Source organism: Balaenoptera borealis (genome assembly GCF_965194805.1).
Source record: "Balaenoptera borealis genome assembly, chromosome: 13".
In the NCBI taxonomy this organism is placed as follows: Eukaryota; Metazoa; Chordata; class Mammalia; order Artiodactyla; family Balaenopteridae; genus Balaenoptera; species Balaenoptera borealis.
In genome coordinates, this window is record NC_138870.1 from 96967941 (window position 1) to 97108386 (window position 140446).

Consider the following 140446-nt stretch of genomic DNA (forward strand, 5'->3'; position numbering starts at 1 on the left):
CAACTAGAGAAAGCCCTCGCACAGAAACGAAGACCCAACACAGCCATAAATAAATAAATAAATAAATAAATAAATAAATAAATAAATAAATAAGAGGATGCATTTCAAATAGTAAAAAAAAAAAAATACATGTAACATAAAATATACCAACTTAAACTTTTTGGGTTTTTTTGGCCGCACTGCGCTGGATGTGGGATCTTAGTTCCCCAACTGGGGATCGAGCCCTCCTCCCCTGCAGTAGAACTGTGGAGTCTTAACCACTGGACCACCAGGGAAGTCCAACTTCACCATTTTTAAGTACACAGTTCAGTGGTATGAAATACATTCACCTTGTCATGCAGCCATCACCACCACCCATCCCTGTCACTCATCTTGTAAAACTGAAACTCCATATGGAGGGATGCAACCTGACTTAAGTTCTAACAGGGTCACTCTGGTTGCTGGGTGGAGACTAGACAAGGGCACCCAGATAGAAGCAGGGGAACCAGACAGAAGGCAAGAGGCAGGAGCCCTGGTTTCCACCAGGGCCACGCTTCCCTGACCACCTGGATGACCTTGGGCAAATCACTTCACTCGTTCTGAAGTTTGTTTATTCATACCTTCGGTCAATTAGTCTTTCAACAAATATTTATTGAACACCTACTACGTGCTCGGCACTGCGCTGGGTGCAGGGGGCACAAAATGAGCAGAGCAGACCCAGCCCCTGACTCGAGGAGGTGCCATCTGGCTGGGAAGATGGACACGGAGCAAAAAGCAGCACAAATAATAACGCAGTGATAGCCCTGGTGGGGGTGGTGAGGGAGCAGCGGAGAGCAGAGACAGCGGGCATCAGAGGGAAAAGCATGCCCAGCAGGTGGAACAGCCTAGGCAGGCGCTCTCAGCGATCAGCCTCCTGCTTCTATGAAAGGCCTCCTCTCCTTTCCCTCCCCTAGATAAAAGAGGCCCAGAGGAGCCTGGGGGTCAAGCCCAGATTCCTCTTCTGTGAAATGGGGGTCCTCGTCGTACCTGCCAGCCCTAGATGTGAGGAGTAAATGAGCCAACGCACGGCAGGCTCCAGACACAGTGCACGGACAGGCCAAGAAGCCAACTGCCCCACTCCCACCCACCCCACCCTGGTGTGGAGAAGCGGGTCCCCTGTGATGAGGTGTGATGGAGGGTCTCAGGGAAGACCTCCCACAACCCACCCCCAAATCTCTCGTCAACTTGCTTCCTGCTGTGCCTGAAATCTCTCTATTACAAACTCATTCCTTTGAACTGTGCTTTCCCACCCTTCCAGAACCATCCATTCCTATTCAGGTTAGCCCTGGGCTGGGTGTTGCTCAGTCTTCACAGTTCAGGTCAAGCCTCCCTCTTTCAGGAAGGCTTCCCCGATTGCTGCTGCCCATGGAATTCTCTTTCTTTCCCTCCTTTCCTTTCTCTCTCCCCTCACTCTGCACTGGCCTTTGGCTTTCACAGTCGCAGCCTCGGAGCTGAAAGGGCCCTGAGAAATTGTCCAACCCAGACCTCCCTGAGCCCCCATGCTTCAGATGAGGAAACTGAGGCCCATATATTGTGTTCTCAGGGCAGCTGGGATGAGGGCCAGGCCAACAGCACAGATCAGACTTATTTGTTTTTAAATGAAATGTAAAATATTTCACACATACCAAAGGAACTGTGGAGGCCGCTGCCGCGTGCAGGGTCCCTCAGGGAGTTTTACGTTGCAGCTGGGGCTGCTTCATCTGCCTGCCGAGAGGCACTCCCCAGGCTGTGGGGACCACTCTCCCTTAGCAGCTCTCAGATCATTGCTTCCAGGTTTCTGCTATTGATCAGGTTTTAAAGATAAAAGCAAAGCTGTGAAGCTCACTCCGAGGGCCAAACTAAACATATCTGTGGGCTGATTTGGCCCTTGGGCTGCCAACTGCCACTTCTGTGGGCTCTGTGGACCTTGGTGCCAGACCAGGCAGCACCATGTGCTGGCTGTGTGAGCCTTGGCGAGTCAGCTGCCTTCTCTGAGCCCTGGTTTTGCCATCTGTGAAATGGAAGTAAACTACTGCCTCTTCAGGGGGCTGTCCGCACATTCAGTATTTACTGATGGAGGGTGTGTGCTGGACATTGAGTGAAGACTATAGGGCAGGGGCACATCCCGTACAGGACCCCACTGAATCCTCCCTCCGGCCGCCGAGGGCTGTCGTGGTGCTGGGAAGAGACTGAGCCAGGGTCCAGCCCTACTCAACACACAGGTCACTGCAGCAGACCCAGGAGGCCTGGGCAGAATGACTCTGGTGGTCCCACATGACCGAGGCACAGCAGCTTGTGACGAGCTGGTAGGTAGACTAAGGCTAAATTGCGACGCGTCTTGAATGCCACACCAAGGTGCCTGATGCGTAGAAGGTGCTTAATACATGTTTTCATTATATGAATGAATGAATGTGCAGCGGGGAGCCATGGAAAGCTCTTGAGCAGGGCAGGGCCCTGACTTTGATGGGATGTATCTGTGGTGTGCTTAGGTTAGTGGCTGGCCCTGAGGAAGCAAGAGGGCATGGTGTCTCAACGGGCCTTCGTGTTGCCGTGCTGGTGAGTTCACAGGCCCTGGCCTGATGGAAACGGTGTGGCTGTGTCAGTGTGGAGGTGTGTTATGGGCACTGGTGTGTGAATGGGCTGGTGTGTGAATGGGAGCTGCTGCCCCCTTCTGCTTGGGCTCCCTGCCTATAAGACAGGGGTGAGGACTTCCTGGTGGTTCACTGGGTAAGAATCCGCCTGCCAACGCAGGGGACACGGGTTCGAGCCCTGGTCCGGGAAGATCCCACATGCCACAGAGCAACTAAGCCCATGCGCCACAATTACTGAAGCCGGTGTGCCTAGAGCTCGTGCTCCGCAACAAGAGAAGCCACCGCAATGAGAAGCCCGCGCACCGCAATGAAGAGTAGCCCCTGCTCGCCACAACTAGAGAAAGCCGTGCACAGCAACGAAGACCCAATGCAGCCAAAAATAAATAAATAAATAAATAAATAAATAAATAAATAAATAAATAAATAAATAAATAACAAGGGTGATAAAAATAAACAAACAAATAAATAAATTTATTTTAAAAAAAACCAACAGGGTTGATAATAATGCTCCTTTCCTGTCGGGGGGTACTTCGAGAGTGGACGAGGCACATCCCTGCCTGGCCCGGTGCCCGGAGGGTAGGTAATCTTCACATCAGGACCACTGCCTGGGTCCCTGTGCGGTGCCCCAGGCTGGGCAACCAGGCTCTGAGTGGCTGCCGCTGGGGTGGGGACCCACTGGAGGAGCCCACGGGGGATGAGGTGATGGCCAGCGAGGATGGGGAAGTCGGCGAGTCAGCTATCTTTAGCTCCTTCCCTCACGGCCCTTTTCCTCTGCCTGGCAGCATGTGGCCGGGGTGGGGGGTGGAGGGCGGGGAGCGGCCGGGAGGGGCTACTTCTCCATAGTCACATGAGGCCCGGTGACCCAGAGGCCAGCTGTGGGGCTGGGGCAGGAGGAGGTGGGGCCGGCTGTGGTACCTGGCTCCCCTACCCCGACCTGTCTGCTGGCAGCCCTGAGGGTAGCATCCCCTGGTGCCCCCGTCTCTCAAGCAAGCAGGGGCCCCAGGGTGTGCGCCTACAAGAAGTGGCGGGCGAAGGAACACTGGTGCCACGGTGGCTGCTGGGATGAGGTGTCCCTCCTGCTCCTCACGGGGAGCCTCCAGGCCCCCACTCGGTGAGGGCAGTGCGGTGCAGTGGTTAGCGCTGAGCTGCTGATGCTTGGATTTGACTCTCTGCTTCAGCACTCCCGAGTGAAAGGCCGTTGCTTGGTCTCTCCAAGCCTCCATGTCCTCACTGTGAAAACAGGAGTGTCAACAGGAACCTGGACTCACGACTCACAGGGCTGTCATGATCACTCAGTGAGACACAGCACCTAAGATGCCTGGCAGAGTATATTCTAGCTCTCTGACCTGGGAGGATTCTCTGAATCTCTCTGGGCCCCCATTTTCCCCATCTGTAAAATGGGAATAGTGATTGCAAGGATTAAATAAGATAGCTTTGAAAGGGTCCAACACAATGCTTGGCACACAGTAGGTACTCAAAAAACAAGCACCCTTGGGGACTTTCCTGGCAGTCCTGTGGTTAAGACTCCATACTTCCACTGCAGGGGGCATGGGTTCAATCCCTGGTTGGGGAACTAAGATCGCGCACGCTGCACGCGCAGCCAAAAAACCCAAAACCAAATAAGCACCCGACTCTCTCCCTTGAGCCAAAATATGCTTTCCTGGCCCCTAGTACCATAGGTTCAGGGTGAAGTGATGCCTGGGCTCAAATCCCAGCCCTGCCGGTTATACACTGTGTGCCCTTGGGCAAGTGGCTCACTCTCTCTGAGCCTCAGTTTCTTGTTTATAAAATGGGGTAATAATAGAAGCTGCCTCAAGGGGTGACCCTGAGTATTGAGTTTATATATATAAAGTACTTAGGACAGTACCCAATAGGTACAAGGTATTCACAATTACTACTACCTGTCAGCCTGGGCACCACCCTCCAGAGGCATTCAAAGTCAACATGAGCGCTTGTTATCGAGGGCCAGGGGCTGGTGAAGTTGGGCCCTGGGCAGCATCATGAGTCCAGGCGGCCGATGGATGCCAAGGACACAGTCATTCAGACATTTAATAGTTCTGATGTATTAATAGGCCCTGGAAGTTTCCTGGATGCCACCTCTCTCATTCCTGGGCTCATGGATGTTGCTTTCTTGCCTCCAAGAGTTCGGGTCAGGCCCCTCTCCTCTCAGAGGTCCAGACCGGGCTTCAGAGCCTCTGCTGAAAGCACAGGGAGAGCTATTTGGGCTCCTGGGAGCGGCCCAGGAGTCCAGACCCCAGGAGGCACACGATGCTGGTGAGGTCGGCAGGCCCCGAGTGCCAGCCTGAGTGCCAGAACATCGCATGAAGGGCAGGGGCACCACAGAAGCTTCAGACAAGTAGCTTCCTGCTGAGAGCCGATGGGAGGAGGGTGAGGCCGCTGGAAGCCAGGGCTGGGCGGCCCCCCCCCGGGGTGGGGGGACAGGGCTGGAGGCTCTGGGGGATGAGGACTGAGGGGCGAACATGCAGCCCCCACTGGCAAGGCTGTCAGTGAGAATCGGGGGAGAGCACTTGGGGGTGAGCCCTCGAGGCGGCAGCAGGCTGTCCACCCCTCCACCCCCCAAGGCCACCCCCAGGTAAGCTCCACGAAGTCACTGGCTCTGCCTTTTAAGGCAATGGTGGCTCCTGCCACCTCCCTGTTCCCACGTGCTCAGACATTCCCAGCAGGTATTTTCTTTTTTTTTTTTTTTCCAGGAGGAATGGAATGAGGCTCCTTTTTCTGTCACCACAGGATCCCAGAGAGGCCTGTCTGGGGATTCTGGTGACAGGAAGCACACACCGCCAGGCACTTGGAGATGCGCTCTCTGTGACACACACAAACAAGGTCTACAGGAGGCCCAGACCGCTGCCCAGCCCACCACAGGCCCACGGAAATGCCTGGGGACCCCCTCGTGGGACACCCAGACGTACACAAGCACGGGCGACTCCCAGAGACCCTGGGAACAACATTTACTGAGCACCTACTATATGCCAGGTCGTGGCTATGGAGGCGGGGGGTGGGGTGGGGAGCCGGTCCCACCTTCGTGGAACTCACTCAACTGCCTCCCTCGGGAGTTCATATCTGAGCCCCAAAGCCTCGTTCCCACCTCAGGGCCTCTGTGCCTACTCTTCCCTCCGCATGGGGTGTTCTCCCCTTAGAGCTCCACCAGGCTGGATCCTTTACACCCTCAGGTCTCAGAAAGGCCTCCTCTGCCCCATCACTCAGCATCCCAATGTCCTGTCTTATTTCTTCACAGCGTTCATCACTTTTTTTCTAAGTGCATTTAGGGGAATTCCCTGGCGGTGCAGTGGTTAGGACTCTGTGCTTTCACTGCCGTGGACCCGGGTTCAATCCCTGGTCAGGGAACCAAGATCCCGCAAGCCATGCAGTGTGGGCAAAAAAAAATTTTTTTTTAATTAAAAAAATAAAGTGCATTTACTATGAAAGTAACTTTCCCAATGTCCATAATACAGTTGCACTTCCACAATCCAATATACAACTCAAAACTTTTTTTTACAGCCCAAAACTTATATTTACTAAGTTTCCAATTTGAATGAAGTCTAAAATATACAAATCAGGGCCCTGACCATACAAAAGGATAATATTCAAAGAAAGCTCAGTTCAGAATCATTCTGTTTTTGGATCCACAGCAACTTTTGTAGTAATTAGATTTAACAGTAATATAATTCCAATGAAGAAAGTTAAATCAGGGATCTCTAAATTCTGGCCCACATCTATCACCAATAACTCAGATGTTTCTTTCTAATGAATTAAACATTTCATGCATAAAGTTCTGAAATGGCCAACAGACCATAGATACTTCTTTACGCTCCTGCTTAAAACCAAAAGCTTCAGGGCGAAAGCGTTATCACTTCTATTACCCAAATATTATCTTAGCAGACCAATGCTTTCTTTTTTACTTTTTTAGGCCACACGGCATGTGTGATCTTCAGGGATCGAACCCACACCCCCTGCAGTGGAAGAGCAGAGTCTTAACCACTGGACCGCCAGGCGAAGTCCCTCATCACTTCTAAAACTGTCTTGTTTGCCTGTGTCTACTGTCTGCCCTCCCCAACTAGAATAAAAGCTCCTTGAGAGATGGACCTTTGAGTTCAGCACTGCTTCCGCAGCACCTGCAGGAGTGCCCTGTCCACCGCGGGCGCTCAGGTTTCTTGAGGATGAAGCTGATCCCACACACGTGGCTGAGCTTTCCGCTGCCCCCAGGAAGCCCAATTACTCGTCCTGACCGGTTCCAGGCGTTGTGTGCACACGCTGGGGCCGTCTTCCACACTGGGTCCCATAACCACCACCTCTGAGGCGGCCAGTCCGCAACCGGATGAGGCTGAGGCTCAGATCTGTGATCCTGGGCGTGCCTCAAAGCACTCACTGGCCAGGGGCAGGGCAGAAACGAGGACGGCGACGTGGGGATGGTCAACAGATAAGGGCTCAGCCCTTGTCAAGCAAGCCTGCCCCTGAAAAGGCTCTTTGTGCACGTCACACGTGTGGGGACATGAGCGTGTGCTCTACCTGTGCTGTTGGAGGCACGTGTGCACACCCTCAGCCTGTTCTCTGGACCCACGTCCCGAGTCATCCTGGCCATACCTACAACTAACTGGGCAGAGTCCCAAAAGGGAGTGAGGCCCAGCCAGGACGTCTCAAACCAGCAAAGCGTTTTGTACCTGGGCTGGGTGGGCAGCTGGGCTCCAGGGCTGGCCTAAGGGTCTGGGGAGGCCCACAGGCTAAGAGGCCAAGGGCAACCGGGACGAGTGAGGGGACGAGGTGGGGCCACTGCCCAGCTCAGCACCCTCCCCAGGATATGATTGGACAGAAGCTCCCGCAGTGAAAGGAACCCAGACCAAAGACCAGGAGCCCAGCTCCCACGCCTGGCTCTGCCACAGGTGCCTGGTGGCCTTGGGGCAAGTCCTGACCCCCTCTGGCTGTGGGCTTGACTCCCAGGATTATGGGGTGAAGAGACCCTGGTTGGGGAAGGGATTCTGCGCCCCCTGCAAAGCCCAGAGAGGTCCTCCTGCAAGGCTGCCCCAACTGGGTGCTACCCACTCTCGCCCCCTGGTGGCTCCAGCCTGAAATGCAGCTCTGGCTAGTCTAGGCCTGGATCCTGAGCCGACGGGTGCTGCATGAGGTAGCAAATTGGCGCAGAAGTTGGCTTTGAGGCCCACTGCCCCGCAGAGCTCAGAATGGACTCCAGAAAAGTGTGCAGACGTTGGGGAGGGGTCCCACGCCAAGGACTCTTGCTCAGCCCCTCCAGACCTCAGCTAGCCTCCGCCTCAGGGCCCACATGCAATTCCTGCAACCTCCTCTGTGCCTTGACTTGACATCTTAGGGCCTCACATGAGTCATGGGGATACCATGCTCATTGGGAACCAGAGGTTCAACTCGGGCCACCTCGTCATCTTGAGACAGCACTGTAAGTATGGGACCTCCATCCATCCCCAGCTATCACTACCCCTTTCGAAGAGGAAACTAAGCCTCAGAAGATGCCAGAACCCAGGTGATTAATTGGTGGGCAACCAGCCGTCTGCCAAAAGGCTGGGCAAGGCCATCAGCGCTGCTGCAGCTGTGCTCTCTGCCCTCCGCTTAGGTGGGGCTGAGGCAAACATACCACACGGGCAGATGTGACGTGGGGAGCAGCTACGGCTGGAAGGGGGATAAGCAGGGGCATCTTGTACACCTGGAATGCCAGGGGCTGGACTGGGGTTCAGTCACCCCACCAAAGGGTGGGCCAGACATCACAGGCCTGGGTGCTGGGCTCTAGCAGCCAAGCTCTTACCAGCCTACATGATGCAGGTGCACAATATATGGTCAGCACAGGGGACACTGGCACGGGACAAGGGGCTGAGCCAAGTCACCAAAGCAGACCTAGACCAGAATGGAAATTGGGGTTCAATGACCTCACCAGCCAGGTGAGCCTGGTCAAGGCACTCAACCTCTGCCGGTCCACATTCTCACCTGTTTTAATGAAGTCCTTGTTAATCACCAGGGCTTTCCTCAAAGCAAACATTCCAGTGTTTTCCTAAGTCCCAGGTGCCGTTCAGGGCTTCTACATGACACCCTCTCCCATTGCCAGAACTTTGCCGCTGGCTACAGAACCTCAACAAGCCCTAACTGGAACCCCTCCTGCATGGATTAGTGACTAAATTAGGTATCTGTACACTCAGCAGAGAGCCAGGGTCTGCCCTGCCATGCCCGTGGGCAACAGCAACACCAGGTCCTCACTGCCTCCTTCCAAGCTGTACAGACACAACGTGTACAGCAGAGGCCCAGCTTCCTTGCCCTGTGACAAACATTTCACACAGAGCTCACTCCCCAGGATGGCTGTAACGGTGCAGGGCAGACCAGGCTGGCTGGCTCTCGCCTCCCGCTTCACCTAGTCTGCTCCAAGCATGGGGCCCGGCCAGTGGTAGGGCAAAGAGGCAGCCAAAGAGGCTGGGGGGACAGCATGCCTCTGGGAGCATGAGGGCCGAGGGAAGCAGCCAGGACCGGGAAGGTGAAGTACAGGCAGATGAAAATATTTTCACTGGAAAATAATTTTATTGAGATTCTACCAGCTGTATAATCTGTTCTGACATTAGGCCCCTTCTTCCTTTGCAATTCGGTCCTTCTTAAGTGGTCCCTGTGGAGAGAAATGCAGCAGGCAAGGTTAGAGATAGAAGGCAGTTAAGAATAACCGCCAACCGCAGTGCGATCAAATTCCGGGCAGGTCTCCACAGCCCGGGGCACACACATGCACAAGGTGGCCCTCTCTGCATCAGCACCAGATGGGCAGGCTGACAGCTGACAGCAGCTGAAAGCCACCCCCACCCCAGCCTGAGGGCAGCAAGGTAGGTGCTCACCATGAACGCTTTCTTCTCCTCCACAGTCTGGAAGCGGCCATGGCCAAATTTGGAGGTGGTGTCAATAAACTTGAGGTCAATCTTCTCCAGGGCCCGCCGTTTGGTCTGCACCAGCAAGGACTGTGGACCAAGAGGGCAAGGGTTCAGAGCCAAGCCTTTCTCTGTACCATCTTTGTTCACAGGTCCCTCATCTTAAGAGGGCAGAGGTCAACTCCATCTAAATCAGTCCTGGAATCAGGACACCCACCCACCCCAAACACCACCATCCAGCCACTACCAAGGGGTTTCCTCCTGCCACCAGGCGGATGAGAATACACTTAAGAACAGAAGCAAACAGCTGGGCCAGGCCAGACACGGACTTCCCTCCTCCCGGGACTTCAAAGTCAGGAGTAGCAATCCCTCCCCGCTTTCCCTCCCAATTCCCCTAACAGAGCTCAGCCTCCCCTCCTCCAGCCTCACCTTGCGAAGGGTGAGCACTCGCTTCTTGGTTCCCACCACGCAGCCTTTGAGCATGACAAAGTCATTGGTCACTTCACCGTAGTGGACAAAGCCACCCTGGGAAGGAGCAAGGCCATCAGAGGTCAGCACAGATAAAGCAAGGGGCTGGAGACAGGTCTGACCACGCACACGACACCCACCGCCCCCCGCAGGTCCTGGTGGTCCCACCACCTGACCAGAGCTGTTCTCAGAAGGAAGGCAGCAAGGAATACTTCCGCAGTCTGACTCGGGCGCCGCACCCAGCGCTCATTCCAGGGCCTCATCACTGAACAGCTGGGCCTGCCACCCCACTCCTCACCAGCCAGTCTCCCTCCAATGACAAAGGGTGGACAGACAGCTGGGTGCTGTGCAGGGGTCCAGTTAACTGGCTGTAAAAATGGCCCCAGCCCCATAGGGGAGGCCTGGAACTGGAAATCCCCCACCAGACCAGATATCTGAGGCTTTGCAAGGACAGCTCCCATTACTCACCAGAGGGTTGATGCTCTTGTCAGACAGATCGTAATCAGTAGAGGCATTGTTCTTGATCAGTTTGCCATCCTTGATGAGGTAGCCCTGGCCAATCTTGTAGATCTGAAGGAGGAAATGAGCATAAATACTTGAGAACAAGCAAATTGGGCAGGGAGACAGCTCAGAGGCCTCTGGAGCTGGCTGGAGGCAAGGACAGCCATTAGGGACAAATGATCCATCTTGGGGGTGGGCTAGCCTACAAAGGCCTCTGGGAAAGCAGCTATGACCTCGGCCCTAGTGAGGGGGCGTCCCAGACTCGGAGCAAAGAAAAGGTGGCTGGGCCTGAACTGCAAACAATGCCATACAGTGAGACAATGGACGAGGCCTCTCCAAACACCATGGAACAGGAGAGGGTAGACAAAGCTCATATCCTCAGCCCCGCCAAGGGTCAGCTGCACCAGAACCACCTTCAAGGATGGCACTTTACTATCATGACACCCAAGAGCCAGAACTCTGCCACCAGACATGAGCGACTAAGTCCACGGGATGCTCCACCACAAATGGACCGATGGTGACAGGGACTGGGACCCCCAGCTCCCAATAGTGGGGCCACCCTGCCCCTCCTAGGGTTAAAGTCTCCACAGGACCCCCTTGGGCACCTCACCTTCTTGTTGATCTCGGTGCGGTGATGGTAGCCTTTCTGACCGGCCCGAGCCACAGAGAAGGCCACCCGTGCAGGATGCCACGCCCCAATACAGGCAACCTTGCGCAGCCCTCGGTGGGTCTTACGGGGCAGCTTCTTGGTGTGCCAACGGCTGGTGACCCCTGGAATAGACACATGCTATTACTGGGGTGCCTGGTACCCATGCCATTGGCCCTTTCCTGCTATGAATGCCCAACTTGAGTTTGTGGTACTCTGTCCACAGAACATGCAATGCAACACATGATTGCCGTGTCCTCTCCCTTCTTATACCTCCATCCAAGCTTGAATACCAGCTGAGACATAACCCTTGAGTTACAATCAGCAAACAAGAAGAGGCCTTGGAGAATCAGCCTACTAGAATGTGATCATGCTCATCTGAGGGCATTCAGGAAGCCTCCCAGTGCGTTTTGCAGTGTGCTCGAAGCGTATGTATGTCACCCCCAGTCCCACATGCTACCCCAGCCACCTGACCACAGCAGTCCTCAGGAGGAAGGCAGCGAGGAATACTTCCGCAGTCTGACTCGGGCGCTGTGCCAGCGCTCATTCCAGGGCCTCATCACAGAACAGCTGGGCCTGCCACCCCTCTCCCAGGTTAACCACAGCAATGTGGGCCACTGCGAAGCTCACCTTTGTAGCCTTTGCCCTTGGTCACCCCAATGACATCAATCATCTCATCCTGCCCAAACACTTGGTTCACAGGGACCTGCTGCTCTAGCCTCTCTCGGGCCCAGTCCAGTTTTTCGGCCACAGTGCCTCCGTTCACCTGGATCTCCATGAGGTGGGCTTTCTTCTGGCGTAGAGGAAGCAGGCGCATCTAGAAGGGAACAGATGCTTCAAGGTGAGAGGAACTCAGGCTGCGCACAACAGGCAACAGTTTTGCTTTCCAGTGTCATGACTCCCCACTGGGTACCATTCCCCTTTCAATTCCGGTGCCTGAATCAGGTCAGAATGAGCTGCTCCTTGACAGACACACCAGGCCCACATTAAGACAGGCTGATTTAACCAGATCCTGGGACCAACCAGCCCAATGTTCCTGACCACTGTCATTTTGGCCAGTTCCTTTCAGGTACCTGCCCTGGTTTACCCTGGCCATCTACCTTGCTCTATTAACTACCAATAAGCCACTTATTTTGGGAGCAGGATAACACTGCGAGAGAGAGTACAAGCTGTGATTAAGGAATGAAGCTAAACAAAGATTTTAAAGCTGTCTGGTGTTATCCTACTGACGCGTCTTCAGTAATGGACACACACCACAAATCTGTGGTAATCTGGTCACCACTAACCACACAGGACTACTGACCACTTAGGAATCATGGGTATACACCCAGGATAATCGCCCAGACTGACAGCAAAGGCGGCACCCATTCCTACCCAGACAACCAAGAGCTAATTCAGCTCACATGTCAGGTCTGAAGTGCAAATAGCCAGCATCTCAACACTATTTTCAGTTAGGCGCTAGACAACATTAGTTATGACTCACCAGTTCCTTCGACCAGTTCTCCTAAAATGGGATATGGTTTTCCCTAATTAAGAACCACCGGGGACACAGTGCCCTCTGCTGGCAACAAAAAAACCAACCCTATGTGAGGAGGCCTGGATTCATTCTCAAGCAGACAACTGTCCTAAACATGGCCCCAGGAACCCAGGCCTCAAGGCAGGGCACTGGCTGGACTTTGTTGCTTTTAACCCCTTCCTCCACCAGGAAATAAATTTAAGAACCTCAAAGTCTTACCATCCCTAAAATCCTGAGGCTTGACACAAAACCAGTGTGAGCTGAGGATCAACTCAGAAGATAACTGAGCCCTCCAAAAGCCACAGGTGGTCATGTAGGTCATCACCTCCATAGACCATAGCAGTGGGCACTCACCTGGGTGTGGGCAATGACACGGATGACCTGGCAGTACTTCTTCATGCTGCTGAAGTCCCTCTCCAGCTGCTTCTTGCCGTCTACATCCTGCCACTTCTTGCAGTATTTGGTGAAGGCCTTCTTCTTAGATTTATGCCTTCAGAAGCAGAGCAGAGTTGGGGAGGGGGCCAGGTGCCAGCCTTCATCACCCCTCCAAGGGGTGAGCGGAAGGCAATCGGGCACCGTGTGGGGACGGGGCTCATTGCCGGCTTCTAAGGAGCCTTTTCCACCGGCAAGCGGAGCCTGGATGGAGCTCATCGGGCAGAGCCGAGCGGAGCTGAGCAGAGGTCCACAAGATTAATGATGCAAGTCACACACGTTCAGATACACAAGTTCTTGCTCTAGGTTATCCGTTAACCAGACCACACACCGGGGGTGGTGGGGTATGGGGGCATTACTGCTATCCCTCAGCTTCTAAGTAGACTCAACACTTGCCAGCAACTCAGGAAATACTGACTCAAGGTAGCACCCACTAAGGTGAACACTGAAGGAAACGTCTCAAGATGCTCTTCCCAGCGCAGGAAAGAATGGTTCTGCTCTGTTCCGCAACTAAACCTGACACCAGAGCACCTCCTCCCACCCCAGCTATGGAGCTGAGGCCCTGCGCGGCACACTGCCCCCTCCTGGCCAGCCTAACCCAGGGCGAGGGCGGCATCGGCCCCCTTACCAGTTCTTATAGAAGCGCCTTTTGCATTCATCACTGATATGCTCAGCAAAGATGGTCTTAAAGGTCCGGAGGCCTCGAGGTGTTTCCACGTAGCCCACAATGCCCACAATGACCATGGGCGGCGTCTCCACAATGGTCACAGCCTCCACAACTTCCTTCTTGTTCACCTCTGCAGACGAAGCAGGCAGTTAGACCTGAGTGGGCTGCCTCAAGTACCCGGCAGGAGGGCTGTCTTTTGGAAAAATGTCACGTGCCCTTCCAGGCCAGCAACGCAAGTTGCTTCAGATGACAGGAAGGTTTGTGGGGAAGTCTGCATCGCAGCCCAAACTCCCTCACTGCTGAATGCTCAGTCTGTGTGCATTGACCTTTTCAGCACAAAACTATCTGGACCCTAAGCAGCCAAGTAACAGCCTGGTTTCGGTGCTGGTTTATCATAACCTTCTCCAGAGACAAACTCCTTATTACCTAGAAAATACAAGGGTACTAAGTATAGTGAGGTAGTAATTCCTCAGCATAGACAATTTTAACTGTCTATTTATTGTGTTTCAATCACCAGCACCGTGTGTTCTACTTAGTGCCTTTTCTACTTCGAACTTCACAATCCAGGAAGGTGGGTAGTATTCAGGCGCTCAGGTGAGGCTCACAGTTCAGTGCTGCCACTAAAATGTGAGTGGAGTTTCTATTTAACCCTCAATGGTTGCCACCTCCCATGTTAGCATACTTCTCTGCTGCAGCTCTTGACAAATTTCCTCATCATGCTCCCTGACTCCATTACATCTCTCTGCCTAAATCAAGCAGTGCCAGCCACCTGAACCCTGGAAGCATTAATCAATCCTAAAATATCTTTCCATTGTGATATCTAGAGGTTCTGTTGATCTCTCCAAAGCCTGCTCTCTTCTGAGAGCTTGGCCCCATCTAGTCAGTTCCCACCAACTCCTACCCTCCCATCAGCTGGGAAGATGCAGCATGTACTTACTGGACCCTGGCCTATCGACCTCCCTCACAATGTGGGTCATGCCAGCCTTGTAGCCGAGGAAGGCTGTGAGGTGCACGGGCTTGCAAGAGTCATCCTTGGGGAAGCTCTTCACCTTCCCACGGTGCCGGCTGCTGCGCTTCCGAGGCAGAAAGCCCAGGGACCCATGCCTGGGAGCGGAGAACTTCCTGTGAGACTAGCAGAAAACGATCAATCAACGTTAGCACCTTCTAAGTAGCTCACGCCTCTTCATCCCCAGAGACCTAGGTTCTAAGAAGATTCCCAGCAATGCTGGATCCACACCAGCAACCCAGGTAACGGGCTTACGTGCGGGATTTACTTTTTTCGGGATCACACATCTAAAAGGCATTATTCAGCCAAATGAGTTGAACATTTATCTCAAACCCTCACCCTATAATTTAAAGAACATGAACCATCCACCTTTTCCTCTAAAGAGGACAAAGGCACACCAGGTAATGGTATTAAAAATCGCTTAACAAGCAGCTTTATGTGCAAGTCAGTTAAGATTCTGATCACGCACATATACAATGGAATGTTACTGAGCCATAAAAAGGAACGAAATTCAGTTATTTGTGATGAGGTGGATGGACCGAGAGTCCGTCATACAAAGTGAAGTCAGAAAAAGAAAAATACCGTATGCCAACGCACATAAATGCAATCTATAAAAACAGTACTGATGAACCTAGTGGCAGGGCAGGAATAAAAACGCAGACGTAGAGAACGGACTTGAGGACACGGGGGTGGGGGGAAGCTGGGAAGAAGTGAGAGAGTAGCACTGACATATACACACTACCAAATGTAAAATGGATGGCTGGTGGGAAGCTGCTGCATAGCACAGGGAGATCAGCCTTGTGACGACCTAGGATGGGATAGGGAGGGCAGGAGGGAGACGCAAGAGGGAGGGGATATGGGGATATATGTATGCATATGGCTGATTCACTTTGTTGTACAACAGAAACTAACACAACACTGTAAAGCAATTGTACTCCAATAAAGACTAAATAAAAGAAACAGATCCTGTCCACAATAGGGACTTCTGGTCAAACGCCTGGGTGGCAGATAATAGTAGTAAAGGTTCCTCATGCTCCCAACGGGAGCTAAACGGGCAAGTGGAGGCCACTAGAACTCGACAGAACCAAATCAGAACATGACAATCAGCACACAGTCTCTGTCCGCCCGTCAGTAAGTTCATCATCTCTGGTTTCTGAGAACTCTAGAGGCCCAAGAGGTTGTACCAACCGTCCCAGACGTTTCAGAAGAGGATTCAACAACCCATACCCAAAGCCTCCCCTGCCGCCTGCGGCCTGGATTTCTGCACCTCCCACTTTCACAACAGTGCCAAACGCCCCCACCCAAGGTCCTCCTGGCGAAAGTGCTCATGACTCGGATCTCGAATGCTGAGGTCGAGATCCAGGATAAGTCCATGGCCTGAAGATTGTCGGGCCCGGGCCCCCCAACCCAGCTCCCGTGGCAAGGCCTCTCGCCAGCCGACCGGCAGGCCCAAAGCCAACCTCAAGCCTCGGACATTTTCAGAAAATAGACCTGACTGCGGATTCTGCTGAGTGCCCCATGCTCCTAGAGCACAACCCCGGCGCCGGGTGAGGCGAGATGGCGGGGATGTGCCGCGGATTCACTCATGCCGCCGCGGCAGAGAAGTAAAAGTCCGCCATCATAACACTCACCATCCAGCCGTCGGATGCTGCCGGTAGAGATCGTCCGACTCTCAGCGCGCAATATATAAATCCCAGTCTAGCCCCGCCCCTTCCGGCGTGAGAGCGCGCGCTCGCGGCAGGCGTCGGGTCGGGGGGCGGGTACTGGGTGCCGTTTCCACGCACGCTCGTCCTTGCCTTGCTTACGTTCCGACCGGGACGTCAGTCTCGTAGGCGGGACTTAGAGGCTCTACGGCGAGCGGCCGAGTTCAAAATTAGTGAAAAGCCTCGGACTCGCCGGCAGAGAGTTGTATTACAATGACCCCGAGGCGTTGGGCAGCGGCCAAATTTGATGAAACGGCTGTTACGGTGAAGGAAAATGGCTACGTCGGTTCTTTTCATATGAAATGCAGGTTTCATATGAATCCTCTGGAATTGAGTAACCCTGTTGGGGCTTCAGTTCCAAGGCGCTTTCCCACGTGGTATCCCGCTTCCGTCCCACACAGCGTTGTTGCCATTTTGCAGGCACATAGAAGTGGGACGAGTCGCACCGCTTCCACCAGCTCGAAGTTGGAGAGGAAAGACAGGAACCCTGGTTTCCTGGTTCCCAACCCAGAGCCGCTTCCCGGTACCAGCTTGCCTTTAATGCTTCCTGATTTCGGGCCCCCCCTCCCTCAAGCCCCATCTCGGCTACTCCTCCGAGAATCTGGCTGTGGGTGCCCGTGCTTGGTTCTGAAGGTCTTAGGCGACGGAACCACCTCACCGTCTAGGGTCATGGGTCCCGCTGCCCGGCCTCACGGACCCTGGCCCTCCCTGCTTCCCAGACTCTCTGCATGAATGGCTCTTGCTGATGTCTGCTTGGGCTCGGGGTCACCTAGGTCCTAGGAGGCTCCTAGCGGCTCACCCTGCCGCCAGGCTTGCCCCTCCAAATCTTTCTAAGAATCAAATCCCTTCTTGTTACTTCCCATGCCCCTCCCCACGCCCACCCCCAACCCTCGTTGTTTCCTGTGGATGAAGCCTTAACTTCTGAGCCTGCCAGCCAAGAATCTGCCCTAACTAGCTATTCCAGCCTCTTCGCTGCAGGCGAATACACACACTTTTTCATAGATCACCACCTTCCACATCCATCCTTCCCCGTCCTGCGCTTTGATTCTGGGCCTGACCATTGCTCACACCGTTGTTAAAAAACATTCTCTCATGTAACCCTCACGCCATCCCCCAGTGGCAGTGCTGATAGTCCTCAGCCCCTTACTGGAAATCTTTGGGGCCAGATATGTATCCAAATTCAGCATTCTTCACGTTTTAGATAATACCGTGCAATATGGTGCACATACTGTATATTATGTAATCATCCCTAAGCTGTTGAATGAAACACGTTAATTCTGCTAAGAAACGTGAATATTCACATGGAGTGGGATAAGTATAAATAGCCTCACAGTTAAAGGCTAACTTAGCTACCTAAAAAATTCAGGTTAGTTTGGTTTTTGCCACCAAGTGATTTAAGAAGTTTTTTCATAATGCCATTTACAGCAACATGGATTGACCTAGAGATTATCATACTGAGTGAAGTAAGTCAGAAAGAGAAAGACCAATACCGTGTGATATCACTTATATGTGGAATCTAAAATATGATACAACTGAACTTATTTACAAGACAGAAACGGACTCACAGACATAGAAAGCAAACTTACGGTTACCAAAGAGGAAAAGGGGAGGGATGGATTTGGCGTTTGGGATTAGCAGATACAAACTACTATACATAAAATAGATAAACAAGGTCCTACTGTATAGCACAGGGAACTGTATTCAATATACTGTAATAAACCATAATGGAAAAGAATATGAAAAAGATATAACTGAATCATTTTGCTATACACCAGAAACTAACACAACATTGTAAATCAACTATACTTCAACTAAAAAAAAAGTTTTTTCATTTCAGAATTGCAGACAAGGAATTATGGCCCATATGACACAGAAAACTAAGTTCAGGCCAAGAGGAAATAATTTGGCAAAAGTCATGCAATAAGGACAGAGCTCAAGTCTGACTGAGTCTAGGTTGGGTTTTCATGACATCAGACTCAGGGTTCAGTAGCCCTTTCTCTAGAAAAGGAGCTCTGGGGTCCTGAGTCACTCATTCACTCAATAAGAAATTCTTCCTGAAGGCCTGCTCTGTGCCAGGTACTGCACCAGTCTGTGGGAATACATAAGAGAACAAGACAGCTACCGTCGCAGAGCAAATAAGACTGTTTAAAATTATGATGAGGGTTGAAAAAGATTTAACAAGCAATGTTACCAAAGGTCCTGTCCTGGACAAACCATTCCCCCTAAAAGGAATTCCCTCTTTCCAGTCAGAGAAAAGGGAGTATCAACAGACCTGCACAGTCCTGCCAGTTGTACACATAGCTCACTGAGTTATTGCCTTGGGCCTCAGTTTCCCCATCTGTCAAATGAGGGATTCATTCATTCACTCAACAAATGTGTACTGAGCCTCCTCTGCCTAAGAATGACATTAAAGGACCAACTAAAGGTGAGAATAAGGTAGAAGGGCTTTCACTACTCCATGCAAGCCGTCAGGTGGGTGACCTGGGAAAGGACACTGAGGGTAGACATGAAGGAGCAGAATCTGGAGATATTTAGGATAGCAGGATCTGGAGACTATTTGTATGAGTCATTGTGGGTGGGGGCAGGGAGAGGAAGCAGAGATGGCAGGAGTCAGGATATCCGTTTTGGAATATTGGATAGATAACATTACTTTTAGAAAGGATAGATTAATTTAGATATGTAGGTTTGGATTCAGTTATGGGGTTAACTGTATCTTTCTTTCTTCCAAGAACATGTCTAAGACTACACAGCAAGGTGTATGCAAATCAACAAGAAAAAAATAAAGGACTTCCCTGGTGGCACAGTGGTTAGGAATCCGCCTGCCAATGCAGAGGACACAGGTTCGATCCCTGGTCTGGGAAGATCCCACATGCCGAGGAGCAACTAAGCCCGTGCGCCACAACTACTGAGCCTGTGCTCTAGAGCCCGCGAGCCACAACTACTGAAGCTGGCGTGCCACAACTACTGAAGCCCGCGTGCCTAGAGCCCGTGCTACGCAACAAGAGAAGCCACCGCATGAGAAGCCTGCGCACCTCGACGAAGAGTAGCCCCCGCTCGCCGCAACTAGAGAAAGTCCACGCGCAGCAACGAAGACCCAACGCAACCAAAAATTTTAAAAAAATAAAAAAATTTTTTAAAAAGGAAAAGTCTATTTAAAAGAAAAAAAAAAGTAAGGACGTGAGTGAAGGGAAATAAGATGAAGCCAGAGAGGGATTGATGCCGAAAGCTCAGCCTCTCTGTACACCCATGCCGAATCGAATCTCGGAGACAGTTTTGGGTCAAGCAGAAAAGAATAGCTTTATTGCTTTGCCAGGCAAAGGGGGACACAGAGGGCTCCTGCCCTCGAAAACTATGTGTCCCAACCCAGGGTGGGGTTCTTAGTTGCGGCATGTGGGATCTTCATTGCGGCGGGCGTGTGGGATCTAGTTCCCTGACCAGGGATCAGAGCCGGGCCCCTTGCATTGGGAGGGCAGAGTCTTAACCGCTGGACCACCAGGGAAGTCCCTGGTCCCTTTAATCTTGTCTCAGGTGGTTTCTTGGCTGCTCCTCCCTTGATTAGCAACTGTTCGAATCTGCCCTTTGGAGCTCAGGGAAGGTCAGGAAGGCTGGAGTCTTGCCTACAAGAAATGGGGGGACAAAAAGGCCTCCGTGCCCAGGAGCCCCACAGGGCCCCGCTCGGTTTCACGATCACACCCAAAACAAATATTATAGAACTCTTGTTTGTGCTAGAGTAGTCCTCCCATTAGGTTTCAAGCCTCTGTCCAGCTAAATAAGAAAGATAAATATGATTAGTAACATGATTCACAATATCCACATGATAAAAACAAACCAGTGGCCAAAGGAATCCACTGTGCCTGAAGTAAGGCTTGAAAGAAATTTCTCTGGGGAGATGGGGTCCTCCTAAAGGGTCCAAAGTGGGATGCAGCTAATGACACCCTGAACATCACCCCACAGTGAACACACAATGGTTGAGCACATTCGATGCGGACCAGTGAAATCAGGGTGACTCACCGAGCCCATCTGTGTGAGCTCTTTACGAAAGGCCAAAACAAGGGGGTTGGGTTACCCGATCCCAGATTGCTGGTTTAATCCAAAGATAAAATCCAGAGTCTGGAAAGAAATGGATTAGCTTTGTTTACAAATGGTCCCCCATCGATACTATTTTTCAAAATGGAACTTCTAGTAAGGAATGGAAAAGGGTCCAAGGTTTTGCTCACATCCCTGAAGGGCAGATGTTCTCTGCTGCCAGGTAAAACCAGAGGTGTGGACTAAACTCGGCAGAAGTTAGGGGGACTTGAGGAGCAGGATGGGGAAGCATGGGGGAATTCCCTGGTGGTCCAGTGGTTAGGAGTTGGCGCTTTCACTGCCGGGGCATATGAAAGCACCAGGTTCATCCCAGGTTCAATCCCTTGTCAGGAACTAGGATCTTGCAAGCCACATGGTGTGGCCAAAAAAAAAAGAATGGGGAAGCATGAGGGCAAGAGAGGAGCTGAGTGATGCAGTTTTATCATGAGGGCGTTTCAATGTCCATCTCTCTTACTGGACGGGAAGCTTTGTGGCAGCAGAGATTGCAGGTCCTAGCCCAGAGAAGGCTCTGGCTCACATTTGGCAGATGTGGGCATGAACTAGAACATCACAGTTTCCAAGGCTGCCTCCCTTGCCCATTGAAGCAATAATGCTCCCTCTTTTTTTTTTTTAATTTATTTTATTTAATTTATTTTATTTTTGGCTGCGTTAGGTCTTTGTTGCTGCACGCGGGCTTTCTCTAGTTGTGGCGAGCGGGGGCTACTCTTCCTCATGGTGTGCGGGCTTCTCATTGCGATGTCTTCTCTTGTTGCGGAGCACGGGCTCTAGGTGCACGGGCTTCAGTAGTTGTGGCACGCGGGCTCAGTAGTTGTGGCTCGCGGCTCTAGAGCACAGGCTCAGTAGTTGTGGCGCACGGGCTTAGTTGCTCCTCGGCATGTGGAATCTTCCCGGACCAGGGCTCGAACCCATGTCCCCTGCATTGGCAGGTGGGTTCTTAACCACTGCACCACCAGAGAAGCCCAGCTCCCTCTTTGACAAGAGCTCACATCCTGATCTCTTGTGCTGTCATTGATGGTTGCAAAGCCACCTGGCTCAGATGACAGGGCATTTGGGCCAGAGGCTCAGTTAATATGAGCTTGTGGCATGAGTGCAGCCCCTTGCCCCTGGAGCGGGAGGCTGGGCACAGAGCCTCTGCGTCATGAAGGCCCCCCTCCCTGCTCCTCCACCGCCAGCTGCCAAGGGGATGCCCCTCAGAGAGGGAGTCGGCTGGCCAGGGGCGCCTGGCAGCTCCTGCTCCTGTGCGGGCCGGGCCTGGGGAAACCCTAAGGAGCCCTGCTGGGGCTGCAGGCGACCATGGCAAACACGGCTTCCCACTGCCTTTGTGTCTCCATGCTGGGCCTCTGCATCCTGTGCGGCAGGAGTCTGCAGGTGACTGGGGGGCTCGTCCTGGCCTGGAAGCTGAGCGTGGAGGTACTGTTGCGCCCATCCAGCAGGCCTTGTGGCAGCTGCTGACTGTCGTGCAGGGCTAGGGCCTTCAGCTGCTCGCCACCTTCATGCACGGAGCTTGCCACTGCGTCCTGGGGCTCCAGCGGCACTTGCGGTGGGAGGCCCCCCAGCCCTGCTCTCTGTGGCCCAGTGGGCCTACTACAGCCTGGTCGACTCCCACCACGAGAACTGCAAGGCCTTGGAGCTGCTGCTGCGGGCTGTGCTGCAGCAGGTGGCAGTGTCCCTCCTGCTCCGCTGCCAGGACAGGCTGTGGGTGATCGTGGGACAGGTGGCTCAGGCCCTGCAGGGCAGTGGCCTGCAGTCCCTGGGGTGGGCTGGGCTGTGCGGGGCACCCTCCAAAGACCTGGATGCGGTCACCACCATCCTTCCAGCGACCACCATCCCTTTTAGCCAGCACTTCCCTGGACCTGACCCGGCCACCCTGAGGTGGGTTCACGCCAGCCTCCATCAGCCTGTGCCTAGTGGCTGGGGACAAGGATGCCAGTGAGGGAGAGGGAGGCTGCAGTCTGGGGGCCAGTTAAGGTGCCCATTAGCGCCAGGTTCCAGAGCAATAGGACAAGCAAGATAGCCTTCAGGTCTTCATCCAAGCAGGCCCTCGCACGGCAAGTCAAGGCGACCTGTATTCTCATCATTCTTCTGTATATCTATGCCACGTGTCTCTTCGTGCAGATCTTAAAATAAAGGACCAAGTGTGAGCCAGCCTCCGGTATGTCCATGACTTGCTTTGTCAAGAAGAGATTGAATGGCATCAGATCTGTCCACCCAAGCCTTTGCTGGGCTGGGGGCAAGGGTGGGTGGTACCCAGTATGCAAGCCACATTGCATAGCAGGGCCTGGGCTAGGGGACCTGGTCTCAGCTCTGTCACTTCTATGTGTCCTTGGGGAATTTCCTGGGCCTCAGTTTCCTTTTCTGTAAAATGTGGATAATAAGCCTACAGGGAGAAGAGGTGTATAAAACTAAGCCATTTGTAGGTTGTAGAGGGCTCTTCCCCCTCAGTTATCCTAACAGAGCTTACAAGGCCTCCTTGGAGAACACTTAGATTCTATTAAAGGACATGAAAAGAAGACCTGAATAAAGAGGGACATAATCAATTTACGGGTGAACTGGCCTAATGTCTTAAAAAAGTCGATTGTTTCCAAATTAATCTATAAAGTCATTAGGATTCCAACCAAAATCTCAAGGGATTTGAGGGCAAGGGAGAGGACTTATAGTGATTCTAAGATGTATATGGAAAATCAAGGTCCTTAAAATTTGAAAGCATTTAAAAAAAAAACGGAGCCAAGGTAGGAGACTTGCTCTACCAAATATTAAGACATAGTATGAAATCACAGTAGTAAAAACAATGTGGCAGAAAAAAACAGGTAGATGAATGGAACAGAATGCAGAGCCCAGACATAAGCTGGCTACAAATGGGAACTTGGTACACGGAAAAGGTGACATCACAAACCAGTGGGGAGAGCAGGAACTATTTAGCAGATAGAGTTGGAGAAATTGGTTCACTATATGAAAAAATAAATAAACATGCGTCTTCTAGTTGTTTGAATGGTGGTCCCCCAAAGATATGTCTATCTAGAACCTGTGAATGTGGCCTTATTTGGGAGAAGGGTCTTTGCAAAGGACACTTTGAACTAAGGATCTTGAGATTAGATCATCCTGGATTAGGATGGGGGACCCAACGACACGTGTCTTTATAAGAGAAGCTAAGGGGAGGAGAAACACAGAAGAGAAGGCCATGTGAAGAGGGAAGCAGATTAGCCAAGGAATGCCAAGGGTTGCCAATAGCCACCGGAAGCTAGGAGAGAGGCATGGAACAGTTTTTCCCTCAGCCCCTCCAGGAGGAACCAACCCTGCCGACACCTGATTTCAGACTTCCTGTTTCCAGAACTGTGGCAGAGTGAGTTTCTGTTGTTTTAAGCCACCAAGTTTGTGGTGATTTCTTACCGCAGCCATAGGAAACTAATACAGATCTTTACCTTGTATCTCAACTCTATACCTAAGGTCCAAAAATATTTGCGGCAGTATACCAATGCAGAGGTTATTTTAATGTGCTTGAGGCATTTATTATTCTTTGGGAAATGATATTAGCTGCCATTTACTGAGGGCAGAACAGTCTTTTATTTCATCGGATCATCCAATCAACCCTTTGAGGAAAGCACTCTTTTATGTCTCCATTTTATAGTTAAGGAAATTGTCTCAAAAGAATTAAGTAACTTCCTTAGATCATACAGCAGAGCTCACACCTTCAACCACACCTCCTGCTCAGGTGTCATGTAGATGGGATCTGCTGAGTTCCCTGCTAAAGGCCTAGAGCATTTATCCTATGAATGAAATCAGATGCAGGACTTCCCTGGTGGTCCAGTGGTTAAGAATCCACCTTCCAATGCAGAGGACGCGGGTTCAATCCCTGGTTGGGGAACTAAGATCCCGCATCCCTCGGGGCAACTAAGCTGTGCGCCACAACTAGAGAGTCCACGCAGCCAAAAATAAAAATAAGTAAATAAATAAATAAAAAAGAAATCGGACGCACTGTCCCCTTGTAGACTTTCGCCTGTGCCATCCCCATTTGTTTGTGGTTCAGCAGATACTCAACCCTCAACCCACTAAGTCTAGGTCACGGTCACCTCCCACCTGGATTGCTGAACCAATCTATAGGTGCATCCTCTTGGCACCCCTCCTCCCCTTCAAGCTGTTCTCCACCCAGCAGCTAGGTAGATATTATACCGAGAATCAGACCATTATTCCACCCATTAAGACCTCCAGTGGCTTTCCATATGAGGCCTCTGGGGACTGCCAGCTGGGTCCCAGCACATCCCTTGGTCCCGGGGTTTCCCCTCACGCTGACCTCCCCCCTTCCACAGGCAGCCCTCCCCGCAGCAGAGTCTTTGGACCTGCTTCTCTTCCTGCCCGGAACATGGGCTGACTTCTATTCTTGTTAAAGCATAAATTGTAAAAGATGATAAAATCACGACACTTGTACAGATATAAAATGAACATATGTGAAAGATTTTTATTTAGCTCATTAATTAACGAGGAAACCAGGCAGATGCCGCAAATGGTTCAAAGGAGAACACAGAACCACGTAGTTATATGCAGCAAAGAAATGTTGAAATGAATTTACAAATAGACATAAAACTGGCTTTTTCCACTGGTGGGGGTGGGAGTGTCCTTCCGCTGCACAGGATTTATTTGCATGTGTACAGATAAGGGTTATGTGCATTGCTATCCGTTGTCTACAGTGTACAGAGATGCAAAATAGTTTAAGGGCAAAAAAGAACCTTTAAACTACAAAGAACTAGATAATCTCTGAGGCTCCAGCTTGTCATTAAAAGGATAGCCAGTGATCTCTTTTGCTTATTCCAAAAATCTTTTTTTTTTTTTTTTTTTTAAATGAAGGGCAGGGATCTGTGGATCTGCCCCTAGCTGGGTATCTGCCTCTGGTGCGTGGGCCTTGGAGTTGTTTTTTGTTTGTTTGTTTTGTTTTTTAATATGATGAAAGCTTTTATTATTTATCTATTTATTTATTTTTTGGCTGTGTTGGGTCTTCGTTTCTGTGCGAGGGCTTTCTCTAGCTGTGGCAAGCGGGGGCCACTCTTCATCGCGGTGCGCGGGCCTCTCACTATCGCGGCCTCTCTTGTTGCGGAGCACAGGCTCCAGTCGCGCAGGCTCAGTAGTTGTGGTCCACGGGCTTAGTTGCTCCGCGGCATGTGGGATCTTCCCAGACCAGGGCTCGAACCCGTGTCCCCTGCATTGGCAGGCAGATTCTCAACCCCTGCGCCACCAGGGAAGTCCTCCAAAAATCTTTAAACGTTCCTATACTCTTCACATCTCACCTTGTATGTTATCTCTTTGGGAGCCTTCCTCAGTCACCTGATCTTGTAAACTGGCCTCTCTCCCCTCCCCAGATCTTTTTTTTTAAATTAATTAATTAATTTTTTTATTATCTATTTTTGTCTGCATTAGGTCTTTGTTGCTGCACGCGGGCTTTCTCTAGTTGCGGTGAGCGGGGGCTACTCTTCTTTGCGGTGAGCAGGCTTCTCATTGCGGTGTCTTCTCTTGTTGCGGAGCACAGGTTCTAGGCACGCAGGTTCAGTAGTTGTGGCTCACGGGCTCTAGAGTGCAGGCTCAGTAAGTTGTGGCGCATGGGCTTAGTTGCTCCGGGCATGTGGGTCTTCCCGGTCCAGGGCTCAAACCTGTGTCCCCTGCATTGGCAGGCGGATTCTTAACCACTGCGCCACCAGGGAAGTTCCCCCTTCTCAGATCTTATCCTGCATTGTGGATTCTAACTTATCAGCTTCTTCAGAGACGGGGCTATTTTCTGTTTTGTCCAGCAGCAAGCACAGAGGAGGGCTGCATAAATATTTGTGGGTAAATGCAATGGTGAGCCTGCTTGTTTTGGGGATATGTAAGTATTGTCAGTGGAGCCTCAAGCGCGGACATCCTGGGTCTCTCTAACAAAAAGGCATTTCTCTTCCCTGGGGGAAATATGAGGATGAGGAGCCCCTTCTCCCAGAATATCCAAAAGTGTAGTTGTGTGTCCTGGCCTTCAAGTCTCTGGAAACTTCCCTTTTTGCCATCCCCCAAACACCATGCCCATCGCCCCCAGCCTTTTACTAATTTGACCAGCTAACCTAATAGCCAACTAAACCATTGTTTCCTCAGCTGTAAAATGAGAACATCACATGTAAATCAAGGGGTCATTTATTCATTCAGCGAACACATAAGGAATGCCTGTTACCAGATTCCGTTATACTCATTACATATAATTCATTATATAATTATAATATTCACTGTCTCAGTCATTCTTCAAAATCTCCTGAAGCAGTGTTTTTCAAACTTTAATATGCAAACAGATCACCAGGCAGCTTGTTAGAATGTGGGTTCCGATTCAGGAGGATTGGGGTTCCAAGGCTGCTGGTCCATGGAACACACTTTAAATAGCAAGGCCCTAAGTACATCTTATTAATTATACCCATTTTACAGCCCATTACTGAGGCTCAGAGCGGTTGAGGGTCCCACAGCTGGCAAAGGTGGAGAGGGGTTTCAGGGACAGAGTAAAGCAGAGATTCTTCAGCATTGGCTGTACATTAGAATCACCCAGGGGGGGTTTTACAAATTCTGATTCCCAGGCTGACTCTCAGCACAACAAATTGTAGTTTCTGAGGGTGAGACTCAGGCATTAGACATTTTGAAAAGCTCTCCAGGTGATTCCAAGTGTAGCCAAAACTGAGAACTACTGGGCTAGAGAATTCAGTTGAGGATGAAGTTGTAGGTTTCAACGTTATCCATTCAACCAATCTTTTCTATTTTCTGAATGTGTGCGATGTTCTGCCCTGGGGGGTTGGGGATTTGGACATGAATCCCTTTGGTGTTCATTCAATTCACCTGGAGAGAGGTGGGGAAGGGCTGTAGGAGGGGAAGGATGGAGGGGGAGGAGTGGGGGAAGGGGAGGGGGAGAGGGGGGCCATCTTTCAAAAGAAGGCAGATCTCCCCTGAGGCGATAGCGTTTCTGTGTCCTGCCCTACAGGCTCCTGGGCTGAGTAACTTGTGCTGGGGTAAGTCTCCCAGGGACCTGAGGTGACCCTGGTGTGGTTCTTGGGCACAGAATCCCCTGAAAAATAAAAAATACGTATCAGTCAGGGGTGGTGAAATAAATCACAGCTCACCTTACCTGACATTAAGACATTTCACAAAGTCACTCATTCAGCACATATTTTTTTGTGCACCTGTTGTGTGCCAGGCACTGATTTAGGCATTTGGGAAAAATCAGTGATTAAAACAACGCTTCCTGCCCTCTGGGTGCTCACATTCCAGCCTTAATGATAAAAAGAGCATGGAACCGGGACAGGTACAGACAAAGGAGTAAAGACAGAGCATGGAAGCAGATCTCCATGCACATTGGGACCGGACCCATGATTGATGAGCCACAGGCCATGGGGCACAGATGGACTGACAAGTGATATGTATGGTGTGGGGAGAACCGATTCACTGGGGGGAGAAAAACTATGGCATCCTCTACATATGCCATATATGAAGGCAAATTTTAGGTAGATTAAAGAAATGTACGACTATAAAGCTTTTTTTAAAATGGGAGAAAAATCTTTGTGACTTACGGATGCTGAAAGACTTCTTATATAACGTCCCAGAGGGCTTCCCTGGTGGCGTAGTGGTTAAGAACCCACCTGCCAATGCAGGGGACACGGGTTCGAGCCCTGGTCTGGGAAGATCCCACCTGCTGCGGGGCAACTAAGCCTGTGCACCAAAACTACAGAGCCTGCACTCTAGAGCCCGCGAGCCACAACTACTGAGCCTGAGCGCCACAACTACTGAAGCCCACACGCCTAGAGCCCATGCTCCACAGCAAGAGAAGCCACCGCAATGCGAAGCCCGCGCATCGCACTGAAGAGTAGCCCCCGCACACCGCAACTAGAGAAATCCTGCGCACAGCAACGAAGACCCAATGCAGCCAAAAAAAAAAAAAAAAAAGATTGACACCATTGTAAATCAACTTACTTCAATAAAAAAATTAAAAACAAAATTAAAAAAAAAAAAAAGGCCCCAGAAACACACATTATAAGGGGAAGATGGTTGTATTCAGCTATGTCAAAATTAAGGATTGCTTTTCATTGAAGGAGATTACACTTAGCACTTGCAGAGTATTTCCTAGGTGCCTGGCACTGTTCTATGTGTTTACAAATGTTAACCCATTTCATCTCCCAGCTCTATGAGCTCTGTTCCATTCATATCCTCATCCCATACATGGGAAAACGGAGCCACGGAAAGGTACACTTGAAAGTGATGAGAGCAGATTCAAGCACAAGTAGTCTGGGTCCAAGGCCTGGGTTCATTAGCCAGGGCTCCACAAAAGCTTTCTGTAAAGGGCCAGAGAGGAAATATTTGGGGTTATGTGGACCATATAGTTGTGGGGATTCAAAATGCACTCCAGTGGCATTAAGATTATTTTAAGCCGAAAATATCTGAACAAACCGCAGCCACAGAAAAAAAACTTACCTAAATGTCTTTGCTGCCTTAAGCAGGACCACCTGAAAGATACAGCCACCATAAATCCCCGGTCTGGGAGGTTCACGGTCAGAAAGGAGACTAAGCATCATAACCTGAATATTGCTTAAACCAACTTTATCTGAAACTGTCACACCTTCCATTTGTTCTTCCATAGACGCCCTTTCTACCCACTCCCTATCCCCTTATTAAGTGGGTATATAAATTTATTTATTTATTTATTTATTTATTTATTTATTTATTTATTTATTTATTTATTTTTGGCTGCGTTGGGTCTTTGTTGCTGCGCGCGGGCTTTCTCTAGTTGCGACGAGCGGGGGCTACTCGTCGTTGCGGTGTGTGGGCTTCTCATTGCGGTGTCTTCTCTTGTTGCGGAGCACGGGCTGTAGGCTCATGGGCTCAGTAGTTGTGGCCCTTGGGCTCTAGAGCACAGGCTCAATAGTTGTGGCGCATGGGCTTAGTTGCTCCACGGCCTGTGAGATCTTCCCAGACCAGGGCTCGAACCCATCTCCCCTGCATTGGCAGGCAGATTCTTAACCACTGTGCCACGAGGGAAGTCCCTAAGTGGATATATAAACCCCTATCTTCCTTTCTTTTTCTTTATTTTTTAATTGAAGTATAGTTGATTTACAATGTTGTGTTAGTTTCAGGTAATACAGCAAAGCGATTCAGCTATACATATATATTCTTTTTCAGATTCCTTTCCATTATAGGTTATTACAGATATTGAAGAGAGTTCCCTGTGCTATACACTATGTCTTCCCTTTACTTTAATTCAGTAGTTCTTGAAGCAAATGAGAACAGTGGAATTGAAGCAAGAGGTGGCGGCAGCCCCAGTGGCCACCACTATGGGGATGGATGAATAAGATGTGGGGATGTACACAATGGGATGGACCACATTTGGAATTGCCAAGTTCGATGCTCCTACTGTAACATGGAGGAGCCTTAAAACATAATGTGGAGTTGAAAAAGGGAAGAAACAGTAAGATGTATAGCCCAATGCCATTAATACTATTTAAAAACACAAACACAAATGCATCCATACTTAATTTACAAGGAGGAACAAGGTAGAAACACAAAGGCCCAGGCCATACCTGTCAGCAAAGCTGGGGCTCCGTGTTCTTTCTTAGCTCTCCCGGGGAGGCTGTTACACTCCAATGTTTGAGAACCTCTCTTTAGAAACTGTTGTGATGAAGGGCCTGGGAGTGAGGGTCAGGGGAAAAGGCAAGAAATTAGAGGAGACAGGAGAGGGCTTTTGACCCAGTCTGGAGACCGTAATGTGTTGTGAGCTGAGGAGACCAATGAACCTGGCAGTTCGCACTTGAGGTGAACAAAGAACAATAATTATTATTATTACCGTGACGATTGTAGGGGAGGAAAAAATTTATTTTCCTTCTACGCTTCTAGGTTCTTGGCTGGGGCTCTATAACATATGACTGATTAACAAGAGAAAAACAAACAGAAGTTTATTAACATTTATATAGTATATACACATGGGAGAAACCCATGAGTAACTCAAAGGAGTGGCTAAAGCTTGGGCTTATCTTGCAGCTGCAATAAAGAACCACACAACTGTAGAAGAATGCCGGGACAAAGGAAGTGGGTTTAAGCTTCCAAGGGTGGCAAATTGTGGGGAAGTAAATACATGGGGGGAAACGAATGGAATACAGTTCGTTTTCAGATTCCTCTGGTGCTGTCTCTGGGCTAATAAGAGTCTAGAGTTGTCTCCAGGAAAGGAAAATTTATACCCTAGAAAAGGGGAGGGGAAAGAGAGCTTTTCCTGTATTTGCTACTTTTTAAAAAAAATTTTTTCTTTTTTTTAATAGATTTTATTTATTTATTTATTTATTTATTTATTTTTGGCTGTGTTGAGTCTTCCGTTGCTGTGCGCAGGCTTTCTCTAGTTGCCGCGAGCAGGGGCTACTCTTCGTTGCGGTGCGAGGGCTTCTCATTGCGGTGGCTTCTCTTGTTGCCAAGCACGGGCTCTAGGCGCGTGGGCTTCAGTAGTTGTGGCACGTGGGCTTCAGTAGTTGTGGCACGCGGGTTCAGTAGGTGTGGCTCACGGGCTCAGTAGTTGTGGCTCACGGGCTCTAGAGCGCAGGCTCAGTAGTTGTGGCTCACGGGCTTAGTTGCTCCGCGGCATGTGGGATCTTCCCGGACGAGGGCTCGAGCCCGTGTCCCCTGCATTGTCAGGAGGATTCTCAACCACTGCGCCACCAGGGAAGCCCCTGTATTTGCTACTTCTTAATTGCCTTCAGCTCAAAAGAATTCTTATGTCAAAGAGGTATATTTGGGGATGACATATTCTGGTTTCCTTCAATGATATTTCTGTACAGTGAAATAGTTTACAGCCTGTTAATCAGAATTAGGTAGATCTATATATAGTGACGTGAGAAGACTTTCAAAACACATCAAGTTAAAATAAAAAAAGCAATTCATGGAATAGTCCAAATGCTATAATCCTATTTATTTAAAAACTAGGGACTTCCCTGGTGGCACAGTGCACTCAGCTAGGGAAAGTTTGGGCAAATCATTTAAGCTTAAAATCCGAGTAATTGTATAAGTCTTTGCTGTGCACCAAAAAGCTCCTGTAGGACATTACAAAGCTCTCATTGGGAGCCTTTGAGCAAATCCCTTCCCGTCTCTGGAAAATGAGGGGGTTGGACCAGAATCTCTTTAATGGATGGTCCCAGGCCCCTTCCACTTACCTTTAGGATTCTAGATGAGCTGTGTTTCTAATCCAACCAACCAAAATCTACTACTATGTTGTTAAAAAACAAAACACCAGATAACAGCTCTGCTAATAAATACAGAATAAAAATAGAAAAATCACCCCTTTGTAATCCCTAACTGAATCAGGCAAGGATCGTCAAGAGACGTTAAAACCATTGGGTGAAACACAGCTGGGAAACAGGCTAGTCATGCGAAGGATCAGCTACAGATTACTTATTAATAACCAAGGAAAAGTGCACTTCAACATCAGGGAGACTGATGGTCACACTTTAAGCCAGCAGCACATAGTAGGACAACCTGGCATCATGTCCCTCCCAGTGGGGTGCACGGTGAAGTGCATGACATCATATGTGAACTACTAACGTCCAAATGTTTCACATAGGTGTCATCATGAGGAAACAGACAAATCGTGCCTCTCTGGCCTCCACTTTCCCCCGCCCCTTCTCAAGCTCTCCCCTTCAGCTCCTCTAAATTTATTGCAACTCCCACAGATGGGGTTTGCAGTGTATGTAGAGGTGACACATACGACAAGTACAACATAGAGCAGGGAGGGTAAAGGGACTTCTATGATGGCGAGATTTTTACAACCTACTTGTATCAGTTGAAGTTCTCCAGAGAAACAGAACCAACAGAACCAATAAAAATATATGTATGATTTATTTTAAGGAATTAGTTCATGTGATCATGGGGGCTGGCAAGTCTGAAATTTGTAGGGCTGGCCAGCAGCCTGGAAACTCAGAAAGGGGTTGATGTTGTAATCTGGAGTCTGAATTCCTTCCACTCTGGGAAGCCTTCAGGCCTTTACCTGATGAGATGAAGCCCACCCATATTATTGAGGATAATCTCCTTTACTTAGTCAAATGATTATATGTTAATTGCATCTACAAAATACTTGCACAGCAACATCTAGACTAATGTTTGACCAAACAACAGGGAACTCTAGCCATCAGTAAACTATACCAAGGCATTTAATCACTCTGATCATCCACCTCACTAATTCATTCTTCAGCTGTATCCATGCTGTGTTCTTTATTTCAACATTTATATTTTTCATTCAGTACTTCAAGGGAGTTCCCTGGTGGCCTAGTGGTTAGGATTCTGGGCCTTCACTGCCGTAGCCCAGGTTCAATCCTGGTCAGGGAACTGAGATCCCACAAGCCATGTAGTGCGGCCAAAAAATAAAATAAAATGAAATACTTCTGCTGGATTCACTTTGATTATTTCTTGTTCCTCATTTATATCATTAATGTCATCCCTTAGCTCTGTGTCAGGCCTATTTTATATTCTTGGTTTGTTTTTTCCAGTAGCCCAGCTTCGAATGGTATATGTCCTGCAGTTTACTGTGTTTATTTTCAGGGACTTGTCCTACTCAGACATCTAGTTATTTTAGCCTCTGAGCCCCACCCTCCCCCACAAGGATTTCAACTATTCAATCTGGTAATGTGTATTGGGAAAAGAAAAAGGGCAGTTTCGGGCTTCCCTGGTGACACAGTGGTTGAGAATCCGCCTGCCAATGCAGGGGACACGGGTTCAATCCCTGGTCCGGGAAGATCCCACATGCCGCGGAGCAACTAAGCCTGTGTGCCACAAGTACTGAGCCTGCGCTCTAGAGCCTGCAAGCCACAACTACTGAGCCTGAGCGCCACAACTAATGAAGCCCACGTGCCTAGAGCCCATGCTCTGCAACAAGAGAAGCCACGACAATGAGAAGCCTGCGCACCACAACGAAAAATAGCCCCTACTCGCTGCAACTAGAGAAAGCCTGCGCGCAGCAATGAAGACCCAACGCAGCCAAAATAAATAAATAAAATAAATAAATAAATTTAAAAAAAAAATTTTTTTTTAAAGTACACTCATCCTATAGGGCTTTTGTAGATAATCTTAAGGATGTTGTATTTTTAGTTTTGGAAGAGATTTTATATTGAACACGTATTGATTTTATTGAATAGTTTTAACGCATCTATTGAGATGGTCATGTAGTTTTTACCTTTTAATCTGTTTATATGAAAAATTACATTTATTGATTCCCTAAAAATGAACCAAGTTTGCATTCCTAGGATAAAACCAACTTGCTCATGATGTATTATCATTTTATGCATTGCAGGATTAGGTTTGCTAATATTTTCTCAGCACTCTTTGCAATGATATTCATGAATGAGATTGGCCTGAGCTTTTCCTTTCTAGTACTATCGTTCTCTGATTTTGATGTCAAAGTATTCTAACTTCATAGAATAAAATAAGTATACCCACTTTTTCACTCTAAAAGAATTTGTGTGAAAATGAAATCATCGTTTTTGGGTGATTGTTAAAATTCACTCATAAAATTATCTGGGCCTTGTATTTTATTTGTAACTAGATTTTTTAGCCACTGTTTCAGCTTCTTTAATGATTATAGGACTACATAGATTTTTCTATGTCTTGTTGAATCAGTTTTGGTAAACTATATTTTTCTATAAATACATAGGCAATTGTCCATTTTTCTTTATTTTCAAATTTTATTGGCATAAAGTTCACAATATTCTCTTGCTATATTGGTATTATTATTTTAAATCTCTGCAGCTCTCACAATGATGTGTTAGGGCTCCTTCCTATGGACATATTGGGGATGCCTTGTTTGGGGATGCAGTGGGAGGCTTGCTTCAGCATTCGGCGGCAAGCTAAATCTTTGTCCTCCCTTCCTGGACCCATCACTTTCTTAAGTGAGAGTCCCAGGCAAGAATCCCCTGCAGTTCTATTCTTTGCTTCCTTTCCCAGTGATGGAGTGCCACCCCTGTTGCTGAGTTCAGGCAAGAGCCTGGCTCAGGTTCTGTCTCTTTTGGAAAGTTTTAATCTCTGTTATCCTACAAAAGCCAAAGCTTCAGTGGCTACTTGGATGCAGAGCTCAAGTATCCATGACTTCAGCCCTCTCCCGAGCTCGTATTTCTGCTCTGTGGTATTCAGCTGGTACATGATCAGTCTGGAGGGTTCAGGACAGCGGTGGTGATGGCTGGAAGGATGGGCTCGGCTGGGAAAGTGCTGAGTCGTAACCACTGGACTGCCAGGGAATTCCCTCAGCTGGGATTCTTGACCTGAGTATGGACATGATGTCTCAGTGGTGTCAACATAGTCAGACTTCTTACATGACAGCTCAGGGCTGAGTGTTTCAAGAGGTGGAATGTGAAAGCTGATATTTTCTTAAGACCTGGGCCAGGAAAAGGGCACAAGGCCATCCTATTGATCAACGAATCACAAGCCTGCCCATATTCAAGGGGAGGAGACATAGACTCCGCCTCTCTGCGGGAGGAGCATCAAAGAGACCACGTACTATGTCACTGTTGGATCCCAAGGGTCTTCAATGACCTGGCGCACAGTGGTGTTACAGATATATTGAACAAATGACTAGGTGAACGTGCAACCCGGTCTTAGAGCTAACCAGATCTGTGTGTACTTCCTACATCCCTTCCTTGGGAAAAGAATGGGATTTCTGTATCAAATGGCACATTCTTTATTCAATTGAAACACACTGCCAAACAGCTCTCCAGAAAGGTACCTTTGGCAAATTTTTAACGTTATCATTATGCTGTGGCTCATGCACTCAAATACAATGAATGCATTGCCCATTTGCCCAGGTAACTCCACGCTCGCAAAAAACAGACCAAACACCTTCCATAACAAAGCGGCCTCCAGGGGGCAGGAGAGAAGGAACAAAGGCGAGTTACAGCTCAGCCTGGGCTGGGAACTTGAACGACCAGGCTGTACAAGGCATGATCCAGGCAGCTCTGCGTTTGCAAAAGCTTGACCTACAAAGGACAGCCTGACTTCCTCCTTTGGCCCTTGCCGCTAATGCAGAACACATAAATACAGACAGTAGAAGAGGAGGTTTCTATGACCTGCAATGATAGTTAAAAAGTAGAGGTTCCTGGGTGAGTCGGGAAGCTACCCACCATTTATAGCTTTGTGTTTCTAAGAAAGTGCCTATATACCCTGTTGTACACAGCTACCCTGAAGACCAACGGGGATGGGTAGCTCACTAACGTTTATTGAGCTCATTCTTTGTATCAAGCGCGATTCTAAGCACATTCTGTGAGTTCTCTCCTTTAGTCCTGTCAATAATCCTCAGAGGTAGGTACTATGCTTATTTCCATTTTTCAGATGAGGAAACAGGCACAGAGAGGTGAAGCCATTTGCCCAAGGTCACACAGTGAGTGAAGGGTGGTGGGAGCCAGGACGTCCACCCAAGAATATCTCAGTCTGAAGCTCAGGTTCCTGAACACTACCCTTTCTGAGATTTAATTCATTAGTGTGATCAAACCTTAGTGCTGGAAGGTCTAGGGACAGTCTCTAAATTCTTCACTCTTATGGCCCTATGCTTAGCACAAAGCCTAATGCATGGTGGGCTTCAAATAAATATTTATTGAATGAATAAATGAATTAACATGACTCACTGATCTGAATATTACTCACTGATTCAGCCCATCACCCTTGCACCTTTTTTCTCCATTAAAAAAAAAATTAGGTATAACTTCAATACAGTGAAAGTCACACTTTTATGGACATTTTTGCAAGTTTTGACAAACATATATAGTCAATTGTATAACTATCACCACAAACAAGATATAGAATGGTTCCATCATCCCCCCAAATTTCCCTGTGCTTCTTAGTAGTAAATCCTGCACACACACACACACACGCACACCCCAACCTCACTCCTAGCCCCTGGCAACAACTGGTCTGTTTTTTGTTCCTACAGTTTTGCTTTTGTAAGGATGTCACGTAAAGGAAGTCGTGTAGTCTGTAGTCTCTTGTGGTTGAGTGTATCAGTTGTTCATTCCTTTTGATTCCTGAGTAGTATTCCATTGTATGAATGTTCCACAATTTTTTTTATACAATCTACAGCTGAGGGACATTTGGGTTGTTTCCAGATTTCAGCTATTCCCAATGAAACTGCCATAAAAATTCCTGTACAGGGTTTTGTGTGAACGTAACTTCTCGTTTCTCTAGGGTCAATACCTAGGAGAGGGGTTGCAAGGTCATATGGCAAATGTATAGTTACTGCCATAAGAAGCTGCTAGATTGTTTTCCTAAATGGCTGTACTATTTTGTATTTTCATCAGCAATGTACAAGAGTTCTAGTTGTTCTAAATACTCATTAACACTCAAAACTGTCAAATTTTTATTCAATTTAATTAATTAATTTATTTATTATTTTTGGCTGCGTCGAGTCTTCGTTGCTGCGCGAGGGCTTTTCTCTAGTTGCGGTGAGCGGGGGCTACTCTTTGTTGCGGTGCACGGGCTTCTCATTGTAGTGGCTTCTCTTGTTGCAGAGCACAGGTTCTATGCGTGTGGGCTTCAGTAGTTGTGGCACGCGGGCTCAGTAGTTGTGGCTCACGGGCTTAGTTGCTCTGCGGCATGTGGGATCTTCCCAGACCGGGGCTCGAACCCATGTCCCCTGCATTGGCAGGCGGATTCTTAACCACTGCGCCACCGGGGAAGCCCTAAATTGTCAAATTTTTAAAACATTAGCCATTTTAATAGGTGTGTGGAAGTATCTCATTGATTTTAATTTGCATTTCCCTAATTACTAGTGATGTTGAGCATCTTTTCATGTGCTTAGTTGCCATCTGTATATCTTCTCTGGTGAAGTGTGTCTGTTCGAATCTTTTGCTCATTTTTTAAAAAATGGGTTGTTTATCTTATTATTGACTTTTTAGAGTCCTTTATATATTTGGGACGCAAATCCTTTGTCCGAAATGTGCTTCGCAAATATTTTCTCCCAGACTGTGGTTTGCCTTTTCATTCAGTCTTTTAACAAGGTCTTTGGATGAGTGTTTTTTTTTTTTTTAATATTTATTTATTTATTTACTTGGCTGTGCTGGGTCTTAGCTGTGGCACGCGGGATGTTCATTGCCACGTGCTGGATCTTTGTTGTGGCGTGTGGGATCTTTTAGTTGCAGCATGCGGGATCTTTTAGTTGCGGCATGTGGGATCTAGTTCCCTGACCAGGGATCGAACCCCAGCCCCCTGCATTGGGAGCGTGGAGCCTTAACCACTGGACCACCAGGGAAGTCCCCAGATGAGTGTTCCTAATTCTGACGAAGTCCAATTTATCGATTTTCTTTTATGGATCATGCTCTTGGTATCGTATCTAAGAACTCTTTGCCTAACCCAAAGTCACAAAAAATTTCTGTTTGCTTCTAGAAGTTTCATATAATCATAGAATATGATTGCTGTATTAAATGGGATAACGTATGTAAAGCCCTTAGCTCAGGGCCTGGTGCTGAGTTAACACTCACTAAACAGAGCCTAAGATGGACATTTGTCTATGGAATGTTTATAAGGGGTGGCCTCACACCCACCACATTTCCTCCGCACGGATCTGGTGTCCTGTCATCACAGGATGCGGCATGTTCTGTCATCACCAGGACAGCAAAGGCCCCTGCAGATAGACATCCTTATCCAACAGCCTCCTGGAACCAGTGGAGACATGAGGCCCTAGGGACTACAGGTCATGCTAAGAGCCAGACCTGGAAGGCAGTCATTCTCACTGCAGCAAGCACTCCTCCATCCAGCCTCGGTTTCCATGAAAGCTGGAGCTCTAGGCCAAGCAGTGATGGGGTGATGGGGATTAGGGTCTGTTTACTGAGCACCTACTGTGTGCCAGGCCCTTGGCTACCGCAGTGAACAAGTCAGACAAAATTCGCAGACTAGCAGAGGAGGACAATGAACAAATAACTACATGATTAATTAGTGGATTAAGGAAAAGGGTAGCGTGCTGGTGGGGTGGGGGTGAGGGTGCCTCATAAAGAATCAATTGCCCTTCCTCAGTCTCTGCCTCTGAGTCAGGTACCTCGGACCCCTCCAGGCTGGGGGTTGGGGGTGCGCAGACACGGGGACTCACGTGACGTCAGCGTAAAAACAGGGTGGAAAGGTCCTCCGGGGCGGTGGGGCTGTGCTTTAGAAGGCTCTGAGAGAAGGGTTATTCATTCGTGGTTCATTCATTCGAGAAGTCCTGCGGCACCTACTGTGTCCCATGCACCCCATGAGGAGTACAAACGCGGCCCCTGTCCGCTCACTATATTGGGGGCAGACAGAGCGACAAGAAACCAGCAAAAATGTCACGAAGGTGGTTTCATCCAGGGCCGTAGGCTCGGAGTGGGTAGGGCGGCCCGGCAGACCCGCCACCCGGGGGCGGGGACAAGACCTGCATTTACTGCACCCCCCCGTCCCCCCTACTCAGCAAAGAGGTCACTAAGCCAGTGACGAGCGCGCCCTCCGCCGGCGCCGCAGCACCCGCGTCCCCACGATCGAGGGCGCGCGCGACCCCCCCGCCCGCGCCGCTCCCGCCCGGCGCCCTCGGCTTACGGCGCCCCCTCGCGGGAGCCCTCGGCCTCGCCGGTCGCGCGAGCAGGGGAGGGGGCGGTGGCGCCGCGCACGCGCACGGGCTGGCGGCGCGCGCCGAGCGGGGTGCACCGCGCGGGTGCAGCCACGATGGAAGGGGGTGCGTACGGAGCGGGCAAAGCCGGGGGCGCCTTCGACCCCTACACCCTGGTCCGGCAGCCGCACACCATCCTGCGCGTCGTGTCCTGGGTAAGGACGGCTGGGTGGCCCAGCCAAGCAGGGAATGGGGCGGGGTGGGGGCGCGGGCGAGGGCGGCGCGCCCAGACGGACCCCAACCCCACCCGGCTTGCTGCCCGGGCGCGGCCGCGGGTGGGGAGCCGTCCGGCCGGCGTACTGGCGCCCGCCCCTCCCTCCTTCCCGGGCTCCGGGCGGGGGTCCCGGCGTTCGCGGGGGCGCCTGCTCCCCGACCCCTGGCTTCCCGGTGTCCCACTTCTTACTCTCCCCCCCGCCCCCCATCGCGGTGACCTCCAGGCCGCGACCTGGCGCCTCGCGGTTCGGGTTGCGCGCGGCCGCCTGGGCGGACCGGCGACCGTGGGGACGGAACCCTGGTTTCAGGTGGCCTTTTTTCGGGGGTGGATCGGGGCGTGGATCGTTTCGCGGGGTGCACGCGCTCTTGCCATGGACGATCAAGGAGGAGAGGGCAGGAAACCGGGTTTTTGTGGCTTAGCTGGACTCGTGTGGAGCGACGCGTCGGGAGCCGGATACTTGGTCTCTCTCCCCGGGAACTGCCTTTCTGCAGCGTGACCTTGGGCTGGAAGCCGCCCGAGAAATGTTCACGGAAAGCGAGGAGTTAAATTCCGAGGTGGGCAGCGTCACCTCCTCTCGCTTGCCTCAGTTTCTCGATTTGTAGCGGGGTGGGAGGAGCCTCCTTGAGACCTCCTTGGGCTCGGATATTTCCCGAATTCGTGCAGACACCTGGATGCCTGAGGGGACTGTGGGCCGGGAGGGCGTGAGAGAGGTCCTCTGACCACCGGGAAGAGCAGAGAAGCCCGTTCTGGACCTCCAGCCTGGCGAGGGCAGAATCCCTCAGTGCAGAGAGCTGAGTGGGGATCCCTGTTCAAACCTGGGGTCGGGGAGAGGAGGATGGGACAGAGTCAGCACACAGGGAGGGGTTCACATGACCTGGGCAGCACCCCAGGGAAAGGAGGCCTGCTGCTGTCTGGGGAGGGGTGTCTGGGCCTCCCTAGGGTTGCTGGCCATTGCCCAGACCCCCTCACTAGAGGGTCTTGCCTCTGCAGGCCTGCCGGCGCCTTCCTGTGGGCCTAGATCAGAAAGGCCTGGATTGGGGACGCTGGGCAGGGGCCCTGTCAGCCCCCCCAGGGGGCTAAGCCTAAAGCCAGCTGTGGGGTGCTCAAGCTCCCTCACTTCCTGGATTTTCAGGGCCATATAAGGGTGTGATGGGTGGGACAGCTGGAGTGTTTATCTCTGGCCTCCCAGAGGGAAAGGGAGCTACCTTTCCTTTGTCTAAAAACGTTCAAACCTCCCTCTGGTGCCACAGGAAGGGTGGCCACGTTTAAACCCCTTTTTCTCAAGTGCCCACCAGATGGGGAGCTTTTTGAGGGCAGGGAAGCCCTGTTCTTTAGTCTTTGGGTCCCCGGTGCTGGCACATGGCCTGGCACCCTGGGTGCATCCAGGAGGGTTTGTGGTGCTGAGTTCATTCATCCGTGTTGTCTCCAGCTCCCCAGAGACCCTGGCAGGTCCTCGGCAAAGGTAGAGCTCTGGGAGACACCTGCCTGATGAGGTGGGCCGGCTCTGTACACTGCTCCCCTCCGCCGGCCCGGAGCATGAAGTCACTGGCTTTGTGAGGGGGTGTGGGCGTTTTGTCTGCTTGGTTCACTTCTGCCGGTGAGGGCTTCATTTAGCAAAGCTTTATTGAGTTGGCTAGGCTTCCAGGGAAGGCGGCATGACTCAGACGCAGCCCTTAGTGCTCAGGGAGCCTACAGTCCCGCTGGGGAGTGAGCCAGGCACCCTCAGGCAGAGGCCGGCAAAACCAGGAGAGCAATCAGAGAAGCGTCCTGGAGAAGGCGATGTCAAATTGGGCCTGGAAGGATGAGGAGGGTTTACATGTGTGCACATCAAGGTGCCGGGAGGACATTCCAAGCAGAAGAGAGAAAAAGTCACTGAGCACCCACTGTATGCAGGGCTGTTCTCACGATTACCTGGCTAGTTCCCCCCACAGTCTGTATCACACTTGAGGGAACTGAGACTCAGAGAGGCCCAAAGTTACTGAGCATGTAAGTGCAGATGGAGGATTTGAACCCGGATCTTCCTGTCTCCAAAGCACAGTGCTTCCCCTGGCTCAGGAAGAGTTTGAAGTCCTGGGATTTCAGGTTTGGAAAGGATAAGGGTCATCTGGGTCAACCCCCATCCAATGTTCAAATCCCCCCGGAGGCCCCCAACAGTCTCCCAGCCCTGCTCGCTACCTTTGCGTGAGCAGAGGTATCTGATAACAGGCTGATTGAACTTTTAAAAAATATATAGGTTTTTTCCTGATCATAGAAGTAATACCTGCCAGTTATTGGAAAACATAAATCACTTGAGATGGTTGCACAACAATATATATGTACTGAATACCACTGAACTGTACACTTAAAGATGGTTAAGATGGTAAATTTTATGTTGTGTGTATTTCACCAAAAAAAAAAAAAATTGGAAAAAAAAGCACGTGTGATCCCACCACTTAGGGAGGGCTGCTATCTCCTACCAGTCTTTTTCAAAAACAGGTGATGCACTGAGACATTTTAACACGTGGGGGCACGTAGTGGACGCACATGGCCACCTGCCCTCCTCCCTCGAGCTCCCTCTGCTTGCTCACCGCAGGGTCTGGCAGGCAGAGTCTGGCTGGCGTTAAGCTTCACCTTCGAGCTAATGGAGCCTGAGCATTCAGCACCAGCTTGCCCTGGGTGTGCCAGAACTTTCCTGGCTTCAGCACTGAAAGTCCCATGTCCTGGGAGCCCCCCTGTCCCAGACAGACAAGACGGTTGGTCACTCTATCCAGGACTCCTGTGCTCCCCAGACCCCTTCTGCGCCCTGTAGGGCCCTAACAACGTGAACACATGGGCTTGCGATTTTGTAAAATTTGTAAGAGAAAGATCTTTTTTCTGTTATTTGTTTATTTGAAAGTGGGTCCCCAAACATGTAAGCTTCAGGGAGTCACCAAACCTGGACCTACCCTGGAACCTGAGCCCCCAGGCCTGCAGGACCCCTTATCTCTTGACTGAGGCTTTCTCAGCTCCTCTCTGCCCCTGTGTGCCCTACACCACCTCCCCCGACCCCCCCCACACACCTGGGCCGGGGTGGGGGGTGATTACTCACAGCGGGAATTGAGGAATGGACCCTGATCCCAACTTGGACCCTTCCTGCCCTGGGCGAGGAGGTGATGGCTAAGTTGGGACAGTGTCCAGGGTGAGCTCAGAGCTGCCTCCTCTGACCTGGGTTGGCGGGGAGGTGGGCTGTGCTAGCCGGGGGCCAGGAAATCTGGCACCAGCTGTGGCCACCCCCTCTGCCTCTGTCTCCTCATCGGAAAGCGGAGGCTGGGCTGGGTCAGAGATGCCCAATCCTGCCCCGATCCTGCAGCCTGTCAGTGACCCCTTTCTTTACCTGGAGCCAGGTGGGGGGAAGTGGAGTTTCAGCAGGGAGCTAGCTGATTTCATATAAAGGACCACCTTCTATTTGGAATTTACATCCTTTTAGAGCTTTGAAATGACGTATGGGAAAAGAATATTGGCGCTGGTAGATGAGAGGTTTTCTTTTTCTTTCTTTCTTTTTTTTTTTTTTAATTCTCTGTTTTGGCAAAAATAAAACAATAAAATGTTTGAAATTTTGCCATTTTCAGGGTTGATCTCTTAAGGGCTTTGGCTGTAACACTCAGGATGTTGTAAGGAGGGTGGGTGTCATCCCTCCCATGACAGAAGTAAGGGGCAGGCTGGAGGTGACTTCTCTACTGACTAGAGACAGAGCTACTGGGCCCTGGACTGTCAGAGCCGCAGTTTCAATCCACATTGAATGTGGACATGGGTCCACATTCAGTGTACTCCCCGTGGCTTCCCTGTCTGAGTCACAGTGGCCCCAAGGAGTGGCTTGAGGGAGCAGTTTTACACCCTCAGTTTTATCAGACCCCCTCAATCACTCCAAGCAAACACTGAGTATAAGAGCTGAGGTTGCAGGACTTCCCTGGCGGTCCAATGGTTAAGACTCCGTGCTTCCACTGCAGGGATCGCGGATTCAATCCCTGGTCGGAGAATTCCGGATGCTGCGAGGCTCAGCCAAAAAAAAAAAGCTGAGTTTGCTTTGCAAACGCAGCAGCTTCAAAATGAGACCCCTCGTCTCCGTACCCAACCAGATTGCCACACTCTAGCTGTCCCACATAGAAATTCTAGAGCCTGCAGGGGCTGGGGTGAAATGGGTCCAGGGTGGAGACAGAGCCTCTGGCCAGCTCTGGCATTCATTCATTCATTCCACAAATACCAAGTCCCTGCTCGGTGCCAGCCTGTGTGTCCCACCGGAGATGCTCTCAGTCCAGTGAGAACAGAATTGAGTCGACAGGCACCATCCAGAAGGCTTGGGATGCAACAAGAAGGAAATCCAGTGGGGAGTAGGTACCTCTGCCAGGGGGCGTGGAGGGCTTCCAGGGGGAGGTGACCCCTGTGTTGGTCCTAATAAAGAAGGTGGGGGGGAGGTGCATTCCAGGTGGGAGGAACAACATGTATAAATAAATACCTGGGGGCACAAGGTCTGAGTGGGTTTTAGAAACGTTGCTGAGCTCCTGGGGACCCCTGGTGTGTGAGTGAGAGCAAGTCAAAGAGGTGTGGGGGGCAGGCAGGGTGGGCAACCCAGGGTCGGCCTTGGATGCCAGTTTCACAAGCTGGGCTGCATCGGAGGGCCATGGACAGCCTCAGAGAGGGGTTTTAAGCAGAGAAGAGGTGTGTTTCGGAAGCTCCCTGCGGCACCATGTGGAGGTATGGCTTGGGGAGGGTTCTGGGGGCAGGAGGCCCAGCAGGAAATGTGTGGTGCGGTCTAGCCTGTCCCCTCCCAGCACCGGGCAAGGCCCTGTCACTTACTCAGGGAGCTGGGTCCACGCAGGCATGTCCTGTGCTCCTTTGGCGTGTATCGCTGACAGTCTCGGAATCTTCTTGACCTCTTCGCCTGCCTGTGGCTGACCTTTGGCTGGTCCGTCTCTCTCAGGCCTGGGAGAGAGTCAGGACAAGGAGGTCATCAGGAGACGCGGCTGATAGGTTTCTGCATGCATCTTGGGCATTTCCTCGTGTCCTGGGGCAGTGTGGGAGCTTGAGGAGTCTTGGGTTTGGCATCGAGACCAGGGCCACCAGAGAGCGACCTTGGAAAGTCCTCACCTGTAACGTGGGATTGGAGTGCCTGGGTTCAGGGCGGACTCGATTTGTGAAAATGGATGTACAAAGGGCCTGCCATCCTGTTCATTCCTCTAGGCACGTGACATCCCTGTCCAGTGGGTGTCGTTACCCCCACTTTAGGTGAGATGCTGAGGCCCAGACAGGTTAACTGGAGCTGCTGGGATTGCAGCCCATGCCTGACTTCCAGGGAGTGGCCCTTGCTTCCTGCTTTGGGGAGTTCCCAGCCACATGGGGAGTCCCACACGGCCACTTGTGCAGAGCTGTTAGGCAGGCTTGAGCCTGGGGAGAAAGAACAAAGGCTGGGGGGGGGGGGAGGGCGGAGAGGAGGAAGAACCAGGAGGAGGAGGGAGGAAAGGGAGAGGGCAGATGGCAGAGCTGGCACGGAGCCACATTTGGCACCTACACCGGAAGAACCAGCTGTCCGGTGGGAGGAGAGGCAGGGCAGAGCGTCAGGAAGTGCCTGGGGCCCGAGGCCTGAGTCCGTGTGTGTTCTGCGCCCACTCCGCCCCTGACAGGTGGTGTGACGTGAGCAAGATGCCAGTGCTCTCTGGGCCCCAGTTTCCCCATCTATCAGATGGGAAAAGGGTAGTCAGATTGGGCTGGTGGTTCCCAGCCTCTCCACCCTCAGCAAATGCTACTCTTGCTCCTAGTGGATTGTAGGTTGGGAACTTCGGGACTGGTCAGTATTTAAAGAAGTGATGTCAAGGACCAGCCTCCCGCACCCCTGATGCTTTGTGGGGGCCTGCAGGGGGAACCTGGGCCCCAGATCCATACTGCAGGAGCAGAACGGTGTCAGCTGGAGCCGGCAGGGTGGCCCGTGCCCCTGTGTTTCTGGGGAAGCCCTCCCTTCCTGGAGGGAGTCGTGCTCACCCCCACCTCTGCTTGAGAAGATGGTGTGGGGGGAGGGGGACGGCGGGGAAGGGGTGGCTAGGACAGTCCCAGGCTGTCAGGCCCAGACTATTCAGAAAGCCATCACCTAGGGACCCCAACCGTCCCGGCTCCTCAAATGACTCAGGGTCCAGGGGTCAAGAGGACATGGTCTTCCCCAAATCTTGGCCCCCGCTCTGAACATCCCTGACACCTTTTGTCAGTTGCACTGTAACCTGGCCTCCCCACCCCCAGACCCTGCTTCCCCAGCAGCCTTCTCAGTGGGGGCTGTTCTTTGCCTCATGCCCTCCCTCCGCTGGGCCTGGAGATGGGACACGGTCCTCCCGGCTCCTGAGGCTGCTTCCAGACCATTCTCCCCCAGCTGTGAATCTCATCGCAGCCCTGGACCAGCCACTCCCCTCATTGCAGGCCAGCCCCAGGTCACTTCCCCTGTCCCTCAGCACCGTCCCGCCTTCCGTCCTGCTTCCCGTAGTTCCTGCTTCCGTGATCCTTCTCACAGCCTGGCCTCTCATTTCCTGGGCCCCCAGCCTCCCACAGGCTTGTCCTCCCTGCCTCAGCCACTCTCGCTGGGTGTACCCTGGGCTTGGCCCTCGTTCCTGGCGAGAACTCAGGTGTCCGCCTCTCCCCAGCCCTCCTGTGGTTCCAGCGCTCTGCCTCGCGCACGGTCCTTAGCCTGGGACCCTCCCTCTGTGCACCGGCCCTCACCCCATCCTCCCCGTCCCCCTCTCCAGCTTGGGCTCCCTGGTGGTCTCACCCACCTGCTCCCGGCTCTGGCCCTCCTGCATCTCTGCGCTCACCTGGCAAAGCCCTGCTTGCATCTGCCCTTGGCCTCCTCACACCCGCCCCTCCCCCAGGCTCTCTCCTGTTCTGGTGGCCAGGCCAGCCTCGCAGGGTCCACCAGGGGCACCCTCTCACCTGCTCGAGGTCTCAGATGCCCTCCTTCCCTTCTTCCCTCCCTCCCTCCGCCCTTGCCTCCATCCTCCACTCTGGCTCTTTCCCATCAGCTTACAAATGTGAGTTCTTCCCACCCCCTTGCCCGTGCCTCTGGTCTTGCAGAAGATTTGTCTATGGTCACTGTCTCTGGTGTTTCTCCCCCGGTTTTCTCTCACTTGCGCCCTGCTCAGGCTCTCGCCCTCACCTCTCCATCTTGTCAAGATCATCCGTGACCTTCACGTTGCCAAATCCTGTGGCCAATTGTTATTAATGGCTCTCACGGCCGCATCTGGCGCAGTGAGGGGTTCGTACGTCCTCCCGTTGGTTCCGACAGCCGCAGGACTGTCGCCTTCTCTTTAATGTGCCTGGTCTTTGCGAGACTCACAGTCTAGTGGCGGGAAAAGTGGCTGAGAAACCACTTAAAATATGGAGGTGAGCATAAGCCCTAGAGTGAGGGAACGCTCACTCAGGCTCACTCGGGCTCGGGACAGGTGGGAGGGATGGGGCCAGCCAGGCGGAGAGGGGGGACATTCCAAGCAGAAGGGGCAGCACGGGTGAAGGCCAAGGCCAAGGCGGAGAGGCGCGGCAGGGCGGTGATGAGAGGCTGCTGCCCCCCCCCCCCACGCCCCATGGGCTGTAAGCTCTGAGGGGCAGGGACCGTGTCTGTCAGGTCACTGTCGTATCCCCAGTGCCAGACGGCACCTGGCATCTTGTCATGGCTCACACGTGGGTGAATGAGGCCGGGAATTGCAGTGCTCTGTCCTCCTCCGTCCACCCACCGTCCCCATTCAAGTCTCCAGTCTTCAGGCCTGGGTCTCAGTTTCCCCGTTTCTAAGGAGGCTCCCTGCTCTCCTGGTGTTTGTGCAGCCACAGGAGGGAGAAGACAGGGGAGCCTTCAGATCACCGGCTCGAGCGAGTCTCAGTGCCGCGGGCCCCTGCCCGCAAGCCCACTCCCCACCCCCACTGCGCAGAGCACACGGAGACAGCTTGCGGGAAGATTACGGCCTAATCCGCAGCAGGTCCCTGCTTCCGAGGCTGCAGAGGTGGTGGCCGGGCCGGGCCTGGGAGGAGAGAAGGGAGCCCGCCTGCCCCGCCCCCGCCCTGCGGCTCTGCACGAGGCTCTTGAGGAAGCCGAGTGCCCCCCCCCCCCCCGTGCCCGTCACGCGCCCCTGCGTTGGCTTCGGCCCTTTCCCTCACGTGACCCAGGGAGAGGCAGGGCCCGTTCCCGTGAAGGGGGGCCCTTGCAGCCTGATTCATCCCTCAAACGCTCGGCTGCCCGTTTCCTGGTCCACTCTTTCCGTGGGGCCCAGGAGGCCGGTTGAGGACTTCATGGGGATGCCGGCAGGAAGGCGGGGAAGGCGGGCTCAGCTCGTGCCGATGGAGAGGACGTGGCAGCCCTCTGTTACGGAGTGAGCTCCCTGTGGTCAGAGGTGTGCAAGCCAAGGATGCTGAGGAGAGAATATAGTCTTTCTCCCAATTCTCGTGCTGCCTGTGCCTCTGCCCATCTATCAGGCTTGCTGTTCACTCACCTTGAAGCCTTTCCTGACCCTACCTCTGGGTCTGGAGTGGAGACATACACCCAACAACTGAACCAAAAAATAAGAAAAAAATATGTAATGAGATTATCAAGAAAATAAATGGGGGTATTGGAGAATATTGGGAGTCAGGTCCGGAGAGCTTCTCTGAGGAGGTGGCTTGCATTGAGATTTGGATGTTGAGAAGGAACCAGCAGGAGCCAGCCTGGAAGATCTGGGGAACTCTAGGCATCCCAGGTAGAGGGAACAGCGGGTGCCAAGGCCCTGAGGCAGGAATGAGCTTAGGAGGGAGCGAGAGGAGAGTGGCAGGAGAGGAGGGTGAGAGGAAGGCAGGAACCCCGGGGGTTGGGGTGGGGAGGCGGATTTCACCATGCGGGTGCTGGTGAGTGGGATGCAGCAGGGGGTGACACGATCTGACTTAGGTTTAAAGAGATCTTTTCAGCCCCAGTGAAGTGGATGGTGCAGGGGCGTGGGAGTGGCACAAAGAGGCTGGGAAGCTGCTGTCATCGCTTAGCAAGAGGTGATGGTGGCCTGGACCGGCACGGGGGCGGGGGCGGGGGGCTGCATGGAGGAAATTGAGTGTTGTTTGGGGGAGGATGAAGAAATAGACCCAAGTGCCAGGTTGGATGGGGTTCAAGGACGCACCCACTCTGGGGTCTGAGCAGCTGAGTGGGGGCCAGTGTGCAGATGGATGAGGGGCTGGAGGTCACTGGGGGCGGGGAGAGACCAGAGGTGAGACCAGCAGCCCGTCGTCGTCGTCTTCGGGGCTGGACTTTATCCTCAGCCCCAGGAGGGACTGGTGAGAGTGGGGGGAGTGGTGAGCGCCCCCTGGCGCCCGTCTGGAGATGGGTTGGAGGAGGCGGGAGGGGAGACTGTCCTGAGTCAGGCAAGCAACACTGTGGCCTGGAAGGGGACAGTAGCCGATGCCGCGAAGTGGAGAGCCGGCGAGCGGGTCCGCTGGCCGCCTGCAGCGTGAGGCAGGGACCGGGGACTCCTCCCAGCCCCCCGTCTTGGGAACAGATGTCCCTGTACAGGGTGAGGTAGAAGGTGCCGTCCGGAGCTGGCAGGACCAGAGGGTCGTGGGCTCCCGACCTCATCTCTTGACAGCTTGTCTGGGGGAAGACTCAGCAGGTGCCTAAGGATGTTTAAAGCCAGGCCTCTGGGAAGTTCCCTGAGAACAGCAGGAACCTCTGTCCCCACCTGCCCCCGACGCTGGCTGGGCCCAGCTGTCCCTGGAGCCCGAGTTAGCCTGATGCCCGGCCCTGGCCCAGGCACAGCCTGCCAGCTCTCTGGGAGGATGTGGAGAAAAGTGGGCCGGGCCCCTCCTGCACTGTGGGATGGTGACAGGCTCGGCACAGCAGCTGTCTCTCCTGGGTCTCGTGCTGGTCCTAGAGTCTGGGATCTGGAAGTCATTCCTCCACGGGGAGGCAGCTGAAGGTCGAGGTTTGGCTCACATTCTGGAATGGGGCTGGACCGGGGGCAGGCCTGGGCAGGAGGCCCAGCACCATGCTTACCTGCCCCGGGTCGTCCGGCTGTGGGCTGCCCAGAGACCTGGCCTTGTGGAACCTCAGCTGCCCTCTTCTGGAGTGGGCTAAGTAAGCCTGCTTTGTGGGGGTGGGCGTTTTGTTATTGTTTGTTTATTTATTGAAGTGTAGTTGAGTTTTACAATGCTAGTTCCTGGTGTACAGCAGAGTGATTCAGTTATACATATAGGTGTATATATATATTTTTTCAGATTCTTTTCCATTATAGGTTATTACAAGATACTGAATATAGTTCCCTGTGCTGTACAGTAGGACCTTGTTTATCTATTTTGTGCATAGTAGTGTGTATCTCCTAATCTATGGGGTGTTTTTAGGTTTAATTTTTTCCTTAGAGGTTTTGATGAGGATTAAATGAGATGATTTTTGTCAAGCCCTCCCAGTGGGTGCAGGGCCCCTGCAGAGGCTGTGGGCTGGCTCAGGGTCGGGGGTGAGGGTGGGCCGGGGGGGGACAGACCAGTGGATGAATCCCAAGCAGGAGTATGTGCAGGGTTAGGGGGGGCGAGAGTGACTGGGAAGGAGGGTGTCCCAGGAGGCAGCTGCAAGTCACCACCTCCCAACAGGGTTTTGAAGGGTGGGAAGGAGTTCGTTCCTATTTGAAAGATGAAGAAGGTGGGGAAAGGCATTCTGGGAGGTGGGAACAGCTAGGGCGAAATTATCAAACAGCCTGTGGCTTTGCTAATGCTGGCCCCCTAGGATGGTTGAGTCATCGGGTGGGAGAGGGAGAGATGTGAGGCCAGGGCAGGGTCTGGCAGTTCTGGGGTCTCTGTTTCTGTGTGTCTCTGAATCCAGGAGCCTGAGATGCTGAGATTTCCTTCGATTTGTTTTTCTGAGTTTGAGATAGCTCTGCTCTAAGTGCCATCTGGAATCTGTTTTTTTAAGACTCAGGATTGGATTATAAAGACGGTGAAAAAAAGAGTGTTGCCCCGGTTTACCTTGGTGCATTTTTTTTTTTTTTTTAAACATTTTTCTCTAGTGCAAGGGAGGGAGGTTGTTTTTCCTGTGCCTGCCTGTGACCAGTGGCCCCCCTGAGTACCTCCCGAGGCCCTCGCCCTCCATCCTCTCCTGTTTCCCGGCTGCTGGTTGTGCCTCCGCAGACCTGTCTCCGGCCCCCGCAGCAGATCTGCTCGCTGGGGTGAGCTTTTCCCTCCCATGCCTCTGCCACTGCGGCCAGCGTAGAATTTCACTGTGGTTTAATTTCCGGTTCTCTGGTGGCTGCTCTGCGTGCTCCCTGCCGTCCCTGCCGATCCGGCCTTAGCAAGTCACCGCAGAGGCCGCCCGACACAGGGTACCGGCCTCGCATTTTTGTCAATACTCCATCCACCCTTAAACAGCCGTGGGACCTGGGCAGTTCCCTGGACGTGGGTAAAATGAGAATAAGGACCTGGACCTTGTGGAGTGAAGAGCGTGTGTTTCAGTCACATCGTGGGTCTTGAGGGAGTCCCCGTTCCTCCTGCCTTGGACGGTGGAACAGAAACCTGGGGCCTGGGCCTGCTTTTGGGAGGCTCCCTCCCACTCGGGGTGGGGAGACTGCAGCTAAATGGAGGAGTTAACCTGGGGCCCAGAGGGTCCTGCGGGGGGTGTGGTGAGACTGCAAGGGCCTTGTTGTGTGGCCTTGGCAACGCTTCTTCCCCTCCTCTGGGCTCAGTTTCTCCATCTGTAGACTCTCAGCCTGGTCCAGGGGTGGCTCCCTGCCCTGGCCCAGCCCTGCAGCCTGCGGGGGACATGGCACGACACCTCTGTTCCCAGTTCTCACCCAGCCCAGCCCCTCCCCGACCTGCTCGTGCTCTTCCCCTGCTCCCCGCAGCAGGCCAGTGTCTGCAGATGCTGGTGGCTTTACCTCCAAAGGACATTCAGCCCCCACTACTTCACCCCATCCCGCGGCCCATGCCAGCCCCGCCCCCTTGTCCCTCACCTGGGCGCTGATTAGCCCCGCTGATCTCCCTGCTTTCACCCTCGCCCCACAGTCTTTTCTCCACCATGAGCAGGGTGAGTCTTCTTAAACCTAAGTCAGATCAATCACTCACCTGCTGTTAACCCCAAAGTGACTCCTGAGCTCAGCCTTGCCCTGCAGGCCCTGGGGGCCGGCCCCTGCCTGCCTCGGTGACCTCCCCATGCTCACTGTGCTCCAGCCACACCCTGTGCACCTCCTCGAGGCACCAAGCTTATTTGCGCCCCAGGGCCTTTGCACTTGCGGTTACTTCTCCCTGGAACGTCTCTCCCCAACATCTGCATGGCTCTGCCTTTCTGCATATGGGCATCTGCTCAAAGGTCACTACATCGGTGACCGCCATTCACCCAGTCTGTCTCCTCCTGCCCTGCTTGATGCTTCTTCGGGACACTTGTCCGGACTTCTGTACATGTTTCTCAGCTGTTTGTCTTCCTGATGAGAACAGGGACCTTGCCCCCTCAGCCTCTCGCACAGGGCCTGGCACATACTGGGTGCTTAGAAATACTGTCAAATGAATGAACAACGGATAGGAAGCCCCAGTTCTCTGGCCTCCGAGATGCGGCCTCCCAGGCCCCGGAGGCAGGGGGCCCTGTGACTGCAGAGCGGTCAGCTCCCTGGGTAGCGCATGCCCAGCAGAGGGGCAGCTCACCCCACCCCCACCCAACATAATCAGAAAAGTTAGTTATAGCCCAGCACCTACTGCGTGGTAGAAAGAATATTACAGAAAGAAAACAGTGGAAAGGGCCGGGGGTGTGAGGTGGGCAAGTAGGTGGCTGGTGGGAAGTAGAGGGAAGGGAGGCCCCGGGAGAGGCGGGCAGAGCGGGTACTTAGAGGACCTTGACCACCAGCCCTAGAAGCTTGGATTGTGTCCAGAAGGCCCAGGGCCGGGGATTGGGGGCGGGGGCACTTAGGTGACCTTCGTGCTGCAGGGTGGGGACCATGATCCATAGACCCAGATCGCGTTGCTCCTGTGGCTTCTCACTGCATTTAATCCGATGTCCCCGTGGCCCACCAGGCCCTGCCCTCCCTGCCGCTTCCTGCCCCATTGCCTCTCCAGCCCCAGCTCCCTGGTCCCTGCTCCAGCCGCGCTCCTTCCCTCACCTTCAGCCTTTGCCCCTTCTGTTCCTGTGCCTGAAACACGCTTCCCCTGATCTGTGCAGGGCTGGCTCCTTCTTGGCCCAGCTCAGAAATCACTGCTCAGGGCTCCCTTCCCTGACCACTGCCACCTCTTCCCAGCACCTGCCACCATGGGTCATTGCCTCCATTATCTATTCCACTTGTTTAGTGTCAGTCTGGCATTTGTTGGATGCTTACTCTGCATCACGTGCTCTTCCTTACACGTAGGACCTCGTTTATTCCTCACAGAATGTCAGTGGTTTAGGTGCTATTGTTGTTGGGAACTGAGACTCAGAGAGGCTAAGGCCAAGGTCACCCCGCTAGACAAGGGGCCTGGCTCGGATTCAGCAAGCCCGGGTAATCTGACCCAGGCTCTCGCCCCCTCACTCCTGTCCCTCCAGACGGTCAGCTCCCCGACAGCAGGGGCTCCACGGACGCGGTCCCCCTTGACGCCCCCTCCCAGCACAGTGCAAGGCACTGAGAAGCCTGTGACCTGTGATGAATGCCTGACCGAGGCCCAAGTCTGCAGGAGGGAGCCGTGGGCGGAGAGGAGGGCGGGGAGCTCGGGGCCTGAAGGACTGGCCGCAGGGAGCTGGCACGCCAGCTCTGCCGGTTCCGTGGCCCCGCCAGGTCCCTCGGAAGCTGTTTTGATCTTGCTGCTTCCTCTCTTGGGGACACGTCCTCACCAGCACTTTCCTCCTGGCCTCTCTGAGGACTCGCTGCTCCTCTCCGCCAAGAGGGCCCGTCTTAATGGTTCCTCCTCTGCTGTCCCCAAAGCCCCCACCCCTCCACTCAGCCTGCTTTAGGGAAGGGGTCCAGCCTTGTTCCAGCCCCCAGGGAGCGTGTCTGTTAGGAGGTGCTGCTCCAGAGGGCCTTCCTGGTGCTCTGCCTTCTCTCCCAGGGCCTCTGGAGAAAGGAGTTCACCCTTAACTAAGTCCTGACTGCTGTGCTCTGTGTACTTGTGTGTAATTCTCCCATCAGCCCTGGAGGGAAGGTTACTTTCCACAGAGGACCAATCTGAGGCTCAGAGAGGTTAAGTCGTTTGTCTGAGGCCACACAGCATGAGCAGCAGGCCTGGGATTTGAGTCCAGCAGGTCTGTGTGACTCCTCAGCGTCTGAAGTCTCTGTCTAATGAAGAGGCTGTTCCATTTTGCTGGATTGGTGACGTCTGATGACATTGGGACTGGGCTTCAGATTCCCAACCTGGCAGTTTTCTGGTAGGAGCCTTGGACTTGTCTTGGTGCACAGGCCCAAGGGGCTGTGTGAGTGGCGGTCCCTGGAGTTGTGCAGTGCACGGCCCAGGCAGCTGGCTGTCAGAGCCCGCCTTTGTCTCCCAGTGGCGTCTGCGTTGCTTGTCTGGGCTGTCAGTAGCCCAGGGGTCCCTTTGACAATTGCTTTGAAGTCTGGACTTCGTGCCTCTCCCCTCCTGTGCCCCTGAATGCCAGACTTGCCGTTCCAGTCCCACGGCCTGTTCCTGTCACACTGATGCTTTCCTACTGATCCCCTGGGTCTCTGGAAATAAAGGGTCACGCCTGCTTCAGGGCCCACCTCCTGAGGCTGAGAGCTTGGTCAGGTGGAAGAGAGCGTAGGGCTGAGATTCAAGAGACCTGGGTTCAAGTTCAGCCTGTACCCTGACAACAGTGTCACCTTCTCTTTCTGAGCCTCAGTTTTCCTTCTCTGTCAATTGGGGGCAGTACGAATTGCCCTTGCTGCTCCATGCGGAGATTGTGAAGATACAGAGCCTGTGACCGGGCAGAGCTGCGTGCCAGGAGGCCTGCACTGGTCTGCAGATTGAGGTGACATGTACATTTCCAAATCAGGATTGGCAAATGTGTGGCTCACAGGCCACCACTGCCCATTTCGGTGCCCGTGGCTGAACCAGGACACAGCCCCACCCCCAATCCTTTCTCTTTTTTTTGAATTGCAGAAAAATTCATATTACCCACAATAAACCATTTTAAAGTATACAGTTCAGTGGCATTTAGTGGATTCACAATGTTGTGCAACTACCACCTGTCTAGTTTCAAAACTTTTTCATCACCCCATAAATACCCCCCATACCCATTAAGTAATCACTCCTCATTCTTCCCTCCCCCAGCCCCTGGTAACCTCTAGTCTGCTTTCTGTCTCTGTTTTGCCTATTCTGGGTATGATACATAAAAGAAATCATAATACTGACCTTTCGTGTCTGGGCTTCTTTCACTTCTTTCTTCACCTGTTTTAAGGTTCATCCAGTTGCAGCATATATCAGAACTCTGCCCCTTTTTATGGCTGAATACTATTCCATTGTATGGATGTGCCATAGCTTACTTCTCCATTCATCCATTGAAGGACATTTGGGTCAGAATCCTTGTTAACACACAGTGTCATGAACCAGTGGTCTCCAAACCTTAGTTCATGCCGTCCTTCAGGAAAAATTTTTGAATCAGTCCTCCCATTAAATGTAAATTTGAAACCCACGGACCTATGGTCAGTTAATCTATGACATAGGAGGCAAGAATATACAGTGGAGAAAAGACAGTCTCTTCAGTAAGTGGTGCTGGGAAAACTGGACAGCTACATGTAAAAGAATAAAATCAGAGTGTTCTCTAACACCATATACAAAAATAAACTCAAAATGGATTAAAGACCTAAATGTAAGACTGGAAACCGTAAAGCTCCTAGAGGAAAACATAGGCAGAACACTCTTTGACATAAATCATAGCAGTATTTTTTTGGATTTATCTCCTAAAGCAAAGGAAATAAAGGCAAAAATAAACAAATGAGACCTAATTAAACTTAAAACCTTTTGCACAGCAAAGGAAACATGAACAAAACAAAAAGACAACCCTACTGAATGGGAGAAAATATTTGCAAATGATATGGCTGATAAGAGGTTAATATCCAACATATATAAACAGCTCATACAACTCAACGTCAAAAAAACAACCTGATTAAAAAATAGAAGACCTGAATAGACATTTTTCCAGAGAGGAAATGCAGATGGCCAGCAGGCACATAAAAAATGCTCACCATCGCTAATCGTCAGGGAAATGCAAATCAAAACAAAAATGAGATCTCATGTCACACCTGTCAGAACGGTTATCATCAGAAAGAACACAGGGACTTCCCTGGTGGTCCAGTGGGTAAGACTTCGCACTCCCAATGCAGGGGGCCCGGGTTTTATCCCTGGTCAGGGAACTAGATCCTGCATGCATGCTGCAACTAAGAGTCCAAATGCCGCAACTAAAGATCCCGCATGCTGCAATGAAGACCCGGTGCAGCCAAAATAAATAAATAAATATTTTTGAAAAAAGAACACAAATAACAAATGTTGACGAGGATGTGGAGGAAAGGGAACCCTCATACACTGTTGGGGGGAATGTAAATTGGTGCAGCCACTGTGGAAAACCGTATGGAGGTTTCTCAAAAAACTAAAAATAGAACTACCATATGACCCAGCAATTCCACTCCTGGACATATATCTGAAAAAAACAAAAAACACCGAGTTGAAAAGATACATGCACCCCAATGTTCATGCATTATTTACAGTTGCCAAGAAATGGAAGCAACCTAAGTGTCCATCAACAGATGAATGGATAAAGAAGATGTGGTAAATATTGTATATATATACAATGGAGTACTTACTCAACCATAAAAAAGAATGAAATTTTGCCATTGCAGCAACATGGGTGGACTTGGAGGGTATTATGCTAAGTGAAATAAGTCAGACAGAGAGAGACAAGTACTGTATATCACTTATATGTGGAATCTAAAAAACACAACAAACTAGTGAATATAACAAAAAGGAAGCAGACTCACAGATATAGAGAACAAACTAGTGGTTACTAGTGGGGAGGGGCAATATAGCGGTAGGGGATTAAGAGGTACAAACTATTACGTATAAAATAAGCTACAAGGATTTATTGTACAACAAGGGACTATAGCCAATATTTTATAACTATAAATGGAATGTAACCTTTAAAAATTGTGAATCACTATACTGTATACTTGTAACTTATATAATATTGTACATCAACTATACTTCAATAAAAAATGTGGATTTGTTTTATATATATTACTCCTACACTAATATATCCAGTACATTATAAAACCCATGTAAAGTGTAGACATCTTAAAAAGATACAATTTAAAAAATGATGCTTCTTATATTTTTTCTCACACCTGCGCTGGGGTCACTTCCCATCCTAGGTGTTAGCTAAGGACGAAAATGTGTCTGGCTCATATTGAAATTCTAGTTCCTTATTGTAGAAAAATTGGAAAGCAAAGTGAAGTGGAAAATGGACAATAAACCCTCTGCAGCCTGCACCTCAAGTTCACTGTAGGCCACATCTGAGGTTGTTTTCCTGTTTGTTTGTTTGTCAGTTGGGTCTGGACCTCCTCGTAATCATAGTTTCCGGGGAGGTGAGAGGTAGGAGGAAAAAGCAGGAACTTCAGAGTCAGGTCCCTGGGTTTAAAGCCAGCTCTGCCACGTACCAGCTGTGTGACTCTGGGCACATTAACCAATACCTACACCTTCCCTGCCTCATCTGCAAAACGCCGATGATGCTGATTGTATTCGTTAGCTGCTGCTATGTAACAAGACACCCCAAAATGTAGTGGCTTAAAACAACAAACATTTGTTACTCACAGTTTCTGTGGCCAGGAATCTGCTTAGCGAGGTGCCACTGCCTCTCATAGCATGGTGTCAGCCAGGGCTGCGGTCTCATCTGAAGGCTGAGGAAGGATCCATTGTCAAGCTCACTTACATGGTGCTGGCAGGACTCGTTCCCTGTGGGCCGCGGGGCTCAGTTCCCTGCTGGCTGTTGACTGGAGGCCTCTCTCAGGTCCATGCTGCGTGTGTTTCTCCATAAGGCCGCTGAAAACCTGGCAGCTGCTTCCATCAGAGCAAGCAAGTGAGAGGGGTCAAGAGAGGGTGAGCACAATGGAGGCTGGGTCTTTGTAACCTCCTCGCACAAGTGACATCCCGTCACTTTTTGCCATATTCTGTTTGTTTAGAAGCAAATCGCTAGGCTCAGCCCACAGTGTAGGGGAAGGAGATTGCACAAATGCGTGAATACCAGGAGGTGGGGTCTTAGGGGACCACCTCTGCTGGCTGCCAGCCCAGCTGAAGTAGACCTGTCTTGGAAGTTGTTGGGGGCACTTAAGGAGGTAACACATGTTACACTTGGGGTCCTGCAAGTAATTGACCTGTTGCTCTGTAACTGACAGGGTTGTGACTGTTGTATTCTTTTCATTTATCATTCTTTCCACTTGTCAGGGCCTGGGCAACAGAGAAGGGTGGGACCAAGGACAGGGCCTGAGACCCCAGAACAGCCCGTGGCTCTGCAGAGCAGAGGAGAGCACAGAATGGGGCTGGGCACGTGCCCACATCCGGAGGAATCAGCTGGGGGCTTCCTGGCTTGGCAGTTCACCACCCAGAGGGCTGAGACCTCTTCTTCTGGGAGGCCAGGTCCAGTCCTAGAGGAACTGTGGTATCAGGGCCCAGGAAGACCTCTCAGCACCTGGCTGGAAGGGGAGCGGGGCCACATCTGTGGTCGGAGGGTCCTCAGTGCCTGCAGCTGAAGAAGAAAGCGATTGACCCCGCCTGTGCTGTGTGACCCCAAGCAAGTTCCCCTCCCTCTCTGGGCCTGCCCTCTGAAATGCCTGCTTAACACCGGCCCTGTGGCTGTTTGGGGTGAAGAGGGCTCACAGAGAGGCAGGCAGCAGGCCGAGGGGGTTGGCAGCCCTCCCCTCCCCTGGGGCTGGTACTGGGAGGGGTCTCACGCCTGCCCCTCCCCCGCCACCGCAGGTGTTCTCCATCGTGGTGTTCGCCTCCATCGTGAATGAGGGCTATCTCAACAGCCCCTCGGAGAGCGAAGAGTTTTGCATCTACAACCGCAACCCCAATGCCTGCGGCTACGGCGTGACCGTGGGCGTGCTTGCCTTCCTCACCTGCCTGCTCTACCTGGCCCTGGACGTGTACTTCCCACAGATCAGCAGTGTCAAGGACCGTAAGAAGGCCGTCCTATCCGACATCGGCGTCTCGGGTGAGCCCCCATCCCAGTGGGCACCCCCCAACCCCAGCACAACAGAGTCCACAGGGGGCTGTCCCGGCCGTGGTCCTGCTCATCCTCATGCACACCTGGGAGGCGGCTGCCACTCTTCTCCCTATTTTCCAGATGGGGAAACTGAGGTGCAGGCGGGTGAAGGGACAGACTTGGGGTCACAGGGCTGGCAGCAGGGAAGGGTGGGACCAGGGCTGGGCCTGAGACCCCAGAACAGCCCACAGCTCATGCGGGGAGGGGAGCACAACGACCAGAGGAGTCCCCTCTTCTTTCAGTGGCCTCTTCTGGCCCCCTCCCTGGTGGAGCCCCGTGAGAAGTAAGCAAGGCGATGGCTGAAGGCCCTGGCACACAGTAGGTACCCCGGGAGGGTCAGGACCTGGAGCTGGGGAGCTGCCGTGACCTGCCACTCTTGCCCTTCAGTAAGGGCCTTTGGCAGAAGTACCCTGGCCTCTGTCCCCATGAGTTCTGAGAGACTGATTGGAGGGTGCTTGGGTTTGGTGTCACTGGCCTAGGGTTGTGGTCTCAGGTGTCTGGCTGGGACCTCCCCCCACTTCCTGGCCCCAGGACTCTCAGGATGTGCCTGGCTTGCAGGCAGTGAGGCCCAGGGTCCCTTAGACTTGAAGGAACTAGAATGACATGAGTGGTTCTCAAACTGTGTTCCATGGAGCCCCAGGGTTCCCCAGCAGTGCCTCTGGGAGGGGCTGGGCTCTAGGCACCACCCCCAGCACACACGCTTTTTATCCTGAGCAGCTCTGGACTTCTATGGATAGACTGTGGGCATCCAGAGATCTTGTTGCCACAAGACTCGCACCACTAAACTCCCCAGACCTCGGCTCTCAAAGGGCCCCTCACTAACCTCGGGGCTTTGTGAGGCTGCAGACACATTAATGGTTGAGACTCAGACTGGCTGGCCCCAGCGTCCCCTCATCATCCCCTGCCCAATTCTCTGGGAGGCTGCAGTCAGGCGCGGGGTTGGGTGGACGCTCCTCCCAGAGAGCTGCAGGCCTCAGGGTGGACCATGGGTCAGTCAGGGATTCAGCCAGGAAATCTGTGTTGGCTGAGGTTAGGGAAACGCCGGCCGAGGCTGACTGACTTTTCTCTGTCTCTCCTTCCCTCTGTCTCTCCCTCCCTCTCACTGCCTGGCCCTCCCTGGATCTGCTCCCGGCCTGGCTGGTTCCTTTCTGTGGTCTCTGTCCCGCTCTGCATCTGACCGGCCTCTCTGTTCTCGCCTGCACCTTCCCTGTGCTCTCCCCACTCTGACTCCCACCTCCTCTCCCTTTGGGGGTGGGGGAACATGGGAGACGTGCTCTTGAACCTCCCCTGTTCCTCGGTTTCCAATTTCCTCCCTATTCGCCCTCTCTCCCCATGCGGGCGTTCCGCCTGGCCCCGTGCACACCCCAGCCTTCTGGGCCTTCCTCTGGTTCGTGGGCTTCTGCTACCTGGCCAACCAGTGGCAGGTCTCCAAGCCCAAGGACAACCCGCTGAACGAAGGGACAGACGCGGCCCGGGCTGCCATCGCCTTCTCCTTCTTCTCCATCTTCACGTGGGTGAGTACACCGCCCACCCAGCCCGCACTCACCGGCCCCAGCCGGGCTTCTGGGCTGGTGGCCTTTGAACATGGCCATGGACTCTGTTCTGCTTCCCTCCTCAATGCTCATGGCGGGGCTGCTCCTTGAGGAAGGAGACTGTCCAGGAAAGACAGTCAGGTGGTGGTGGCGGACCCTGGCTTTGGTGCAGAGCACCATTCCTGTGGTAATGGACTCCCCTCCCGACCACTCCAATAGTTGGGTGGTAGGTATTAACTGTCCCCTTTTACAGATGACAAAGCTGAGGCCTAGATGGGAAGATAAGGCCTTGAGATTCAAGGCTAGGAAGGAGCCCAAGCTGAGAGTCAGGAGACCTGGGTCAAATCGTGGGGCTGCCTCTTAATTTTCTGGGCCTCTGTCTTCCCATCTGTAAAATGGAGAGATTGGATTTGCTGTGGGGTGTGTCACAAACACAGATGGCCACGGGGCAGGCAGGATGTGAGAAGGCGTGAGTGGACCGGGTGGCATGTGCACACCATCCTAAAAGGGTACCCTCTGCCCGGCCCCTGTTCTGAGCAGTAATGGGGACCCACAGAGGCCAGGTCTTCCTCTTTTCCCAGGGAGCCCAGAAGTCTGAATTTCTATGAGAAATCTGATCTTTATGTGTTAGCAATTTGTTCAAGTTTAAAAAAATACGTTGTGTGGGTCCAAAAAAGCATGTCTCTGGGCCCCACTGGCCAGAGGCCACCCCTTTGCAGGCTCTAGACCGAGTGGTCTTGAACACCCATCAGCGTGACAGCAAGGCTGGTCCTTCTTTCCCACTGGTTCCAGGTCCTCTCGATTTATTTTTTCTTCTCTCGTCTTCCTCCTGCAGATATCTGGGGTTATATAGGCTCTGTTCCCCCATCCCAAGGGCTCTCGCCTCCCCTCTGACAGTGCCCCCCGGCCCACAGCCCCCTTCCCTCCAGACCTTCCAGCTGTCCTGGCCCCTCCTGTGAAGCCTTGCTGCAGCCAGCCTTCCCTGTCCCCCCTGCCCTCCTGGGCCTGTCCTAGACTTCTTCCTTTTTTGTGGGCTCCTGGCTATCCCTTTTCTCTTGGAGGCGGGGCTTGCAGAGGAGGAGTGGATGATTGGACACCAGGATTTCCAGGGGTCGGTCTGAAAGCCTGACTGACAGGTGCCCACCAGCCCACTGAAGTCAGCCTCCCTGCTGGCACCTCTGCCTCTCCCTGTTCTTCCCCGCTGGCCTCACCCCTGCTCTCTCCTGGCAGAGCCTGACCGCAGCCTTGGCCGTGCGGAGATTCAAGGACCTTACCTTCCAGGAGGAATACAGCACGCTGTTTCCCACCTCAGCGCAGCCGTAGGCCCGCCCGGCTTCCAGAGGCAGGGAGCCCTAATCATGCCCAGTGGCAAGGTTGGGGGGCAGCCCACTTCCTGGACCGGCCGAGATACCAGGGCGTGCAGGGCGGTGGAAAGCTGGCTAGAGGGGCCAGTTAAGACTCACCACTCGCTCACCGCCTCCTTTGTTTATTCTTCATGTGTCCGTTCATTCAGTAAACATTTATTGAGCAACTGTTCTGTGCCTAGTGATGAATCAGATGTGGTCCCTGGCCCCAGGAGCCCACAGCCTGGGGAGGGGAAGACAGACAAACCGAAACCTCCCCCAAATGTGCTGCACAGGCTGTAGAAGGGCCGGAGGTGGCTCCACACGTGGGCTGTCAGGGTGCCGAGCTGTGGGCTGAGAGCCCGTCCCATGGCTGCAACATGAAGGCCGATTTTCCAGTCCCCATGGAGGCTGGCTGCCAAGGGGGGTCTGGCCCAGGACATCAGAGGACTCATGGTCTGGCTCTGCTCTCGTGTGCTTTGTGACCCTGGACAGACCTGTGCACCTCTCTGAGCCTCAGTCTACTTCCCTGGACTGAGGAGTGATAATGGACCAACCTCTCAGGGCTGTTGCACAGATGAAACAAAGCTTGGCACAGGGCTTGGCACAGAGATGCTCAATAAATGTAGGTTCTTTTGTTCATTCATTCATTCATTCTCTCCAAGGAGTCAAGGACACCTTCATAATCTCTACTTTGGGAGTGACTCCCGTGTGGTGACTCCCTGTTCTTCCAAAGGACCTTGGCCCCCATTTCTACACAGGTTCCCTCCGCTGCCCTGGAGTACAAACTGGCCCCCAGGGCAAAGCACTGCACGGTGGAAGTGCCACAGAGAGTGCGCCTTCTCTGAAGAAGCAGCGCCAGGTGGACCACCAGGTCCCTGGGCTCTGAACAGAACTCCCAGCCTCACCTCTGCACCCCAGTCCAGCGGGGGCCCACACCCCTCCATGGCTCCTGTCTGGGGCTCTTTGAACTGGCTGGCTAAGGGAGGCCTTGACTCAGTGGGGATGGAGGAGTGACCACAGACATCGCACTAGGTGCCTGCAGCTGGAGGCCCCTCCCTGGAAGGGTCTGCAGAGATCATCTGCGCCAGCCCTCTGCCTCCGTGCAGACACCCGTGGAGCCCGGGAGCTGTGGGAGGACCAGGTCTGCAGAAGTTCCTCTCAGGGACTCATTCATTCATTCATTCATTCATTCATTCCCCGTGTGCTCTTGTGGGCTCACTGATGGCTCAAGGGTGCTGACAACGTGGCCGGTACCCCAGGGGGGACTTTCCACCCCCCTGCTTCTCCAGGCTCCTGCATCCGAGCACCCTCGCAGCCAGGACCTCGTACCAACATAGTGGAAAATACAGGAGGGCCACTCCTAACTTCCTCAGCCCACCTCCTTGAGGCCTGGTCTGCCTTTCCCAGGCCCCTGGCCCTTTGCCCCCTGCCTCTCACCCACTGACCCTTTTGGGTTCCTGGTTGACTTAGTGCCTTGTCAGCAGGCTGATCAAAAGGAAGGAGGTGGGGAGGGCCGTGGCCTGGGAAGGGGCAGGACCCCTGTGTTCAGGTCTGGGTTCCGGCACTGCCTGCCATGAGGCCACCCTTTTCTAGGCCTCAGTCTTCCCAGCCCCAAAACAAGGGTATGTAGAACATTAGCATTTTCTCATCACAGGCAGATGACCTGGATTGGGAAGGTCTCTGGAGAAGGCTTTCAGTGTAAACCTATAAACTTCGTCGTTTAATGACAGATTTAATTGATTCCCTAGCTTCATGTGATCAGTGTCGTTGTCCTTAATAACAATGTAACTGCTTTTACTGGAAAAGAATTTCCCGCCTATGCATTTATGCGGTAGACAAGTCTTTCCCAACTGGGTCCTATGAAAAAAGGGCTTCAGTGGTTGGATAAGGTTGGCAAATGTTGCTTGCCATAGTTTTCCCCTTGGGGATCCCAGCATACATTAGTTAAAGCTCTGACAAGTCCTGTAGTCTTCTATTTAACTCAGTTTCCCAAACTTGTTTGGTGAAGCATTTCAGTTAGAATTAGGTTCAGCGACAAATGACCGAAATCACAAATGACAGTGGTTTAAGCAAAGTCTAAGTCTGGGAAGACAGTCCAGGGCTGGCATAGTGGCTCCAGAAGTCTTTAGTGACCCAGCCCTCGTCCATCCCTACAATTTGGCTCATGGACCTCATGGTCCATTATGACAACTAGAGCGCCCACTATCACACCTGCATTCCAGGCATCAGGTCAAAGGGTGGGACAAAGAACTTGGGGGTGACCCATTGGCTAGAACTTAGTGATATGGCTATGCCTAACTGCAAGAGAGACAGAATATCTTTTAGGAGATGCCGACATTTCTCTGTCCCACCAAAAACTTTTTTCTCCATTCCATCTAACTCCCTAAGAACACATTTTGAGAAGGATGCTGTGGGCCTTGGGGGCATTTTAACACTCCAAAATGAAGACTCTAGAATTTTTGTTGACCCAGAGTGACCTCTGGGATTAGGGGACATAGGGCAGGTAATTTCCGAAGTTCTTTCTGGCTAGAGAGTGTGGTTCTGGGCTGGCTGCAAGGACAGCCTTCCTTCCTCCCCAGTCAAACTTGGTTTTATCTTCTGTGTTTTGAGGATATTTAACCCTCTATTGCCCGTGTCCTGTGGACTAACCTCTTCTAACCCAGTGCTCTTGTCTGTCTCTCCCCTAACCATCCCCTCCCGCCTGTCCTTGTCCCCGCCGACCCCTGTCCCCAGGCGGGCCAGGCTGTGCTGGCCTTCCAGAGGTACCAGATTGGCGCAGACTCGGCCCTCTTCTCCCAGGACTACATGGACCCCAGCCAGGACTCCAGCATGCCTTACGCCCCCTACGTGGAGCCCAGCACCGGGCCAGACCCCGCCGGCATGGGTGGCACCTACCAGCAGCCGGCCAGCGCCTTTGAGCCCGAGCCCCAGGGCTACCAGTCACAGGGCTACTGAGCCACAGTGACCGCCTGCCCCCCGCCTGCCTATGACCTGCTCCAGCTGCCCCCTGCTCCCTCCCTTCACACCCGGCCCCCTTCTCCCTCCCAGGCTGCCCTGGCCGGTCCCTCCAGGTGGTTCCACTGAGGTCCAGGGCAGCTCGGGTGGGATGGGGCAGTGAGGTGTTGGGGGGGTATCCACATGTGTGTGCAGGTGTGTCCAGCAGGGCCCTGGGGTGTTTGCATTCATTCCTTGTGTCTTTGAGCGTTTGTTGAGCACCTACTGTATATCAGGCCTGTGCTTGGCATGAGTGCTGAAAGACAAATGGTCCCTGGAAATGGGGAAGAGGAGATGTGGAGGAGGCCCTACTGGTACCAGAAGTAGGAATGGAGAGAAAGCTAGCCTGGGAGGATGCTGGGAAGGTTTGGCTGCAGGGTGTGAGCACCCACAGGACACCGGGGGCTGTCACCTGCTAGGAGTGATACAACCGCCCTGCTAGGAGTGTTGGCCTGTCTCCATTTTATGGCTGAGGAAACTGAGGCCTGGAGAGGTCAAGGTCACTCGCCCAGGGTCACTCAGGCAGCCAGTGATAGAGATGGGGCCAAGCCCAGGCCCCCTGACTGCAGAGCACCTGCTGTCCCCTGGCCTCCCCACCATCCCCCCTCCCCGAGCCGGGGGCTCCACTGCTCAGTGCTACCGTCACTCTGGGAGGCCTTGGAGACCTCAGCCCATGAGACACCCTGATTCTGCTGCAAGCCAGGGGCCTGCTCTGCCCCGACTGTTCCCCCCAGTGGGACAGCCCTGCCTCCAGGCCCCTCTCCCCACATCCCGCCAGCCCCTCCCCTGGCCGCCTCCCAGGGCGGGAGAGCCGAGAGGGCGGGCCTGGCTCCCGTGTGCCGCTCCATGCTGCGCGTATCCCGCCAGGAGCTCCCGCACGCCTCTGTGGCCTCCCGACTGACCGCTGTCCCTGCCTCTAGGAGGGGCTCGCTATGTCCCCGCCAGGGGCCGAGTGAACAAGGAGGCCTGGATGGGGAGCACCTCGCCCAAGGTTACAGTGAGTGAGTGGCAGGGCTGGGCTTGCTACCTGGTCTTCTTGGTCCCAGCTACCCAGCAGGTGCCCCGTTCCCTGCCCTTGTGACCTCCCAGGAAACAGAACTGATCTGGGACACTGTGTCATCTTTCCTCATTCGGGGTCAGCCAGGGGCCCAGGGGCTGGGACAGCCAAGCCAAAGCCTTCCAGAAGGCCTGCCAAACGGCTGGTCTCCCTATGGGAAGACAGGGGCTCTAGACGCAGCAAGGCCAGGCTGCAAGCTGCTGCCGTGGGACAAACTGTCCTCAAGATGAACGGTGAGAGCCCCTGGGGCGGGGCGTGGAAGGCTCTGGGAGGACACAGGCTGTAGGGGAGAGGGTGGCAGGTGTCCTCAAAGGCACAGGGAGGGTTGTGGGGGACAGGGAGGGACTTTTACACAACGTGGGCTCCCCACTGAGCCCTAAGGGTTGGGGAGGCCTTGAAGAGGGGAGAGGTGTGGGGAGACCTGGGGCCCAGCGTCCACCAGTCAGTGCCTCGGGAAGCAGGGCACTGGGATTGCAGGTCAGCACGGTGCTGGGTGTTCCCACCACCAGCCCCCACGAGAACCCTAAGGGGCAGGTAATATTTGTTCACTTGCCTGTTGATTCAGCAGTTATGGGGCATCTGTGCTGGGAATACAGAGGGTGGGGTCCCTGCCCTCAAGGAACTGACAGTCGTCAGAGATGAGCATTAAACCGACAGCTGTACCCAGGGTCCATTACAGGGGTGAGGCGCTATGCGAGTGCGTGACGGGCTGCGGCTCCCCAGGGAGGGGCCCTGAGGATGGGCAGCAGTTAGCTTGGCAATGAGGGAAGGAGAGGGAATTTCCTAGGCAGAGAAGTAGCATCATTGTCTCCACTTAAGGGGAAACTGGCGCTCAGCACGTGAATTAGCAGTGGAGCATGGATCAGGTCTGGTCAAGTCCTCCCAAGGGGCAGCGGTGACAGGAGAGGACCCCAGACAGCCGAGTGACAGCTGCTTGTTGCTGACTTCAATTTTCCACATCTGGGGAAGGGGCTGTATCTATGGTTCTCTCCCCCTGGGTGGCCCAAGTGGGGACAGGATGGGGCTCTGGTATCTGCCAGGTTGAGCAGTGGAACTGGTACCAGACCAGAGGTTTGCGAAAAAGGTAAGGGTGGGAGTGGGTGTGTTTCTGGCAGAGAGAAGTTCTGTGCCCACATAGGATTCTACAAGAAGTCCTCTCCCTCACCCACTCCCCACCAAAAACTTCCCTTGCTGATGGGCACCAGGAGACCCCAGGATGCTGCCCATCTCTTCCCCTGGGCACCGACCAGCTGCTGGTGATGCTGGGCTAGAGGGCAGGGTACCATCTAAACTTTACCCGGTTGCTGGGTGTTTATTACAGACTCTACCTGCCACCCCAGAATGGGAAAATTTACAAGGCCCTGCCAGGAGTAGGGGCTGCTGAATCATCTCACTGAGCATTCCCCCCCTAGTCCTGGGGTGCTGCCCATACAGGGTCCCGTGGTCAGGCTGTGCTGCAATGGGGGTGAGGAACAGGAGCAGAGATTTGGAGGGTGGGATTTGATTGAGACCCAGGGCTCCTGACTCCCCTACTGAGTGGTTGGTGGGGAAGCCCTGCTCCTTCTGTTGGCTGAGGACAGCCCCCTGGGGGCCCCAAGCTTAGAGCCTGTGCTCACAGGCCAGCTGTATCCCCTTTTCCCTCCCTGCTGCCCCCCTCTGCCTCTCCCTTGCTTCCAAGCCCTTCCTTGGAGAAGGGCACCCCTGCAGTCCGGCCTTGCTGAGTTTGGGGTCCCTCCTCCCATCAAGCACAAGAGAGGGCCAAGGAAAACTGGGTTCCACACAAGTTTAGAGCTGCAAGGACACTTAGGGGTGGTAGAGTCTGGGCCAGGAAGACAGTGACTTGTCCAAAGTCAAGCACAGAGCTAGAGGCTCGGGATCCAGGTCTCCTGCCTCTGAGTTGACACTGATCCTGCTGCATCACAGGCATCTGCCTGGGTGTGGCTCCCGGTCCACCTGGGTGTGTAACAACTGAGGGACTAACTCCCAGGGTACTGGTATCTGCTCCCCACTCCACCCTTCCCTGGTGGTTCTTGATCTTCAAAGACTGTTGGGGGTCCCAGGCTTCCCCCATGTAACCAAGAGCCCCCGTGTTACCCCTCGGGAGCCCCCAACCTTGGCCCAAGACCCCTTTGATTCTCTAAGGATCACAAAGGGGGAGCACCCCTCCCAAGAGTTTGTGGGAGGATGGACTTGTCCATCTGTCTCCCAGCGCTGCCCCTTGATGTGACGCTCCCCATCCCCTGGTGCCCACAGCCCTTGTCTGGGTGCCCTGGCCCTTCCCGCAGCGTTACTGCCTGTGTATAGTATAAATATATATATTTTCTATATATAAGATGTATAATATAAGGCTCCACAAATATATCTCTGTGCGTGTGTGTGTGCAGTGAATGGCAGTCCCCATCCTGGGCCCCCACTCTGGACTCCCCCACCACCTGGTTAAGTCTCTCAAGAGTGAATCCAGTGGCCCCGTGGCACCCTCCTCTATGACATCCGTCCATTTGTGGTGAACCAAGTGAAGGTGGTGACTTCTGGTGACATAGTAATAAAGTGAAGACTCCAAACCCACCAGTGGATTGCAGAGTGTCACAGTGTTTTTTTGTTCTTGGTGAGTGTGGCTTGGCATTTGCCCATCCCCTCCGTCTCCCCTGACCTGGAACATGCTTTATTTGTTCATTAATGTTTAGTAAAAAGTAAAGTCATTACAGATGAAGCCAATGCCCCCCAGCTTTACATGTGTGCATGCACGCACAACCCATCGCCACTCCCTTTCCTGGTCCCTTCCCCAACCACCAGAGGCAGCCCAGATTAGCTTGGCCTCATTCCTTCCAGACCATTCCCATGCTCTTACATACACATGTTTGCAGGGCGCTGTTTTTAAAGTTAGTGGCCCTCAGCTGGCACAGTATTTATTCAGACTCTATAAAGTGCCAGACACTGTGCTGGGCCCTAGGAGTTCAACACTGAACCAGGTAGACACCCCTGCCCTTGCAGAGGTGGTCTTCCAGCAGGGGAGATGGACGTTAAACCAACATGCAAGCAAAAATCTCAACTGTGTGAAGTGCTGAGAGAGTGTCAGAAGATGCGGTTTAGACCTGGGCCCCTCTGAGCAGATGACCCTTAACTTGAGCTGTCTAGGATGAGCAGGGGTTCGCTGGCAAGAAGGCGGGCTGGTGAGCATTCTGGAGAGGAACTAAAACGCCGTCCCATCTGGGGAAGAGCTTGAGAGTGGCGGACACAGGAGAGAATGCGGAGGGTACTCGAGTTGCACGGCGCAGGGTCTTGAGGCCTGCGTAGGGGTTTGGTTCAGAGCAAGTGTGTGGAACCCAGTGAAGAGCGAGTGACCGTTCCAGTGTGTTCTTTAAAAAGACCACTCCGGTGGTGAGATGGCAGTCGAGGTTGCTGCTCAGTGTTCATACAGGAAGGTCACCATGGCGATGAGAAGAGTGGAAGAAGTTTGACGGAGGAGCAGATCAGTAACTGATGGACTGAGTAAAGAGGGGTGAGGTAGGTGTGACAACCGCTCCCAAGTACTGGAAGTGCTGGAGGTCAGGCTGGCGGGGAGGAGCAGGTGAGCTCGGCTCTCAGTATGGACCCGTCAGTTACGGTGCTGGCCACGCCCACTCCCCTGCTCCCTGCGAACTCCACAGTAGTCCCGGCCTGGGAAATAACCTCTAGGCCTCTGATTGGACAGAGGTGAACACCTGATCCACGGGCCGCCCCTTCAGAGGCCGATGGGTCCCAGGGCCTTGGCGCCATGGCTGTTATAAAGCACCGCCCCCGCTATGACTAAGCCAATCAGATTGCTCCCCTCGGCGATGGAGCAGAGGGACTGGTCAATCAGGAGTGGGCGGAGACTCAGGAAGAGGCGCGAGTTCCAGGAGAAAGCGGAGAACCGCGGGTTTCAGCCTACCCAGGTTCTGTCCTGCTTTGCTTTAAGGAGGCCTGAGGGCCGCAACTGCTCGCAATCAGAAGAGCCCCACCACCCCTGGAAGGCCCGCCCTTGAGGCTGCTGTCCCCCCACCCCCAGCCCGGCGTGAGGAAGCGTACCCCTGGGACACAGTGGGGCCGGGCTCCAAGCCGCTAGCTTCTGCTTGACCCCGGGGCTCACCTGTAACAGCCTTTCCCCTCAGTTTTCAAGAAGATTAATGGAATTGTGATCACTTAGTAGTCACACCGTCCTCTATTTGCACTTTCTGTCCTCGTCATCATTATTCAGGTATTCCCTCCACTCTTTACAGTTACCAAAGCACTTGTCACATATTGCCAAAGGACTTCAAAAATTGACAGCGAAGGACTCAGATCTGCCATCTGGGATGGGGGTGGGGGAGCGATTCAGAAGAATGTGTCTCAGGTTGAGAAGAGTGTCCTATTCATCCCCTCAAAGGGAATGAATAGGACATCACAGTGAAGAGTGTCAGCCTTCCAAGATGACCAGCCCTCCACACTGTGATGTGGGTTTTAAAAAGTTATCACGTGATGGCCATTCATTGGACTGGAGGGAAGTCTGTAAAAGCCTGAAAGTGTTGTCACAGAGTCAGGACAATTTGGGGAAATGTGAAAACCCTTGAAAAAAATACTAGTTTTCAGAATCAGGGCTGCTATATAATTTGCAGAACCCAGTTCAAAATTAAACGCAGGGCCTCTTGTTCAAAAAGCAGTAAAAAAAAAAAAAAATAGTGCAGTTAAAGCTACTAAAATATAAAGATTTTTCCTTTCAAAATATTTTATTACTTATAATGATAAGTAAGGGGTAATAGTGATACATGAGTAACACCATAAACCTAAAATTGCAAAATAAAATTTTTTTTGTTGTCATAATTTTATATAATACAATAAATAATAATACCTTGTTAATATGATATCTGATCATTAAACTATTCTGGCTTACTTTTTTGAAAATTCATTTATTAAGTCATCAAAACATACTTTCGTCAACTTCATTTCAGTTGACATAATTAAAAGCTATGACAGTCATTCTTGGCAAATGCAAGATCACAAATAATTTTTTATAATTTTTAATTTTGAGGATCTTTCTGCTGGTGCAGTTGTTACTGGAGTTGTTAAGAATATTTTATAGGCCGTCACATTAGAAGAAATTTCTGATAAACTACTTCAAAATATATCAAATATTAGTACATCTAGAGCTGATGATTCTTGTGGAACAATTTTTCTAAAAAGATTTAACTCTTCATACAAACCAATTTCATATGTCTGAATTTAATTTTATATGTAAAGTTATACAGTGACATTTTAATGTTTCCCCTAACATTTTCTGTAACTTGTGGAAGTTGTATAAGAAACTGAGAGACTTCATGATTTGTATATAATTTTTTTTTTTTTAATTTGGTTGAGCCGGGTCTCAGTTGAGGCAAGCGGGCTCCTTAGTTACAGCTCACGGGCTCCTTAGTTGTGGCATTAGAACTCTTAGTTGCAGCGTGCATGGGGGATCTAGTTCCCTGACCAGGGTTCAAACTTGGGCCCCCTGCATTGGGAGCGTGGAGTCTTAACCACTGCACCACCAGGGAAGTCCCTGTATATAATTTTAATAACAACCTGTTTATACATTTGCTTGCTCTATCTTCGATTACAAGGAAAAATTAATTTTAAATTGCCTTCTTCATTAATAATGAAACTTCAGTGAAAATGGAATTCTTTTCTGAAGAATATGATCTTTAAATTTAATTTGTATTTCTAAGCCTGTGAATACTTGCTTTCCAATGCTGCAGCAGTTTTTAAAACCAGAGGTTCTAGCTCTAATGAATTCTGATGACTCCCTGATATGCTTTGTTGCAACATCCATGTGTATGCTTTAGCTTCGTGATAATTTACTGACATCTTACTGTGTGAGTGCTGGCAGTTCCTGTTCCAGACTTAGGCCGCAGAGCTTATATTTGTGTAGATGCCACAGAATGGGCTCTTCCATATGGGGTTCCTTCTCTCACCACGGCCTTGGTGGACTGCTACATTCTTCTACTGCTGCTGATCTGGGCTCAGATCCTGGCCCCTTGCAGCCCCACGGTGTCCCAGATTGCCCAGCCAAATGGGTGCACGCGGGGTGGCCAGGCCAACTGCTCGGCACCCATGCTGCCCACTGCCTGCTGTTCTTGATGGCCAGAGCCTGCTTGCTGCCACCTGGTGTATCTTCTCCGCTCATACACATGCATCATCGGCCCATTGGACTTCTCTTACAAAACAAGTTCAAGGAGAAAATTATTAAGAATTTCAAGATGGCGCGTGCCGGCATTAAAACAAAAGCTGGGTCCATTCTGAGAGCAGGGCTCTGTGTGACTGCACAGGTCACATGCCCATGAGTTCAGCCCTGCCCAGAATACTGATTCTGGCCCCCTCTCCATTTCCCCTTTATTCTATTCTGAATCTTCTTTTCCTTCTCCTTTTACTCTCTTTGTCAAGTACATAGCTACACTTGACTGCAGGCCTGTAATATTGTGCTATAAAAAGAAATACATATTTGGTCTTCATCCAATCCCAGTTCCTGGCACAGAGCTCCTAAAATCCTTGGAATTTCTGAATGATATGGGTGAAAGAAATGTCTTTTATTATTCATAATAAGCCCCTTTCAATCACACCTGAGCAGATGTTAATGAGGTGACTTTTGGAAAGCCCCTAAGGATGGGGGATTAGTTCCAGGGGTACCAACCATGTGCTTAGAGGGTTGGAACTTTCAGCCCTACCCCCTGACTTCTGGAGGGATGGGAGGGGCTGCAGATTGAGTTCAATCACCAACGGCCAATGATTTAATCAATCATGCCTACGTCATGAAGCCGCCATAAAACTCCTAACCAAAGGGGTTCCAAGAGCTTCTAGGTTGGTGCTGGGAGGATGGCAGGCCTGAAGAGGGTATGGAAGCCCTGTACCCCCTTCCACATGCCTTGCCCTATTCATCTCTTCCATCTGACTGCTCCTGAGATGTATCCTTTTATAATAAATAGGTAAAAATAAGTAAAGCACTTTCTGGAGTTCTGTGAGCCATTCTGCCAAATTATTGAACCCAAGGAGGGGGTCATGGGAACCTCTGATTTATATCTGGCAGGTCAGAAATAGTTTCTGAAGTGAGGGCAGTCTGTGGAACTGATCCCCTAACTTGTGGGATGGGACCCTAACTCCAGGTGGATAGTGTCAGAACTGAATAGGGTTCGGTTAGGACACCCAGCTGGTGTCAGAGAATTGGTCAGTGTGGGAAAAACCCCACACCTTTGGTGTCACAAGTGTGAGTGGGAGTAGGTATAGAAGAAAACAGTGTTTACCTGCTGTATAGCCCAAGGAACTCTACGTCACTATGCTGTACAGTAGAAATGAACACAACATTGTAAAACAACTACACCCCGATTAAAAAAAAAAAAAAGGAAGAAAACTGTTTTTTTCTTTTAGGGCCAGTGCTATGCTAGGCACTTTGCATTATCTATTTCACTTCTTCAACGCCTATGGATAGAGGCACTAAGCTGATCCCATTCTACTGCGGAGGAGCTGGGTAGAGCCAGGGTCACACTGGGGCAGAGCCTGAAGCACCATAGTGCACCACCTTCAAAACCCATGCTCTGCTGCGCTCTAGAGCCCGCGAGCCACAACTACTGAGTCCGCATGCCTAGAGCCCGTGCTCCACAACAAGAGAAGCCACTGCAATGAGAAGCCCACGCACCGCAACGCAGAGTAGCTCCCACTCGCTGCAACTAGAGAAAGCCCGCACACAGCAACGAAGACCCAACACAGCCAAAAATAAATAAATAAATTTATAAAAACCAAAAAACCCATTCTCTGGGACTTCCCTAGTGGTCCAGTGGTTAAGACTCCGCACTTCTCCTGCAGGGGGCGCGGGTTTGATCCCTGGATGGGGAACTAAGATCCCGCATGTTGGGCGGTGCGGCCAAAAAAAAAATGCTCTTAGCGACTTTGCTGCTTTTTGTTGAAATATTTTTATATACTTTCAGTAGTTCACATATCCTTAAAGGCTGTTTTATGCAACAATTCCCCCGGCTCTGAATATTTCTGGATCAGCAAAGGCTTCAGCTTTGGTACCCATCCATCCTCTGGGCTTACCCATCTCTGCTGTCTTCCCAAGCCTGTCCCAATACATGTCCTAAAAATGCTACTTCAAACGTTTGAGAGAGCTCCGACAAAACCAAGAGCCTTTTCCTCAAGCTTTTTCCAAAGTCTGCAGGCTTTTCAAGTCACATCAATTGGGTGGTGGCATCGGTTGAGCCCTAGCATCAACATGGCAGACTCCCAGGCCCATCCTTGGCCCTTTTCTCAATCCATACTCGCTTCCTGGGTGAGCCCATCTGGTCTCTTGGCTTTAAATATCCACAGTATACTGACCACACCCAAGTGTACACCCCCAGCTCGGGTCACTTGTAGATCCAAGTGCCTTTACACGGAGATACCCCGTCGACATCTCCCAGTTAACATACTCAAAGCCCAACTCCTGATGTTCCTCCCTGAAACTGATGTTCCTCCCTGAAACCCAGACTCCCCAGCTCAGTGAACGCCGTCTTCCACATGTTCAGGGCGAAATCCTTGGAGCGGTCCTTGGTTCTCCTTTCTGTCATATTTCACATCTGATCATTGGCAAATGCTGTCAGCTCTTCCTAATTCTCCATTTCCACTGTGGCCTCTACTCCAAGCCCTTCTCATCGTTCTCCTGGACTACGGCAGGAGCTGCCCAAATGGCATCCCTGCTTCCATCCTGGCCCCCTCCAGTCTGTTCTCAAAGCCAGCAGCCAAGATATAACTATTCAATATTATCATAATCACTGCTCCCACTATACGGTGCTATAATGTGCCAGAAACTGTTCTAAGTGTTTTCTTTTTATTTATTTATTTATTTATTTATTTATTTATTTATTTATTTATTTATGGCTGTGTTGGGTCTTCGTTTCTGTGCGAGGGCTTTCTCTAGTTGTGGCAAGCGGGGGCCACTCTTCATCGCGGTGCGCAGGCCTCTCACCATCGCGGCCTCTCTTGTTGTGGAGCACAGGCTCCAGATGCACAGGCTCAGTAATTGTGGCTCACGGGCCCAGTTGCCCCGCGGCATGTGGGATCTTCCCAGACCAGGGCTCAAACCCATGTCCCCTGCATTGGCAGGCAGACTCTCAACCACTGCGCCACCAGGGAAGCCCTCTAAGTGTTTTCTTTATATTAACTTTAAATAATCCTCACAATATCCATACAGAGTGAGTACTATTATTATCCTCATTTTACAGATAATGAAACTGAGGCATAGAGAAATTAAATGACTTGTCCAAGAAGGGAGGGATAAATTTGGAACATGGGGTTAATACTACTAAATATAAAATAGATAAACAACAGGGACCTACTGTATAGCACAGGGAACTATATTCAATATCTTGTAATAACCTATAATGGAAAAGAATCTGGAAAAGAATACATGCATACATGTATGTATATATACGTATATATATATACATAAAACTTATCCAAGGTCACCCAGCTAGAAAATGGTGGAATTGGGAATCTAAAGACCAAAGAATTCTTAATCACTAAGCTTTTAAAATACAGGTTAGGGCTTCCCTGGTGGCACAGTGGTTAAGAATCCGCCTGCCAATGCAGGGGACACGGGTTCGAGCCCTGGTCCGGGAAGATCCCACATGCCGCGGAGCAACTAAGCCTGTGCGCCACAACTACTGATCCTGCGCTCTAGAGCCCGTGAGCCACAACTATTGAGCCCGTGTGCCACAACTACTGAGCCTGTGCTCTAGAGCCCGTGCTCCGCAACAAGAGAAGCCACCACAATGAGAAGCCCACGCACTGCAACGAAGACACAATGCAGCCAAAAATAAATTAATTAATTAAAAAATAAAAATAAAAAAAGATAAAATACAGGTTAGCTCATGGTCCTCTTCTGCTCAAGACTCTCCAGAAAGTTTTCCTTTCCTTCTGAGCATAAAAGCCAGAGTCTTTACAATGACCTACATGGCCCCACAGGATCTGCCTCTGCCACTTCTCCCATTGCATGTTCTCCAGCCACACTGGCCTCCTCACTGTGTCTTGAACACACCTAGCACGTTCCTGCCTCAGGGCATTTGCGCTTGCAGTTTCCTCTGCCTGGAATGCTCTTCCCCACTCCAAGTCTCTGCCCACATGACACCTTCTCAATGGCATCTTCCCTAGTCATGCCTTTAAAAACAGCAGTCCCCACCCCCACTTTATTTTCCTCCATAGCACTTTTTACCATTTAACATGTTTGCCTGTTTATTTCTTTACTGTCTGGCTCTCCTCACTGAACGTACATCTCATGAGGGCAGAGATCTTGTCATTGCTCTATCCCAAATACAAAAGTACCTGGCATTACAAAAGAAAGAAAGAGTGGATATATGTATATATATATGTACAACTGATTCACTTTGCTGTACACCTGAAACTAACACAACATTGTAAATCAATTATACTCCAATAAAAATTAAAAAAAAAAAAGGTACCTGGCATAGAGCAGTTAGGTGCTTAATTGAGAATTGTTGAGTTACTGAATTGATCTTCCCACCAAACCTCCACTTTTCTCTGTGTTCACCATCTCAGAAAAAGGTGCCATCAGTCTCCATTTCCTGCCGGGGTGTTATCCGAGATTTATCCCTCTCTGCAGAAATCCACCCCCGGATCTTATTGACTCAACTTCCTAAATATTTTTTAAACCGTCCACTTCCCACCATCCCTTCTGCCACTTCCTTGGTTCTGCCCTTCCACAACAGATGCCAGGAATGCATACAGTAATACACTGAGTTTGCAATTTTGAATTTTTCCGTGTCTTCTCCACCCCTGCCTCTCCCCATCCATCCCCAAGTCCTCCCAACCCCGGGCCCCAGCCTGCTCCTCCTGTCTCAGGAAACCCTCCACCATTGGCCGGTTGCCCGAGCCAGGCACCCGGGAGGAATCCTCAGCTCCCCTCTCTGCCAACCTAAGGCCATTCTTTCTATTTTACCTATTCGGATATTTTGGAAAACTGCCCATTTCCTTTCCTCCTCATGGCCACCATTCTAGTCCAGGCCACCACCCCTGACTTTTATTTGGGTTTTCTTAGCAGCCTCTTAGTCCTGGTCTCCCTGCCTGCTGCCTGGCCTGGGGTGATCTTCCAAAAACACAAGTGCGATCACGTGACTCTCCCACTTAAATGAAGCCCTACTCTTTCCCGTGCACCCTCCCTGACTTGCCATCCCCCACGTCCTGCCACATTCAACTTCAGCCATTGCCCAACACCCCCACAACCCACCCCTTGGTCGTGCTGTTCCCTTGGCCTGAAATGCCTTCTCCCTTCTCTGCCTGCCCAATTCCTCTCCCCTCCTAGACCCAGCTCCAAGGTCACCTCCACTGTGAACTCTTCCCTGACCACACCCTCCCACCTCCCCAGCACTGTGTAATTACCACCTTCCTCACCGGGGGATCGCTCATCCAGTCCTCACGAGCAAGGTCACCTTGGCTGAGATGATTAACAGGCCAAAAAGCAGTTTGGGGGGCCCAAATGGCAAAGGCCTTAGTAAACACCTTCTGTGACTCTGGAACTGTTTCCAGAACCCCAAGGGCAAATGGTAGATGCATATGGCATGAGAAGAGGGAAACGGGACTGGGAAAGAGAAGGAGAAGGGACGAGAACCAACAGATTGGAGCAGATTCTATGTTCTCGTGCTAAAGGCTCTGAAGATGCTACTTCATTTAATCATCATAACATCCCTGGGAGGTAGGGATTTGAAAAACAAAGGAACTGGTGTATAGGATTTCCAAAACTAATAAAGGTAGCATTTCAATAGCTACTTTATTTATTTATTTATTTATTTTTGGCTGTGTTGGGTCTTCATTTCTGTGTGAGGGCTTTCCCTAGTTGCGGCAAGCGGGGGCCGCTCTTCATCGTGGTGCGCAGGCCTTTCACTATCGCGGCCCCTCCCGTTGCGGAGCACAGGCTCCAGACGCGCAGGCTCAGTAGTTGTGGCTCACGGGCCCAGTTGCCCCGCGGCATGTGGGATCCTCCCAGACCAGGGCTCGAACCCGTGTCCCCTGCATTAGCCAGCAGACCCTCAACCACTGCGCCACCAGGGAAGCACCTAAAGGTAGCATTTCAAAGCCGTGGGGGAAAGAAGAGACTCTTCAATAGAAGACTTCAATGTGAAATTGGCTATATACATGGAAACAATCAAGTTGGATCCCTTACACTGCATTAAAACTCCAAATGGAGTAAACACAATCATTTAAGTGATTATTTATGTGGATTTGGGGTAGGGGAGGTCTTTCTCAGCATAACACAGAAGGCAGCCACCAGAAAGGAAAGTACTAAGAGACTTGACTACGTAAAAGTGTAAACGTTTTCTGTCAACAAATTAAGTTAAAATGACAATGGAAAACTGGGAAAAATATTTCCTACATGTTACCAAAGAGAAATATAGGTTCCTAATCTAAACAGACAATTCACATAGGAAGAAATTTAAATGGGCCAGAGTTCAATTTTTCTAGTAATCAGAGAAATATAAATTAAATCATATTGAGGTACCATTTAAAATTTACCAGATCAGGGGCTTCCCTGGTGGCGCAGTGGTTAAGAATCCACCTGCCAATGTAGGGGACACGGGTTCGAGCCCTGGTCTGGGAAGATCCCACATGCCACGGAGCAACTAAGCCCGTGTGCCACAACTACTGAGCCTGCACTCTAAAGCCCGCGAGCCACAACTACTCAAGCCCGTGTACCTAAAGCCTGTGCTCCACAAGAGAAGCCACTGCAATGAGAAGCCCGCACACCGCAAAGAAGAGTAGCCCCTGCTCGCCGCAACTAGAGAAAGCCCGTGCGCAGCAATGAAGACCCAATGCAGCCAAAATAAATAAATTAATTAAAAAAAAAATAAATTTTACTAAATTATCAAACATTCATTTTAATAAAACGAGTGTCATGGGGCACCATGGGAGAATGCATCATAAAACTGCTGATGATAGAAACTGTCATCGTAAAGGTTATAAACATCTTTTGCATTCTAGGGCAGCAGAGGGGATCTGTAAACAGATCCTGTTTACAGAGACGATCCTCCCTTTGTTCTGGATTGTTTTGGAAAGACCACTTTCTTGAGCCCTCTTGGTCAGGCAGCTGTGAAGTAAGAGCCTCCTGCTGTACTTGGGGACGCCCAAAGCCAGCTGCTTTAGACTAAGGTGTTAAGTATTCTATTCAGTTATATAAACTGGGTCAGCTAGTTAAAGAACTTTTTTTCCCCCTTAATCTCGATTTTGGATTGCTCTATGCAGGAGGGTGCAGGAGCAGGAGCTGAAGCAAGCTTTAGACGGGAGGCCAGGATTTCTTCTCCCCTGGGGTGGGGGGCTGTGGAGGTCTGCATGCTGGGCAATAGGGACCCCATCAAGGGCACTGAGCCCCTGCACAGAGGCCAGTGGGGGCTAAGAAGAAAGCAGGCATGTGGCCCCCGTGAAGAATCCCAGACTGTGGACTTACGGTTTATTTTTAATTTTTAAATATTTATTTATTTATTTAGCTGTGCTGGGTCTTTAGTTGCGGCATGTGGACTCTTAGTTATGGCATGAGGGATCTAGTTGCCTGACCAGGGGTCGAACCCGGGCTCCCCTGCATTGGGAGCACGGAGTCTTAACCACTGGACCACCAGGGAAGTCCCTGACCTCCGGTTTAAATCTGCCTTTTGTTCTCCCCAAACCTGCAGCCAGGTTTTGTCAGGTTGGTGGTAGCTGTGTTTTAGGGAATTCAGGGAGGGTGCTGAGCCCAGAGAAACCATCCTGGGAGCTGAAGCCTGGAGATGTCACCAGATGGCAGGAGGTGACCCATTTCTGGGGAGAAGGGCAGTGGTCCAGAGGAAGGGAGGTGGCCGAGGTGACGAGTGGCAACCAGGTCAGAGCAGGAAACAGGAAGCATTGCTTAGAAGTCACTGGCAAAGTGAGCCTTGGAAGGCTTGGTCTCCCGGGCTGACGCTTAGGTGATTTTCACTTCAGTATTATAGAGCAGAGTGGCCCATGGGATGCAGAATCCCAGGACCCCTGGCTGCAGGTTGGAGGCAGGAGAATAGCCCCTTTTATATGCTGGGTGACTGGAAATTGCACCTGCAAACTGGAAGACAACTTTCCAATTGCAGCAAAACCTTTTAAAAGGTTTTGTGCATCCTCTGACCCGACAAAACAGTTTCCTGGAGTTTATCCGAAGGTCAAAGAAAGGTAACTGTACAGCAGGGATCTGTGAACCTGGATGGGGAACAAAAACATGACACCTTTATTTCCAGGAACCTCTCGATGAAATTTAGCACTTCCTTCACTTACAAATATAGGCAGCAAACCACAGTAGAATTAGCCATACCTGCGGCTTTGCCGTCAACAGAAATCACAGCGTTGCAGAAATCAGAGCGTCAGGCACTCATCACCATTTCAGAGTTCCATCATTATTAGCCCCGCTATGGGATCTTGCTATTAAATGCATTCATAAGAAGCACATCCATAACTACAACCCATTTTTTTGCGTTTCATAAGACTTTATTTTTTAGAGCAGTTTTAGGTTTACGTAAAAGTTGAGTGGTGATCATTTTGAAATGTACAGAAATATCGAATCACTATGCTGTGCACCAGGAACTAACATAGTATTGTAGGTCATTATATTTCAAAAACAACCAAACAAACTCATAGAAAAAGAGATCAGATTTGTGGCAGGGGTGGGGGGGGTGGAGAAAGGGGGAATTGGATGAAGGTGGTCAAAAGTACAAACTTCCAGTTATAAGATAAATAAGTACTAGGGATGTAATGCACAACCTGATAAATATAATGAACGCTGCTGTATGTTACATATGAAGTTTTTAAGGAAGTAAATCCTAAGAGTTCTCATCACAAGGAAAACAACTTTTTTCTATTTTTAAAATTTTGTATCTATATGAGATGATGGATATTCACTAAACTTACTGGGGTCATCATTTCATGATGTATGTAAGTCAAATCACTATGTTGTACAATTTAAACTTATACAGTGCTGTGTGTCAATTATATCTCAGTAAAGCCGACAGAAAATAAAATTGAGCAGGAGGGAATTCCCTGGTGATCCAGTGGTTAGGACTTGGCGCTTTCACTGCCAAGGGCCCGGGTTCAGTCCCAGGTTGGGGAACTAAGATCCCACAAGCCACGCTGTGTGGCCAAAAAAAAAAAAAATTAAAATTGAGCAGGAAGGGACTTCCCTGGTGGTGCAGTGGTTAAGAATCCGCCTGCCAATGCAGGGGACACAGGTTCGAGCCCTGGTCTGGGAAGATCCCACATGCCACGGAGCAACTAAGCCCGTTAGCCGTAACTACTGAGCCTGCGCTCTAGAGCCTGTGAGCCACAACTACGGAGCCCACGCGCCTCAACGAAGAGTAGCCCCCGCTTGCCGCAACTAGAGAAAGCCTGTGTGCAGCAACGAATACCCAACACAGCCAAAAATAAATAAATTAATAAATTAGTTTTTTTTAAAGTGTTAAAAAAAATTGAGCAGGAAATACAGAAAGTTCCCACATACTTCTCGTCTCACTGCCCCCAGAGTTTACCCTATTATTAATGTCCTGCATTACTGATACATTTGTTACCATTGATAAACCAATAATGATGCATTATTATTACTACTTTTAAAAAATGTATCTTGTTGAAGTACAGTTGATTTACAATGTTGTGTTAATTTCTACTGTACAGCAAAGTGATTCAGTTATACATATATATATATTCTTTTTCATATTCTTTTCCATTATGGTTTATCACAGGATATCAAATATAGTTCCCTGCTCTATACAGTAGGACCTTGTTGTTTACCCATTCCATATATAATAGTTTTCATCTGCTAACCCCAAACTCCCAATCCTTCCCTCCCCCACCCCCCTTCTCCCTTGGCAACCACAAGTCTGTTTTCTATGTCTGTGAGTCTGTTTCTGTTTCATAGATAAGTTCATTTGTGTTATATTTTATTTTATTTATTTAAAAAAAATAAATTTATTTATTTAATTTATTTATTTTTTTGGCTGCATTGGGTCTTCATTGCTGCACGCGGGCTTTCTCTAGTTGTGGTGAGCAGAGGCTACTCCTCATTGTGGTGTGCAGGCTTCTCATTGCGGTGGCTTCTCTTGTTGCGGAGCACGGGCTCTAGGCATGCGGGCTTCAGTAGTTGTGGCTCGCAGGCTCTAGAGCACAGGCTCAGTAGTTGTAGCACACGGGCTTAGTTGCATCATGGCATGTGGGATCTTCCCGGACCAGCGCTCGAACCTGTGTCCCCTGCATTGGCAGGCAGATTCTTTACCACTGCGCCACCAGGGAAGCCCTGTGTTATATTTTAGATTCCACATATAAGTGGTATCATATGGTATTTATCTTTCTCTTCCTGACTTACTTCACTTAGTATGATAATCTCTAGGCCCACCCACGTTGCTGCAAATGTCATTATTTCAATTTTTTTTATGGCTGAGTAGTATTTCATTGTATATATGAATGATACATTACTCTTAACTAAATCCACAGTTTACATCAGGGTTCACTCTTTATGTTGCACATTCTATGGGTTTTGACAAATGCATAATGTCACGTGTCCACCATTACAGTACCATATAGAATATTTACATTGCCCTAGAAATGCCCTGTGCTTCACCTACTCCTCCCTTCCTCTCTCTTCCTGAACCCCTGGAACCACTGATTTTTTACTGTGTCTAGTTTTGCCTTTTCCAGAATGTCATATAGCTGGTATCATACAGCATGTGGCCTTTTCAGACTGGCTTCGTTACTTAATATGCAGTTAAGGTTACTCCACGTCTTTTCATGAAGCTTAATAGCTCTTTTTTTTTTTTTTTTTTTTGGCCATGTTGTGCGGCTTGCAGGATCTTAATTCCTTGACCAGGGATTAAACCCCGGGCCACAGCAGTGAAAAATGAAGAGTCCTGACCACTGGACTGCCAGGGAAGTCCCAATAGCTCATTTCTTTTTATCTCTGGTAATATTTCATTGTCTGGATTCCCACAGTTCTTTATCCATTCATCTACTGAAGAATATCTTGGTTGCTTCAGTTTTGGCAATCATGAATAAAGCTTCTATAAACATCCATGTGCAGGTTTTTGTGTGGATGTAATTTTCAACTCATTTAGATAAATACTAAGGTGCGCAATTGCTGGATCATATGGTGAAACTATGTTTAACTCTGTAAGAAACCACCAAACTGTCTTCCAAAGTGTCTGTGCCGTTTTGCATTCCCACCAGCAATGAAGGAAAATTCCTCTTGTTCTACATCCTTGCGAGCATCTGGTGGTGTCAGTGTTTTGGATTTTAGACATTCTAATAGGTATGTAGTGGTACCTCATTGTTGTTTAATTTGCAGTTCCCCAAAGACATGTGGAGCATCTTTTCATATGCTTATTTGCCATTTCTGCTCCTGGTTTAATCACAAGCTTAGGTGATGCCTTCTGTAGGAAGGCTATCCTCCCCCACTGTTATCAGTTAGCCTTTGCTGTGTAACACACTATTCCAAAACTCAGTAGTTTATTTATTTATTTTTAATATTTATTTCTATTTATTTATTTATTTGGTTGTGCCGGGTCTTAGTTGCGGCAGGCGGGCTCCTTAGTTGAGGCTCCAGGGCTCCTTAGTTGCAGCACGTGGGCTCCTCAGTTGCGGCATGTGAACTCTTAGTTGCGGCATGCATGCGGGATCTAGTTCCCTGGCCAGGGATCGAACCCGGGCCCCCTGCCTTGGGAGCGCGGAGTCTTAGCCACTGCTCCACCAGGGAAGTCCCAAAACTCAGTGGTTTAAAATAAACTCACGCATCTGTGGGTGTTGCAGGGTTCAGCTGATTGCGGCTGGGTGGGGCTGGGTGGGGCTGGGTGCTTCAGGCCACACCCAGCCTGAAGACCCATGGGCTGCTCTGTTCCACGGGTCTCACACCTTCTTTGGACCGCTGTAGCCCAATTTAAAAATATATTTTGATAAATGTGTTTCAGGATAATTGGTTTCCTTTGCAAACTTTGGTATATTATTTTACGCATTTTAAAATATTATTTTTGGGTGGTGGGAGGCTTCTCCTGGTGGCCAGAGGCTCTCTTGCATAGAGAAGTTTAAGAAATCTTGGTCTACAGGGATACACCATGCAACCTGAAGTTGAATCCTGAGAAGCAGGAAACAACCAAGACATCATGCAAGGGAAACTGGTTAATTAATCTTGGTTGTATCTTTACAATGGAATACCATGAGGGAAATAAGAACTTTATTGTAGAAGAATAATGAAATAAAACATTAAAATTATATTCAGTGAAAAAAACAGGTTATAAAGTAATATGTACAGTGCTATCCAACCGCTTCCCTGTACCCCTGGTACCTGCTGACCTGCTTTTGGTGACTATAGTTTTGCCTAAGAATTACTCATTAAAGAAAATAAACAATTGATGAGATGTTTAGAGAAGTTAGCTGAATTCCCTAAGGTTGGGCACCTCCTCCGGGAAGCCTTTTGGATTCTCCATCCTCTTTATTCCTCCCCGCCCCCACCCCATCCAGCATGTCTGTCCTTCTACGCCAAACCCAGGGTGTGTTTTTACTAATCACTGATTCAGGTTCATCTCTCTCTCTCCATTTGCTCCTCAAGGGCAGGGGCTCCATGTTACTTACCTTTCAACCTCCAGCACCTTCTATAGCAGCAACAAGGCCATTTATGGAGTACTCATTGGGTGCCGGATGCATGCAAAACTCCTTACTGATGTCTATTCTATCTTTCCAGCAGTACTGAAAAGAGGATGGTAAAAATCCTTCCATTTAACTGACGAGACAAAGAAAGCTCAGAGAGGTTAAGCAACTCATCTGAGGTCACACAGTAAAGGGCTGAGCTGGGACTTGAACCAGGTCTGTCCGTGTCCAGAGTCGTGCATATACCGCCCTCTCTAAGGGTCTGATGCATGGTAGGTGCTAGGTAGGTATTTGTTGAATGAGTGGCTGGATGGAGGGCCACGCAGCGAGCAGTGCTCTAGCTGAGACTCAAACGCCGGTCTTTCTTTTTCCACAGCCCTCTGGAGGCTCAGGAAAGACACCTTTTGCCCTTTTCTTTGTCAGCTCTGACCGTCTTCCAGCAAACTCCCCTTCCTTTGGGCTCCTGAAGCCTGGGGTGGGCACTGTGGGTCTGGGGTGCTCAGGGAGGGGTCTGGAGTGCCGGAAAGGAGAGGCCTTGTCTCCAGGAGCTGCCAGGTGGGGAAACAGCCTGCCTGGCAGATGGGCAGCCTGGTGGCACCGGGCTGGACTCAAGGAGGACCTGCTTCCCTCGGATGGCTCGGAAGCCAGGAGTCTCCACAGACAGAGCTGAGGGGCAGATGCAGGAGGGAGGTCACGACTGGGCCCTGGGGGAGGGGGCTGGCCAGAGGAGTCCCCCGCACAGATATCCTCCAGAGGGTTGAGCCACAGGAGGCAGGGACAGGAGCCACAGGACATGGTGTTGTCCGCGAGAACCCGACCATGGTCAGGAGCTGGAACCGAGCCGGGGAAGGATTCCCAGCCTTGGTCATGCTGCTGGCTGGGGGCCGGGGCACATTCCTGCTGGAGCCGGCTTCCTCTTGTCACGCTGGGCCATTTCCAGGGGTTGGCAGGGACCAGAGGAAGTCAGATCCACCTGGGGCTCTGAGGGGCCTGCGTTCACATCCTGGCTGTGCCACATTCTAGCTGTCGCTTCAACTCCCTGGGCCTCAGTCTCCCTCTCTGTAATAAGAGCACCACCTTGCCTTTCCCAGTTTGGACATCTTTGTATACATTCCCCCGTGTGTTGTGAACCCACGACAACACTGTGAAGTAGGTATTACAGCTCCACTTTAGAGAGGAATTCACACTGTCATATTGGATTAGAGGCCCACCTGACTCCAGTATGATCACATATTAACATATTACATCTGGGACTTCCCTGGTGGTCCAGTGGTTAAGACTCCGTGCTTCCACTGCAGGGGGCGTGGGTTCGATCCCTGATTGGGGAACTAAGATCCCACATGCCATGCAGCACAGCCAAAACAAAACAAAAAAAACCATATTACATCTGCAATGACCTATTTTCAAATAAGGTCACATTCTGAGGTATTGGGGGTTAGGACTTCATGAATCTGAGAAGACACAATTCAACCCATAACAACACTGTCACGAAGTAGGGGGTCACAAAGACAGCCCTTGAGGCAAAGGACCTCCACTGCTTCTTAGCTGTGTGACCTTGGGCAAGTGACCTAACTTCTCTGGGCCTCAGTTTTCATGACTGTAAAATAGGGATTGTGCATATCATTGACAGACGGCTCCAGCTGCTGCCTTTCCAGATCCACCCTCATGTTCCTGCCAAGGTTGCAGGAATGGGCTATTCCCAACTAGTGACTGAGCAGAGGGGAGCTAACTTGGGCTGGTCCCCACGAGACACAGGACGCCTTTAACCAGGACTTTCCAGGTCACCTGACTGACACTTTCCTATGACTGCACTACCTGCCATCTGAGACCCTTCTTACTCAACCCCCCACCCCCCACCCCCAGGAGTCAGACTTTCAGACCTGCATCATGGTCCGATGGCATATCCCAGACAGGGGTAATAGTAACACATTCCACAGGAGTGGTTATGACAACCCTGCACACGAAGTAATACGCTTAAAGCACTGAGAAAAGTGCTTGGCACTTGGTACGTGCTCAATAAAAGTTCATTCATTCACAAAGCATTTATTTAGTGTCTCTATGTGCTAAACACTGGGGTTGCAGAGATGAGTAAAACCTAGTTCCTGCTTTCAAAGAGGTCACAGCATCTTTGCAGAGGTAAACCAAAGTGAAGATAGCAGTAGCGCACAGAGAAATTGAGAGCACGACATGGGGGTGAGCATTCTGGAAATGATCTTAAAGGAGTAATTCAGGGGAAAGTAAAGCTGCAAACGTGAGGATGCCCGGGGCTTTCTCCACCACCCACAATCCACCCTGCACCCAGGAATCACAGAGATCAGAACGATCATCCTCAAATCCAGATCTGACCACATCCTTCCCCAGCTGCCAGGCACCTGGAGGCCCCCAGACACTTACGGTTCACGAAGCACCGCTGGTCCTGCCCCCGCCTCTGCTCCAGCTTTGGCTCAGCCTCACCAACACTGAAGCCAAACAGACCATCGCTGCTTCAGGCTTTAGCTGCCGCCTTTCTTTCTCTACCAGTTGTATGCTCTTGCAGGTACCTCTGCCTGGAACACCCTTCCCTTCCATATCATTTGACCACCTCCTATGAGGCCTCAGCTAAGATGTCACTTCCTCTGGGAAGCCTTCCCTGATTTCCTAAGTCAGAGGAGGTGGCCCTCTTCTGGGTCCCCTAGCCCCATGCTAGCCCTGTCACATTGCTCTGCCAGGATCTGCTTCCTTGTCTGTTTCCTTGCAGGACTGTGAGTTCCTTGAGGGCAGGAACTGTGTTTACATTTCTATTTTTAATTTTTTATGAAAAATTTCAAACATACACAAAAAAGGGAGAGAACAGCACCATAAAATCCCATTCACCCATCACCCCAGATTATACTGATTTTGTCCCATTGGTTCTATCTCTCTCCCCTTTTCTTTGTTTTCTTTTTTCCCCGTTTGCTAAAATTGTAAAGCAAGTCATTCCCTCCCCCCCTCCATGTATTTCACTGTGCTTCTCTAAGAAATTTAATGAATAGTTTTTAATCATACGAATGACTGCTGCCAAGCTGTTTATAATAGCCCCCAACTGGAAACACACTTATCAGCTAACATTTGAAAATGAGGGGGTTCCCAAAGGACTCTGATGCCTCCTTTCAGATGGTCAGTATGAAGACCACACAGCCCCATGGCAAAATGCTTGTGACCAAGAAAAGCCCAGAAAGGCAGAGAGCCCAGTCCAAGGTGGTGTCTGCATTCTCTTTTGGCAACCAGGCCAAAATATCTGCCTGGGTTCCCAGCCAGAATGGAGAAGGCAGAAAGGAAGGTGAGGATGAGGGTGGTGGGATGTGGGCGAATATGCTATTCTTTCTTCCAAATATTCTTCAGCGTCTTTAACAGCACCTTTCCAAGCTGTTACCTGCAAACCAGACTCGCTGCGGGGCTGTGTGTGAGGCTGAACAAAGGACTGATGGCATCTGCTGGCTCCATGGGGAGCTGGCTGGAGCCACAGAAAGCCTTGCTGCAGACCTCATGACAAAGGGCGGATCCAACCCCCAGGCACAGACAGCCCTTCTCAGTTCCCAGAAGGTGGCCAACGAGCTGCACGGCTGTTTGTTCTGCACGGCTGTTTGTTCTTCTGCTGTTGGGCGTTTGGAAAGGCCACGGTGTGGTGGCACGGAGTCATCTGATGTCCCGGGCCACGTGTGTGTTTCACAGTGCATCGGGGCCCTTGTCCCGCCAGATGGCCTGCCCACCTGGGCACCTGCAGCTTGCTCTGGCTGTTTAAACAGTTATCAAGGTCAGCAGTTGTGACATCTTTGTTCCTCTGGCAGAAGCACGACTTGGACTGATGGCAAACCCTGACCCACAGGGTTGTCCTGGGGAAAACAGGATCCACTTTACAGCTTGCTTCCCAGGCACGGTGACCCCAGAGGAGAAGGGGGCCTGTCCCCAGTGGACTTCCTTGGATCCACCCCTACCCCTTGGGAGCTCAGTGTCCTGCAAACAGGAGGCACTGACTTAATGCTTGTTCTCCCGAGTGCCATGCTGAGCCCAGTGTCTTTTTGCTCCCTGGAAAATCAGACTCGAGGAATTTTGGAAAAAAGACTCATCATAGTGCATTGGTTAGGGGGTCAGGGGTGGAAAGAGGCATTGGGGGGTTATCTAGAAGCCCCAAGTCTAGTCCCAGCTCCCCTGTAAGTCACTTGGGGACCTTGGGACTGCCTGCCCCCCACTTGCCTCATCTCCCAATGTATCCATTCATCTCCATCTGACTCTTCAACCAATCTGATGCCACACACGGTCACTGAGCAGCTTCCCCAGGGCCTGCGAGGAGACCCAGAGCTGAACCGCCATAGTTCCTGTCCTCGGAAAGGTCACTCCAAACAATAACTGTGGTTTTAAATGATCAAAAAATGACTGAGGGAGTGATTCTTGGTGAGGGAATTGATGGGGTTCAGGGCAGGCCACCCCCAAACATGCCACTCTGGCATACTGATTATTCTGAATTAAAGCTTCTTGGGAAACAGCCAGTGCGAGAACACGCTGACCCTCCTTTGTCCCCCTGAAAAAGCAGGAAAAAAATCTCCCATGTGAAGATACCCTCTACCAGGAGGAGAGGAGGCATCCTTATCGCCAGAGATAGGAAATTCAAGGTCTCGAGGCCAAGAAGGCTGTATAAACAAACTTTGTTACTTCTTCATTAATTTGCTGCCCCAAACAAAAAGGCTTCCGTTTTGTCAAATCTTCACAAGTAATTGTTTCTTTGCCTACAAGGTATAAAAGCTGGCTGCTTTAGTCACTCCTTTGAGCTTCATATGTTTGGGGCTCCTGTACGTTTGAAATTAAATTTGATTGTTTTTCTCCCGTTGATCTGTCTTATGCCAATTTAATTATATTAGACCAGCCAAAGAGAACCTAGAAGGGCAGAGGGAAATTTTTCCTCCCCTACAGGATCAAGAAAAATGTCAAGGGCTTTCATTTGCTAAGGGCCTTGAAGATGGAGCAGAAGTTCACCGGGCAGGCAAGTGTGGGAACCACAGGGACAAAGACGGAGGCAGGAAACATGTGGTTGTCTGAGAAACTTGAAGAAGTTATGCCAAGGCTTAGCTGGGAAGGGCCTTGGCAGGTCTGCTTACTTCACAGATTGCCAGGAAAGGCCTTGGCGTCTCCTACTAACGTGTTTTTACCCACAACAGCAGGACACTTCTGACACCAAGTGTGTGGGTTCCCCCAGCCAGCAATTCTCCAGTTCTCTGCAGACACCAATGGGGCGCCCTGTAATTTAATTCATTCTAATGTTAACCACCTGGAGTCAGTGCAGACCCCACGGGTTAAGGGTCGAGTACACAAGACCGTCCCCCTCTTCAGTTGCAAGTAGAGGGTCCTCAGGTTACCCACATTTCTGTACAATTTGGCTACAAATCAGGGATTCCCTCCACCCCCTCCTCACCTTTCATAATTTGCTGTAACAGCTCACATAACTCAGGGAAACACCCTACTTCTGCCGGTTTATTACAAAGGATACAAACAGCTACAAGAAGAGGGACATAGGGTAAGATCTGGTAGGGTCCACAGAGGACAGAGCTTCTGTCCCCATGGAGGTTGGGGTGTACCACGCTCCCAGGAAGTGAATGTACTCACAACCCAGAAGCTCTCCAAACCCCTTCGTTTAGGGTTTTTATGGAGGTTCCATTACACAGGCATGATTGATGAAATCACTGGCCACTGGTGATTAACTCAATTTCCAGCCCCTCTCCCCTCCCCGGGGCAGGGGAGGGGGGCACTGAAAGTTCCAATCCTCTAATCACAAGGTTGGTCCCTCTGCGATTAACCCCCAACCTGAAGTTATCTAGGGGCCTCCAGACACCAGTCATTCATTAACCGTAAACTCCAGTACAGTGGAAAGCTGCTTGTTATGAAAAACAAAAGATGCTCCTATCACCTCTGTCAGGAAATTTCAAAACCCTTTCAGAAGCTCTGCGCTAGGAACTGGGACGAACACGAAATATACATTTCTTATTATATCACAACATCGCAGAGTCAGGAGACCTGAGTTCAAAATCCTGACATTTCTATGTTGGATGACTTGCTGAATTGGAGTTCCCCGCTTTATAAATTAGGATGATTACAATACCTATCTCACCAGGTTGGAGTGAGAAGTAAATAAGTGTATGATGAAAAAACATCCAACAAGTTCCTGGCATCCAGTAGGTGCTCAATGCGTGTTTATTCTCTTTTAAAAAATTAAAGTTTACTCTGAATGTAATAAACATCAGCACCTACCACAGGTCAGGTCTTCCCGTGGCATCTCATTTAATCCTTGCAGTCATTCTGCCAGGTAGGTTATCACTCTCATTCTACAGAGGAAGATACTGAGGCTCAGAGAGGGCAGGTGGCTTGTTCAAGGTCACACAGGTGACAGGATATGGAGCCGGAATTAGAATGGAGTGGGCTGGACTCCAAATCTTAATTCTTTCCAGACTCTTCCTCAACAGACAAACCACCAGGCCTCAGCAACCCCCTTCATGGCAGAGACTGCACATAAGCTCCTGGTATCCATTTCCCAATCCTTTTTCAGTAACAGAAACTGTAGTTGGTCACTTTGTAGCTCAGTCCAAAGCCTTCATTTCCTGACCTCCCTTTCAGTGAGATATGGCCATGGGGCTAGGTTACAGCCATTGAGATGTAAGGAGAAGCATTATGAGGAACCTCTGAAGTCTCCTTAAAAGGGAAGGGAGATTGCTTGCAAGTAAATGTTGATTTGAAAAAAAAAAAAAAGGAGGAAGCAAATGCCATCTTCCTACCTTTCTCTTTCCTTCCTGCTGGATGAACTCAGACTAAATGACTGGAGCTCAAGCAGTCATCTTGGGCCATGTGGAGCTATGCTGGTAGGACAGCAAGATGGTGAATCACCATCCCACTCCTAGACTGCCTCCCTCTTCCCTCTTCTGAGTATCAGCTCTTCTCTATTAAGCCTTTCCTTCAGCATTTAAACAGGCTCAAGTTTCTCCCAACCTAAAAGAAAAAACTCTTCTCAAACCCACGTTCCCTCCCACCAACTGGGAAGAACCACCTATTCTCAAGGTCTTTGTGTCTCCATTTCCCAGCCACTCCTCAACTCACTGCATCTGGGTTTCTGTACTACCATTCTATCCGAATTGCCTGGGCCAAGGGCCTCCGGACGGCTAAATCTAACAGGCTTTCTTCGGTTACCTCCTAACTGGATCTCTCAAAAGCATGTCATGTTGCTGCCCGTGCCCTCCTCATCTTGGGTTCTGTGCCACCTCTGCTCCTCCTGCCTCTCCAGCTGGTCACTCTCTGTTGGCTTTGCTTACTAACCCGCTGCTCTGAGCGCTAGTCTTCTCTAAGGAATGATCTGACTTCTTTTCTTGCATGTCTCAAAAGCAACTCAAACTCAACATATCCAGGGAATTCCCTGGCGGTCCAGTGGTTAGGACTCTGCGCTTTCACTGCCGAGGGCCGGGGTTCAATCCCTGGCCGGGCGACTAAGATCCCACAAGCCACGCTGCGCAGCCAAAAAAACCCCAACATGTCGAAAATGAACATTCTCCCTCTCCTCACACCTGGCTGTTCTTGCCAGAAATCTGGGAGAATCTGACACATCTCTTCCCATCATCACCCACAACCAATCCATGGTCAAGCCCTGACGATTTCATCTCCTAAATAAAGTTCACCGACCGCCATCAGCTGACACAAACCGCTCTTGGGACTGTTGCCTGGATCCAGTACAACAGTCCCCTAATTGGTCTTTCTGTCTCCACGCCAATCCTCTTCTAAACACCAGTTTTGTACACAGTAGTCAAAGGGATCTTTCTACCAACAGGGTCATGTCAATGGCTTGCTCAGAAGTCAACAACTTTCCTTTGTCCTCCAGACAAATAGCCCAACTCCTGCCTGGGGCTAGCAAGGTCAGAGCCTGCCCCCTACCCTCTTCACCTCACTCCCCCTCCATCTCTGTTCCAGCCACAGCGGCCTTCGGTGACACCCATGCTTCCTGAACCCACCCGCTCCCTTTCCTCGTGCCTTGTGCACTAGCTGTCCCCTCCTGCCCTTCCTTGTCGCCAGTTACCTGCCACACTGCCACGCCTGCCACATCCATAAACTCCCTTCCCAGTAAGCAGCACCATTCGAAATGACTTACGGATGTAAATGTTGTCCTCCCCAATTAAAATGTTAGCTTTTGGAGGGCCTGTCTTGCTTCCTGCTTCACCCCAAAGGGCCAGGCACAGTCACCCAATGAATATTTATTGAGTGAATGAATAATTCGCCCTCTCCCGCCCCCATAGTGCTCATAAAGTACCCTAATCCAGGGTCTTAGGAGCCCCACCTGAAAGGGATCCTGGAGAAAGTTCGTAAATAAAGATGAAGAAGGGCAACCACATAAGGAAGCCGTCCTTCCCTTTATCTTTTAGGGGAGAAAGGATGGAAGAGCGCGCCTGCGCGCTCGCTTCCCTACGGCCGCATCCTACTTCGGCCGTAGGGTGGCGCTGGGCGCAAGCTCCCTGGCAGCGCGGTCCTCCTGGCCGGCTTTGGGCCGCTCTAGCCGCCTTTCTCGCCTGCTCTGCCGGGAGGCGGGCACGCCCGCGGGGGTCCCTCCAAGATGGCGGCGCAGAGGAGGAGCCTGCTGCAGAATGTGAGGAACCCAGTCGCTCTTCGGGCTGGGGGTTGGGAGCCCGGGGGGACCTGTCGGGTGCAGGCGCGGCTCCTTCTCCGCCTTTGGTCGCCTCCTCGTCCCTAGCGGGGTGTGGCCGCCGCCCTCCCCTTTCCCGGGCCGGCCCCCCCTCATTCCCGACCCCGGATGCGTGCGTCCCCGCAAGGCCCGCGCGCGTGCGCGTTGCCGGCCGGGCCGCCGGGGGCTCGGATTCGCCGTCCAGCGGCCGGGAGCGTCAAGGGCGCGTGGAGGGTGGGAGCGTTCTGGAGCCTGCAGGGACAGTGGCGCGCGGCCTCGGAGAGAGCCGGGGTAGCAAGCCTACCCCGGGCCCTGGGCGGGTCGTGCGATAATAATAATCATAGCAGCAGCAGCAGCAGCCAGTTGTGTATCGCTTACTATGTCCCAGGCTTTGTGCCAGTAGCTTTATACTTCTAAGTTTAATTTTTCATAACAGCCCCGTGAGACAAGTACTGTGATTCTTCCTGTTTTACAGATGAGGAAACTGAGGCACAGAGAGGTGGTCATTTGCCAAAGGCCACACAGCTGGTAAGTGGCAGAGGCAGGATTAAATCAGGGATTCTGATTCCAGAAACCCTCTTAACCTCTAAGCTATACGGAGGGAATGACTGGGTTCTGGTCCTGGTTGTAACTCACTGTGCTTCCATCAGCCTCAGTTTCCTTATCGGTTAGGTAAGAGCAGGCAGTGGGAGGATTGTCTTGAGACTCGCCCCTCCCCCCTCCCCCCTCCCCCCAGTCTGGACCCTCATGGGTTTGTCACTGGTGTCTTCCAGCCCCTGCATCCTTTTGACACTCATATACATAGATGCACACGCGTGTTGGCACCATGGACCGAGGGCAGGTTGCTGGTCCCCTGGGTCCTCCTCAGACATGGCAGTCTGTTGTACTTGCCTGTGGACTTGTCTGCCTCCTGTACTGGAAAGTGAACTTGAAGAGAGGGTAACACTGAATAGTGTTACCAGCACCTCCCACCACTAGGTGCCGGGCATTCAATAAATTGTTTATAAAATAATAAAGCATTTGAGGCCAGGTCCAGTGCTCAGTCGTGACTTTACAGAAATGCAGCAGATCTTGGCCCTACTGCCCTAAGGGGTCTTGAAGCATTGGAACCGGAGGGTAAGGGTGGCCTTCACTGCTGTAATCTAATGAGAGGCTTTGTGTAGACTCCCTTTGAAATTGCTCTTCCAGGACAGCGATTCCCAGCTTTTCCCAGTGGGGAATGCTCTCTTCCCCTCCACACCTTTGGCTGTCCCTTTATTTTACTACTGCCTGGCAGTTTGGCCTTATCCTTGAGTTGGTTAGGTAGGCCTGGCCCTCTGCTTTGTAGGAGGGCAAGACCCCTATGTAAATGTCCCCAGTGTAGTAAATATTCCAGAAATACTGGGTGGGTTGTGGCAGATGATGGTGTGGTAACTGTCGTAGGCTGACGTGGCTTGCTGAGGAGAGTGGCTACCAGCTTCCCTCCCTTATCGGTGTGATGGAGCCCAGGGCACTCGGGTTAGACAGAGGCGAGCTTTGCTAGCTCCAGAATGTGTTCCTCGGTGGTGTGCAATCTTTTAAAGTTGGATGGTTAGCTTTAAGCACATAGCACTGTGATGAAAGGCAAAGGGATGGCAGGGATGTCCACACCAGACCCCTCCCACGCTAATGATCAAGACATCTCTGCTCACAGGGTATCCAAGGGTCCACGCGGTGTGCTGGGCTTGACCTGCCCTCCACTGTCCTCAGTCTGGTGAGAGTAGCTCAAACACCGTCATTCAGCAGGTGGCCATGAGAGCTGCTGGTCTGTAGTTACTGGGCCTGGGGATACGGAGATAAATAAGGCAGGTGTCCACCCCCACTGCATTTGCAGTCCTGCGTGGGAGAAGGAGCCTGTATCACTAATGTGATGTGTAAGGCACTCTAGTGTCAATGTGTTGAGGGGCTGCAGATGGCCTAATTTGACCAGGTCAGTGGAGGCTTGCAGGAAGGGCTGGGGATCTGCTGTCATGGTGCTGGGAGGGAGTGCCAGGGACAAGATGGCAGAGCACTTCGTGGAATGTCATCCTGAGGAGTTTCACCTTTGCTCCCCAGGTAGTGTAGTACCTTAAGAGGTCTTTTGCAGAAAAGATGAGCTTTTGAAGTAGCTTCAAAAAAACTTGGGGGGCCTCCCTGGTGGCGCAGTGGTTAAGAATCTGCCTGCCAATGCAGGGGACACGGGTTCGAGCCCTGGTCTGGGAAGATCCCACATGCCGCGGAGCAACTAGGCCCGTGAGCCAGAACTACTGAGCCTGCGCGTCTGGAGCCTGTGCCCCACAATAAGAGAGGCCACGACAGTGAAAGGCCCGCGCACCGCGATGAAGAGCGGCCCCTGCTTGCTGCAACTAGAGAAAGCCCTCGCACAGAAACAAAGACCCAACACAGCCCTAACTAACTAACTAAATAAATAAATTTAAAAAAAAAAAAAAAAAGGCCCTTCGGCCTGATAAAACAGCTCACAGGTCCTGTATGGCCTTGGGCAAGTCACTAACATCCCTAAACCTTGATTTTTCACTTAACATCCCTGAACCTTGGTTTCCCCACCTGAGAGGACTCCCAGGAGTGTTGTTAGTATTAAATGAACACATTACACTCCTGGCCTGGTGTGGTTACCCTCCAGCCGTGAAGCTCCACCTTCAGTCCTGATGTGAATGAAGGCCTACGGTTCATTCCCTTAAATGTCACTGAGTACTCAGTATGTGGCAGGCACTGTGTAGGTGCAGGGGACCCTGCCCTCATGAAGCTTACGTTCTAGTAAGGGAGATAAGAAACAGAAGTACAGATTATATATGATATAATAATATCCAGAATATAACATGGGGGTGCTGCGAGGAAGAATAGGCAGGATTCACAGACAGCGGGGTGTAGGGCCTGTTTTAGACAGAGTGGTCGGGGAAGACTGTTGAACGTTTGATGAGATGAGGTGGGCGATGTGGGAGGGGGTATTCCCGCATGAGGGAACAGGGGTGCAAAGGCTCCCCTATTAGGGGAGCGTCAGGGAGGCCAGCGTGGCTGGAGTGGAGTACGTTGGGGGAGTAGTAGAAGCCGAGGTCCGAGGGAGCCTTGTGGATCCTGATGTGAGCTTTGGATTCTGCGCTAAGTGTGATGTGGAACTCTAGGGTGGGTTTGAGTAGCGGCGTGAAGTGATCTGATTCGTGGCCGGAGAAAGAGCCTTCTGTCGAGAGGCAGACGTTTGAGCGGCGAGAGTGGAAGCCTGGGACCTGCTGCGTGGTGCTCCCCGTTGGCCAGGTGTGAGACGACAGGCTTGGTCAGAGTGATGGGAGAGGAGTGGTGAGAAGGACCCAGTTCTGGCTGCGTTTGGGGGGAAGAGCTGATACGGTTTGCTGACGGATCAAGTGTGAGGTGTGTGACAGAGGAAGAAGAGTCGAGAAGGACTACAAGGTTTTGTTTGGAACAACAGTGGTGCCATTTACTGAGGTGGGGAGCCCTGGAGGAGGCGTGCCCTGGGGGCAGGGAGAATCAAGAGTTTAATTTTGCCTAAACTACTATTTACTTAATTATTTTAAAAGTCAACTTGAAATCAAATTTTTCCTGAGCAATTATATCTATGAAATCACAGGTCCTAGCCACATATTTTTCTTCTAATGTATGTTAAACACACAGCCTTAAAAACATCCTTTAGACCATCACCTACAACCATCTCATATGCCGTCAGAATGTGGTCCAACTGCTGCAGCACACGGTAAGCTCCACAATTATTAGTAGCCCCTTTAAGAATGTATTAGTGCTATATTTGTGATGAAAACATAGAGGACCTTTGATGGAAACCCTAGTGAAAGAGGTGGGGGCCAGGAGTGGGGTCGGTCCCAGAGAAGCGAGGAAGGAAAAGGGAGTCATTCAGAAAGATAGAGATGGCAGGAGGCATCGGGGTGTTTTAGGCTTTTTGGAGAGAGAGAACTGCTGCCCCCACCCAGAGCCATCTTCCTGGGGGCATGATTCTCCCTTTCTGAGCTTCCTTTTTGCTTCTAAGGAATCCGGGTGCTTTCCCCACAAAAACACTCGGCCTTTTCATACTATAATTTGATATTCAAGCTGTGGCCTGAACTTGGAATCATGCTTTTGTCTATTTCTGCTGCCCAGGAGTTTGAGATGAGTCTCTGTGGGGACTTTCATGGACTACTTTTTTTTTTATTAATTAATTAATTTAATTAATTTTATTTTTGGCTGTGTTGGGCCTTCATTGCTGCGCTCAGGCTTTCTCTAGTTGCGGTGAGCGGGGGTTACTCTTCATTGTGGTGCGCAGGCTTCTCATTGCGGTGGCTTCTTTTGTTGCGTAGCACGGGCTCTAGGTGTGTGGGCTTCACTAGTTGTGGCTCGCGGGCTCTAGGGTGCAGGCTCAGTAGTTGTGGCACACGGGCTTAGTTGCTCCGCGGCATGTGGGATCTTCCCAGGCCAGAGCTCGAACCCGTGTCCCCTGCATTGGCAGGCGGATTCTTAACCACTGCGCCACCAGGGCAGCCCTTATGGACTATTTTTATGTGACATGGTCACGTGTACATGAGGTGCTAATGCTGAAATATATATGTACAAGGTGTGACTCCCTTAATGGGTTAAATACAATTGAATAACTAGAGAAATTTATACCAAAATATGAATTTTGGAATCTCCCTCAGACAATCAAGTTAAAATTAGGCTTTTCGAAACAGATTCTTTCTTGTGAGAAATGAATTTGTAACCCATCAAAGAGTTAAGTGAGCCATACTCACTGTTGTATGTGTTCATGAGGCTCTGAGCCTGAGACTCCCCTTTCTCAGCTTCTCACGACTCATGTTCAGGCGCTAAGCACCGCTTGCTGCTGGTGCTGTGGGCCTGGCATTTGCGGGCGTGGGAGAAAGTGTGCATCAGTGTGTGCAGAGGTGGAGGGGTGGGTGGTTTGTGTGAATAGAAAATACATGACCTTTCCGAAAATTGTTCAGAAACGTGGAGGAGGGAAGCAAGAGTGTTGGCAGTCTGGTGGGTTTTAATAGAATCAGCAATGAATGCTTGGTATGGATAATCCCCGATGGCGGTGGAGAGAAGGGGGAGCATACAATTGAAGCTTACCCGGCCACAGCAGGGTGAGAATGATTTGAGGGCCACTGCTGAAATCAGGGAGGACCAGATACTCTCCCACTCCCACACGGGTAGCACCTCCTGGAATTCTCTGGCAGCTTGTTACTGAATGTTTCAGCTGCTGTGGGGACTGCACTCTACGCAGGGCCGTCGCTGAAGGAGCACTCGTGAGTATCTGAGAACTTGCCCATATGTCATTGGGTCTAAGACACTATGGATTATAAGGACACATCATTACTTTATATACTACTAAGAAAGAAAGTGCCCTGCTAGTTAACTTGTAACACACTAACTTCAGCGATACTAAAAATGTTGAAAATACATGTCTTTGAATCGGTGAAATAAAGTAGCCAATTAACAATACCGGGCTATAACCTGAGAGTTGCCACAAGTTGCCAAATAGTTAATAGCCAGTGAGTAGGTACCCAGAATGCACGGTGAGGCCACGGGATGGATTTCTCAGGGAAGGGGCCCCACGGCCTTGGGCAGTATTTTCCCAGAACCTGGAACACATTCAGTGAGGTGGTTAGGTGTATGCCGATGTAAAACACATCCTTACATATGGAGGTTATTTGCTTTTTAGTTCTCTTTGAAACTTTCTGATGATATCAGGAGATAAACTTGGTTTGGTCCTAGTATGTATGTAACACCTTTCTGATTCTTGCTAATCTCCCTTTATTTCAACAGAGAGAACAGGGCTTCAGCTCAGAGTGCAGCAGCCCATGAGTTCAGCTAGAATTTAATAACCTTGTTTTGTTTTCCTTTTTTATTACCATCAAGATTTGGCAGGTAATAATGGTTTTCCACTTATAATACTGAAAAGTTTACATCAAAATGAAGTCATTTGAATAAAAGAAAAAATGGCAGATTAAAGAAAAAACATGAAATGGATGATTTGTTGAAGATGGTGAGTGGATGGTTGAGGTTTGGGAAACACGGGCCTCTGGCACTAGTGGGATTTGAGCCAGGCTTTTGTGGGTGGATAGGACTTGGAAAGACAGAAAGGGGGAGGCTCTGCCTTACCATAGATACTATTTAATATGCTCTTTGGGTAATTTTTTTCTTATTTCTTCTTTCTTTATTTAAATAGCAAACCAAGTTGGCTAGAAACTCATTGTTTAAAGAATGTCAATGTGAAATAGGAGAACTTTGCTCAGCAAGGTTCATATATAAATGGTTTGTTTTAAAGTATGTGCTTGTTTCTGTGACTGTACCTCTAGGGTCAGTAGCCTCTTTATTTGAGTCTCCAAAAATACACATGGCTTTTCAAGTATCCTAAACCTTTGGCGGAGGTGTTACTTCCCTTCTGTTTTTGGTGCAGACACCTCCTGTCAGAAGTGGGTTAGCTTCCCACGCTTTTTGTTCTGGTCACGGTTTTTTAGAAGTCATTTGGAACACTCTGTAGCAGGCCTTATCTGTACAGGATAGACAGCTGAGTGAGATTGTTAATCTGTCAAAGGGTGAGATTCAAAACTATGTCAACAGGCTGGATGGCTGAGATGAAAGCATTAAGATATAATCCAACCGATATAAATTTAAGTTTAAAAAACTCTTGTACAGGAGTGTGGTTTTGGGGAACTGACTCAAGAGAACTTCAGAGGAAAAAGACTGTTATTTTAGTTGACAGTAAGTAGAGGCTAGATGCCCATCTTTTCTTTAAGTATGTGAAAGCTGTTGATTTTTTGTGTTGATTTTGTATCCTGCCACCTTACTGATTTATTTCATTTGCGTTAGTTTTATTATTTATTCTTTAGGGTTTCCAAATACCATCATATCAACTGCAAATAGAGTTAACTGTACGTCTTTTTCAAGTCGTATGCTCTCCTTCTTTTCTCTTGTCTAATTGCATATGCTAACACCTCCAGTTCATTATTAAGTAATGGAGATTATAGGTATCCTTGCTGTGTTCCTGATCCTAATGCGAATGCCTTTTGTGTTTACCCACTAAGTAAGATGCTGGTATTAGGACTGACTGAAGTATATATATGATGGCACATTAAGAAAATATCCATCAATTACTGTTTCTTTAAGTGTTTTTATCAGAAATGGACAAACACTGCCCTTAAGCCCTGGAGTCTTTACCCACTGACCTAAACACTGATTGCCAATTAGTAAAATAATGCATTTCCAAAATATTACTAGCCCAACATTATGAAAATCAAATTTCAGAAAAAGCACTTAACACTGTAGAAGTGTCCGGACACTAGGCATAAATACTTTCTGAAGAATAAGGTGCTTGTTAAGTAGTTTGACCACTGTCAGACACACAGTCCTTCTGGTTTGGGCAGCTTGCTACGCTCATGTCAGCCGGGCATGGCTGCAGCAGCCAGCGCGGCATCAGCCCGCTCCTGAGAGCAGCTTCGTGAGCTCCCGTCGTGAAGTGCTTTTACATGAATTGTCCCTCTGCCACGACACTGATGTGGCAAGTTCCTCAGTCATCCATTTGAGTTTGTCTCCTTCCTTGTGAAAGGCTAATGTACTAGTCTTTTTCATAGTGTATTTCTCAATGCCGAGTGGGCCCATAAGTTGCTTGGGTAATATTTATTTTTTTTGCTGGAAAGTATGAATTTATTGGAAAGATCTAAGTCCCTGGAAGCCTGTCTCTGTCCCTTGTGGGAGTTGGATAACGGCAGAGGAAGCACTGTGACTGCAGCATCGATGACAGGTTTTGCATCGTGGGCGACACATTCATATTGTTCATCTCATATTAGAGGACGAGTTCAATCCATCTTAATCTCCATTTTAATCACAGACAGGATTCTAGAAAGTATAAATGTCTTCTCCTCCCATGCTTTAAAACAGCTGTGACATTTTGGGTTGCCAAATACTGGCTTCTTGGCCCATCTTTTCAGGACAGGGGACACTCCTAGTTGGGGAGATGCTTTTGTGCCTCTGCTTAATCTTATGCTTAATTTCATCCCAGTCGGAGGCAGGAGACAGACCCTAGAAAAAGGAGTTTCTTTGGGAAATTTACTTATGAGGTTGCCTGAGACCTTTGTGAGGTCCTTGGTGATGGAGGTATGTTAATCAGATCTAAGACATAGGGGATGATTGGCAGTATCTGTTCCTTGAAATATAATTCCTTGGCAATGAACTCCTTTCTGTGGCCTAAAAGGCCTTACACTGTCCCTACTTGGGCATACACGTGCATGCGTGTGTGTGAACGCAGGAGCAAGCCACTTTCCCCGCTACTCACTACAGAGGCCACGCCAGCCTCACACTTCCTTAAACCTAAGTCATTTTATTTTCTACCTCAAGGTCTTTGCATCTGCCTGGAAGGCTCCTCCCCCACTTTCTGAAATGGCCACTGCTCCATAATCGTTCAGGTCTGTCTCAGAGGTCACCTCCCCAGAGAGGCTTCTTCTGACCACCTCATCTGAAAGAGCCCTCCCCACCACTGTCTGTCCCCTTACCCTGATGTATTTTCTCCATAGCATATTTCCTTGTCTAAAAGTGCCTTGTTTATTTATCGTGTTACATGTTTGAAGTCTCTCTCCCTGGAAAGGAAGTTTCAAGCCAGGACCCTCGGTTGTTTTCTCCACTGTGTCCACAGCACCTGGAGTAATGCCAGCCTGTTGTAAATGTTCAGTAAACATTTGTTGAATGTATGTATTAATCAAATATACTCTCATTGCATAATGTCGTATGTGGATTCCAAAGACTGAAGTTCTCACTTATGTTAAGAGAGACATTTTTGTTGCTTTAAAATGAGACAGGTCAGGATTAAAACTAGAAACAATTTCATGTTACTATGAAGCAGTTTTTTGTTTTGTTTTATTTCCCTGTAGCTTGACCTGAAAGAGTTAAATGCTCAGCATCATCGGGAGCTGAGCAGAATTTCAGCTCTTGTTGCTGTTCCTTTTCCATTAGTAGATTTTAATCATATGTTCTGTTGTCACAGACTGCTAGTAGGCATTGATAGCTTTTTAGCCCTTGTGGTGAAGTTGTGTGAATTTTTTAAATCCCATAAAGAAGACACAAGGACTTTTAAAGACATACCATTTGATGAATTGCAAGATTCAACATAGTGAAGATGTCACATCTCCTCAGATTGATCTATGGATTTGAAACAATTCCAATCAAAATCCCAGCAGGATTTTCTTGTAGATACAAGCTGATTCTAAAATTTATATGGAAAGGTAAAGGATCTAGAATAGCCAAAACAGTTTTGAGAAAGAATAAAGTTAGAGGCATCACACCAACTGATGTTATAATGTAGATTTTAAATACAGATTAATAAAGCTGTGGTCATCAAGAGCATTGAGTTGGTGGAAGGATAGACACATAGATCAGTGGAATAGAATAGAGTCAAGAAATAGACCCATACATGTATGGCCAGTTAATTTTTGACAAAGGTGCAAAAGGTAATTAAATGGAGAAAGGATAGTCTTTTTTTCTTTTTTTTTAAAGTAACTGGAAGTATTTAAAATACTCTTTTTTTAAAAAAAATTTATTTTTGGCTGCGTTGGGTCTTTGTTGCTGCGCGCGGGCTTTCTCTAGTTGCGGCGACTGGGGGGGCTGCTCTTCGTTGAGGTGCACGGGCTTCTCACTGCGGTGGCTTCTCTTGTTGCAGAGCACAGGCTGTAGGTGCACAGGCTTCAGTAGTTGTGGCACACGGACTCTAGAGCGCAGGCTCAGTAGTTGTGGCGCACGGGCCTAGCTGCTCTGCGGCATGTGGGAATCTTCCCAGACCGGGGCTCGAACCCGTGTCCCCTGCATTGGCAGGCGGATTCTTAACCACAGCGCCACCAGGGAAGTCCAGAGAAAGGATGGTCTTTTCAACAAATAGTATTGGAAAAATTGGACATCCATTTGCCAAAAAAAAAAAAAAAAAAATTTACCTAAATCTCCTGCCTTATGTAGAAATTAACTCAAAATGGATCACAGGTCTAAATGTAAAACTATAACACTTTTATTTTTTACTTATTTATTTTTAAATTTGTTTATTTGGCTGTGCTGGGTCTTAGTTGTGGCATGAGGGATCTTTTAGTTGAGGCATGCAGGCTCTTAGTTGCAGCATGCATGTGGGATCTAATTCCCTGACCAGGGATCGATCATGGGCCCCCTGCATTGGGAGCATGGAGTCTTAACCACTGGACCACCAGAGAAGTCCCTATAACACTTTTAGAAGAAAACAGAAGATATCTTGACCTGGGACTGGGCAAAGAGTTCTTAGACATGACATCAAAAGCATGAACCATGAAAGAAAAAAAATGATTAAATGGATTTCATGAGGGGCCACAACTATTGAGCTTGTGCGCCTCAGTGAGAGAGCCTGCGTGCTGCAAACTACAGAGCCCACGTGCTCTGGAGCCCGTGCGCCACAACTGGAGAGAAGCCCGAGCACTGCAATGCAGAGACGGTGCACTGTAATGAAAGATCCCACATGCCTTAACAAAGATCCTGTGTGCTGCAGCTAAGACCCGACACAGCCAAAAAAATAAGGAAAATAAATAAATATATATATATTTTTTAAAATAAATTTATTTATTTATTTATTTATTTATTTTTGGCTGTGTTGGGTCTTCGTTTCTGTGCGAGGGCTTTCTCCAGTTGCGGCGAGCGGGGGCCACTCTTCCATCGCAGTGCGTGGGCCTCTCAGTGTCGCGGCCTCTCTTGTTGCGGAGCACAGGCTCCAGACGCACAGGCTCAGCAGTTGTGGCTCACGGGCCCAGTTGCTCTGCGGCATGTGGGATCTTCCCAGACCAGGGCTCGAACCCGTGTCCCCTGCATTGGCAGGCAGATTCTCAACCGCTGCGCCACCAGGGAAGCCCAAATAAATATTTTTTAAAAAAGGATTTCATCACAACTAAAAACTTTTGCTTTACAAAAGACACTGGTAAGTGAATGAAATAGCAGGTAGAGACTGGGGAAAATATTTGCAAATCACATCTGCAAGAAAAGACTTTTATCCAAAATATATGAAGGACTCTCAAAATTCAGTAGTTAAGAAAACAAACAACACAATTAAAACATAGGTATGAGACTTAAAGAGACACTTCACCAAAGAAGATATGTGAATGGCAAATAGGCACATGAAAAGATGCTCAACATCATTATTAGCCATTAGGGAAATGCAAATTAAAGCTGTGATGAGATATCATTATACACTTCTTAGAATGTCTTAAAAAAATAAAAAACCATGTGATGAGAATGTGGAGCAACAAGAACTGTCGTGCAGTACCTGTGGGATGCAGATGGTACACCACTTTGGAAAACAGTTTGGCAGTTCCTTATAAAGTTAAACAGCAGTCTCACTCCTAGGTATTTACCCTAGAGATATGAAAAGTTATGTTCACACAGAAACCTGCCCATGAGTGTTTATAACAGCTCTCTTCATAATTGCCAAAAACTGGAAACAGCCCAAATGCCCTTCAGGGGTTGAATGGATAAACTGTACTACATCCATAGGATGGAATAGTGCTCTACAATAAAAAGGGACCAACTGTGGATGCACGCACCAGCTTGGATGAATCTCAAAGGCATAATGCTGAGTGAGAGAAGCCAGTCTCGAAAGGTTATGTACTTAAAGACATAGAGTACAATGGTGGTTGCCAGGGGCTGGAGGGAAGGGAGAATGGGGAGTTTTTGTTTAATGGGTATAGAGTTTCAGTTTTACAAGATGAAAAGAGTTATGGGGATGGATGGTGGTGATGGCTGCACAACACTGTGAATATATTTAATACCAGTAAGATGTACACTTAAAGATGGCTTAAAAAATGGTTAAGATGATAAAGTTTATGTTATATGTGTTAACCACAATAAAAAGAGGAAGAAAAAGGTCATGCACTGCATAATTTGATTTATGGCATTCTTGAAAAGACTGTAGAGTGATGGGGCACAGGTCAGTGGTTGCCAGGAGTTAGGGGAGGGTGTGGCTTCAAAGGGGCAGCATGAGGGCGTGTTTGGGGAAGATGGGCTGTGCTGTGTCTTTATTGTGGCGGTAGTTACACAAATCTCTACGAGTGTTAAAATTCATAGACCTGCCCACCAGAAAGGCAATTTTACTATACGCTAATTTAAAAATAAAAACAAACTCCCACACCCTGCTGAAGTTGCTCCAGGGTGCAAAGCACAAAACTAAAGCGCTGGAATAAATGCAGCATAAAAGCAATTGAAATGAAAAAATAAAAATGAAAAAGCTATAAAGTCACTCCTTGTCAGTATGTAAATAAACAAAAGATGAAATTTGCCACGAAAGCTGACCACAAGCTTTTTACATATCTGATTGCAAAAGCCTGTTGAAGTAGTTTTCACATCCTTTTTTGAAGTCTGTTACTGCTTACTTGTAAGAAGTTGTGCACAGTATTCGTGCTTGTTTAATTTTCAATAAAGCTTTCAATCCAAATTTTACTCTCTTTGCAGTTGAACTTTGATTTTTCCAGTTTTAGTTTGCTCTAGTTCAGTTTGGTGGGCACGGGAATGCCTTTGTGAACCAGGCACGGCTCTCAAGTGGGGGCTGGGTGTAGGGGAGGCTTTCAGTGAGAGTTAGTGGATCACACCTGCGCCTGGTGTCAGGGTCGTTTCTGAGGCTTAGAAAATGCAGGTGCTCAGAGTGCCCCCCCAAGGAGATTTAGGAAATTCAGAGTCTGTGTTTGGGCTGGCTCCTAGACAGCTCTGTGTATATGTGTGTGTGTTTGTGTTTAAAGCTCTATCGTGGTTATACTGAACAGCCTGCTTTGAGATCCATGGGGTAGAATGGGAGTCAGACACAGGCAAGAGTGGGGGGCCAAGTGTAGTAGGGATACAAAAGGGCTGGCAACCAAGCCTGGGGAGGGGCTTCCTGAAGGAAGACTTCCTGGAGGCGGTGACTCCCGAGCCAGAGTCCCAAGGACATGGAGGATTATTAGACAAGGACAAGGAGGGTGTTCCACGCAGAGGGAAAGAGCGGGATGTGGACAGGGTACTGCAAGCATTTGGTACTAGTGGAGAAGCATATGGCAGGGGGGCAGATGGGAGAGGACGACACCAGGGTGGAGTGGGGACCAGGGCGTGGAGACCCCAGTGCCAGGAAGAGTGACTGAGGCTGAGCTGCTAAGTCAGTTTCTCTAGGTGTGGATCTGGGTTGCTTGAATCCGTCCCCTGGGAGGAGCCAGCTACACTGCATATATCCTGAGCCCCCCGCCAGGATCAGACGTTCTGTGGGAGGGGCCTGGAAATCTGCGGTTTTAACCAGTGCCTGAGGGATTGGAGTCAGAGCCGTTGCAGTGCGAGGTGGGGACCACCAAAGAGTTTTATACGAGGAGTTTGCTTCATTTGTGTATGTGTGTTTCACTCGTGCTCCGTAGCGTAGCGCACTCCTGGAGATCACTGCTGAGCCTTGCATGTGGGAACTCTAGTCATTTTCAGGTTTCCTGGGGAAGTTTGTGGATTAGCCATAAACCACGCAAACCCTTCTGCAGGTGTTTGTTCATAACACGCATCATTGTTTTCCAGGAGGAAGTGGAACCCTCTGGGTGGGGCTCCGGGCCTGCTAGGTTTTTGTCGGGGAAGAAAAAGAAGATGAGGTGGGGTCTGCCCTGGGCGAGAAGGTAATGCGTCTTGGTTTCCTGGTGTCCTTCCCAGGAACAGCAGCCAAGCTGGACGGACGACCTGCCGCTCTGCCACCTCTCTGGAGTTGGCTCAGCCTCCAACCGCAGCTACTCTGCTGATGGCAAGGGCACTGAGAGCCACCCACCAGAGGACAACTGGCTCAAGTTCAGGTGAGGGTGCTGGCAGCGCTCTCCTGGGCATCAGAAGTAGGTCTGCAAGCAAGAGAAAGCAGTTTTGCAGCTGTTTTCCGTGGGGCTTCCTGGTGAGATATGGCCCACGGGAGGTGGTGTCTGCTGCTGTCCCCTCCACATCTAGACGTTAGACCAGCTGAAGGCCTGCTGCAGGGGGCATGGGTATCCTAGAAGGTCGTGGCCGGAGTGCAATGATGGTTAAAGTGGGGGACCCACGTGGGCACCTGAAGCCACAGCTGCTGTGTCTTTTGTCTCCCCAATGCCTTTCCCTCCTCCCCCTCACTCTGGAGCTGGCATCACTCTTCTGTGAGTGCCTGGTCTCAGGCCACCTCCTGCCCTCTCCCTCTGTCAGGAGTGAGAACAACTGCTTCCTGTACGGGGTCTTCAACGGCTACGATGGCAACCGGGTAACCAACTTCGTGGCCCAGCGGCTGTCCGCGGAGCTCCTGCTGGGCCAGCTCAGCGCCGAGCACACTGAGGCCGACGTGCGGCGGGTCCTGCTGCAGGTACTGGGGCTCGGGCTGGCTGGCCGTGGCTGAGTTCCCTGGGCCTCGGCCCTGCGGCTGCAGAGCCTGCGGTTAGCCCGGGGCTGGTCTGAAGACCTCGCTGGCTCCTTGTCTCTGCAGAAGAACCAGCTCTGGGAGCCTCTCCCAGCGGCAGGGGCACCCCACTTCCCAGGTGCGGGGCTGGGCAGCCAGCAGCAGTCCTTCCCCACGACTGGCAGGGTTGGCTCTGGACGAGATGCTCCTGGGGAAGGGGATAATGGACGTCACCTTGGACGTGGGGTGTGGTGGCAGTTGCTGAGCCCTGGCAGAAACAAGGTCGTTGAGGGTGATCCTCTCCCTCCGTGTGGCTCAGGCACTCAGCCGCTAGTCACTGCGGGCTCCCCAGGCCCTGCCTCCTCACTCCCAGTTGGCTCGTGCTTGTTTGCCACTTTGGCGTTTCTGCTTGCTGCTGTTCTGGAGTTTTTCCTCCTGGCATCTCCTTTTGGAAGCAAGTCCAGGGGCACTTAGTTTTAGATGAGAAGTGTGGATTCCTCTTCCTCGAAAACAGCGCTCCCAGCCATTTTCCTGCCTTGGCACCTGAGGGCCCGGGCACCGGCCATGGCCTTAGGGCCCAGTGCCAGTGATTCTCAGCTGGTGCCCTTGGGAAAGGTGGCAGCGTGAGCTGTGTTGAGGGGCCCTCAGGATGTGGCAGTGACACTAGCTGTCACTGACCTAGACTTAGTCTGGGCCGGGCGCTGGGTGCTCGGGGTGGATACCCTCAGTCACTCTCAGAGCAGCACTTCGTCTGTTTCATCGATCCATGAGGAGGCCGCGCTGCCTGGCCGGCAAGTGCAGAGCTGGCTGTCGCCCTCAGGCAGCCTGACTCCAAGCCTGTGCTCCTCACCTCTCTGCCGCGTCCCGCCTCTCTGGTCGGCCTGCACTGCCACCTGGAAGGCACCAGCCCCACGGGGCCGTCTTTATCAGACCTCGCTCTGCAGGAGCAGCAGTGCCTGGTGGTGCGCCGTGTGAAGCCCCATCACATGGTAACCTGCAGTTGATACAACTTGTTGCTGTTAATAGTGAGCATTTCAGCAGCAGATGACAGTGGTGTTTGAACTGGCCTTTGCCTCCTTGTCCTCTGCCTCCAGGCCTTCGATGTGGTGGAGAGGAGCTTCCTGGAGTCCATCGATGACGCATTGGCAGAGAAGGCGAGCCTCCAGTCCCAGCTGCCTGAGGTAACGTCCCCAGCCTGTGCCGCAGGAGAAGCAGATCAAGGTCCAGCTTTGCCAGGAGCAAGGACTCATCTGCCATGTCCCTCCCAGACCACTGATACAACTGGGGCAGAGCAGCAGGCGTTAGGGGACGGTTTCTGATGGGATGCGGGTGGCAATGGGTCTGCCCTCCTAGGGCCCTCCTTGGCTGGCTACGAGCAGCCGTACTCTGGGACTCCACTTGGGGTGGGCATAGGGTGTGAGAGAAGCTCCTTCCAGGTCGGTCCTCTGCTCGAATCTGTCCAGGCCTCGTTACCTGCCTGCTCACGTCACGCGCAGGTACCTTCAGGGCCGACGGGACGAGTTAGGTCACACCTGGCTCTGCTGAAAGAAGCCTGCCCTGGAGCTGCAGCCAGCTTCCTTCCCGGCCGGGCCTCAGATGCTCTCTCTTTAAGGGAGGGGAGGTTGGTGAGACGGTCTCCAAGGCCCGGCCTGCTCTGACCGCCGATGATGGCTTCTAGGGCGTCCCTCAGCACCAGCTGCCTCCTCAGTATCAGAAGATCCTCGAAAGACTCAAGACGTTGGAGAAGGAGATTTCGGGAGGAGCCATGGCCGTGGTGGCGGTCCTTCTCAACAACAGGCTCTATGTCGCCAATGTCGGTGAGCCATCTGCCTGTCCCAAGACGGGAGAGCAGGGGAGAAGGTCAGCCTCGGGATCCGTGTGTCCTTTGGGCGGTCTGCTTCCCAGACACGGAAGACCTCCACCTCGAGCGTCCTGAGACCACTTAAGAGTTTCCCGTTGACCCCATAGGACGTCTCAGTCCCAGCCCGGGGCATTTGAAGTACCTGCTGAGAGGCTGGTGTCCCGGCTTGAGTCCCCCCTGTGCCCCTAACTGGCTTGTGGCCTTGGGGAGTTGTGTCCTCTCTCTGGGCTACCTCAGTGGCTTCCTTGTCTGGAAGAGGTTGCCCGGCTGTGGAAGACCCACTTGGCATGAAGGGCGGCAAGATGGGCTGGGTGTGGGCTGGAGGGTGAGAGGTCACAGGGACGTTTGGATTTGTAGGTGAAGAAGGGCCATGTGGGAGCTCGAGAAGGTGGTGCCCTCAGGGTGCAGTTTACTGCAGGGGCTCTGGAGAGACCCCACTGATACGGTCCCTCTTCTCTTCCTCCTTTCCTTAAGATTTCGTTATGGAAAAAATTCAAAACTGTAATAAACAGCAGAGTGAAGAGCATTTAATGAACTGCTGTGTGCCCATCCCCCAGCCCCAGCATCCTTCCCCCGGCCAGCCTCTGGGGCTTCACCTACAGCCCTCTGTCCCCGCGTTGTTGTTGAGCAAACCCAGACATTGTGTCGTGCTATCTGTAAATATTGCAGTGTGGCTCCTTAGAGAAAAGGTCTCTTATTAAAATCCTAATCGTAACTGTCCTCGGATGTCACTGGAAAAGTTTAACCTAATTCCTTAATATTATCAGCTCTCCCTGACTGGTGACTGGCTCCAGTGGTCTGAGCCTATTTTCTTTGCTCATTTCAAGGATTTCCATGTGTGAGATGCTTGCCTTTTCTCTCTTTTCTCAACGTGTCCTGTTCTTCGCTGTGCTCTCCGTCTTCGCTCAGCTGCTCAAATTCTCCTGCAGGTACGAACCGTGCACTTTTATGCAAATCCACGGTGGATGGTCTGCAGGTGACACAGTTGAACGTGGACCACACCACAGAGAATGAGGACGAGCTCTTCCGGCTCTCACAGCTGGGTGAGTGGGGGGCGGGGCCTGGTGGCTCGCCCTGTGCCTTCTGTTGGCCATGTAGAGAGAGGCATGAAGTGGACGGGCTGTGACCTTGGGCTTGGGACCAGCCTGCCTGGGGTTGAATCCCAGCTCTGACACTTACTAGTTGGTGATTTTGGAACTTACTCAAGTTTTCTGTGCCTCAGTTTCCCCTTCTGTGTAATGAGGATAATAGTAACACTTACCTCAGGGTGTTGTGAGGATTGAAAGAGTTATTACATGTGAAATGCTTCCAGGAGTCTCTGGTATGCACTGTTATTGGTGGAGACTGAGAGGCCAAAGAAGTCCTGGGGCTCCAGCTGCCGCCATGGCCACTCCGTCCCTTCCCTGGGAGCCCAGGCTGCAGAGGGAGCTGAGCTGGGCGGTGCTGGATCTGCTGTCCCGCAGGGGGGGACTCAGCCACGGCTGTTCTGATGGGGATGGGGGCTGAGGACACTGGGGGACTTTGGGCTCACTGCCCTCCAGGGTGCCTGCTATGATCTCACTTCCTGTTCAGTGCCTTGTTTTTGTGGATAGGTCTGTATCCCCTTCTTTTGGTTCTTCTTTATGAACAAACTCTGAGGTTGTCGTGTTGTTCTTCCTCTGGTAGGTTTGGATGCAGGAAAGATCAAGCAAGTGGGGGTCATCTGTGGGCAGGAGAGCACCAGGCGCATTGGGGATTACAAGGTCAAATACGGCTACACTGACATCGACCTACTCAGGTGAGTGGCCGGCCCAGCTGCCCCCATTTGTAAGACCAGAGGCCTGGGGCAGATGCAGATTTTAGGCTCTAGGAACAAAAGGTACAGTTGAGGTAGTATGGAGCCCAAGGAGATTCTTTCGTTCTCCCAGAGAGGTTGGTGTGGGGCAGGCCCTGGACCAGGCAGGCCAGGAGTTGGGGTCCTGTAGAGCTAGGCTGGCAAGGGGTTAGGTGGGGAGCTGGGCCAAAGCCAAGGGCAGCAACCAGTGCCACAGGACCTGGCAGGAGAGGCCAGAGTTGGCATGAGCTGCCTGGTGTGGATAGAGACAGACCGAAGGCCTGTTGGTCGGTACTGTCATGGCTGGGGCCAGGGCGGGGCTGCCAGATGGGTTGTCCCTTCTGGATGCCACCCACTGCTCATAGCAAACAGACGATGATAATAACGTGAGCCTTCATCCAAGCCCGCGCGCAGTTTTTTACATCCGTTGTCTTATTCAGTCCTCAGGCCCTATGAGGTGGGTGCTGTTATTGCCCCAAAGGTATTTTCGTATGAGGAAACTGACACATGCAGACACTAGATAGCCTGCCTGGTCTCAGGGCTGATAGTGGGCTTAGGCAAGACTTGAACCCAGGCAGGCTGAATTCAGAGCTTGTGTCCTGAACTACGGCGACCCTGTATGCGAGAACACTGTGTGTGTGTGTGTGTGTGTGATGCCCATCTTGTGTCTTAGAAAACATGTGTAACAGCTCCTTACCCTCACAAGGTTTAAATAATTACATTTGGAACCTTTTGTCTCTAATTTGTCGGGTTCTGTTTGCTTTATGGAAAGGTCCATCTATGATTTAAAACAATTCAAACAGTGCCCAGGATATGCAGTGAAAAGTGAATCTTCCTCCCACCCCAAGCCCAGACTCCTTCCTCAGAAGCTGCTAGTTTCTGAGGTATCCTGCCCTGGAGTTTCTGTGTACATGCGCGCATGTGTGTGCGCGCCGCCTGCCCTGTGCATGGCGCGTGCTTGTTGGGGGTGGGGAGGGAGCAAGCTGCTTTTTCAAAACACCCACAAATGCTAGCATTCCGCGCCCAGTGTTGTGCACCTCACTTTTTTCAGTATAGGCACCCACTCCTCCATTCCTGCTCACCTACAATTTAGGCTGGCAGCATTCTTGGTAACAGTTGCTAGGATTCCAGTGTGTAGCTGTCAGCGCTCACCTAACCTGCCCCTACTGATGGACCGACCTTCAGGATGTTGCCAGACTCACTCTTTCAAATCCTGTTGCCAGGAACATCTTCTCATCCCTGCCCTGTGTGCATGTGTGCATGCTGGAGCTTCCCGACATTGAGCAGCTCTGATGGTGCGTCAGTTCACAGTCCCTCTGCAGCTAGAGTGTATGTGGGGCCTGGGTCAGCTTGGAGGAGCCCAAGAGGAGTGGGCTTTTAAAAGAGAACCCACCCCTCTGGCTGTCCCACCCTCCCCCTGCCACCCCCCGGCTCTGTGGACAGGAAATGCGGAGTGGGACCAGGATTGGGCATTTGACCTTGGCCGTTGTGACCCCAGCCTCCCTCTGGCTTTCTTGGCCCTCTGAGCTTTATTTTAAGAGCTGCCCTCAGAAGACAGGTCTGTTTTTCTGGTTTTCTCTCTCCTCTCCTCCTTTTCCTCTTGTCAGATGTGTGTTTTATTTTACATTCTGGGTGTAGAGTCTTCTCACCGGAATAAATGTCCCCAGGGGGCCATTCCAAGCACAGCTGTCCCCTCTGCTCTCTTCCCACAGCGCCGCCAAGTCCAAGCCCATCATCGCGGAGCCTGAAATCCACGGTGCACAACCCCTGGATGGGGTGACTGGCTTCCTGGTGCTGATGTCCGAGGGGCTGTACAAGGCCCTGGAGGCAGCCCACGGGCCTGGGCAGGCCAACCAGGTGAGCTGGGCCCGAGGAGAGCACGGCTGGCCAGCCTGCACGGTGGCATGCTCCCCAGAGCTCTGATTCTCACGTGCTTTCCCCAGACATCTTCTCTGGGTTCAAAGTTGGGGGAAGAAAAAGCCCAGAGTTCCAAGAACACCCATCCTACCCAAAAGCTTTGCTCATCTGGGCTTGAAGCAGTGTCAGTCTCCAGGGCGCTGAGCAAAGCCTAAGGGAAGAGGGTGAGGGAAATGAATTTCCACAGGCACACGTGGCTCTGGAGACTGTCTGGGAAGGGCCCGGGTGGGCTGCGGAGGAAAGCCCAGCAGGGGCGCGGCCTGGTACACAGAGCGCTGGCCAAGGAGTCGTGCGGCCCGCCCAGGTCCCGCTCCACTGCCTCCTTCGCTTCCCTCTTTGAGCTGCAGATGATATACAGTTCATTCCTTGTTTCTGAGACGGGGATGATGACATCTACCTTTGTGGGGTTGTGATGAGGGCTGGGCGTGGTAGACGTAGGTTCTCAGCCAGGGGGAGCTGCTGCTTTTTCCTGCGCCTTGGAATGCACGTGTCAGATGGTCGTCACTAAAGTGGGACTTGGAGGCAGTCACGTCGAGGATGATCTAGAAGGGAAGCTGCCTTTGCCTGACCTGGGCTTGCTGGGTCAGTCAGAGAAGTTCAGCTTGCGTTTCTCCTTCCATCTGTGATTCTGGTGAGAAGGTAACCTTTTCTGCTCTGTCCTAATTAAAAATAATGAGGGAAAGTCTTAGGTGCCTAACTGTCTCCTAATACCTGTGTTCAAGGTTTTTCATCTATTTTATCTCATTCCTTCCAGTAGCCTTATAACATAGTAGGGGCAGGGGCTCACTGCCGTGTCACGCTAGGGAACTTGGGGCTCACAGAGTTCAGGGTCTTGCCTGAGGTGACAAAGCTGGTCAGTGCTGGAGCTGAGCCCCCCGGACCGGGCCCAGGTCATTTCCTGTTACCTGCCCCTGCCCTCCTACCTCCGAGAGACTGCAGCCAGCCATCATGTAGAGGATTTTGTGTTTATATTTTTTATCGTACCATAAATGTGATTTTTTTTCCTTTCTTTGCTCTTCGCGATAAGACTATCCAGTGGCTTCTACTGGGTTCTAGAATACACTGGACAGTGGACTTCTCTGAGGGCAGGGACCCTCTCTTCATCCTGTATCCTCAATTTCTGACAAAATCGACATATCATCTCCTACAATAAGTTTGTTCCAGGAAAGAAAGCTGAATAATAATGACAATTTGTACTGAGCTTTTTAGTAGTCTCCGAAGCGCCCTCACATCCATTATGTTATTTAATCCTCGCTGTAATGCAGTGAGGTGGATATTATCCCCCATTTTTTTGGTGTGTGGAAGCCAAAAATCAGAGAAATCACAAGGTCACACCTTTTCTAATGAGAAAGTTCCAAAAGAGTTATTCTGAATACCTTGAGAAGCTCAGGTTGCAGGCTTGGCTGGTGGGGACGTCCGCTTGCTTGGCTGGTGACCCCTGAGTGTCCTGATTCGGCTGTGAAGGTGTGGCCTACACTCCCTGGGCCCCCTCGTGCCTCACCAGGTTTCTGCTCCCCTCGCCCCCAGGAGATCGCCGCCATGATCGACACGGAGTTCGCCAAGCAGACTTCCCTGGATTCAGTGGCCCAGGCCGTGGTGGACCGGGTGAAGCGCATCCACAGTGACACCTTCGCCAGTGGCGGGGAGCGTGCCAAGTTCTGCCCAAGGCACGAGGACATGACCCTGCTGGTGCGGAACTTCGGCTACCCCCTGGGAGAGATGAGCCAGGCCGCACCCTCCCCCGCCCCAGGTATGCGTGTGCAAGCCTGCACTAGGAAGGCGCCGGAGGCCATGTGTGTGCAAGCCTGCACTAGGAAGGCGCCGGAGGCCATGTGTGTGCAAGCCTGCACTAGGAAGGCGCCGGAGGCCATGTGTGTGCAAGCCTGCACTAGGAAGGCGCCGGAGGCCATGGGTGTGCAAGCCTGCACTAGGAAGGTGCCGGAGGCCATGTGTGTGCAAGCCTGCACTAGGAAGGCGCCGGAGGCCGTCTGGGGCTGGGGCCTTGCTGCCTGGGGCGGGGTGGAGTCGGGAGGCCTGGCTTTGAGCAGTTCCAGGCCGGGCCCTGACTTTAAAGCTCTCTGAGCTGTGCTTATTTTTCCCTTTTTGTCTGTGAAATGAGGACAATACCACCTGCCCTGGCCTCCTTTGAAAGACCTGAGTGCGCGGGAAGCACTTTGCAGCGCCACGGGCCACATCGCGGGGACAGCGGCCGCTGCGGGCTCGGTGCCTGCTGTGCGCCAGCCACCTCACCCGCATGTTTCCTTTCGTCCTCATTAACAGCCCTTTCACAGAAAGGAAACTGAGGCCCTAGAATGAAGGGACCTGGCCGTGGTTGGGCATGTCAGAGGTGAGAGAGAGACACTTTACTCTCTACCTTTTTAATTCTAAATCAAGTTGCCCAGAAAGAATTTTTCTTTTGTTCTCCCTCCCAGTGCTGCTTTAGTGTCAAGACCATCAATTCCTGGGGGCTGCATTTCTTTTTCTTTTTTTCAAACAAGCAAGCCCTAGCACTCAAGCATCAGATGGATTTGTTCTCCCACGGACACCGGGGTTACTGGAGTTTCTCTAGCTTGTTATTGCAACCGTATTTTTGTTGGGCCAGCCTCAACTAGGAGCATACTTAGCCCTTGGGTTAAAGCACCGTGGGAAGCCAGGCAGTAACCCTTTCGTTGAGGCAGCTCAGCACTTCTCTTCCTGCTTTGAGCACCAGCAGTGCTTTGCTGCTGAGAGGAGGCCCCTGCCTGGCCCGGAAGAGTCTCTGCCACAGATACTCCTTCGCTGTCCTAAGGGGCAGAGGGTCAAGCTAGGGGAACTGAACCGGGCCACCGCCTACCTTCTCAGGCCCTGGAGCGGCCCTGTTGCTGCCACCCCAGGGTCCCCCCCAGCCGCGCCCTGTAGCCCACAACTCTCTTCCTCCCAAAGCTGCAGGAGGACGCGTGTACCCCGTATCCGTGCCTTACTCAAGCGCCCAGAGCACCAGCAAAACCAGCGTGACCCTGTCCCTCGTCATGCCCTCCCAGGGCCAGCTAGTCAACGGGGCCCACAGCGCCTCCACCCTGGACGAGGCCACTCCCACCCTCACCAAGTAAGCGGCCCCCCCAGCCCCAGCCGTCTCAGGCCTGCTTCCTGGGCACAGCCCTGGGTCCCTGGACAGGAGTGGCCGTAGGGCCACGTCCTGTGCCTGAGGAACCTTGGGTGAAGTGCCCTGAGATGCGCCGGGGTCTTGTTCCTCTCAAATCCCCCAGTTCCATCCCTGGGGAGGCCTCCCTAGCCTCCGAGGCGGGACTGCAGGTTCCAGCAGCTCCTTGAAGCCGGAAGGGAGGGGGTGGAGACGGGCAGCTCATGCTGACAGCCCACTGCTCATTGCTTCTTGCAGGTGCCATGGATTTGTTTTCATTTAATGGGAAGGTTGTCCTCTTGTTCTTTTCTCTTCTCCCGTCTTGGAGTGCGTGATTTGGGGGGCCTCCCCCATGGTATCTGTGCTTGTGGGACATTGTTTGGCCTGTGCCGGCTTATGAGAGCCAGTGCTCTCTGACTAAAGCGTCCGATTTTAGCTTTGAAGCGAGTTCTCTAGTTTCAGGCTGGGGGAGGGGTGGGGCAGCAGGGGGTCTGGAGCCTGGGGGTGTGGTGTGCAGGCCCCCTCCTCACTCCTGGCAGACCTGCCTGACAGGTCTGGTGTCTGCCCTGCCCCCTCCACGTCTGGGGAACGTACCCCCACCTGCCACACCAGGGGGCTGGGCTCTGGTTTCCACATTCCAGCCCTGCACAGAATAATAGAGGTGCCCCACCCAGCCCACTCAGGATCTGGCCGGTTGGAAGGGCCACCGGGAGGGTTTCCCTGTGCCTCGCAGGGGGCCTTTCCTTCTCCCTGCCCCCAGGCTGCTGCCGCTGCCACCACTGCTGCCGCCACCCCTGTGGGCTGGAGGGACCTGCCAGGCAGTTGAGTGATGGGCATCCTGAGTGTTGTACGGGTGGCCTCCCCACCCCTGCAGGGCTGCTCAGAGGAGCCACCAGCTGTGTCCACAAAGGCAGGGCGTGATAGCAGCCGTCCCAGACCAGGCAGGAGAACCAGCCATTTTTCTGTGCCTCCAGCTCCCTGGGTCCCTCCATCCCGCGTCGGCACTTAGTTGCTCCCCCCCCCCGCCCCACCCCCGCTGCCGGGCTGGCCCAGCTCTGAGTGCTGGGAGTGTGCAGGACAGTGGGTTAGCAGGTAATTCCCAGATGTTACAGGCTGTGTGGCACAGGGTGGGTGCCTGGGGGGCCCGTCCCCACCCAGCTTGCGAGAGGAACGAGGAGGAGGGAGTAAGGAGGTTTTCCGGGAGAAGAGCCCTGGCCTGCCTGTGACCAGTGGGGTTTGGTCTAGGATGGATTTGGAGAGGTTGGAGTGGATGGCGTCCAGCTCGGCACCGCTCTGAGGGTGGCAAGTTCTGCATCCTACACGGTAGCCACTAGCCATGCGTGATTACCGAGCACTGAAGTGAGGGATCCATTTTATTTAATTCTAGTTAATTTAAATAGCCACATGTAGCTAGAGCTTCAAAAATACATTTGACTTTTCCTCTGCCCCGAAGAACATCTGGCCGGCTGGCTCTTGTGGTTGCCTCTGTGGCCTGTGCCCTGAGGGGCTGGCCAGACGCCACGGCCTGTGACTGATTTGCCCCTGTTGTGCTCCCAGCCAGAGCCCGACCCTGACCCTGCAGTCCACCAACACGCACACCCAGAGCAGCAGCTCCAGCTCTGACGGGGGCCTCTTCCGCTCCCGGCCCGCCCACTCGCTCCCACCCGGCGAGGATGGCCGCGTCGAGCCTTACGTGGACTTTGCGGAGTTCTACCGCCTCTGGAGCGTGGACCACGGCGAGCAGAGTGTGGTGACGGCGCCATAGCCCGGCCGCGGAGTGCAGCCCGAGCAGGACCTTGCCTGGGGACGGGGCCCAGCTCCGGGCAGGACGCCTGTGCCCCAGGGGCCCGCGGGGGCCTGGTGCTCAGCCTGCGTCGTACTCTCACTCCACAGCCTGCGGCGCTGTAGAGAACGTTCTCTCAGTGCACCAACGCAGACCGGACCCCTTGTCACGGCGGCTGCACAGGGGCTGGAGGCAGTCCCCCGGGCAGCCTCAGCCACGACCATTGCCGTTTCTCAGAACAAGGGGCACAAGTGCGACAGCCCACGAGCCCCCCGAGTGGCAGCCACTGCTCTCCCAAGGCCACCCGCTTCCCGCCACCACCTCCCCTGGAGGAGCCTGTGGCCACTGCTAGCGCCCCCTCGCCCCTGGGCGGTGGTTCCCGCCTTTCTTCTCCAGCCGGCCTCCAGAGTGGAACCCCAGTTGGCGTCTGCACCTTCGAGGCCTGCACCCGTCCCTGGGCCCCGTCCTTGGCCTCCCTGGGCTCAGGGGGACTGGGATGGCTGCAGAGGGGGCAGTCAGGTGGAGAGGAACCGGAGAGAACTGGTCCAAGAGGAGCACTGGTGCTGGAGCCCACCAGAGCGGGTAGGCTGGGCAGGGCTGGCTCCCCAGAGCCGGGTGAAGAGGTGAGGTGTGCCCGGACTGAGTGGGGGCAGGGGCCGCCCTTGTCAGGCCCCTCGGGAGCGGCGAGGCCCTGAGTCGGGGCGAGCGGTCCTGCTCTGCTTTTTCCCTGCTGGAGCTGGGGAGGGCCCCAGGGTGGGAGCCGCTAAGACTGCAGTCTTAGCCACTGACTGTGAGCCTCTGCCAGCTCCACGGTAACACACAGGTCTCAGGCCAGGCCTCGGGGCTCACTGGAAACAGAGAACAGTGGAGATGGTTCCAAGAGGGAAGAGGTTCCTGGAGCCCTGCTGCTCTGGGTGGTCGAGGGCTTTGGAGACGTGCACTGTTTTTACAGACACCTAGGGTCGGGATCAGGCCAGCCCAGGCCCTCAGTTAGACCATTTGATGCATGTTCTCTGCCTTCGGTGGGGAAGGGGTGCCACCAGGGCTGTCAGCTGGAATTGCCCTCTGTATTTTCAGAGGAGGACGCAGGCTCGGGAGACTCACACCTTGTCCAAGTCACACAGTCAGTGTGGAGCAGAACTCAGACTTTCTTGTCAGTCTCTGAGGCCCCCCTGGATTCTTGCCAACACCCCCCTGGTGCCCAGCCTCCTGCCCCATGATGCCCCAGACACAGCTCACCAGGGACTGGCCGCTGTGCGTGGCCTCCAGTGTGCTTGGACTCTGAAAAGTCAAAGGCCAGTTCCGAGGTTCCCCGTTCGCCCTGTGGTCCAGGAATATGTTTTCCTGTGGCAGGGCAGGGCCCACTGTGGTGCCGGTTTCCGAGGGGAGCCGCGGCATGAGCAGAGGAAAAGCGGATCTCAGCGGAGGGCCCTGACCCCCCTCCGCTACGAAGCCATCTCCGTTGTGCAGGTGAGCAGATTTAAAATCAGCCCCAGAGGCTTGGGCACAAAGGGATTCTCTTCCGAGAATGTCTCTGTATGCTGTTTGGTTTCTAGAAATAGAATCACTTTTTTACGGCAGTAAAGAGATAATAAAGGGAGGTATAATACGTCGTGGTGTTAATAGTCTTCTACGGGTGTCTCGTGTAACTCGCGGCGGCCCTGGGAGGTGGCTGCCGCCTCCTGCCCCGCTCAGCAGCCGGAAGCGCCAGCTCACCAGGCCGGGGAGTGGCAGAGCCAGAATGCGAGCCTGGCCTCTGGACCGGGCCGGCGCTGCCACCTCCCAGCCTGAGGGGAGAGCGCTGGGTTGCTCAGCGTCCCCCCAGGGCCCTGCACATCTGGAGGGGGTGACAGTTCTGCCCTGCTGCGGGCCAGCTCCTCCTCTTCCTGCAGGCAAGGCCGGCTCTCAGCGTGTGAGTGTGGTGTGGCTGTCAGGGCTGCGGTTGCCAGGACCCAGCCCTCCCACTCCCACTCCCACTGGTTAGTAGACCTTGAGAAGGTTCCTTGGCCTCGTTTTGGTTTCGTCTGCGTGGAGGGTATTCTATGAATACTAGCCCACAAAGCGCCTCTTCCTGCTTTACAGGACTTAAGACCTTGTCCCTCTAACACTGTAAAGTCAGTATAAGGAAGGGTCTGCCTGGGGCCTTGCGTGTAGCAGGCGCTACTTGCCACTTCCCCTGGGAACCCGGACGTTGGGCCGTGGGTGTGGTTATTGCCTCTTCTCAGCGAAGCCCAGAGGGGGGCTGCCAGCTGGGCTCCCAGGCGTTTCCTCCAGCAAGGGCGTCTTTCACGATTCTTCTTCCTGGGCCCCTGCTTTGAAGCCAAACAAGGACACGGATCCCTGCCAATCCTGACGGGCTCGGCACGAGCACGCGCTTTGTTCCCACACAGAGGTGATGTCAGCCCGGAGCAAAGAAGGGCATTTCCATGAGCCTGGGCGTGCAGCCTCCTCAAGGAGGGACACAGTGTCTGGCAGCCGGCTTTGAGGAGTATTGACACCAGCTCAGGGGCTCCATTCCTGCCTCCGAGACACCCCTGCCCTCAGGCTGTGTGGACCAGCTGGCTCATCCAGCCCCTTCTTGCCCTGTTCTCCCAGGTCCCTCGGTGGGCCAGGGCCCCAACCACTTCCTCAAGGCCAGAGCCCCCGCCTGTTTCCGCACCCTCTTGCAATTGTCATTTCAGCAAAGCCTGCCCTTTGCCCAGATGGTGCTGAGCTCAAGAACCTTCCAGAGCTCCTGCGTCCTGCCTCGCGGCACCTGCTGCGTTAGAGTCCTTTGTGTGCTTACCCATCTCCCCCCGCCCTTCCACCCTGGACCCTGCACAGCCCCTGGGCAGGTTGAACAAATGTCAGGTGAACGACGGTAGGTGCACTGCCCAGAGAAGAACTTCTGGAACTTTCCTACAGGAAACATCTTTACCCTGTAGAAAACTCCCACCCCAGTACCCCCAGGGTTTGGAAGTTTGTAAGCAATTAGATGTCTCATAACTTATTTTGAATATCTAGGTGAATTCTGCAGTCAAATCCACAATAATCTCATGTTTGTTTTAGTATAAAAGCAACATTTTTTTCAAAAATGATATTTAAAATTACTTATTATCAAGTAAATTGATGCTTCGGGAAGTGCTCCATGTCAGTCCTATAGGTTTGTAGGTCTCAGCCCATCGCAGGGAGCCCAGCAGGACCCAGGTGGAGGGGCCCAGGTGACCCTATAAAACCTGCTAACTGCTACGTGCCAGATGGGAACTTGCAAGGCATTAACTCCTGAGAGAGGCCCTCACGGTGGTCGCCCCCCACATGCCCCCCAGTGCCCCCAGGCAGGGATTTGTGTCTGAAGGTTCACTGGGTCCTATTGTTAGTTCCCACTTTGGAGATGAGGAAATAAAGCACAGACAGATGAAGGAATTTGCGCAGAGTGATCAGGAGACAGATTTCTGCTCGGGATCGGAAAGAACTTTCTAATAGCGCGTGAGTTAAATGTCGGAAGGGGCTGCCTATGGGAGGTGGGAGATTCCGATCTTTACGGCGTGTGAGCAGAGCTGCACCCACAGCATGTGATGGAGCCAGAAGCGTTGAGCTGCAGGCCCAGCCTGGGTGCACGTTAGAGCCATGTGCCAATGAGGGGGGGTAGTTGTTAAAAATATAGATTCCTTGGCCCTACTCTGGACTCACAAATCACAACGTCCAGAGGGAGGCCCCCGAGTCTGGAATCTCACAAGACCATGTGCTCCTGGAGTTCCTGACTGAAGGCCGAGCTGAATGGCTTCTGCCCTCCTGACCCCTCCACGTGCCCTTCCGTGATTTGGTGCTTCTGTGAGTCCTACGTCTGTGTGTCCCTGAGTGGCCTTGGATGAGGCCCAAAAGCTCTCTGATCCCTGTCTCCAAATGAAGGTTTACGGTTCAGCTTTTTGTGAAAACAAAAACAAACCGCACACCTATCATTTAATGAGTTGTAACCATGTACCAGGCATGTACCTGACATGTGATCTCACGTGATAGTTAACAACTCCGCAAGGAGCAGGTGTCAGTGATCCCACTGTAGACATAAGGAAGCCAAGACTCAGAGAAAATAAGCCAGGTGCCCAAGATCACACAGGAGCACGAATTTGAACTCGGGACTTTTCTCCATGCCCCACAATGTTTCCTCATGATTTTCAAAGGCCCTTCCAGACCTGAGAGCTGGGATTTGACAGCAGTCTATCAATGCTAGTTTCACACATCCTGACTCTCCTGGGTGTAGGAGGGAAACTTTCACAAGGATCCTCTGAGATCAAAGGTCACACTGGAATTTTGTCACCTGGTCTGACTTGTCTGCTGGATTGGGGACAAGGGACGTACCAAGCCTTTCCCAACACTGGGACTTGGCCCTCAACTTCAGACCAGGTGGGAATCAGCCATGGCCCTGTCCTAGCAGAGCTCACAGGCTGGGGCTACCCCTGACCAAGACTCAGGGGCTCCTGGAAGGTTGCCTGGAGGAAGTGGGCTTGCATCTTGTTGGAGCAGTGGCGATCAGGGGGGGTAGGAAGGAAGAGAAGGCAGCTCCAGGCGGCCAGAAAGGCAGGAGCACAGGCCTAGGGTGTGGAGGGCCTGGGTGGGGTGGGTGGCCACAGGGAGCCTGGGGAGGCCATGGGGGTCAGGCCGTTCTTCCTCGAGAGTCCTGGAGGAGACAGTGCACGTTTTAGCAGGGAGTGCGGCTGGGCTGACAGCAGGTGACAGGGATCTGGGAGGAGAGTCAGGCAGTGGAGGGGTGGCAGGGAGTGAGGGGGAGTGTTGCTGGCGCCAGTCCTTCCCAGGAGGTCCCCGCCCCTGGGGCTCTGTGTCTGTAGCACCTAATGAGGTCGGCCCTGCCTCTCAGGGACGGCAGCAGGGCCTCAGTTCCCTTTAGTGGGGTGGCCTGCAGTTGAGGTCCCGGCCCCAGCCTTCCTGAACTTCTGAGCACTCCTGGGGTCTCAGGCCCAGGAAGAAGATCCAAGAAGCGTTCAAGAGCAGGTAGGGGGAGATCAGGAGATGAAAGCAGAGGAATGTCCCCTCACACTTGGCACTCGGCAGCTCCAAGCCTTTGCCCAGCTGCGTCTTCTTCCCCGTGTGCCCTTGCTTTTTTCCTCTGTCTGGCGACAAAACACGCTGAGTGCCATCTGTGTGCAGCCCGGAGCCAGAGGTTGTGGGTGGGAGGGTGGAGAGAGAGGAGGGAGTCAAATGACCCAGTTAAGACTCCTGCCCTGGAGAGAAGATAAACCAGCACCTGGAGCTCCAGCCCGAATAGGCCCCGAGACCCAGGCTGAGCTGGGGACCGCTTCCGGCTGATGGGTTCAGAAGCTCCCCGGAGTGGGGGCTGGTGTACTTCTGAAGGATACGGGCTTCCAGGCTAGTCATATCCTGACAACCTTGCTAAAGGTGGCAGACTAAACACATGCGCCAAACGTCTTCTGCTCCTAGAGCCCCATGAAGACTACAGAAAGGAATTGCTTCTCTTTTTCTTTTTTTTAAGGTATAGGATTCCCTGGCGGTGCAGTGGTTAGGACTCCGTGCTTGGAAGCAGAGGACCTGGGTTCAATCCCTAGTTGGGGACTAAGATCCCACAAGACGTGCGGCACGGCCGGAAAAAAAAAAAAAAGTATAAACCCATGAGGATGGGGCAAGCAGGACAGGAGGCAAATCAGCGCAATTTTGCAGCTGGAAAGTAAACGTAGAGTGGCGGCTGACTTAAAGGACTCAGAAAAGCCACATGCCAGTCAAGCAGGGTGGCAGCTAAGCCCCAGCATGATTTACCCCACAGAACCACCAAGGACTCAGCCTGAGCTGGCAGCCCCAAGTGGGGGTAATGGGAGGGGGTGAAATAAGGAGCAGTCAGACCCCCAAATCCCCTCCCAGAACTGCTAGGTAGTCACTCTCCCCCCGCCAGCAGGAAACCAGAGGCATTCTCTGTCGTCGGTAAACCAGGGGTCCCTGGCCTGGGGATAGGGGCATTGTACTGAAAACAGGGAGCTGAGAGTCAGGGGCTTCTGAGTCTGGGATCCCACCCTTGTCTCCTGTCCTGCTCCCAGCGACAGCCAGGCCTTTACCCTCCAGGCAGGACACTGAAGGTCCTCTCTGGACATGTGAATCCTCCCAAGAACAAAGCCGCAAAAATACTGACATGGGGGGAATCCCCAGCAAGTGCCCCCCAAGCCTCCCTTCAGAAAGCTCAATTGTCTGTCCTAACACACCCTGAGGAAGCAGTCGTCTCTTTGACAAAGTGTATCTAGGACTTTGGTAAATAAGGTGAAAAAGACAAACAGAACCAGCCTTTACCATATGACCGAGCAATTCCACTCCCAGGATATGGAAACATATGTCCACACAGAATTTATACACAAATGTTCATAGCAGCGTTGCTTATAACAGCCAAAAGGCAGAAACAACCCAAACATCCCTCAGTGGGTAAATGGATAAGCTAATGGTGGTCTGTGTGTACAATGGAATATTATTCAGCCATAAAAAGCAATGAAGCCCTGATAGATTCTATAAAATGGATGACCCTTGAAAACATTATGCCCAGTGAAAGAAGATAGACGCAAAAGGTCATGTATTATATAATTCCATTTATATGAAATGTCCGGAATAGGCAAATCCATAGAGACAGAAAGCAGATTAGTGGTTGCCAGGGGCTGGGGGAGGAAAGAATGGGAGTGATTACTCCGTGGATACACGGTGTTTTTCTGGGGTGATAAAAAGTCTGAAACTAGAGAGAGGTGGTGGTTGCCCAATGTCGTAAACACACCAGGGACCACATAGAACTGTACGCTTTAACATGGTTGAGTGTATGTTATGTGAACTTTATCTCAATTAAAAATAAACAAGTAAGAGAACCAGCCAAGGCTTCCGAGCTCCAAGTGGCTCCTCTAGACTCTCAAAGCACCTGGATTAACCCGCGAGGGTTATCTATCCAACAGAGAGAATTCAAACCACAAACACCATGCTAGATTCCCTAGTGGTCACACTCAAAAGGTGGAAAGATACAAGTGAAATTGATAGGGACAGAGTAAAGGGACAAAGTAGGTGATTAAATAGTTAATCCCAATAGGGGACTGTAAGTAAAGAAAAAAAGTATGGGAGACCCCTGTAAGTTAATAATAACTCAAGAAAGCAGGTTTGCTTAACCACAAAACCAAGCAGGCTTGCTTAGCAACAAAACCATGCAACAGAAGCATGAGACAAAACAATAAAACAATGGTGGCATGAGACCCACATCCTGCCCAGTGAGCTCAGTAAGTTAATGATTCCCAGGACATGCTCCTCTGTGTGCGCTAACAACAAAAATATAAGAAAAGGGTGACATTATACTGAAACCTGAGATGATTTACCATATTTTAGTATATGTTACTACCTTTTTGCTCATTTCTGTTGCACCATGACAGTCCCAGCTTGACCATGGAGGGACAAGAAAACTCCCCCACCTGACGTGGAGGAGGAGCTGATGATGGAAGCTTGACATCTATTCAAGAATGAGGAAGAAGGTGGTCTTCTCCCACTCCTCACTTTTCCTTTGATTATAAAACTGTAGCCCACGAAGTTCTCGGGGCATGGCACCCTCTGGCCCACCCGCTTGTAAGCCTCACAAACGTTCTGTTCTAATAAGTCACTTCTTACCTATCACTTTGCCTCTTGCTGAATTCTTTCTGCCCTGAGACATAAAGAACCGGAGCTCCTTGGAGCCCCCAAGACGCATTGCTGGGGTTTCAAAATTAACGTTAGTACTCTACTTCTTTTAACCCAGCATAGCCAAAATATCATTTCAACATGCAATCAATATAAAAATTACTAATGAGATGGCTCTTTCATGCTAAGTCTTTGAAACATGGGTGCCTTTACCCGCACAAAGCATCTCAAGTGCAGGAAGGCTGGCTGAGTTCCTGCACTTCATAGCCACTCGTGGCACACGGTCACCCCAATAAGACAGTGTAGCTCTAGAGAGTCTCAAACTAGAGTCTCGGGACATAATTTGCAGAGTATGAGAGTTTTAAAATTAAAACTATGAATTAGGGACTTCCCTGGTGGCGCAGTGGTTAAGAGTCTGCCTGCCAATGCAGGGGACACGGGTTCGATCCCTGGTCTGGAAGGATCCCACATGCCACGGAGCAACTAAGCCCGTGCACCACAACTACTGAGCCTGCGCTCTAGAGCCTGCGAGCCACAACTACTGAAGCCTGCGCGTCTAGAGCCCATGCTCCGCAACAACAGAAGCCACCACAATGAGAAGCCCACGCACCGAAACGAAGACCCAATGGAGCCAAAAATAAATAAATAAATAAAATTTAAAAATACCTATGAATTAAAAACAAATTGACGATAATCTTATTTAGGATCATCTGAGCAATCACCTAAAAATAAGTCCTAAATTAAACATAGAATTACCATATGATCCAGCAAATCCATTTCTGGGTACATACCCAGGAGAAGAGAAAGCAGGGACTTGAACAATGATTTATACACCAACGTCCATGGCAGCATTATTCACAGTAGGGAAAAGGTGGAAACAACCCATCGATGGATAAAATGCCCATTGACGATGAATGGATGAGCGAAATGTATCCACACAGTGGGATATTATTCCACTGTAAAAGGGAAGGAAATTCTGACACAGGCTACAACACGTGAACCTTGAGGATTGCACTAAAGAGAAATAAGCCAGTCACAAAGACAAATACTGTGTGACGCACTCATATGCCGTACTTAGAGGAGTCAAATTCATGGAGACAGAAGGCAGAAGGGTGGGTGCTGTGGCGTAGGGGAGGCGGGGATGGGGAGTTAGTGTTTAATAGGGACAGAGTTTCAGTTTGGGAAGATGAAAAAGTGCAGGAGATGGATGCTGGTGGTTCTGCAACAGTGTGAATGTACTTAATGCCACTGAATTGTACACTTAAAAGTGGCTTAAAGGGTAGATTTTATGTGATGTATATTTTACCACAATTAAAAAAAATAGGTCCTGCCACTCAATGTGTTTGGGTGTGTGCTGACCAGGGCAGCTGAGAGTTTACAGTCTCTGGTGGTTAATGAAAAAAGATGCGAGGAGACTTCGTGCCCAGCGAGGGCGGCCTGGGTGCCCAGGACGGCCAGGAGCTGTCCCTGCTGGGACCTCGCAGGGTGGGTGGGAGTGGACAGAGGTGGTGCAAGGAGCGGGGAGGGCCCACACTGTGGCCAAAGCCCCCCAGCCCCAGAGAATCAGCTCTTCGTTGTGTCCCCTTGACTGCAGACCTGTGGTGAGAGCTGGCAAGGTCCCTTCCTGTGGTCAACCTGTATTTTTTTTTTTTTTTGGCTACGCCATCATGTGGGATCTTAGTTCCCTGACCAGGGATCGAACCCCTGCCCCCCGCAGTGGAAGCACAGAGTCCTAACCACTGGACCACCAGGGAATTCCCCTGTCAACTTGTACTTTTATTGGTTCTGCTAATATTCTTTATATTTGTTTGTACATTTGCTTTGGTTTTAATGTGGGAGGTAAACCTAAGCACAAGAGGTTTATACCTGGCTCTGTGTCTGTGCATAGTTAAGAAACACTGTAATAAAAACCATCGAAGACAACCCCAGGGTCCTGGAACTAACTTTTTTCTTTAAGAGAGCGTCCACGCGTCATTGCTTGGATGTTGGGGTAACGCTGCGCTTTGGCTTCTGGGTCTGTTTCCCTTGAAGCACAGTCATCTGTGTGTCTCTGCAGGGCCAGCACCCGGGCGGGGCCAGCGAGGCAGCGGAGCAGGAGACTCAGGGAAGGCTGGGGTGGGGCTGCATCCTGGGTCTTGAAGGGGGAGTTTGAGGAGTAGGAGATGGGGCTGGGGAAGGGCCCATCTCGGGGGGAGGCACCCGCCCCAGCCCAGAGGGTGTCAGGGCGTCCAAACAAAGACCGTGCTTTGCCCGACTGTCAGGGGTGGGCGGCCAAGGGATCAGCCTTCCCCCTCAGACACCCGGCAACTCCCTCCTCCCCCTACCCCGGACATTACCTTGTCCTGTTGGTCTCACCTCCTCTCTCAGCCCCACCTCACCTGGCCCAGCCACCATCACTTCCTCCCTGCACCTTTAGCCTCCGCTGCCAGTAAGGTATGTACTGGGTCCAGCAGGCCTTCACTCATTCACTCAGTAAACATGCACTGACTAGGGTAGCACCGATTAGGAACCAAGCAAAGGCCCTGCCCAATGGGAGACAGACAACAAACAAGGAAATGTAAGTGACATATGACAGCAAGCGGCCACAAGAGCCAGAGGAAAACAAAAGGAATCGGGGGAGGGGTGCTGTGATACCTTCCCTGGGTCCTCAGGTGGGTCTGCGGCTCCAGGCCCCTCCGGGGATGCCTGCCATGATTCAGCCCCCGCTCCTGGAGGATCTGATCACCTAGCCTGGCAGCCCCAGTGAGTGCTCCAGCCACAAGTGGTGAGAAAGCCGCCTTGGTGTGGCCTCAGGAAAGGGGGCCTCAGGGAAGTGACATGTCCAAGGCCGCGCAGCTTAGGGGGTGTGCTCCTGGGGCTGGGCCCAGGCCTGACCCCACTTGGCCATCACATTACGTGGTGTGGCTGTGTGACGTTGGGCATGTTGCCGTCCAGTTCCGAGCCTCAGTTTCTCCACCTGTAGGATGGGCATGGAATGGTAGGCAGGGACACTGCAGGAATCAGCAGGGCCCGGAATCCTCCAGGGAGGCTGAAGAGGAGCAGCCCAGGGAGGGAGGAGTGACTGTCATCCCAGCCTGAGTTAGAAGCAGCCCCTCTCCTGGCTGCAGGGCTGGAGACACCGGAATCTCACGGTTGTCTGCAAAGACAGATGTAGGAGGCCTGGCAGGCTCCCAGCTCCCATCAGATCGCCCTGTGGGCCAGGAGTCCAGGTAACAGACGCCCCCACCAGCAGCCTCAGAGTCTGCCGTGTGACCATCAACGCCTCCTCCTACCCACAGGGCCCAAGTACTGATAAGCCTGGGAGGAGGAGGAGACCGGTTGGGAAAGCAGGAGCTCTAAAGCCCCCCTAAGAACTCTGGGTGCAGGGCTTGCTCTGCACCGCGAGCCCTGGGACTTCCAAACCTCTCCCAGCTTCAGTTTCCATGTCTATAAAGTGAAGATGGTCCCTCCCGAGGTAGCAGGAAGAGTAGATCATGATAGGTTAACCATCCTCTACCGGGAACGAGCGGTTCTTTTTTGCTGTTTTTTTTAAAATTTATTTTTGGCTGCATTCGGTCTTCGTTGCTGCACGCGGACTTTCTCTAGTTGCGGCGAGCGGGGGCTACTCTTCATTGCGGTGCGCGGGCTTCTCATTGCGGTGGCTTCTCTTGTTGCGGAGCATGGGCTCGAGGCGCGCAGGCTTCAGTAGTTGTGGCACGTGGGCTCAGTAGTTGTGGCTCGCAGGCTCTAGAGCGCAGGCTCAGTAGTTGTGGCGCACAGGCTTAGTTGCTCCGCGGCATGTGGGATCTTCCCGGACCAGAGCTCGAACCCGTGTCCCCTGCATTGGCAGGCGGATTCTTAACCTCTGCGCCACCAGGGAAGTCCCAGGAACGAGCGTTTTTAAGTTGGTGATCATCTTGGTGGCAGTGGAGTGTTGGTGACAGGAAATGGGGTGGGGGGATCTGGGGTCACCTTAGTCCTCCCTTCAGCCCCAAAGGAGCCATTTCCCGTGAGCTGCTGAGAATTCGATCGGGAAGCTGGGGTCTGGGTGCAGGGCCAGACCCAGCTCTGTCTCTTTCCTGCTGTGTGGTGTGGGCAGGTCACTCCCCGTCTCTGGGCCTCTGCTTTCTCTTTGGGGGCTGGTCTTGAAGGTAGCGAGGGTCGGCCCCCTAGGGGCTAGCCCCAGGACCCAGCTGCTTTGGAAGCTCTCCCCACCCCCGCCCGGGGCGAATGACAAGGCCTGCTTAGGCGGCCCTGGCACCCACCCAGGCTCCTTCCTGCACAGAGATGACCCACAAGATAAAGTGGCTTTCAGGAGACAGCGGGCAGTGAGCAGTGCGTGTGTCCAGGCCCACAGGAAGGAGGGTGGGGGATGAGGGGAGGGCAAAGCTGGGCACAGAGGTGCGAGTGGACCCCCGGCTGGGGGACAGACACATACATACAGATGGCCCCACGGTTGTCTTGGCAACCCCCAAACTCCATCAGCCCCAAGTAGACGTGCTTGCTCTGGGGAGCAGCTGAAGACACAGCTCTTCCTCAAGATCCCCCGTTGCACAAGCCTCTCCTGTGTAGAAATGTGGTCCTACAGTCCGCCTGGGGCTGACTGAGTGGCCTTCCTTCCGGCGATTTCTCAAACAGGAGAGCCAGAAATGGGCTGGTGGGTGAGGGGAGGAATGCGGCGCCCGGGGGAGCGCGTGGGCCAGGCCACTGCTCTCTTGCTGTGTGGCCTGTGGACTCAAGGCCCTCCAAGGGCCCTTTCAGCCCAGCCCTTCCACACCTGGCCCCGCAAGAGGGACCCCGGTACCCCAGGGGCTTGGTGGGGCTGGCAGAGGTGTGGCAGTGGACGGCCGTCTGCTGCCCATGAGTAGCCTGGCTGGGGCCACTGCCTTGTCTCCGTCTTCCCCAGAGCAGGAAAGGGTGGGGGTGGAGGGGAAGGTGGACAGGCGTGGAGACACAGGTCTAGGTGGTGTCGGGGAGTCACTTTGTCTTTTGGCCTCACCCTCCCCTTCTGTCACTTGGGGATCCATCATACGTCTCACAGGACGGTCGGAAGCTCAGAAGGGGTGGTGTTCCTGTGCGGACATGGCGGCTAATAGGTCCCTGTGGCAATAGCCCTGGAGAGCATCCTGGTATCTCCGGGTCCCAGGAGACTTTGGCCAGCTTGAGAGTGGTCTGCCTGATTCAGTCCTGGAGAACTTTTTTTTTAAAATAAATTTATTTATTTATTTAGGCTGTGTTGGGTCTTCATTGTTGGGTCTTCGTTGCTGCACACGGGCTTTCTCTAGTTGTGGCGAGCAAGGGCTACTCTTCGTTGCGGTGTGTGGACTTCTCATCGGGGTGGCTTCTCTTGTTGTGGAGCACAGGCTCTAAGGCCCACAGGGTTCAGTAGTTGTGGCACGCGGCCTCAGTTGTTGTGGCTCACGGGCTCTAGAGCGCAGTCTCAGTAGTTGTGGCACATGGGCTTAGTTGTTCTGCGGCATGTGGGATCTTTCGGGACCAGGGCTCGAACCTGTGTCCCCTGCATTTGCAGGCGGATTCTTAACCTCTGCGCCACCAGCGAAGTCCCAGTCCTGGAGAACTTTTTAATTCAAAAGACCCAAATTCCAGAAGCCTGATGACTTCCCTGGTATGGGGGAAGAGAATGACCCCCTTTGTCTCCCACAGCAGCCCCCTCAGCAGGTTAGGTGGAAGCAGCAGTATCAGCCATGGTGCTGTCAGGAAGAGGCAGGGAGGGACCATCGTTCTGCAGGGAGGGCTGTTGGCCCAGGGACCCCCCAACCCCAGGAGCAGGAGTGGCCGGGCCTCCACATCTCTTGTCTCTCTGACACAACCTCTGGGCCAGCTTCACTCTGCACCCTCATGCCAGGCCATGCGGTGCTGTTGTTATCCCTGTTTGTGGGGGAAACCAAGTCCCAGAGAGGTGATGTTACTGGCCCAGGCCGCCAGTGGAAGCAGGACTTGAACCCGGTCTGACTGTCATGTTGCTGTGATCTTGAGATTTCAGGGCCTTAAGATTCATGACTTGAAGTGTATTGGTTAACTATTGCTGAGTAACAAACAAGCCCCAAACCTAGTGCCTCAGTTCAAACACCAGCATGGATTTGCTCACAACTCTGCAGTTTGGCAGGGCTGGGCAGGGACTGCTTGTCTCTGCTGGGTGCGGTGTGGCTGGGGCAGCCTGACTGGTCTCCCTCACACGTCTGGTGCGCCGGTGGGAAGGGCAGGCTGGGTCACTCTCCTCCCTCCTGGCTCTAGGGCTTCTCTTCAGTGCAGAGTGGCCTCTCTCCAGCAAGGTAATCCAATTTCCTTACGTGGCCTCTGGCTCCCAAGCCGAGAAAATGTATGCTGCAAGGCCTCTTAAGGCCTAAGCCTGGAATCTTATCCTATTAATCACTTCTATCTTGTCTTATTAGTCAGGGAATGTTGCACACAGGCCACCCAGACTCCAGGGGAGAGGAGATGGTGGGCCTTGTGGCTGAGTTACAGGGTTGGGAGCAATTGCTGGCAGCCATCTTGGCAGACATACTTCCACCCAAGGGCCCCGGCCTTAGAGCCACTGTTGCCGGCTGACAGATTTCTGTGTGACGAGGGGTGGGAGAGTGCATGGTGACTCATGAGAATGCGGAGGAGGGAGCGCCCAGGAAGCTCGGAGGCCCAGCTGCAGGGAGACGAGAAGGGTAGACCAGTTCTGGCCAGGTCCAAGGGGACCCAAGGTCTCAGAGCCCTCTCTCTCCAGTCTCCTGGGTCTTTCCCCCTCCTAAGGCTCAGCGGCCCTGCTCCCTGCCCCCCCGAGGTGTGAGACTGCGAGCCCCAGTGGGGAACGAGGCCGGGCCTGCTCTTCCTGTTGGTGACAACACTGTGACAACTCCCTGCCTCGGCTTTGCTGGGGGTGCCTCGCTGGCAGGGAGAGATGCTGTGGCCTTGCCCGCCACCGGCCCTGCCCTGATCGGGCCTCCCTGATACTGAGAAACTTCCTTCTAGCAGTGCCACCTCGGCCCCACTGTAGCCTCACAGGTTCTGAGCAAATGCAGTCCTACATAGTGATGTTCACGAGGGGGCCAGTGGGGAGGAGACCATGCGAACCCTTCCCCTACCTCAAAAACTTCACGGCGGCCCCTGAGTACAGGCTGTGGATTCAATCTTGGCTCTGCCACTCTTAGCTGTACCATCTTGGGAAAGTTACTTCTTTGTGCCTCAGTTGCCTTATCTAAAAAATGGGGAGAAGAGAGGGTAAATGTAACCACTCTGTGCAGGCCCTGTTCTCAGCACTTTACATCTAGCAGCTCATTTAATCCTCCCCAAAACTCTATGTGGGCCAGGGGCAGGGGGCTCTGTTATTAGTCTCACTTTACAGATGAGGAGATGAAAGCACAGAGAGGTCAAGTAACTAGCCTGGGCTCACACAGTCATCATTCCGGAGCCTATGCTCCATCCACTCCTGCAGTGTCTGCTCCCCATCTCCTAATTCCTTCCTTTTTTTTTTTATTATGGTAAAATATACATAACATAAAATTTACCATTTTATCCACTTTTTTTTTATAAGCAGATATTCTTTTTTTTTTTTTTTAATTATTATTTATTTATTTATTTATTTATTTTTGGCTGTGTTGGGTCCTCATCTCTGTGCGAGGGCTTTCTCCAGTTGCGGCAAGCGGGGGCCACTCTTCATCGCGGTGCGCGGGCCCCTCACTATCGTGGCCTCTCTTGTTGCGGAGCACAGGCTCCAGATGCGCAGGCTCAGTAGTTGTGGCTCACGGGCCCAGCTGCTCCGCGGCATGTGGGATCTTCCCAGACCAGGGCTCGAACCCGTGTCCCCTGCATCAGCAGACAGATTCTCAACCACTGCGCCACCAGGGAAGCCCTTAACCACTTTTAAATGTATAATTCAGTGGTGTTAAGTACATTCACATTGTTGTAAAACCATGACCACCATCCATTTCCAGAACTCTTTTCATCTTCCCAAACTGAAACTACCCATTAAACAATAATTCCCCAGGAATTCCCTGGCAGTCTAGTGGTTAAGACTCTGCACTTCCACTGCAGGGGGCACGGGTTCAAGCCCTGGTTGGGGAAATAAGATCCTGTATGCTGTGCAGCCAAAAAAAAAAATAAAAACAAAACAACCCAATAACTCCTCATTTCCTGGCAACCACCATCCTGTCTCTATGAATTTGGCTCCTCTGGATACCTCAGAGAACTGGAATCATACACTATTTTGTCCTTTTGTGACTGGCTTATTTCATTTATAATGCCTTCAAGTTTCACCCATGTTGTAGCATCTGTCAGAATTTCCTTCTTTTTTAAGGCCGAATAATATTCCGTTGCATACTGACACCACATTTTGCTTATCCATTTATTCATCAATGGACACCTGGGTTGCTTCTACATTTGGCTATTGTGATTAAAGAGGCTGTGAACATGGATGCATAACTACCTGTTCAAGTCCGCGCTTTCCATTCTTTTGGGTATATACCCAGAAGTAACATCGCTGGATCATAGGCTAATTCTATGTTTAATTTTTTGAGGAACTGCTGTAGTCTTTTCCACAGTGGCTGCACCATTTTACATTCCCACCAGCAAAACACAAGGGTTCCTTCTTTCACCCAAGTGTGACTCCAAGCCCAGGGAATGCTGGTAGTCCTGGCAGGCCTGGGTAAGAAGCTGGCAGAGACTGTCCAGCAGCTCCTGAGTGAGGGGCATGCGGGGAGGGGCAGTGATGCCATCCTGGTGGGCACCAGAAAGCCTGTCCTGCCAACATCCCCATCGGTGGACACTGAGCCCTGGGCAGTCCTCTGGCTCTGACCTTTCCTGACCCCTCTCTGCCAGACCAGGCTGCCCCAGGGCAAAGGGAATGAGAGGGGCCCACGTGGGAGACGCTGGCAGGCTTAAGGCCATGGGACAGTCAGACCCTGGGGCAGGAGGGTCCCTGCTCAACCAGGCCTCACCCTGCCCTGCTGCATCCCTTTACCCTGTCATCCCCCTTCCCCAGCCTTGGTTACCTCCTCCCCCTTGTAGGGACAAGCCTGAGAATTGGCTTTGTGACCTGGGTGATGCAAAGCTCCTTTGAGGAACTGCCAAGGTCAAGGCCCTCACTGTGCGGGTGCCTGCTGGTGAGTCAAGGGGTGTGGCTGTTCTAGAACCCTGGCTCCTGGCTCCCACCCTGGCTTTCTCTACACCCTGCCCAGGCTGCCAGCATCCTCCCAAGAGGTGTAAGGCCAGCAGGCCCCCGAAAGTCTGGATTCATTGAAGGCCCTGGTCCCAGGCTGAGGGTGGGTGCACTGCCCTCCAGAGAAGGTGCCAGAAACAGGGTGTCTCTTCTGCATAGGCCCCAGTCCTGGCGAGGCCTCATCGGGTCCTACGACCCCAACCTCCGCAGCCCCAGTCCTGGCGGGAGGCAGGGGCCAAACATCCTGAAGGTGGCAGCGCAGAGCCCAGGGGAGTGGTCTGGGCTTCAGAGCCTTGGGGCCACACACATGCTGTAGGTTAAAGGCCATGGTTATGGGGTCTTGTCTTAGCAGCTTCCTATGGTCTCGGACAGGCCCCGGCCTCTCTCTGAACCCTGTCTCCTCACCGGTGTAATGGGGGTAGGCTGGAACTCAGTGGTCTTCAAAGACCCTTCCATCTGGAAGATTCCATGACCCTAAACTTTCAGAAAGGGAGGAGAAGTCACCGAGGGGGGCTCTGAGCGGCTGGAGTTTCCAGACAATAACCACCTACAAGTAGTAGTAATAATGGCACTTGCTATGTTCCAAGCATTTTGACACGTGTAAACTTATTTCATCTTTACAACAACCTTATGCAGTAGATACGATTCTTTTTTTTTTTTTTGGCTGCGCCCCATGGCATGCGGGATCTTAGCTCCCCGACCAGGGATCGAACCCGTGCCCCCTGCAGTGGAAGTGCAGAGTCCTAACCACTGGACCGCCAGGGAATTCCCAGTAGATACGATTCTTATTCCTACTGATATTTTATAAAAGAGGAAACTGAGGCACAGAGAGGTTAAATGACTGGCTCAAAGCTACAACAATAGCAAAATTTAAACCCTGCCTTATTGATCCATGTTCTAACCCACGATCCTATACCATAATGTGGCTGAGGTTTTTTTTTTTAAACCAGAATTGTTGTGAGCACCTGAGCCTTTCCAAGTGCCAAGTCCCTGAACTTCAGGTAGCAGCTGGCAGGAAGTGTACAAGAGTGGTCAGAAACCTGACCACAAAGGCAGGCCGCGTAAACCGGAGGGTCGGCCCGTAGGGGGAAGGGGAGAGGCCCTCGGCCTTTGTCTGTACTAGTCAGGCCGCATCTGGGGAAGGGCAGGGGCAAGTGGGAGAGTGGCTGGAATGGCAATTTCTAGAAACCCTGTCATTAGAGGAGCCGCTAAAGAACCTGGGAGGAGAAGTGGTGCAGGGACTCTTGCCAAATTTCTGAAGGACCGTGGCATTCATGAAGAAACTGACTTGCTCTAACCAGTTCCAGGTGGCGGGATCTAGGATTTCTAACAGCCAAATCTGTCCCACAATAAAGAGCTGCTGTGGGAGAGAGTGAGCGCCATGTCACAGGAAGCATGTAAGCAGAGCTGCCTGGGGCGGGGGTCGGAGGAGATGACCTTGAGCGTGAGGCTCAGTCGAGCCACATCTGGGCAGCCACAGTAGCCTCGGGGTGCACATGGGTGAGAGGTTAACCAGCTGAGCCCCTGCTGCCAGCTTGGGCCCCCAGGTGGAGACCGACCCAGTCCCACCCGGGGCCTTTCTCTGTGGCCGACCCACAGAACAGATTTCGGGATGAATTCCTCTTTTCTTCCACTCCCACCCGTCCGCCCAGTTCTAGCTGGACAGCCAGGGCTCCCCGCAGCACCTCATTATTTACATTTCTGGTGTCAAAAGGACCAGAGAGCCTGCTGAGCCAAAGGACCTCTGAGACCCCTGGAGGACCACCTCTGGGCCCGGGGCTTTCAGGCTCAGACAAGTGAAAACAGTCTGGACGTTCCAAAGGTCGCCTTCCAGGCATGGGAGATGTGACCGAGGGGCTGTGGGCAAGGTCCTGGCTCAGCAGCTGTGAGGATGGAACCTCGCTGATGGGCCCCAGGAGCGCAAGCTGCCATCGGGTGGACAGGCTGTGTGCCAGCATCGTGGGCTTGTGCCCGTACCTCTGTTCATGGCGTTTCAAGGTGCATTTGCCAAGGCAGGTGCTGGTGGTATGGATGGGAACAACGGTTTACAGTCCTGCCCTCCCGGCCGTGGCCCACAGGAATGTTGTCGGGTGAGTTTGTGGGGAGTGCCCAGCAGTGTTTTATGGGTGCAGGGTGTGTATCCTGTGTGTGTGCACATGGGGTGTGTCTGTGGGTCTCTGTGTGCAAGGCTGGGTGTGCATGTGTGAGTGTGTGAGTGACACTAGGGTGGGGAGTCTCCAGTGGGCGCACCTGCTCCATGCATGCGCCAGGCATAGGCACGCAGGTGTGGTTGTGTGTACTTCTCTCTGTGGGCACGACCGCTGGTGTGACCCAGCGCGTTCCGCTTGGCGACCCGGCCCCCGAGCCTCACTCCAGCAGGCCCCGCTGCTGCGCTGGCATCTGCCACAGCGGGGGTCACTGGCTCAGCTGGTGACTGTCCAGCTCTCAGCATCTTTGGCGTCCTTGGAGCTTGTGGGGGGTCCTCAGGCTGAATCACTCCCTCTGTGTCCCCTGCACACTTTCTGACTCTAACCAGTCCCTTCCCTGTCCATCCTCAGCCTGGAGGCCCTTTCCCCTCCTTTGCTAGTTTCCAAATCTGCCCCAACCTTTGAGGCCTGGCTGAGATGCTGCTTCCACCTTCCCAGCCCCGCAGGGGGATGGCACGGCTGTTGTGTTTCTGTCTCATCCCCTGCTCCCCATGGCCCAGGTTCTCCTGGGGGCAGGAAAGAGTCTGATTCGTCTAGCCCAGGGCCTGGCGTACGGTAGGTGCTTAATCAATGAATAGATGTAACCTCGGCCCCACCCAAATGTGCTCTCCTTCCTCTCTCAGTGGGGTCTGCAGATGTGGATGAGAGGACTTGCGGGGGGACCCGCCCCTGGTGGCTGGAGCTCTAGCTCTGGAGTCTGAGTCCTGGCTCTGCCCTCAGCTGTCGCGTGGGCTCTGCCAATCGGTTTCCTCACCTGGGGTTCCCGTGTGTGAGGCTTGGGGGGGTTGCTCCGGGGAAGGCAGGGGGGTGGGGATGGAACAGGCTCCCGAGTTTCCAGGAGGGGTTGCTGGGGCCCAACTAAGTGTGCAGTTCATGGTACAAAAAGCGACTGGCTTCCTGGATCACATCTGTTTACAAGCACACAGCGGCCCTGGCCCTGATGGGAGGACTCTTCCATCCAAAGGTCTCCCCCGCCCCACTCCCACCGGAAGGCTGACACTTCCCTCTCTAGGCTCCCACCAGCCCTCAAGCCCCACACAGAAGACACTGACAGCTGAGGGATGTCCCCCAAACCCACATGGGGGCGAGGCTTCCTTCCTACGGAACAGAGCTTACTGAGCGGCTGCTACGCGCCAGGCTTGTGGGTACTGGGGAGACAACAGCGGGGTCAGGACAAAGATCGCTGCCTTGCTGGGGGTTATATTTAGTGGGGAGACAAGCAAAGAACAAGAAACATAGGAGGGGGTGTTCCCTGGTGGCCTAGTGTTTAGGATTCTGGGCTTTCACTGCCGTGGCCTGGGTTCAGTCCCTGTTCAGGGAACTGAGATTTTGCAAGCCGTGCAGCACAGGAAAGGAAGGAAGGAAGGAAGGAAGGAAAGAAAGAAAGAAGAAAGAAAGAAAGAAAGAAAGAAAGAAAGAAAGAAAGAAAGAAAGAAAGAAAGAAAGAAAGAAAGAAAGAAAGAAAAAGAAAGAAAGAAAAAGAAAATTACCTAGTATGCCAGAGGTGAACTACTGGGCATATACCCTGAGAAAACCATAATTCAAAAAGAGTCATGTACCACAATGTTCATTGCAGCTCTATTTACAATAGCCAGGACGTGGAAGCAACCTAAGTGTCCATCAACAGATGAATGGATAAAGAAGGTGTGGCACATATACACAACGGAATATTACTCAGCCATATAAAGAAACGAAATTGAGTTATTTGTAGTGAGGTGGATGGACCTAGAGACTGTCATACAAAGTGAAGTAAGTCAGAAAGAGAAAAATAAATACCGTATGCTAACACATATATATGGAATCTAAAAAAATGGTACGATGAACCTAGGGGCAGGACAGGAATAAAGACGCAGACGTAGAGAATGGACTTGAGGACACGGGGAGGAGGAAGGGTAAGCTGGGACGAAGTGAGAGAGTGGCATGGACATATATACACTACCAAATGTGAAATAGATAGCTAGTGGGAAGCAGCCGCATAGCACAGGGAGATCAGCTCGGTGCTTTGTGACCACCTAGAGGGGTGGGATAGGGAGGGTGGGAGGGAGACGCAAGAGGGAGGAGATATGGAGATATATGTGTATGTATAGCTGATTCACTTTGTTATAAAGCAGAAACTAACACACCATTGTAAAGCAATTATACTCCAATAAACATGTTTAAAAAAAGCAAAAGTGCTAAGACAAAAAGAAGAGCAGGCAGAGCGACCAGGGTGCTCCGGGAGTCCCCGCATTTGCACCGAGACTGGGGGGAGGAGGAGCCCTGTGGTACCCGGGGAAGAGCATTCCAGAAGAGGGAACAGCCAGCCCGAAGGAAGTAGATGAGCTCAGGGAGCGCTGAGGGGAACGGGGCAGCGGGGCAGCAGCTCAGACCAGGCGGGCCCTTGTGGCTCCTGAAGGACTCTGACCTCACGCTGGGTGAGATGGGAGCCACAGCAGGATTTGAGCAGAGGAGGGAGGGGGTCTGACTTGTGCTTTCCAGAAACACACTGACTGCTCTATGAGGCAGGAGCGGAAGCACGAGTGGGAAAGCCACGGCAAGAATGCAGTGAGAGCCATGGACGGGGGAGAGGGCAATTTGGGAGCCCACAGGATCCTCTACTGTGGGAGGAGAGTTGAAGAATTGGGGGAGGGGCCTCTGAAAAGCCAGGCGAGCCCAGGAGTCCCTCAGCTTGGTCCCCCACCCTTTGAGAATCCGGTAACAGCCATGGACCCTCAGTAGCAGCAAAGGCCTTGAGGGGGGAACTCTCCAAATCGGGCATGAGCAAGGCCTCTGGGAACCAGAGTGGCCTTCAGGGGTAGGGGATATGTGGGTTGGGTCTTGAAGGATGAGTAGGAGTTTTTCCAGAAAGGCTCTCTGGGCAGGGCTAATATATGCCAAGGCACAGAGATAAGAAAAGTTGGAGAAACTACAAGCTTTTCAGAGGGCTGCTTGCTGTGCACTTTGGGGAGGGGCTCAGTAATGAAGGAATGGATGAATGAATGAATGAATGAATGAAGAGCATGTGGGGGAGGGCAGGAGAGGATGCCAAGTTTGGTGACGTCATCTGGCAGGTGATGAGGAAGGAAGGGGACTAACATTTATGGAATCCTTCTGCTGCCAGCCCACACGCTGTCAGGCAGTCGCCTCATGTCCATTCTGCAGATGAAGAAGCCAAAGCTTTATTTATTTATTTATTTTTGGCCGCACCACCAGGCAGCATGCGGGATCTTAGTTCCCTGACCAGGGATGGAAACGGTGCCCTCGGCAGTGAAAGCGCAGAGTCCTAACCACTGGACCGCCAGGGAAGTCCCGAAGGCAAAGCTTTGAGCCAGCTCACTCCGCCCGTGGCGCTGCCGTGCTCCTGGCCCCCAAGGAGCCTTGGCAGGGCAGGTGCTTGGCCCTCATCACGGGTCAGGGGACTCCTCAACTGGAGACCCAGGACCAGGCGTGAGATGACCCAGGGAGGGGAGAATGTAGTTCCCACAGGTCAGGCAGCAGCTGCCAAAAGGAATAACAGACCTAGCGATTGTTCCCAGAACCAAACAGGTCCCGGGTGAAAGGGGACAGCAGATCTGTAAGGCAACACCTGCCTTGGGGTGGCTAATCTTGTATCTGGGCCTCTCTCAGCTCCAGCCTCCCACAGCCTCCTTGTCAGGCAGCCTGGCCCCAGAGGAGGAGTGGAGAGGGAGGACCACCTACTGAGCCTCTGCCTCCCCACATCCCTCTGATGGCGTGGAGACATGGCGGGAAGTGAGTGAGGGGAAGGGAGAGGATGGGGACGTGCAGGTTCCACTAATGTCAACGGGATGACTGGGCAGGGATCATCCCCATTTTCCAGATGAGGAAACAGAGGCTTAGCACAGTGAAATGACTGGAACAGGCAGTGGAGCTGCATTAGAACCCAGGTCTTTTTTTTTTAATTTTTTATTTTATTGAAATA

At 51.7% G+C, this 140446-nt stretch overlaps 3 protein-coding genes and 2 long non-coding RNA genes across 18 annotated transcripts; 2 read left to right on the top strand and 3 right to left on the bottom strand.

The window, feature by feature from the left end:
* Positions 1–9114: 9114 nt before the first annotated feature.
* On the bottom strand, positions 9115–16360 carry RPL3 (ribosomal protein L3). Its single transcript, XM_082350818.1, has 10 exons — positions 16334–16360; positions 14634–14826; positions 13658–13826; positions 12952–13087; positions 11712–11898; positions 11046–11206; positions 10403–10504; positions 9896–9991; positions 9437–9556; positions 9115–9216 (listed from the first exon to the last, which is right to left on the bottom strand). Exons 1-10 carry the CDS (start codon positions 16334–16336, stop codon positions 9172–9174), a joined length of 1212 nt encoding a protein of 403 aa, XP_082206944.1. The 5' UTR covers positions 16337–16360; the 3' UTR covers positions 9115–9171.
* Positions 16361–25434: 9074 nt separating this feature from the next.
* LOC309610243 lies at positions 25435–58182 on the bottom strand. 6 transcript variants are annotated; one of them, XR_014233789.1, is made up of 5 exons: positions 46460–58182; positions 44125–44250; positions 30049–30153; positions 28946–28977; positions 25435–27545 (listed from the first exon to the last, which is right to left on the bottom strand). It is a non-coding gene; the product is annotated as an uncharacterized lncRNA (long non-coding RNA). The 6 variants fall into 6 exon arrangements; XR_014233790.1 differs by lacking the exon at positions 28946–28977 and having other exon boundaries at positions 44125–58171; XR_014233791.1 differs by lacking the exons at positions 28946–28977; positions 44125–44250; positions 46460–58182 and adding an exon at positions 38514–39068.
* SYNGR1 (synaptogyrin 1) lies at positions 39087–67974 on the top strand. 2 transcript variants are annotated; one of them, XM_082352823.1, is made up of 4 exons: positions 39087–39253; positions 58189–58426; positions 59846–59991; positions 64089–67974. In XM_082352823.1, exons 1-4 carry the CDS (start codon positions 39155–39157, stop codon positions 64308–64310), a joined length of 705 nt encoding a protein of 234 aa, XP_082208949.1. In that variant the 5' UTR covers positions 39087–39154; the 3' UTR covers positions 64311–67974. The 2 variants fall into 2 exon arrangements, with proteins under 2 accessions (XP_082208949.1, XP_082208950.1); XM_082352824.1 differs by lacking the exon at positions 64089–67974 and adding an exon at positions 61240–61540 and having other exon boundaries at positions 39092–39253.
* A 6253-nt stretch (positions 67975–74227) lies between these two features.
* Positions 74228–92428, bottom strand: LOC309610249. The gene is made up of 3 exons (XR_014233800.1): positions 92354–92428; positions 84016–91020; positions 74228–79611 (listed from the first exon to the last, which is right to left on the bottom strand). It is a non-coding gene; the product is annotated as an uncharacterized lncRNA (long non-coding RNA).
* Positions 92429–92448: 20 nt separating this feature from the next.
* Positions 92449–119149, top strand: TAB1 (TGF-beta activated kinase 1 (MAP3K7) binding protein 1; the record flags this gene model as incomplete). 8 transcript variants are annotated; one of them, XM_082352750.1, is made up of 14 exons in its annotated part: positions 92599–92659; positions 93171–93223; positions 96338–96416; positions 98567–98693; positions 106352–106488; positions 106862–107015; positions 108143–108229; positions 108727–108865; positions 109839–109952; positions 110575–110686; positions 112435–112579; positions 114167–114389; positions 115562–115724; positions 117315–119149. In XM_082352750.1, 11 exons carry the CDS (start codon positions 98673–98675, stop codon positions 117520–117522), a joined length of 1503 nt encoding a protein of 500 aa, XP_082208876.1. In that variant the 3' UTR covers positions 117523–119149. The 8 variants fall into 8 exon arrangements, with proteins under 8 accessions (XP_082208873.1, XP_082208874.1, XP_082208880.1 ...); XM_082352751.1 differs by lacking the exon at positions 93171–93223 and having other exon boundaries at positions 92645–92659; XM_082352752.1 differs by lacking the exons at positions 92599–92659; positions 93171–93223 and adding an exon at positions 95723–96151.
* Between the last annotated feature and the right edge of the window lie 21297 nt (positions 119150–140446).

What these genes read in the sequence shown, in the direction of transcription:
- SYNGR1 (XM_082352823.1), top strand. Translation starts at nt 39,155, where the DNA reads ATGGAAGGGGGTGCGTACGGAGCGGGCAAAGCCGGGGGCGCCTTCGAC. An exon ending in TCCTGCGCGTCGTGTCCTGG is followed by an intron (nt 39,254 to 58,188) that starts GTAAGGACGGCT and finishes CCGCCACCGCAG; the next exon opens with GTGTTCTCCATCGTGGTGTT. An exon ending in TCTTCTCCATCTTCACGTGG is followed by an intron (nt 59,992 to 64,088) that starts GTGAGTACACCG and finishes CCCTGTCCCCAG; the next exon opens with GCGGGCCAGGCTGTGCTGGC.
- RPL3 (XM_082350818.1), bottom strand. An exon ending in AGGCGCTTCTATAAGAACTG is followed by an intron (nt 13,088 to 13,657) that starts GTAAGGGGGCCG and finishes CTGCTTCTGAAG; the next exon opens with GCATAAATCTAAGAAGAAGG. An exon ending in CAAGGGCAAAGGCTACAAAG is followed by an intron (nt 11,207 to 11,711) that starts GTGAGCTTCGCA and finishes TGTCTATTCCAG; the next exon opens with GGGTCACCAGCCGTTGGCAC.